The 144,179-nt window shown below is 38.3% G+C and overlaps 4 protein-coding genes across 8 annotated transcripts; 3 read left to right on the forward strand and 1 right to left on the reverse strand.

Annotated features, from left to right (window-relative positions):
• Nucleotides 1–5,378: 5,378 nt before the first annotated feature.
• Nucleotides 5,379–20,028, forward strand: rnf14 (ring finger protein 14). Its single transcript, XM_038292093.1, has 9 exons — nucleotides 5,379–5,455; nucleotides 7,163–7,321; nucleotides 7,395–7,525; nucleotides 12,463–12,652; nucleotides 14,814–15,196; nucleotides 15,276–15,504; nucleotides 15,692–15,864; nucleotides 15,991–16,121; nucleotides 19,131–20,028. Exons 2-9 carry the CDS (start codon nucleotides 7,171–7,173, stop codon nucleotides 19,186–19,188), a joined length of 1,446 nt encoding a protein of 481 aa, XP_038148021.1. The 5' UTR covers nucleotides 5,379–5,455; nucleotides 7,163–7,170; the 3' UTR covers nucleotides 19,189–20,028.
• Nucleotides 20,029–27,498: 7,470 nt separating this feature from the next.
• endou2 (endonuclease, polyU-specific 2) lies at nucleotides 27,499–35,427 on the forward strand. 3 transcript variants are annotated; one of them, XM_038292082.1, is made up of 7 exons: nucleotides 27,499–27,650; nucleotides 29,089–29,287; nucleotides 30,412–30,517; nucleotides 31,180–31,301; nucleotides 34,235–34,347; nucleotides 34,589–34,742; nucleotides 34,831–35,427. In XM_038292082.1, the coding sequence occupies exons 2-7, from the start codon at nucleotides 29,186–29,188 to the stop codon at nucleotides 35,113–35,115; spliced, it is 882 nt and encodes a 293-aa protein (XP_038148010.1). In that variant the 5' UTR covers nucleotides 27,499–27,650; nucleotides 29,089–29,185; the 3' UTR covers nucleotides 35,116–35,427. The 3 variants fall into 3 exon arrangements, with proteins under 3 accessions (XP_038148010.1, XP_038148009.1, XP_038148011.1); XM_038292081.1 differs by having other exon boundaries at nucleotides 27,507–27,650; nucleotides 29,084–29,287; XM_038292083.1 differs by having other exon boundaries at nucleotides 27,521–27,650; nucleotides 29,114–29,287.
• A 3,956-nt stretch (nucleotides 35,428–39,383) lies between these two features.
• On the forward strand, nucleotides 39,384–52,384 carry ndfip1l (Nedd4 family interacting protein 1, like). 3 transcript variants are annotated; one of them, XM_038292090.1, is made up of 8 exons: nucleotides 39,384–39,566; nucleotides 43,706–43,796; nucleotides 44,261–44,391; nucleotides 45,871–45,930; nucleotides 46,636–46,723; nucleotides 46,826–46,950; nucleotides 47,213–47,279; nucleotides 51,568–52,384. In XM_038292090.1, the coding sequence occupies exons 1-8, from the start codon at nucleotides 39,537–39,539 to the stop codon at nucleotides 51,669–51,671; spliced, it is 696 nt and encodes a 231-aa protein (XP_038148018.1). In that variant the 5' UTR covers nucleotides 39,384–39,536; the 3' UTR covers nucleotides 51,672–52,384. The 3 variants fall into 3 exon arrangements, with proteins under 3 accessions (XP_038148018.1, XP_038148019.1, XP_038148020.1); XM_038292091.1 differs by having other exon boundaries at nucleotides 45,874–45,930; XM_038292092.1 differs by lacking the exon at nucleotides 45,871–45,930 and having other exon boundaries at nucleotides 39,386–39,566.
• Nucleotides 52,385–134,912: 82,528 nt separating this feature from the next.
• Nucleotides 134,913–139,454, reverse strand: spry4 (sprouty homolog 4 (Drosophila)). The gene is made up of 2 exons (XM_038292071.1): nucleotides 139,236–139,454; nucleotides 134,913–137,349 (listed from the first exon to the last, which is right to left on the reverse strand). The coding sequence occupies exon 2, from the start codon at nucleotides 137,296–137,298 to the stop codon at nucleotides 136,153–136,155; it is 1,146 nt and encodes a 381-aa protein (XP_038147999.1). The 5' UTR covers nucleotides 137,299–137,349; nucleotides 139,236–139,454; the 3' UTR covers nucleotides 134,913–136,152.
• Between the last annotated feature and the right edge of the window lie 4,725 nt (nucleotides 139,455–144,179).

Genomic DNA, 144,179 nt, shown 5'->3' on the forward strand with positions numbered 1-144,179 from the left:
AGGAAAGGGAGGAGGAGGTGAGACAGACAGGCAAGAGACAGAGGAGAGACAGGACCATGAAGGTGATGAGGGAGCAACAACCAGCGTCCACAAACAAGAAGGGGACATTAGTGACTTAGGGGGAAAGCATGATGGTCCTAAACAAGTGAAGTTGTCCCACCATCCCCAGGACAAATTTGGAGTAAAAAAAAACTTTCATTTAATTCAAAATGATTTGAAAGCTTTTCCTGGTTAAAAAAGAAAGCCTTGTCATCAAGGATATGCAGTGTGTTTTCAACTTGCTTGATAACATCATGTTCCCAACACTAACGCAGGTCATCCAGATCTCCCTCACAATCCCAGACTACAGCTGTAGTTGTGAAAGGTCATTCAGTGTGTTGAGAAGGATCCACACTTGGCTGAGGTGCACAATGGGACAAGACAGGCTCCATCATCTTGCTATTTTATCAGTTGAAAAGGAAGAAATTTCTAAGCTGAATCAGAGTCTAGTGATTGACCGCTTTGCAAAAATGAAAAATAGGAGGTACACTTTAATGCTCAAAAAATAAAAGAAAAACTTAGTTCATGTTGAGTTAAACTTTCCCCTGAACTAAAACTCTGAAACCTAGGAATTAATGATTACTTTAGAATGTGTATAAGGAAACGTTTTATTTTTTATAGCTGCAATGTTGAAAATGTTCATGTATGTTAAAACAAATATGCTCTTACACTCATTAATATCTCAACTGGTAATTTTGGTAGAAATGTATCAGGGTGGGGCAGTGTGCTTGTCTGTATTTGTGTATGGCAGGAGGGGCATATACGATAGGGGGCCAGTGCCCCAGTAAAGCTTTGTGCCTAGCAACGCCCCTGGCGTTAGCTTGCATGACCGGCTCCGTCATGCTGGTTTTCCTTGCATATGAGCACCACATACGTCACCTGACTAAGAAAATGTAACGGGATTGGCTGGGTGTTGGACACCACAATCCATTGCTAATGTCTGTGTCCTGAAGTAACCCTTCCCTTTTTACACTGAATTTAGACGCCGAACTTAAGACAGTGAAATAGAGCCAGTTGAATCTCAGGAGGCTGAAAATATTGAGTTTGAATTTTGAAAGGTTGAATTTTTTTAACACTCAAAATTTAAACTGAAACAAGTATTGAAAATGAAATCACTTTGAAATAGTAATGTGAATTTTTAGCTTGAAGAGAAAATAAGAAATGAAATTTCAACTGTGTAGAAATAATAACAATTAATTTTTTTTAGGTCAAAAATGTGTTCTGAATATATTTTAACACTGAAACAGTAAGCACAAACATAAAACATTTAAATTTCAGTGGCATTTTTAATTTAAATCCCAGCGACACACATTTATTTCCATAAGGGCTTCTTATTATATAATGATCTTATTTTGACCCAACAGATGAAAACTAACAGACATTTTTCAACAGATCCATGAAAATGCACTTCCTAATAATTCCATTTAGAATCTTCAGCGGTGGAAACACAGGCTCAAAAAAAAAAAAAAAAAAGAAAAAAGGAAACACAGGCTCATATGGGCGGGTCCAGACACGCCCACACAAGTTCCGTTTGGAATGATGTCACAAAGGTGGTGGGCGGGATTAGAACAAAGAGTGATGTCATAGGCTTCAGTAGACAAGACATTCTCATTTCACGCTGGGACATCGTTGTGAAAGTTCTTGCTATCAAGATTGATTCTGTTTGGTTTAATTTTAATGAGTTTAATTCTGCTACAAGAACAGCACAATAAACCATAATGCCAGGAATAATAACACCAAGGAAACGGTCTGATAATCAGAGCGTTTTTTTGGGAAATCGTGAAGAGGCCCCTGCTATGCAGGTCAGTGGGAACGATAAGCCAAAATTAGCAGATCGTCCTAAACTGAGGAAAAAGAAACCTGGCAAGAAAAAAGGTAAGCAGGGAGACACGCTTCCAACTACAGAAGAGATTAAATATGATTGGAACGGGCCCAAAAGTTCAACTAATCAGTTTGTGGAATATTACAATCTTGCAGAATTGAGAGAAATGTGCAAAGAGATAGGGAGTAATAGACAGGAAAAAACTGAAAAGTTACTTTGTACTGAAAAAAGAACAGAAAATAGTAATGAAAAGTCCTCTTTCAAAAAATTACCACACATACAGAGAAAGCCAAAAAATATCGCTATTGAAAAGAAGAGAAATCAGGAAAAATATCAAAAAAGTATGGCTAAAGAGGTAGAGGTAGACAGAAAGTTAAAAGAGTGGAATGACAAAGAGCAAAAAAGGAGATTAACTGAATATTCTAGGCAGGTCTTGCTGCTGCCTTCTCTGGACAATGTTCCCTGTGTAAAAAAACATTATGACAATCCGATAAACACGCAGAGGGTAACAAATGAGGGTTTGAAAAGCTCTTCTCTTACTACATGGGATATAAGACGGATAACGCGAGAGGAAAAGGCCAAAGATGAAGAGAAACTTAAAAAAATTGTCTATGACCAACTTGCAGAAACAAATTCAAGAGGATGATTTGGCTAGAGAAAGGGGTATAGAGAAGGGATTGGTAGGATGGGGTTTAAAACCAAGGCCACCAAAGATAGAAGACGCTACGAAAACGTCTCTTCCTGTGAAAGCGGTGAAACATGATAGGGAAGGTGTTGATCTTAATCCATTCAGGCAAGAGTACTTTGAAAAGATCAAACTTCGCGCGGAACGTCAAAAAGCTGTGCACGACGATATGGAAAAAATTGTCTTTGGCACCGATGATGTACGTCGGGCTAGATTAGAGAAAACAGAAGCTTACAAGAAAGGCAGAATGATACTTAGAACAGCAGAAGATAAAATAATAGTTATGGAAAGAGAAATGCAAATAAAAGCTGCAGCCAATGCCTCTCGGATTAATGAGTCTGATAACCAGATAAGATCTGAAAAGCAAAGAGAGGAGGTGTGGGACAAACAGAAAATCATGAAACATGATAAGAAAAATGTTCTTCCTAATCCATACAGACAACAGCATTTGGAAAAGATCAAATTTCGTGATGAATGTCAAAAAGCTGTGTACAACCAACTACATGATCAGTATATGAAAAAAGTCTTCGGCGAGAGTTTCAAAAAAGAAGACTGTCACAAAGAAATCACAAAGCAGGAATTTGCTAACAACATCTCTGCCAGACAGGAGAATAAGAGAGAAGCTGCAAAAGAAAAGGTGTTTAGAGATCCAGTGGAAGCTCAAATACCATCTAAACGGCAACTGGAGAGGAAAATGGATAAGCCTGAAAGGAAATACAGGGAATTTGAAAGGAGACACAATGAAAGTGTTGAAACTAAAGCTGATTTTCTCCAGGTAAACAAACCCAAAAGAGAGAGTCCAACATCTATCCTTGCCGTGCAAAAAAAAGCTGCAGCCAATGCCTCTCAGATTAATGAGTCTGATTATCAGATAAGATCTGAAAAGCAAAGAGAGGAATGGCACAAACAGAAAATCATGAAACATGATAAGGAAGGTGTCCATCCTAATCCATACAGACAACAGCACTTGGAAAAGATCAAATTTCGTGAGGAATGTAAAAAAGCTGTGTACAACCAACTACATGATCAGTATATGAAAGAAGTCTTTGGTGAGAGTAAAAACAGGGAATTTGAAAGGAGACACATTGAAAGTGTTGAAACTAAAGCCGTTTTTCTACAGCCTCACCCCCCTGAAAAGCCCAAAACTCCCCAGAAATGTTACATAAACGGGCAAGTCAAAGTACCAATTACAAAGACGGGAGGAACTATAGAGAAGACTCCTATGGAGAAAAAGCAACCTAGGATATGTCCCAGAAAAATCTGCAAAGCACAAAAATGAGAAAGCTGCTGCAATTGTTGTTATTGAGGCCAATGCACGGGATTCCATCAAGCAATTAAAACAGCAGAAGACAGGGAAACCCCATGAGTCAGGGATAGAAGATAGGTGGCGCAAAATTTCAACATCGCAAGTAATTGCAAAAGCTAAAGATCACAGGAAAAAAAACAGCTTTGAATAAGGACGTCAACGGCACTCTTGAAGCGGCAGGATCATGCTGTAATACCTGTTCAATTAATTCCTTCCTTTACGGTTCTCACCGGGTTCTCCGGCTTTCCGTCAAAAGCACTTCTACGTTCATGTTAAGGCTATTGGAAACTCTAAAAGTTTGCAATTTTAAGTACATATTGTTTGGATTAGGTTGTCAATAGATATGGATGGCAGCTAAAAAAATAAAATAACAAAAAAAAACATAGTAAGGCCTTAATTAAAAAATTTTTTTTTTTTAATTATTTTTAATGACCAGCGGGAACCCTGTCAATCAGTAAAGGTCCTAAAACATTTTTAACTATAATCATTTACTTTAAACAATGTAACACTGACATAAATTGAGGTTTGTATGCATCCATGGTATACATTGAATAAAAAAAAAAAAAAAATTATTCCATTTTAAAATCTAAAGTGTTTTTTGTAGAGAACAACAATCGTTCAGTTCGTTATATTTAGACAATTTCCTGACGCTCATATTTTATGAAACACGCAAAAAGGTGTGTCTATTGTTTTAGTTCCAACCCATGTCAAAGCCATTAAAGGAAACTTAAAGGTCCCCACTTGGTTTGTACAGAACGACTGTGGTCCACTTATTGTGGACCACTGTCTTATATAGCTATAGGAATTTTGTACAAAGTCAATCCTAGAGAACATACAAATAGTTTGTTTATTCAGTCAAATATTTTCAAATGTAGGGATTTGTTTAATTCAAAATGTTGTATCAGTTATGTTTAAAGCTAGAAAGAAAATATTGCCATTTAATTTAAAAAAAGTTTTTTCCTTAAGCTCAATATACATATACATATATATGCGATATATATGAATTATTTCATATTTCCATTTTTTTGCCTTCTTAAAGCAGGTAATCACCTGATATAATGTGTCCAACAACTTATTCTTCATAAGTGCATCCTTTCAGTGTTGCATATTTGCTTAAGATCGGGCATGACAGCAATCCGCTACTTTGGCATGCATCAGTTCATTGCATCCTTTATTGAAGTTTCACAAATCAGAGAGGTTTCACAAATCCCAAACCTGGTTTTAATTATTCTACAAGTAGTAGAATAATCTAGTCCAACTTAGATGTGTCTAGGTGTTTTAGTTTTAGACCTAGAACACTTCTAGTGTGACATGGACACTATGTAAGTGTTAAAATTTGCCTTTAATTAAGTTACACAAACCAGAGAACGGTTTTACAAATCCCAAACCTGATTTTAATTATTCTAAAAGTAGTTTAGAAAAATCTAGTCCAGGTTTGATTTGTCTAGGTGTTGTAGTTTTTTAATTAGAGTAGATAAAAGTTGCTGTAGGTAGGGAAAAATTAAGTGGAATCGCCCTTTACTTATTCCTCGAATCGGAAGCCAACTTCCGCTTCGTCATAGTCAAAAAGGGACGGAAGTCATTTGCACTGTGGATATACAGGGTAGGTAACTTTTTTGTTATTATTTTAAAAGCAATGTACTTATCAAGCGAATTGTTTATAATATTTTAAAATTGTTCCAGTTGTTTTAATACAGTAGTTGTGCCTGATAGCTACTGTAGCAAAACAGCAGCTAGCTAACGGTGCTAGCTAAGCTGCTACAGTGAAAGTTAGTTAGCTAAGCGGAAAACTGTCTGCTGAATAATGTCAACTGGTTTCGGTCTTCAAAAAAACTCTCAATCGGTGAGTTCTGCAATATTACTACACATAAAGCGGTATTAGAATAGTTTCTTTTAACTTTTGTGCTAAAGCGTAGCCTAGCTAAGCTAAGCTAGGACATGGGTCGGGTGACTGGAATCGTATTCAGTTATTTTATACATATTTAAGAGGTAACATTCAACCATTTGAACTGTTCTGCAAAGAACGAAAAGTTTTAATTGTACAATAATGCCAAGTTTAAAGTAAGGTGACCAGATTTCTGAAAGCTAATCTGGGGACATTTCTAGCTCAAAAAATTAAAATAGAAAACGGTGACAGTGATGTTTTCATCCATTTTTACATATTTATTAATATTTAATCAAAAATCATGTGTGAAATCCAGGAATGCACCTCTTCCATTTCCTAAGATAAATAATAATAATCAATCAACAGTGTTTATTAGTGCCATCTTCCCTTGTGAGAAACATAACATTGTGTTCAGGGAAATGCCAGTTTGCATCAATACAGATTCTGTGGGAATTTCCCTCTTTTTCCTTTCCAAAAAGTTTAAATGAAACTTTTTTATATTTTCAAATTGAAAAACAAATTTTTTCTACATGAGGATAACTATAAAATGAAATACCCTTCAGTTGTTTATACTGTATCCTGGACAGCTGCATTGCATTGGGTAGCCTCCAGCAGCTTGGATTAAAATCTGTGTCCCTATTTAAAAAAGTTAAGTTAGATTTTTATATTCAGATTAAATTACAACCATTAAAACGCATCTATATATCATGTTTAGTCATTACACGTATAGATGAAGGAAAAATACGCTCTCGGGGCATAAAAATGTGTCCTTTAAAAAAAAAAACGAATATATTTTCACAATCATAAACCTATTTTCTCTTCATAGATACAGCTGTACAGCTTTTTTGTTTAAAAAGGCCGTTATCAATTTTGATAGGATGTAAATATAAATAATATATGATCATAGTTATCCCTGTTACAAAAAATCCACAACAAAATGAAAATATTTGGGCAGAAACTGCATATATGCTGGATGCTGATGGGGATTTTTAAAAAATATGTCATATTAAATGAATATTGGAGGAACAGCGGAGGCTGTAGGCTTTGCTTTACGCAGGTGGTCTGGAGCGCAACATGGCAGAGTGGAGACGGAGGATGTGAGATTTCAGGGTAACACAGTGCACCTGGTGCAGTTCTCATCTGTACGTTAGCAGCTGTTTCTTTGCGCAGCATGCTCACGTGCTCTTTCTACCATAATAACAGTTTACATGCAACATTTTACCCCTCATTCATAAAACGGTAAAGTCTGGGACATTTCCGGGGATAGGTTTAGCCGGGGACAGGTGGTGGAAAAACAGGGACTGTCCCCGGAAGTCTGGGACATCTGGTTACACTAGTTTAAAGGACACGATTAGCTGTTGTTGTCCGAAAGGGTTTGTTTGGTTAGTCTTGCTCCATCCTCTGCTTCATGTGTTGTTGTTGTAGGTATGTAAATGTCCGAGGATAAGGAAGCCCAGGAGAATGAGCTGCTCGCTTTGGCCAGCATCTACGATGAAGATGAGTTCCGACGCGCGGACACTGCTCAGGGAGGAGAGATGCAACTGTGTCTTGAGCTCCCTCCTGATTTTAAGCTGCTTGTGAAAGGTGTGTCAGTAACTCTGAGTGAATGGAAACAAGAGAAGATGTGGTATTTAATTATAATTCTCCTTTTTTACAGGCGAGAAGACGGCTGAATATAATGTCTGCTTTTTACCCCCTCTGGTGCTTAATTTTGAGCTTCCTGGAGACTATCCATCTACATCCCCACCTATGTTTTCGCTCAGCTCCAAATGGATGACCAAAGAACAGGTATTATGTTAACTCCTTTTTCCTCATATAACAGTAAAATATTCTTAGCAATGAACTGATTTCTGCACTGTCCTTGTGTATGAGTAATAGTCATAGCTGCTAGATATAGATTCAGCAAGTCATCTCCATGCCACATACACCCAGCTGCTGAACCAGGTGAGTCCAATCTGCTCTATTTAGTTCAGTGTGCATATTGGTTTCACCTGGTTTAATGTTGCCACTACAATGGGTTGAAGAAGCAAAAACCTGTCTCAGTTATTGTTTGTTTAGATTCTAGCAGTGCTCTGATTAGTATTAAGTAAATATATTCAGAATCTAGACAAGATATAATTTTTGATATTGTTCCGTGTTACCAGAATAAAAAAGACATGGGATGCAGGTTACTTGATGGGTTCCAGCACATAGGAGAGGAGGGAAATGCACGGGCAAAACTTGCATGCTAAAAAAGCAGCACAAAAGAAGCAAGTGGACCGATCCGTCCCGATAGTGGAACCAATAAAAGCGTTGTTGCGACCGGGACATTTAGGAGATGCGCCATTATCTTTTTAAAATATGAGCAAGTGTAAATGTAACGAAAGTTGGCTATCCAGCCAAGAGTTTTCTCCATGGCTAAAACCAGTACCAGGGAACATGCATGAGGCACAGTGTAAGAAAATAGGTGGTTTGAGAGGGGCGTGAAAGAAGCCATCTATGTTAAGAGAGAAAAAACAACTTTAAACAGAGGTGGTGGACTCAGATTCCAGCTTCCAAAAACATACAATTCAATCATAGACATGATCCCTTCCAGATATCACCAAACCCCCCACCCCATGACAGAGGAACGTTCACCGGCTGGACCTACCCGCTCCAGCCGGTGAACAACACCTCCTTAACGACCGACTCTTAACAATCATAACGGCAATCCCCCCCCTTAACGACCGATCCTCAGAATCATAGACAGGTTTCAGATATTACAGGCTAACGATGGAACCAAACGACCCATTCATCGGTTACCATTTGCATGTTTCCAAGCAATACAAGGCTTTGTCTATATAAGAATCAAACTCACTGCGGATCCAGACATTTGAATTGAGAAAGCTTCCTGGAGAGGTGGCGAAACATCTTCAAATCTTAGAAACCAAGTCCAGTGGATATTTTTTAAATTTTTACAGAATGACTATGACCTGGATGACTGAGAACCTTCATCAACGCAGTGTATTTTGTACAAGAAGTCATTCAAGCTCGGAACGTTGGGAATTAAGGCAGTGGAGTCGCACATGCGAAGCACGAAACACAAAGCATCAAAATCGAGTTACCGATTCTCAGTTTTGTTCCACCCTTGTCTCTGCAACGCCTCCACTTATCACCAAATCAAACATACCGTATTTTCATGACTATAAGGCGCACTTAAACGTCTTTTTTTTCCCTCAAAATGTGCGGTGCGCCCTTTGGTGTGGTGCGCCCTATGTGTGTTGTAACTGCGACTTTTGAGACCACCTCATTAAGGAGATGATGAAAGAGTGGCTGAATGTAAGGAGACCAGGTGTTTTTTTTCCACTCATCACCATCGCTGTTAATATGTAACTCCATGCGTGCCCATCTCACAGCTGATGTGAAAAACACGGAGAAACAAATTAACGCTGTGCTCGCTGTTCAACCGCTCGACATCGGTGTGAACCGGACCCAGCAGGTGCAGCAGAAGCAGCGAGTTTACATGCAAAGTCAATGGTTGACGCGCGTATAGGCGCAGCAAAAGGTCCCGCAGCGCGTTTTGAGCAGCAGGTGCAGTGCGTCGGGAGCGTTTAAGCATCTGACGCACCGCCAACGCGCTGCTGCTGCTCGAGATGGAAAAATTGAAGTTTTGCTGCTGGACGCGCCGCATCAACCAATCAGAGAAGCTGATCTGGGAGCTGACAGCGAGACAGACACAGCGCTCTGATGACATATGATATTAACACAAATGAAAAAGGCTGGATGGATGAGGAGATGATGAAAGGCAGGTGTATGTGAGGGAACAGGTGGTTTTTTCCACGCATCACCATCGCTGCGTGCCCATCTCACAGCCGATGTGAAAAAAAAGGTGAATTAAATGAACGCTGTGCTCGCCGTTATCCCGGGGGGTCTGACAAAGGAACTTCAACCGCTCGACATCGGTGTGAAGCGGCCGTTCAAAGTAAGGCTGCGAGCGGCGTGGGAGCGATGGATGACAGACGGAGACCACAGTTTCAGGATAAGTGGAAGGCAGCGCCGGGCAAGTTACGCCACCGTTTGCGGATGGATTGTAGATGCTTGGACTAACGTGTCTGCTGGCTCTGTTGTTCAAGCTTTCGCAAAAGCCGGCATTATTTCTGAGGAGCCGCGCTGCACGGAAAGTGACTCTGACAGCGAAGAAGGGGAAACTGGCATGTCTGATTTAGCGCAGCTGTTTAATTCAGAAACAGAAGATGATGACTTTGATGGGTTTGATTAATACTTTGTAATAAATACATGAATAAAGCACAATCATACTCAGTTTTGCTCCCGCTCTATTTTTCTACCTGAAAACTTAATTCAACAGCAGACTCTGGGCAGGGTTCACCGCGGCGGCTGGCAGGTGTTTTTCATCTAAATAATCTAAATCTTGCAGCTATATTTGCTGTGATCAGTGGGAATAAAGTGGTTTTAATATGTTTTTAAGTGAGAAAGTCCACCTGAAAACTTAATAATTGCAGTCAGTTCATCCAGATTATCTATTTCTGTCGGAGCCGCTCAGACCCCCACATACCAGCGGTGCGCCGACAGTAGAAATCCGTTCAACAGCAGCCTCTAGGCTGGGCAGCCTCCGGGTTCATGCGGTGGCTGGCAGGTGTTTTTCATCTAAATAATTTTAACTGCAGGCACAAGGATACCGGTAATAAAAGCGGACATATTCCGTCGGCAGGTTTCAGGATTTTATGTTAATTTAGGAGTGACCACAGCGCTGTGTCATCTGCGATGTGTTTGTCTCACGGTCAGCTGCCAGGTTTGATTAATACTTTGTAATAAATACATGAATAAAGCACAGTCATACTCAGTTTTGCCCCCGCTGTATTTTTAAATACGCAGTAGAGCTATTTAAAGGTAGTAGAGGACATGTACCTGTATATAAAAAATGCGCCCTATAGTCCGGTGCGCCTTATGTGTGTGTTAAATACAGAAATGGGACACATAACTGAGACTGCGCCTTTTAGTACGGTGCGCCTTATGGTCATGAAAATACGGTACTAAGAAAACGATACAAAGAAAAATAGCTGCAAAAAAGACTTAGCACTGGTTATGTTGTGGCTTTAAAACGGATTTGTTTTGTTCCCTGCTAAAACAAAGTTTGTGAATTCAGTTAAATAATTGTTCAAATATGTCTGTCATTTGTGTGTTTTTAGCTTTCTTCCTATATGGGAAGCTTTTCAAAATTTGAAACAGTGCAGTGGTTTATGTTCAAATAAACTTTTGGGTTAAGTTGTCAGAAGCAGGTTTTTCTTGTTTCTTGTGAATTTGGTCTTAGATTTGTATTTCAAGTGGCATTAAAAAGTCTTAAGTTCTTGAATTTAACTTGCCTTATGGGAGACATGTAAAGGGAGACATTTATATAGAGTTCAAAAGAAAGTCAATCAAGTAAAGAGACAAATGGAAATAGAAAGGAAGAGGACATTTTAACAAGGTTGAAACTGGGACACACTTAAAATCGTAGGGAAACTGCTTTTCCAACCGTCGCAGTTCCGAATTCTCCCGAGTGGTGTCCGACTTTACACGAGTGAATAAAGCGAATTTGGTTGGTCATTTAATCAGAGGGCGAGATTGTTGTGGTGGAAGGTTCGCAAGCAATTTGGTTATGGCAGATGTTTTGGAAACCTCTTGCTAACGAGTTAGCAACTTAGTGCTAGTAGGTTCCCAATGGGAAATTACACTGGGACCAAGTAGCATTCGCAACGACACTGTCGAGGAACGCTATGGACAGCGGAAACATGCAAGAGCAGTTTAGAGTTGGAGGTTGTGGATGAGTCCCCTTCGTCATACATTTTTTATTTAGAGGAGGAAAGCGGGGACAAAGATGTTGTGGAAGAGGACGCCAGGGCGGCAGAAGCTTGGTTTGGTGTAGAAGGCTTCCAGCCGTTCATGTTTGAGCCCTTGCCTCGCAACGCTGCCAGTTCTGTTAGCTCTACGCCTGCTGAAGACACAGACGTCCATCCACGTGAACACTGGAAAGGAACTCGATGGGAAAGGAAACTATTCTTATTTCAACCGTTGTCTATATTAGCTGCGACATGAATCTAGATGCTATGACCGAAATAATTTGATTGACAGATGACCGTTGATATGATTGGCCGAATTTAGGTGTTCAAGCTAACGGAAAAAAAAACCAACACAGATTTTAAGACAGAATTTTTTTTAAAAATAGAAATGTTTTAACTTTTGGAAAATCTGGTCTGATAAAGAGTTCATTTATGTACATGTTTTAGCCAGAATGATTTGAAATTGAAATATGTCTTCTCTACGACTTTAATAACACACTCCATATAATAGGGAAACATGTAACAGGGATCTGTGATTATTGTGATGAGCGGGAAGACTTGGAGTATGTGCTGATTCACTGGAGAGAATATAAACACTGGAAAGATAGACTTAAGAATATATATAATTCTGTCATTTTTGAAATGCCTTATTGTTTTTTATCAAATGCTTGCTAGCAGTCAGTCGATGTATTTCATGAATCCTCTTCTTCCTGTAGCAGATGAATTGTACCATCGACTGAAATCCAGATTTGTATCATAATATCAATTTTAATCATATTGTCTCACCCTGTTAGGAATAACACTGAGCTTTTAAAGTGTATTAATAGTAAAATTGACCAATCATATTTAAAAGGAAGCCCATCTATGATTTATTTATTTGTAATATATGTTATTCACAGCTTTTCCTCCTTTAATATTTGATCGTTCCAGCTGAGCTCTCTCTGTCAGCGTCTGGATGAGTTGTGGGAAGAAAACCAGGGTTTTGAGATCCTCTTCACTTGGATCCAGTTCCTCAAAGAGGAGACTTTGGGCTTTCTAAGCATCCAGTCTCCTCTTGAAGTCAACAGGAGCATCAGTAAAGGTGCCGGTGAACGAAGGAAAACAGATCCTCTGGTCAGAGGTATTTTTCTCTTATGATTTTGTTGCTAGATTGTACCAGGAATTTTTAAACCAGTTTATTTACAAATTGTTAAAAAAAGGATTGATTCAAATTATAATTTTTCATAAAGTTTTCTAAGTGTGATTTCTTTTGTCACTTAAAGAACAGAGCAATTCAAACTGATGAACATCCACTCCTTGGGGGGTTTTTTTTCTATATTAGTGCTCTTTGTTTTCATTTGTCCTTGAGCTACCATGGTAAATACTTATTTTGATCAAATTTAAGTATTCTGAAGGTTAAAAGTGAATGTTCAGTAAGAATTTTTTTCACACTCGCACCAATATTTCAATGAATATTGTGATTCTTCTAGAACAGATTCCTTAGTTTGCAACATTTTCTTAAAAAATATTCTTTAGAGGGCTTCAGGAGCTTAATGTTATGCTCAAATAAATAAAATACAAACAAAAAACAGCTTAAACGTGTTTTTGAAAGTATTGTCTTATTAAAAACGCCCAGTTATGTTTACACGTCAACCATCTAGCTTTTCATTTAAGGTGTTAATCATGAATTTGGATGTAGCCTCCCTCCTTTATCGTTCCAACGACTTTGGCTCTTTGGTAACTTTAGAGACCCACAGCATGACGCTACAACAACGGTGTCTCCATTCTCTCGAAGGCTTGTTTTTTTTTTTTTCCCGTCCTTTTCTATGGTAACCCCTCTGTCCATTGTCGGGTCAGATAGGACAGTTCCACTGGTGTTCCAGCAGCTTCTGCTTTATGACAGGCTCAAGGCTCAGCTTGTTCCTAATCATGATAAACCAATTTGTTTTCATCTGAAGTTTAATGTTTGGCTCAGGTGGCTGAAACTGTTATTCCAAACACGCATCAACCTGATTTTGGAATGGATGAAGATATTACGAAGCTGCTGAAGTCTTCCTGACTTAAACTGCTTTAAAGATTAGGGTTATGTCTCAAAGTTGCTGTCATGAAACCTCTTTCAGCAAACCTCACTGTTTTTGATGCAGTAGCTCTTTTGGCTGAGTGGCTGTGATCCATGGAAAAAATGACTTCATCCTAGATGAAGTGATAACCGAAAGGACTTGGATCATTTCAGAATTTTAACATATTGTCTTTGTGTCTCGTAAAAATGGTTTTCATGCAAATGTATGTTTTGCCTTTTTTAGGTTTCTAAGTAAAAGCTTTTTAAGATAATTGAATTTTTTCTTGAATGAAAAAAAAACAACAATCTTTCTCAATCCTCTGTACATCATCAGGGCTCGATGTAGTTTTTATTGTTGGGAGAGTAGAAATTTCATTGCATTTCTCCACCGGGCAAGTGCAATGATCGCAAAAAAAAAAAGTATTTATCTCTCAAAATTACTTTAAAATCACCTACATTCGCTGAAAACGACCCACAACTTTGCCGGCGCCATTTTTGTTGTTTTGTACACATTCTTGCGTGATTTGAAAAAGCCGTGTGGTTTTCCGCTAGATGGCGTGATTTTTCTCTCCTTGGGGAGAGAATTCTGCAGAGCAGCAGCTGGATGATGAATTTTAATCTATACTATAATACACGCTAGATTAAAAATGATCGGTCAGGGATTAGGAAAATAATAATTGTATGTGTACAGTGTAAATATTCCTATCATATGGCAGTCCTCTGTACAGTGGTCATACATTAAAAAATGTTCATTAAATTTTTTTCTCTTAGACATTGGAGTGGTGCATTTAAATGTTATAGAGCTAAACATGTTAAATTGGTGAGTAGTGGTAGTGTAAGTTTTTAACCTGTCAATTTTTTTTTTTTTATGATTTTTAACATTACAATTTATATTTTTCCAAGCACACAACAGTTTAAAGCAAAGTTTAATTTGAAAAGAATCTGCAGGAAGGATTGAAAAGCCTGTTAACACGGTAATGTAGGCTTGAGTTCATTATCTGACGCATGCATATACACACCAGGAACCTGGAAACTTAAAAAATACTGAATTACAAAAAAAGCTTTTAAAAAAACAAACATGTTTCATTTATTTATTTATATATATATATATATATATATATATATATATATATATATATATATATATATATACAAAAATGAATATTAGGAACTGTATTTATCAAACATTATACTGGGCAAGTAAAAAAATACAGATCTTTGCTTTTTTTTTTTTTCTTTCAAGCTGGGACACAGTGCGGCAACCAGTCTGAAAAATCAGAGAAGAAGCCGGAGGTGAACAAAGAGTTCTCTGAACAACACTTCTCAGCATCGTCTCCGTTGGACCCGCGCGCCGTGGTTTTGATGGACCCCAACTCTGACCCCCTACCTCAGCTCCTGGACTTTGATGAGGTGCAGCGCCAAAAGGCGTTTGACAGCAAGGTGTTCTGCTGTGGGATCTGTTTCTCAGATAAGCTGGGCTGTAACTGTCTCTGCTTCAAGGGGTGCCAACATGTTTACTGCAACACGTGCATGAAGGAGTACTTTCAGATACAAATACGGGACGGCAATGTCCAGTGCCTTAACTGCCCTGAGCCCAAATGTACCTCATTAGCTACTCCATCACAGGTAAGAACTGCAGATTAAATTGGAGTTTTCTTAGATTATCTGTTTACAACATTTTTTTTTTTAAAACTTTAATATTCAGGTAAAACAGCTTGTAGATGACGAGCTGTTTGCGCGCTATGACCGTCTGCTCCTGCAGTCGAGTTTGGACCTTATGGCTGACGTGGTGTACTGTCCCCGTCAATCCTGTGGCACCGCTGTAATGGTGGAGCCAGACACAACTATGGGCATTTGCTCAGCTTGTCAGTATGCTTTCTGCACACTGTGCAAGCTGGGCTATCACGGTGTGTCCCATTGTAAAATAACTGCAGGTAATGATCATTCCTCTCATTTCATTTATACTTTAAAAGTATTTTGCAGAAAGGAAAGCTTTATCAATGAGCCCAGTGTAATTTATGCTATAAAGAAATTCAATCTCAAGATAAGGAACTGAAATAAGCAAATAAATGCGAGAAAAAAGAAAAAAATGACAGCAAATCCTCTTGTTTTGCTTCTTAGACGATCTGCGTAACCTAAGAGACGAGTACTTGTCAGCCACCCCTGAGGGGCAGAAGTTTATGGAGCAACGCTTTGGGAAGAAGGTGATCCAAAAAGCAGTGGAGGAATCTTTCAGCAGAGACTGGCTCAAAGAGAACTGCAAAAACTGCCCACGCTGTGGAACCAACATACAGGTAGCCTTTACCTTCCCCTAGAGGTGACAAACCTTCAGCAAACTTGGACCACTGAAAACAGTTTGTGTCTGAATGACAGCTTGTTTTTTGTAATGCCATGGCCTTTTTTTTGTGTGTGTTTTTCAGAAAGTGGATGGCTGTAACAAGATGACGTGTACGTCTTGTAAACAGTATTTCTGCTGGCTGTGCCTTGGTGTCCTCAGCAAAGTCAACCCATACAGTCACTTTAACAACCCAGCTTCACCCTGTTATAACCAGTAAGTCTGCTTCTTATGAATGCATCTATTTTCATTTTATATCCAACTTGTTGAATTTATATGTTTTCAGTGTTTCCCACAGGATTTTAGGAGACTGTGGTGGGAGAGTCTCTGACCCTCGTGGTGTATCCCACTTAAAGGGGAACGCTGTTGTTTTTTTTGTTTTTTGTTTTTTTTTTACATTGGGCCCTTGATTTTACGTTATTACATCATGTTCTACTCACCCATATGAGTTTTGTGTCATTTGGAGCCGTTCTGAAGATATTCTGTTAGGTTATATCAAAGTAACGTCTTCCTATGGGCAACGACTTGAAGGCACAAACTAATCTGTTCATAATTTATTCTTTATGGTACGCCAGCATTCATGACATGTAGGCGAATCACTGTCCCCCAGACATCCGCGGTTATATTTTTTATATTTATATCTTTTAAAAACGTAGCGACCTGTGTATGACGTCGTCCGCTTGCGCCGGCTACCGTTCATTCTTCCTGTCCGCTGAACTGCTGCTAGTTTTACTCACATGCCTGGAAGATGTCTAGTGTTACTACCACAGATGATCTCGCTCTCCAAATGGAATTGAACGATTCAGATTAGCTAGCCGAACAAATATAAGGGGTAGAGCGTAGCCGCCTGTGGCCCGGCTGCCTGTCACAACTCCAGTCCGGCAGCAGTTCAGCAGACAGGATGAATGAATGGTAGCCAGCCAGATGACGTCATACAAGCGCCGCTTTGTTTTTAAAAGATATAAATATAAAAAATATAACCGCGGATGTCTGGGGGACAGTGATTCGCCTACATGTTATGAATGCTGGCGTACCATAAATGATAAATTAGGAACAGTTTAGTTTGTGCCTTCAACTCGTTGCTCATAGGAAGATGTTACTTGGATATAACCTAACTGAATATCTTCAGTACGGCTCCAAATGACACAAAACTCATATGGAAGAGTAGAACATGATGTAATAACGTAAAATCAAGAGCCAAATATAAAAAACAAACAAACAAAAAAAACAAAAAAAAAAACGGCGTTCCCCTTTAAGTGCATTTTTGAGGCCACTTTTTTTTTTTACTTTTTCTTTTTTCCCTTGTGGTCCACTAAGGAGCCTACAAATCATTATATTAGAGAGGAAAACACAATGGACAAGTTGATAAAGTGACTGTTATTTAAGATAAAACATTTCAAATTCAGTTATTTATTTTAGACCAAATAACATTTTACATTTACATCCCGCTCGTTCCCTGAGGGTAAACATGCTGTGGCTCTGACTGCAGCGCTGAGAGGGACTCCTGCGGGGTTGGGACGGGGAGGCGCCCCATGGCAGCACCTGCAGCTGGAGAACAAGAGTAGGAGCGATACGTGTTTTCACCTAAGAGTCTCTTAAAGCCTCCAGTGACAACAGAAAAGTCGCTAGATTTGTCGTTGGTCGCTTTTTTGAAAGAGTTGCTGGAGGGGTCTGAAAAGTCGCTAAATATAGCAACAAAGTCGCTGAGTTGGCAACACTGACCGGGCGAATTGGGCGGCATTTTTATAAAGGAGGGGGGGACGCACGCTTCGAAAAAAAAAAAACATTTGGCGCTTGGAGTAGGTCTCACCCGGGGAGTAGAACCGCCACTGACCATCTATGAGCCTGACGCGCATTCTCCCTGTCGCTTGGTTACGGTCGTAAACAAATTGTCTCTCTATGGCGCTGGGTTACGGGTGGTATGAAAGTATAGCTGTGGAATGGTCGGATAAACAGACAGATGGTTTTGTTGTTTTTTTTCTCTCTCTCTCTGTCTATATGAGACTGGCGGGCCCAAATGAGACTGGCGGCAATGAAATTGGAGTGACATTGTTTTATCCAAGTCCAGCCTTGAGTGTAAATTTAATCCTGTCTGACCTCAGTAGTTGGCTTAAACGTAAAGTAACACATATGAAGCTTAGTGTGTACTATAACAAGGTGTTGAGACACTGGGCTTGCATTTCAGGACCAAAAAGCATTGATAAGCTGATATTTTTAACTTGAGCTGTATTGTGAATAGATATTATTTAGGTGCGTTGAGACTGAACTGGGTGTCTGCGAGCCCCGCATGAAATTCACCGCTCTTCATTTCAGATGCACCGTTTACTCCCTGGAGCTCATCGTCATATAGAAAGCAAATGGACTGAATGTTTATTGCTTCTTAAGGGCACTAAAGAAGCAATTGTCATTTGTAAAAATGTAAAAAAAGTACATTAATTAAAAAAAGCTCAAATGTGCTGCTGCTGTTTCAGAGAGATTAAAGATATTTTTTTAGGTCACCAGAAGATCAATTATCCCCCCCCCCTTAAGCTCTGAACTGAATCAAAATCATCTAGCCTACTTTTTAAGCGCTACTTTATTTGTTTAGGTAACTAAACTATTGTTTGTGCTGGTTTGGCTTTAAATAATCTTTAATTTTGGCCGATGACATCAACATCCCATCACCTGGTATTGCTGTGCTCAATCCTGATGGAAAGTTATTGCATAACATCTAATGTCATTCCTGTGCTGGTTCAGGGTCTTGCTCAGAGAGCCAGAGTGGCAGATGTGAGATCTTCTGCAAAGTGAGATCAATAAAGTTAAATAAAAACTTTTTTTTTTCTTCAAAAAGTTTTTAAATTAAATGTAACTCTAAGCACTGCAGGAGTAGTCAGAGACAATTTTTAATCCTGAGACAAACTAGTTTGTTGAGAAAGGGTGCCCCCTTGCAAGTATGGAATGCATCGCACCCCCTTCCCCATCTATTTAATGTGTTTCTGCAGCAGAGGTTGGATCACCAGAATGTCACAGATTAACACTGAATGGGGCTGTTAAGCTCTGCCTGTAAACCAAAACATAAATGATGCCTCTCTACCTCCACTTCAGCTGCAAACCCTGCCTTGAACTAAATATTACCAATTATGCTTTTGATATTCTTAGAATTTTTCATCTTTTTTTTTTTTATTTTAGCCAGATCCTACACCGTAGCTAAATGGTCTGAATATGTTTCTTCCTTCCCTGCTGCAGACTTTTCCATGGCGTTGACGTGGATGATGATGAATTTTGGAGCGATGAAGAGGACTGACATCAGCAGAGAGCCTCAGAGCTTATGTTATATAAAGCACTTTATCTTTGATCGTGTAACATCCCTTCTGCTGAGCTGGAATTTAAATGCCACTAACTCTTCAACACAGTTTTCAGTGTTTTCAACATCATCATGCCAAACAAAACATCAGCTCTCTAAAGTCCCCCTTATGTACCTCCTTTATTTGGGTCTCCTGACTACAGCCACAGGGATTTTGGTGAAGTCCCTGTTTGGATAGGCTTTACCTTTTTGTTATAAACTGATATAGGTCAGTTGTGGCTTATCGATCAAGCAGGTTTCTCCCTCAAACGTTTAATAAAAATGTTGCAAACGTTAGAAATCAACAATCGTCATTTTACCTGCTATGTAGATTAATTCTACAATTTCCTGTTGGAAAAAGCCCTTTTTAACCTTTCAACGACCATTAAAATAGGGAGTATCCACTAAAAGCTTCAATTGAAAAAAATCAAGGTGGCTTAAATTGTCTGTCTCAGTTTTCTTGGTAAATTAAAGCAGAATTGAAAAAAAAAAATTCCATATATATGCTAGTTTACAACATACAAAGTATGTATTTGAACTATGTAATGGAGCCCAACACTTTCAGAACACTCGGTTTGCTCAGTTTTTCATTTCATGTGCTGTTTTCAACTTGACATGCAGAACTGTTGTTGTTTGAAGCTGCTGTGAGCGAGGAGAAACTCATTACTTCAGCCTTAAAATGCGCACGATTGAATTTACTCATCTGTTCACGTCAACGTTCAATGCATTTCTCATGTTAAAAACCGGGGACCTGCAGAGTCCTGATGAATGCATTCAGCCAAATAAATGTTCCAGTAAAAATCTTGTGTTTCAATCCTTTCTGCATAACTTCACCACTTCAATCACGAACAAAGTTCTAATAAAACCTTTTCATTTGGATATAATACCAATATTGTAGTTTTGAGTATTGGTCGATGCCAGCAAAGATACCTGACATCAGCATTAGACGTTCATACTTCATTGCTTTTGTTGTGTAAAACATTAGGCTAGACCAGTGGTTCTCAAACTTTTTCTGTCATTCCCCACTTTGGACAAGGGGGAATTTTCAAGCCCCGCCTGTCCCCATCGCCCCAACACAATGCTAATGAAATATGAAACAATCTTAAAATGTTCCAATTTTATTGAAGTAACAAGTAGTATCTAAATACAAACTATCTACATCAAATAACAGCAAGCTCAAAAATAAAGAAAATAAAAATGCAGCTGTGTCAAAATTTGTATCAAGCTCAAAGATAGAAAAAATTAAAGTGCCACTCTGCAATCTGTTAATAAAAGAAAAGAAGTGAAATCCATCTGGCAAGGCAGGTCTATTTATCCCTGCATTAGTGGCTGCAATGAGCCTGTTTTGCATTGCACAGTTTCTCAAAACGGTGTTGCAGCCTTGATACTGCCACTCTCAAGTCATGCTTTGTTTTCAGTGAAGCAACAGCTGAAAAGCCCATCTCACAGAGATATGATGTGGCAAAGGGAAGAAGAATGCACACAGCTCTCTGCCCGATGAGTGGATACTCCCTCTCCACTCCAAACCAGAAACATGAACATGTGGCTGTGTGAATCAAACGCCGTTATTCATTTAAGATAAAATATTTCAAATTCAGTTATTTATGATCAACCTGCGCCGTCAATCCCGGCGCATGTGCGCTTTATTTGCAGTCTGGACGCTAAAGTTAAACATGCTGTGTCCCTTACTGCAGCGCTGAGAGGGACTCCTGCGATAGCGGGGGAGAACGGGGTTGGGAGGGAGGAGGCGCCCCACGGCAGCACCTGCCGCTGGAGGACAAGAAAAGGAACGATACGTGCTTTCCCGTAAGAGTCTCCAAAAGTCGCTAGATTTGTCGCTAGTCGCTTTTTTGAAAAAGAGTCGCTGGAGGGGTCTGAAATATAGCGACAAAGTCGCTGAGTTGGCAACACTGGGGCGAGAAAGTTTATTCCGTTACAAATAATATGCTGACGTCACGTCAATCATTATTTTGGCACTTCAGTTCCAGGTGAAATTTTTCTCATATCTAATGTTCTTTTAATTAGACTGCATGTAGGCTAGTAAGGATTACTTTGTGGGTTTGATTGGTCTAAAAAGCGGCAACATACAGCTATAAGGACAGTTTGCTCTCACACGTTCTACATTTATAGTCTCACACACACACACACACACACACACCGGAACTTGGCGCGCCCCACCTGTCACGTCTCAATTCCCCACCAGTGGGTCGCGCCACACACTTTGAGAACCGCGGGGCTAGACTTTATAATATTCAGAGAACAATGTTAACAATGGGTATGAGAAAAACTGACCCATTTAGCAGTGGTCATGTCCTTAGAACAGATTAAATTGGAGGTTTTCTATTTGCTTGCTTATATCAGAGGCTTCAAATGCAGGCCTTCATATTCTGATATATTTTGACTGAAATTAGACCGAGTTCTTATATCCATTTTGGATTGCGATCCTTTTTCCCTAAATGTTATATAAAATGTGAGATTTCCTCCGCTCTACATAACACTTCTGCTTCTAATGTTTCTGCTTCCCCTCAGTCTCTAGCTTTTTGCATTCGGAATAAAGCATACAAAGAAATTATGTCACTTGTTCTTGACACAAAATAGAAATTGCATTAAGTTGTTTAAGTGCAGTATTGTTACTTTAATTTAGCAAGACATATTTATGCATGAACTAAAATCAAGCGATCAGAAAAATATTTTATCAAATTGTGATTAAATATGCCAAGTTGCTCTAAAGGCATTACGAGCAGCAGCTGCTGTTAAACTAAAATAAAGTGCTGGTAAAAGGCATTTCTTTTTTTTAGCTTAATTTCATGCAGGCGCCAATTTGTTTATTCAATATGGCAAAACGCTATTATGTACATTATTTTCCACAAAAGGAATTATGGACTAATATGGGTGTCTCCCTCTGGGCTTGAGAGCAGCCTCTTTTTCTGAAACTGAGACGCATTAAAAATCAAGGCCCTGTGGTCCAGATATCAGAATATATATATTGTTTTATAAAAGACGGTGGTTTTAACATAATTTCTTTTTTTTCTTTTGAAGATCTTCACCAGACCATATTACAGTTAAGTTCGCAAACCTTAAAGGTATAGTGGAGGATTTATGCATATTTTTGAAAAGACCCGCCCTCTCCACTTTAAAAAAGAAAAAAAGCACATTCACAACCCTGTACCCACTCCCGAAAGCAGGGCCTCTGGAAGTAATTTTGAACAGGGGGTCCTGTGAAAATGTTTGTCTTTTTTGGACAAAAGACTTCAGTGCATAAAACCGGGGTCTGTAACACAAAGACATCAGTTCTAAGGTGAATATATATGCGCTATTAATTAAACTTCACAATAACACTATAAAAACGGATTTCGGTCAGCTGCCAAGAATTTGAGTCACTGTGTTTATGTCATATATTATGTCAGGTATATTATACTATTTCCTTTACTATAGGGAAAATTATACTATGTAAACGTTATTGAACAGTTCTCCGCATCCATAAACAAAGAATAAAAGATCAAGGTAACACTCTAAAATACCGTAGCTACGTTAAACTGCCCGAATAGATATGAAAGTGCGTGACGGTACCATATTTTTGAGCTACAGGCAGGGTGCACGTGGTCCACATCTTGAGGTGCGCTCTGGGGTCGTGGAGATAAAGTCTCTCATAAGCAGACGAATTCGAAATGTGTTTCTGTGCCATATTTCCTCCTCATTTCATTAACTGTAAATTTACTAGTCTACTGCTGCTACCACTGGTTGCTTGACGTTGCCATGACAACGTCGCTTCCATGAACTTGTGTTGATTAGAGCCTCAAAATTATTAAATAAAAATCCAAATACATGTAATAAAAAAATAATTTAAAAAGTCAAAATAATTTCCTTAAATATAAGAAATTTATAAATCCTGCAAAGTATTTATAATAGAATTTTTTTTAAATCTCCCTGTCACCACTACGGGGTGCTGCAGCACCCCAACTTCCTGCAGCCATGCCCTAGAGCAGTGGTCCCCAACCACCGGGCCGCGGACCGCTACCGGTCCGTCGGTCATTTGGTACTGGGCCGCACAGAAAAAAGTGTGTATATATATATATATATATATATACAGAGATGGGAAGTAACGAAGTACAAATACTTCGTTACTGTACTCAAGTAGATTTTTCTGATATTTTTACTTTACTTTACTACTTATTTTTATGGCGACTTTTTACTTCTACTCCTTACATTTTTACACAAATATCTGTACTTTCTACTCCTTACATTTAAAAAAATTGGCTCGTTACTTTAGTTTTGAATCATTTCAATGGAGTTACCGTTATTGTTTTTCACGTCACTGTGAAAACGGAGCCGTTTTCCCCCTCTGTTCCCAAAGTGTAGCCGCCGTCTATCACGCACAGCGTCACATCCTTCACTACATTTCCCAGCATGCACCACAAACCGGCTATCATGGCAGCGGCAGTTCCAAACAATTCACCAGGTAATTTACACTAGTTCCGAAATTACAACGTCACCTTTCATTCAACACTTTACTTACTCACCAGCGTAGCAAACTCTGAAGGTACCCACTGCGACAGCTTTAATATACATTCCGTAGTCGGTAATAAAACTTCCCAGTCAAATTACACATTCTCTTCACTTAGTCCGTCAGCATACTGGTCCGTGTGGAAACACGTACCGCATCAGAGCCAGTCTCTTATCCATTGTCCCAGGGCATTGGAAAAGACTATTAGGGGGCAGGGGTGTTAAGTGGGATTTCAATGAATGTAATAATTGTTTGCATGGTAATAAGTAGGTGAAATGGTAATGTTAGCATGGTTAAATTATTTCATTAATATGTATGTTTTTGTACGAATGATGCTATTGTCTGTATTTATTTTTCTACAATGTTTTTTTTTTTTATGAACTTTATTTAAACAAGGTGGGTAGAAACAAGTTAGGCAATAAGAACATTAGAATTCTAATTCTATAGAAGGCATAGTAGAGGCAGATTTCAGAATGAAAATACAAAGTAACTTTGATGAGGAAAATAAAAAATGCGTGAGTAATGCTAATAATACAATAAAATAACATAAAGACAAGGGGATTCATATGTTAGGATTAATGTACATCAGTGGGCAGTTCCATTAGTATTTCAGTCAGGTATTTGTAAGATTCGATACATTCAAGAGATGTCAAATATAAATTAAATTCAGATAAAAAAATACTAAAGATAGGGGAGGATCTCAAGACTCTCTGTTTATGAATAAAGAATTTTGCTAAACAAAAAATTAGGTTACAACAGAGTTCTATTGTTTTGTCTTTCAATAGTATTCCAAAAACTACCATATCTCTAGAAATAGAATTAGGGAGTGCAATTTTTGATTTGATCCATCTTTCTAAACAATTCCAAAATGTTTTAGTTTGACTGCATTCATAGAAGACATGGTCTATAGTTTCTACATCACTTTCACAGAATGAGCATTTATTGTCATCAATATTAAAACGGATTCTTAGTAGTTCTTTTGATGGGTAGATGGCAGTTTCTTTAGCTTTTGGTTGTATAGGAAGTTTAAAAAAAAAAGTTCTTGGTATTTCAATTGATTTTTGTTCAAATTTGCAAAGAATGTTATTTTTATTTATTTTCCCAGGGAACAAAGTTTCATTTAGATAGTTTCTAATTGTGTGGTTATTGAATTTTTGATCAGTGATTGATATTCCATTAATAGATAAATCGGGTAGTTTGGGGGTAATTGGATGATATATTATTATATTTTGAATCTGATTAATAAATTGTTCTGGCAAGGCGTTAAGTAATCTTGTAAATTCATCTTTTGGAGGAAGGAACTGATATTTTGTACAGAATTGTTCGTAATTTAATATGTAACCATTAGTGTCCATTAAGTGTATAATAGACCAAATATTCTTCTCCATCCAATCTTTGTAGAATAATGACTTATTGCGATGTAGGATAAATCTATTATTCCATATGATAGAGGAGTGTGGCGAGTAGTTATGAACATATATCATTTTCCATTTTTTCTACAATGTTAACTGTGCTTTATTGGGGATTTCCCTTCCTGTTTAGTTGGGCTGTCCCAATTGGCTGATTATTGGTGGGTCTATTTAAGGGGCACACTCCCAATGGCTTAGGGGTCTGCTTGGAGAGACTGGTTGGAGAAACTGCTCTTGAAGGTCTGCTTAGAGAGACTATATATAAAGTCAGCTTGCTGTGAGGCTGTCAGTGTTTTGTATTGCCCGCAATGGCCGGTTTTGTTTTCTTTATTTGAAAGTATTTTGTTTGTTTTGTTTTTTTTTTGTCTTCACCGTTGCACCAGTAAATAAACCGTTACACGCTTTTGAACTGGAATTTTGTTGTCCGCTGGTTCTTACCACCTTTTTGCAAGTCATCTGCTTACTCCTCCTCTGACGTGAGACGGGAGCTGGCGAGCCGTTTTCTCACAAATACCAAATTCAGTCTAATTGGATGGGAATCTACGTTGCATTTGATGCACCACTACAAGATGAATCGACAGATTTGGCGGTATTAATTTGCGGCAAATCATTGCAGCTTGGTGGCGGTGGCGTTAGCATAGTAGTATGGACGACGAGATGAAACGATTGAAAATGAACACAACGGAGATCTAGTCCTATTGGCAGACATCCATTTAAAATGTAGGCAACGGCATGAAAAAAGTGGTTTCTACTTTTAATTTTATACTTTAAGTAAATTTACAAGCCTGTACTTTGTTACTTTTACTTGAGTAAAGAAGTTTAATCAGTACTTCCACTTTTACCAGAGTATTTTTTAACACAAGTATCTGTACTTTTACTCAAGTACGGAAAGTGAGTACTTTTGCCATCTCTGTATATATATAATTTATCGACAATCAGAGTCTGAGTGATGTTTTATTTTGAAAAATATAAAAAATTATTCTCTCCCAATTACATCAGTCGGTGCATCTGTGCCTCTTGACACAGATTAATTCAGTTCAAGACTCATCCTATCTATAACATCCTATCTTTGTGAAGCGGGATTTTCTGCGGTTACAGCGACCAAGAAAAAGCTACGGAGCAGACTGGACATCAGGAGCACACTTTATGTGTCATTGTCTCCGATTACGCCTATATGGGACCGACTTGTTGTTTTATTTTTATGCTGTTTGTATTTGATTTTATGCCAGTCGTATCATTTTACTTGATCGTATTTACCCCCCTCGGGCGGTCCGTGAAAATATTGTCTGACATATAGTGGTCCGTGGTGCAAAAAAGGTTGGGGACCGCTGCCCTAGAGGGCACGAGACCATTTCTCCTCGTTTGCGCTCAGTTTGCTCATACAAGCTTACTTTCCAAAAAAATGATTTGAAATTTTTCCACTCAGACTCAGCACCGGTAAGTGAAAATGGGGACGAGCACATAGGACGGCTTTACGTAAACATATCACCAGAATGATTGACAGTTAGGAGGACCACTTATTTTGATGATCCATCTGAAAAAAGAACTTCCTCCACTATAGCTTTAACCCATAAAATCCAACTCACAATTGGCCTTAAATTTTTTTTATACTTTGCAAGCTTGCCACGAGCCATGTGGAATACAGCAAAGATGAGAAAAGGTGTTTTCAAACATGAACTCTATGCAGTCTGTACTCACTACCATCCCCACCATCAATCTTTGTGGCAGTATTATTCTATGGAGATGGCTTTCTTCAGTAGGGATAGAGATTCTGGTAAAAATGTCAACGCTAAAAGGGGGAAATAGCCATTACCTAAGCAGAGCTGGTAGAGACTTGTAGCTGTGACCAGATTTGACACTTATGTCAGTTTTAAATTTAAACTTATGTCAGTCTAAATTGTATTTGCTGAGGGAAAAACAAAATGAATAAAATTAAAGACTGGTATTTTAATATGAGGAGAAGTAGATGTTAAAACCATGTGATAAAAGGATGAGCTTTTAATTAATAGCCAAAAAAAATGCTTTTAACTAAAGCCGTTGCTTCAACTTTTTTTCTCAATTTAGGAGCAATATCCAAAATATTCCTTGTTTTCTTTGTTCATTGCTGGTATTATAACTCCTGCAGGAGAGGTGAGATTACGGTAACCTTAAGCTCCTACCAGAACCTTGTTACCTGAAATGTGGCTCATATCTACCCTGTGATCTAGAGGTTAAGCTGTGACACAGAAGGGGAACAATGAAACAGCGAAGGAACAAAGAGCCTCTGTTTCAGCTCAACCTGAAAAGAGACATCATTGTGCGTTCCCTTTGGCCAGAGTTGCTGACTGTGGAGAACCCTTTAGAACGGCCCCTCCGTTCTTCTCCATAGGTGATAACTGACTGATTGACTGTCTGGGTCTTTACTATGAAAGACTTCTGCGGTCATAAACTCAGGAAACCAGCTCCGGTGCACGAGGCCTGCAGAGAGAAACTTCCACACATCTACAGCAGAACTGGACTGAAAGAAGCAGGTCAGTGGTTTCTGATGGTCCCCAATGACGTCTATGGAGATGCAATGTTATGCTAGTTCTTTAGAACTCATAATTAAAACATGTTTTAGTCTTCTTTAGCCATAAAACACAAAACATATTTAAATGTTTTTAAACAGATTTTTACATTTTTAGATAGGTGGACAGCTTGCGTTAGGCTCTGAAATATGTATTTGAAAAAGACCTGTAAACAATTGGAAAACAAGAGAAACAATTGGGAAAAGAATGTCAGATTAAAAAGACCCAACCCTTTCTTTATCATTGCCGAACTTTAAAAACAGAATAATGATATTTTTGTTTATTATAGAAAGTTAAAATTCCGGCCTCCCTTTTGCAGGCTTTTCACCCTAGTTTGCTGGAATTTTACCCCATTCCTCCTAAAAGAATGGTTGTAATTGAATCAGATTAGAAAACAATTGATTCAGTTTCAACCATTCTATTATTGAAAATCTATTTGTGATGGCCACTTCAGAACACTGGCCTTGTTTTCCTTTAACCCATTTGAAAGAAGCCTTTTATTTTCATCGCTGTCTGTTTGGGGGACCCATTTGTGCCCAAAGCTTTAACGTTCTGGCTAAAATCGGTACTTTACCTTCATACTCTGTATTTTTGATGCCATTTAATTTTTAAAGCCTACCACTTCCTTTAGCAGCAGCTTATGGTGTTCTTAGACTTGCATTTTGCTTCTGTTTTTATAATGAAATGGCATCTATTATCATGCTGAATCACCTCAGTTCATTCAGTTTATGATATCAAAACAAAATACCTTTTTAACTTATTGCTTTTGGAGTATTGACTTATTCTTACTCATTCCTCCTCATTTTCTTGTTCCATGTTCCCAAGGTTCTTTGTTCTGGGTTTGATTCACACATTTCAATCTATCTGTCATCTCTGGGACACAAAACCCATCCATCCCTAAACAATGTAATGGCTGGAGATTCCCATGTTGTGCATGCTTGCATATAGGTGTTTTAAAGGAGAACTTGACACCTTCCCACATATAGAAATTTTTTATCTAGACATATGGAAACCCACAATTCTCCTCCTGATATGGTGACTGATTTCTTATGTTTTAATTTGAAATACATCGATTTAGGTATTTGAAGTTGACTTGAGTTTGCAAAATAATTTTTTTCAAATTGTGCCAAAGTGTATTTAAGGTTATGTCTAATAAATAAATAATCTACAATCCATTTTGGTGTTTAGAAAATAGAAATAATTTAGGTAATTTTAACTTACCTGAAACAGATAAATTTAGTCTAAATTAAAATCAGACAAGGAGATAGAAAAAAGCTTTTCCTACTGTGTGTTTAAATATCTTATTTACATTACATAATATATCAAATTTCTTAAACAAGCACATTTTTATCTATTACTTTAGGATATCTGATTTATTTTGCTGTTTACTTCTGAAGTTTAGCTGAGCCTTTAAACACCTTAACCAGCTGATCAGAAGGAGACTGAGACAGAACTGTTTTGGCGACTGTGGGAAGAGGATCACAAAGAGAGGCCGGACAATGATCGAGAGTGACAGAGAGCTGTCAGCCACGGTGCAGGAGATATGGGACAGCGACGTCAACCGACTCAAACCTGGAAAAGACTACAGGATTTCTCTACAGGTGCAGCAAATTCATGGCCATGTGCAGTGACCCCCTGCTGTTTTGCAAGTTCTCACTTAAAAATAATGGAGGGGTCTGAAATTGTCATCGTAGGTGCATGTCCAATGTGATAATCTAAAAAAAATAAAAATCCAGAAATCCCAATTTATGATTTTTCATTTATTTGTATGATACAGCTGCAAATAAGTATTTCAACACCTGTCTATCAGCTTAAATTCTGACCATTAAACACCAATTAGTCTGCCTTCAAAATATCCACCTCCGCTCCATTTATTATTCTAAATTAGATGCACCTGTTTGAGGTCGTTAGTGATTTTATGGGGTGGACAAGTCTATTTATGCAGCTAAGAATCCCACTACTAAAATGGCCAGACCAAAGAGCTGTGCAAAGACACTAGGGATAAAATTGTACACCTCCACAAGGCTGGAAAGGGCTACGGGGAAATTGCCAAGCGGTTAGGTGAAAAAAGGTCCACTGTTGGAGCAATCATTAGAAAACGGAGGAAGACCTAAAAAGAGCTGGGACCACCGTTTCCAAGGTTTATGTTGGTAATACACTGAGACGTCATGGTTTGAAATCATGCATGGCACAGTGTGTGCAAACCTGGAGAAAAACTAAAGGAAATGTTTGACCTCTGTAATTGCAAAATGTAAAAAAACAATTGTACAAAAACGGCTACTGTACATAATATTAAAATTCATCAAGTACTTATTTGCAGTTGTATCATACAAATAAATAGTTAAAAAATTATACATTGTCATTTCTGGATTTAGTTTTTTTAAACTTTGTCTCTCACAGTGAACATGCACCTACGATGACTATTTCAGACCCCTCCATGATTTATTTCTAAGTTGGAGAACTTATTTTCCCCACTGTAGGAAAATAAATCAGTTACTCATTTTCTATCATTTACAAATTGCTCTTTTTTTTCCCATCGGCATTAATACATAGTCTCAGTTTAAAAATTAATGATAAAAGATAGAAATCAGAGCCTCACTTTTTTTGTTAGTTTTATAACTTCATCAGTAAATATGCATCCATTTGGCATCTTTCTGTGCTTTTTTGAAAAAAAAAAAAAGGAAACGATATGATAATTTCAGATGTTTTCAACTTTCTGCTGCAGGGCAAAGCTGGAGACACAATGAGCTGCAACGACAGCAATGACGGAGCAGGACTTCCTCTGTTTACATTTGTTGATGAGAATATTTTCAAAAAGGAGACATTTTTCGGTCAGTGATTTTATTAAGTAAATCCTCTTTAATGTTTCCTCTATCAAAAAATAATGGCAGCACTTCCTGAAATATTCTGGATATTTTCAACTTAGCTTAGTTAAATAATTCCCAACCTTGAACTGTTTTGCTTTAAAATAATTGTAACTAGACAAACATCTTACTCCTCAGAGACACCAGCCGATCACAAAGCTTCCCGAGAACAGAATGGGACAGGCCAAATACATTAGCATTAGTGTGTTTTAAAGGATATTTATACTTTTAAAAGCCACTTCTATCTCTCATGCAACTTTACCAAAAACATTCCCAGATTAACGGCGATCCAATCATCCATTCTTGACCTTTTTGCTGTAAAACATCAGAAGCTGCATCACATAGGCTCCTTGTGACAAACAGTGGTACTTTTGCATAACCAACAATTCAGAAAATGACGATCTACCTTCGGATCTCATATTTCCATTTAGTGCACACACTGTGTTTTAAAAGAAAACTGAGATATATTAAGAACAGATTTATATTACAGCTTCTGGAAACCCATGAATAGACAGATCATTAAGGGCAGAAAAGTACAATTTCATTTTCCTTTAAGAGCTTTAAACTTCATATAACATCCTATAATACATACTTACCCAAAAATAGATGACCTGTATTTGATTCCACAGCCTTCATCTCTCTTCTGGATAACTATGAAAGTGCCACTGGTGAGCCAGAAATTGTAACTCCTGAGGAACTGGCTGAGAACCACAGGTTTCTGGACGCCATCATTCAGACTCCCACTATGAAGGTACTGGCATTTATTTGCCTGTCTACAACTCCTTCTTTTTTTGTTCTTTGAAATATCTCAACAGTTCTAAAGATACTCTTGTAGGTGTTTAAATCAGTAGCCATGCTTGGTGATTAGAGTCGCTTCATCAAAAGCAGACCAAAACCTTTTCTGTCACATGAACCTCTAATACACAGATTTGAACAGAGGTTTAAATACAGTAATTTTTGGCGTGGTGTGCACAGGTTGGTCTTCTAACCTAAAAACATCCGCTAAGCAGAACCCCTTAATCTGAGCTAGATACAGGTTGGTGCCACTCCTAATGTCCTTGATGTTAGTGGGTTTTAACCAGTGGCGGATCTAGGGGGCGGTTACTTGGGCTACAGCCCCGGATGTTTTCCCAGGAGCCCCGGATCTAAGCTTCTGAGCTGATCTGAGTAAAATGTGCAGTACTGGAATTCACCAGAGAGTGGCAGCATGCAGAAGTGTTTCCCTCTGGCTGCTGCCACTTTAGCCCAGCTCTGGTAAATAATGATCAAATGTCACCAAATCCACAGGATCTGTTGAGAATGAAGAGAGGAATAAACACAGTTAAAGCTACAGTGTGTAATAATTACCGGGATATACAGTCAGAAATGTAATATATTATACATAACTATGTTATTTATCATCATCTACGAGCGCAGCCTCTTAACCTTAATATTTGCGTTGCCTTAGAATTCGTTATTTATAATTACATAGGAGCGGGTCTCGCAGCCGTGGAGGCAGACATCTTTGCGCTACGGCAGCGCAGAGCCAACAAGCTAGCGATTGCGAAATCGCCAAAACGTCACAACGATGTAGAAAAAATAACGGGTATATTTATTATCTTAAGTCTACATAAAATCTATACCCTACACAGACTAATGAAATACTATCTGTAGAATTATCTATGTAATCAAACCTCATCACTTGAGAAGGTAGGTGATGCGGATGTCGTGGAAGACATTTTGTCCCGTAACGCTCGCCATACTGTTGGGGGGGGAGAAGCGGTGGGGGGGAGATGTTCATGTTGCTGCAGTCTGCAGTCTGACCGCTAGATGTCGCTAAAAGTTACACACTGTAGCTTTAAAGACTTGCAGGTAAATTAATTTCTTCCCATGTTATGGAGGGGGGTACAGATTTTTTCAGGCAGCTGAAATGTCCATTCTATCCTCCTCCTCCTCCCATATTTTAGGAAATATGTGTGATAGCAGGTCGTATGCCTGAAATTTCCTTAATCCAGTAATGTGTCATATTTTATATCAGAATGGGATTTACCAGAAAGTCTACACTCTCACCTTCACCCTCAGGGCTCAGCCCCTGACCTCCTAGAATCCTGGATCCGCCCCTGGTTTTAACCATTTAAAAAAAAAACAGTTTTGATGTGTTTTTGGTGTATGTAACCTGTTGGCCAAGTTTTCACTTTCATCTCTTTGTTTGAGATAAATTTGAAGAATTGGGAAATTATTTTGTCTTTTTTTTATTTATCATCTTCATCCCTCTTTTTCTCTGATCTCTGCTCCTGTTCTCGTCCATAACCTCTTCAAGTCCCGCATTGATTACTGCCACTCCCTTCCTTTTGGTCTCCCTCACAAAAAAACTCTATTTAAGCTTCATTTGGTCCAGAATTCAGAGACTCGACTAATTACCAAAACCACTTCATTTCATCATATTACTCCAGATTTACAGGAGCTTCACTTTCTTAAAATTTACTTAAAAGTCCTTCTGTTGACATTCAAGATCCTCCATAATCTTGCTTCCCGATACCTCTCAGATCTCCTTCAGATAGCTACCACCTCCCGAGTTCTTATAATATGATGTTGAGAAGAATGATGTTTTGCATTGTTTATTATGTTTGTTGTGCAGTGCTTTGAAATAAAATGTATGATAATTATTATTGTTATGCACAAGAAGTCCTGAGAAAGACAACAAAGCCTGATGCTACCATCACCATGCCTAACAACTGGTGCAGTGCTCTTTGGTTTAAAATCCTCTTGGCTCAAACATTTCTCCTATAACCGCCACAAAAAAAGCGTACTTTTTGTCACATCTTACTTAAAATTGTTTCTCCAGAGGGTATTTTTCTTGTCTGCAGCTATTTTTAGTTGAGCTTCAAGGTATAGCACAAATATTCACACTCACTTCGAAAACAAGGAATTAAAATGGATAAACCATGCTACTATAAAACGTCTGGAATTGCCCTCCCAACTAAGCTTTGCTAAAATGCCTTAACCAGGTTTGGAAGTTTTCCATTCTACATTAATTATATCCAATCTATCAGGTGGTTCATTGTAAATCTGGAACACAGAATACAGTTTATTCTTTCAACCTAAAAAAACTATTTAGTGCATTTTTAAAATCCTCAAATTAAGATAGTATAATGGCAAACTGATGGCATGTGACCCTTTATCTGAAATTGTAACTCGCTGTAATCAGGTGCAGGAGAACGAGACATACATCAGGATGTAAGCAAAGAAAAAAGGACTAGACATTGAGTTTTCCCACATTTTGACAGATGACCAATGTTTTCTTGCTATTGCCTGCTATGCCAATACAAAACAGCAGATAGCTGTTAGATGGAAAGATTCTTGATAAGCTCACCTAAAAATTGTATTTACCCCCCACTGCATTTAAACCCCTAAATAAAAGCCAGTGCAGCCAGCTGCCTTCAGTCATTTTGGTCTGTCAAATATAATCCCAATACTATATTCATGTGTATGATTGTAATGTGAAAAAATTTGAAAAACTTCAAGGGGAAACTTTAGTCATAATATTGTTCTGATTTGATTTTAAATAAAAAAAAAAGATGTGCACCTTTTCACCTGCTGAGCTACAGTATATAAGCCCAGTTAATGTCATTATCAGCGATCAGTACGGGTCACTGTGATGACATGACGGGAAATTAAAGGGAAACTTGTGTTTTCTGCTTGAAGATAGCTCATAGATACCTGGTGGGGAAGCAGCTCTCTCCTCCAGATGAGTCAGAATTCAAGGAGCAACTCTACAGGATCTGGTTTGAACTCTATGCAAGGAGAGGATCCAACAGGTGGGTGGTTTCTGCCTCAAGCATCCAAATATAAACCCCACTGGAGGAATCTAGCATCTCACACAGAAAAGCACCAAAAACCAATGTGGCCCATTTTTTCATAACTGTGTATATATTCCTTATAAATAATTTAAGTGAGACGGTACTCTGTTTAAACTTTGTTATAAAAAATTAGTTAAAAAAAAAGATTGATCTGTAGGCAAACATTTTATTGGTCTGTCTGTGCTGTTCCTGCTTGCAGGCCAGACTCTTCAGGGTTTGAACATGTGTTTGTTGGTGAGACAAGAAGAGGACGGACTGTCATCGGTTTTCACAATTGGATCCAGCTGTACTTACAAGAAAAGCTAGGACACATTGATTACAAAGGCTACAGCGTCACGGCACATTCTCCTCAGGTACAACAGGTTCTCATGTACCTGGTTAAATCTAAATCCACTGCTTGCTTAATTCAACTCGTCCCTTTTTCTATTCTGTTCCACACAGCCGGACGAGAACAAACACATCCTGGCTTTACAGTTCAGCTGGAAGAACGGCATAAAGCCTAAGGGCAGCATCTTCATCGGCGTCAGTCCTGAGTTTGAGTTCGCCCTTTACACCCTTTGTTTCCTCACCTCTCCAAATGAGCGCGTCAAAGTGCAGTTCAGTTTGTACGACGTAGAGATTGTCTGTTACCACTACAATCAAAAACACATCAGCACCACCTACCCTGTGCTGCTTAGATACAGGAATCTTCAGGCAGATTCAACCGGAAATCCATCCGAGATATAAGCAGTCCAACAATTGAGCTTAAAAAGTCTCACCGGTAGCTATGGATACTGCCTTTTTTATTTTACACAAAGATACTATTAAAACTTTTAAGACCTATCTGCATTTTTTTTTTGTGCTATGATATATGCCTACTGCTTTGCGCAAATATTTATATTCCTTGAACTTGTTTTTCACCTTTCGTTATAATGGATGGGCAGTTAACAATCATATCAAATGTATTTTCTAAATAACAGAGATTGGGACCGAAATCATGTTTCCTATGAAAAACAGGTAAACGCTGCTCTGTTAATAAACAAACAAAATAATTTGTCATTTACGCCTCGACAATTTTTGGCTCTTTGTATTGTATGTTTGTTCACACATTCTGTCAGTCGACGAAAAAAAACACGCTGGAAAACGTGTAACCTTCAGAATGTCCAAAAACACCTGAATTACATATTTAAGGATAGAGGGGTTGAAATAAAAACTTAATATGATGAAAAACATAGAAATCTAAAGAAAAACAATTAAAATCCACAAGCGGCTACACTGCCCGTATCAACGTGCAGAAAATTTTGAATATTCTTGTGGAGAAGTTTCAGATCCATTTAAAGGTATAGAGGAGGATTTTCTGAAATTTTTAAAAAGACTCTCCGCTATAAGAAAAAAATGCACCTGCGCAACGCTGTACCCGCTCCCGAGAAGGAATGGCTATTAGACACGTGCGAGAGGATACGCGCTCTGTTTAAAAAAGCTGTTTGAATCGCTCATACAAGCTTACTTTCCAAAAAAAGATTTGCAATTTTTCCACAATGTCAGACTCACCACCAGTAAGTGAAAATGGGTATGAGCACATAGGACGTCCTTATGTAAACATATCACCAGAATGATTGACACTTGAAGGACCACTTATTTTGAAGATCCACCTGGAAAAAGAACATCCTCCACTATACCTTTAAGGTAACTTTAAAATGTGACATTTTGACCATGAAATCGTTATCAGTTACAGCCCTAGATGATTTATATGATCTGTAAATCAGATTAATTGAGCTATTTTTTTTTCTTTTGCTTTATATGTAACCCTTTCTATTGTGATTCACTTATATATATTTTTAAACAGTTGACATTTTATTTATTATTATTTCTTGAATGTTCAATGACCTGTCAGTATGCATCACTTCTCCATCTTCACCTTCGTTCTTCTTATTCATACATTTGAATTCATAGCCACCAAGTTCAAAAGCTGCTCCATGTGCAGTATTCATCAAAGTTTCAGATAGGCCTACAGTAATAATGTTGAATCGTTTTAGGAACTGCCTGTAAATATTCAAATAAAATAGAAATAATATAGAATAGAAACCTTTGTTGTCCCACAGAGGGGAAATTCAGGTTAGATATTAGCAAAAACAAGTGGAAAAAAGAAGGCCTACAAATAAGCACAAGACTAAATACTGTGAAAGCAACAAAAATTTTAAAGGGGAATCTGTATTGCAGAGGAGTAAAAAAGTTTGAAAACAGCTTGTTAAATTTAATGATTTTGACTATAACGTCTTTTGAGATTTTTTTCTTATGTCACTCATTTGTGTTATAACAGTAGGTTTTGTTTCTGGTTGGTAAAAAAGTTAATCTCTTGGTCAGTTTAGGTTCCAAAATCAGTTTGGCCTAAATGATGTTAGTTCCTGATGATCTTATATGTTTATCTATACTGTGCCATCACTATCTGCAGATTTGGTTCCATTAAATGTGTCATTAGTGTTGTGTTGTATTTTATTTAGTACCCACAGCCTACTTACCAGCAATACCTGGGAATCTTGTTGCATTTATTTTAATTTAGTCAACTTACGGTTGGGTGTTGATCTGCTCTGAGTAGTCTCCTTTTGCCTTAAATGCCTTGCTTTCTTGGTGAGGCAAACATTTTGATTGGTGATATACACTCACCGGACACTTTAATAGGTACCCCATGCTAGTAACGGGTTGGACCCCCTTTTGCCTTCAGAACTGCCTCAATTCTTCGTGGCATAGATTCAACAAGGTGCTGGAAGCATTCCTCAGGGAGTTTGGTCCATATTGACATGATGGCATCACACAGTTGCCGCAGATTTGTCGGCTGCACATCCATGATGCGAATCTCCTGTTCCACCACATCCCAAAGATGTTCTATTGGATTGAGATCTGGTGACTGTGGAGGCCATTTGAGTACAGTGAACTCATTGTAATGTTCAAGAATCCAGTCTGAGATGATTCCAGCTTTATGACATGGCGCATTATCCTGCTGAAAGTAGCCATCAGAAGTTGGGTACATTGTGGTCACAAAGGGATGGACATGGTCAGCCACAATACTCAGGTAGGCTGTGGCGTTGCAACGATGCTCAATTGGTACCAAGGGGCCCAAACAGTGCCAAGAAAATATTCCCCACACCATGACACCACCACCACCAGCCTGAACTGTTGATACAAGGCAGGATGGATCCATGCTTTCATGTTGTAGACGCCAAATTCTGACCCTACCATCCGAATGTCGCAGCAGAAATCGAGACTCATCAGACCAGGCAACGTTTTTCCAATCTGCTATTGTCCAATTTCGATGAGCTTGTGCAAATTGTAGCCTCAGTTTCCTGTTCTTAGCTGAAAGGAGTGGCACCCGGTGTGGTCCTGCTGCTGTAGCCCATCTGCCTCAAAGTTCGACGTACTGTGCGTTCAGAGATGCTCTTCTGCCCACCTTGGTTGTAACGGGTGGTTATTTGAGTCACTGTTGCCCTTCTATCAGCTCGAACCAGTCTGGCCATTCTCCTCTGACCTCTGGCATCAACAAGGCATTTCCGCCCACAGAACTGCCGCTCACTGGATGTTTTTTCTTTTTCAGACCATTCTCTGTAAACCCTAGAGATGGTTGTGCGTGAAAATCCCAGTAGATCAGCAGTTTCTGAAATACTCAGACCAGCCCTTCTGGCACCAACAATCATGCCACGTTCAAAGTCACTCAAATCACCTTTCTTCCCCATACTGATGCTCGGTTTGAACTGCAGGAGATTGTCTTGACCATGTCTACATGCCTAAATGCACTGAGTTGCCGCCATGTGATTGGCTGCTTAGAAATTAAGTGTTAACGAGCAGTTGGACAGGTGTACCTAATAAAGTGGCCGGTGAGTGTATATAGATTTGAATCCATGAACACAAACACACAGCTAAGGACAATTTAGAGTCACCAATCTAACCTAACAGTCTTTTAGACTGTAGGAGGAAGCCAGACCCAGAAAGATCCCAGACATGCATGGGGAGAACATGCAGACAACATGCAGAAAGACCCTAGGCCAGGATTCAAACCCAGGAGCTTCTTGCTGCTTGGCAACAGTGCAACAAACTGAGCCAGAGGCAGTCCGTTACTATGTTTGAATTTTTTTCTTCCTCAATGTGTAGTAAATCTATATACAATGACCGCTTCACTTTCATAGATATTGCACTTTTATGCAATATATATATGTTTTCAATTACCTGTAGGTTAATGGGTATAAACACTTTTGCAAGGCACTCTAGATCAGTGAGTTCCTCTAAGCGATTTCTGTTTATGTTTGACAAACTGATGTCAGGCCTGTCCTAAACTTATTTATTTTATTTATTTCTTATATTTTTAATCAGGACAGAGCACATTAATGAACAATCTTATTCTCCTGTACAGATTGTAAATGAGCCAAAAATATAGTTGCTAATTTACACCTGTCGTCCTGAGGCAGGAAGACAAAACAACACAAGATCACATAATACAATATCAGTCAAAACACATAGACACACTTTCAAACAATGACATTACAACAATAAAATGAGTGGGTGCATGACTGGGAACTTTTATGAATTTTAGTAGCCATTATTCAATTTTTGGTCATAAATTACACCAGATAAAAGTTCCAAAAAAGTAAGAAAAAAAAATCCACTTTGTTTCCACCAGATAAATTTTTTTTCTTCCATATAAGATTATTTTTTCTTTCAAATGGTCGTTCCAGTTTTCACCAGAAGGGGGAAGTAGAGAGTTTGTTGTGGTTTATTACGTCAATCATTTGCCGAGGCGGAATGTCCTTAATCAAGTTGGCAAAAGAAAAGGAAGCTGACAGGGTTACATTTCAAAGTTAAAGTCGGTAAACATTTGCTGAAAGTCGAATATAAAATAAAAATATATATAAAAAGGGGAATTAAACATAAAAAATACCATCGTGTGTCTTTCAAATTGTCTAAACATATACATGATTTGGGTAACACTGCCATGGCTCTTCAATGCTAGCAGGAAGTGGAAGCTAATCCGTTCAGCGGTGTTGTAGCTTTACAGCATTAACAGCTTCCTTTAACCGAGGAGAAGCAGTTTTCAATTTTGTTGACTGTCGAATGTTTTAGTTTCACTGTTTTTAACATTCCTTTGCTGCGGTGGTTGTGTTGTATCTGTTGTTCGAAGAATGGCGGATTCTAGCGCCAGGTATCAGCAGGTATGTGACAACAAGGCCTCCTCTAAACCACCATCATTCTGTTAGCCTCTCACTGTTAGCCGCATATAGACAGCCCCGTCTTACTATGTCGTTTTCTATAATATGGACGTTAGTCTGTATTAGGAACATATAAACCGGTTCTAAAAATATATCTGAGTCACTTCGTTGTGAGGTTTGTTATTGTTACCGATTTAAATTTGCTGAAATGAGCCTAACATAAACACAAGCTAATACGCAGACCTCAACCGCCGATTCGACACAGAAGTAAAAAGAGTTTAAAAGTATTGTTAATTAACTTTATTCCGTAGTATCTTAGACTGTGAAGTATTTGAAATACTCAAACCAAACACAATTTTTTTTTTACAGCAAAAACATATTCGTTAAACTCATTAAAACACAAACAACAAAACGATTGAGTTTAAATACACTTTATGGAGTCTTTAATAAAGCTGTTATTTAAACAAGTAATTTTCGGTCTAGATCATTTTATTGTGGTTAAAAGTGCTCCTCATGTTTATCTGTTTAACCATGACTTAAAGTAAACTATGTTCTAGCATACATTTCCAGGGCTGCTAACTTTCCATCAAACCTTGGGGTGAGATTTTGAAATACAGGTGCTGGTCATAAAATTAGAATATCATGAAAAAGTAGATTGATTTCAGTAATTCCATTTAAAAAGTGAAACTTGTATATTATATTCATACATTACATACAAACTCATATATTTCAGATGTTTATTTTGTTTAATTTTGATGATTACAAATGACAAATGAAAATCTCAAATTCATCATATCAGAAAATTAGAATATTGTGAAAAGGTTCAAAATTGATGGCCCCTGGTACCACACTCTAATCAGCTAATTAACTCAAACCACCTGCAAAAGCCTTTAAATGGTCTTTCAGTCTAGTTCTATAGGCTACACAATCATGGGGAAGACTGCTGACTTGACAGTTGTCCAAAAGACGACCATCGACACCTTGCACAAGGAGGGCAAGACACAAAAGGTCATCGCTAAAGAGGCTGGCTGTTCACAGAGCTCAGTGTCCAAGCACATTAATAGAGAGGCGAAGGGAAGGAAAAGATGTGGTCGAAAAAAGTGTACAAGCAAGAGAGATAACCGCACCCTGGAGAGGATTGTGAAACAAAACCCCTTCAAAAATGTGGGGGAGATTCACAAAGAGTGGACTGCAGCTGGAGTGAGTGCTTCAAGAACCACCACACACAGACGTATGAAAGACATGGGTTTCTGCTGTCGCATTCCTTGTGTCAAGCCACTCTTGAACCACAGACAGCGTCAGAAGCGTCTTGCCTGGGCTAAAGAGAAACAGGACTGGACTGCTGGTGAGTGGTCCAAAGTCATGTACTCTGATGAAAGTAAATTTTGCATTTCCTTTGGAAATCAAGGTCCCAGAGTCTGGAGGAAAAGAAGAGAGGCACTTCATCCACGTTGCTTGAAGTCCAGTGTAAAGTTTCCACAGTCAGTGATGGTTTGGGGTGCCATGTCATCTGCTGGTGTTGGTCCATTGTGTTTTCTGAGGTCCAGGGTCAACGCAGCCACATACCAGGAAGTTTTAAAGCACTTCATGCTTCCTGCAGCTGACCAACTTTTTGGAGATGCAGATTTCATTTTCCAACAGGACTTGGCACCTGCACACAGTGCCAAAGCTACCAGTACCTGGTTGAAGGACCATGGTATCCCTGTTCTTAATTGGCCAGCAAACTCTCCTGACCTTAACCCCATAGAAAATCTATGGGGTATTGTGAAGAAGAAGATGCAATACACCAGACCCAACAATTCAGAAGAGCTAAAAGCCACTATTAGAGCAACCTGGGCTATCATAACACCTGAGCAGTGCCACAGACTGATCGACTCCATGCCACGCCGCATTGCTGCAGTAATACAGGCCAAAGGAGGCCCAACTAAATACTGAGTGCTGTACATGCTCATACTTTTCATGTTCATACTTTTCAGTTGGCCAACATTTCTATAAATCCTTTGTTTTTATTGGTCTTCAGTAATATTCTAATTTTCTGATATGATGAATTTGAGATTTTCATTTGTTGTCATTTGTAATCATCAAAATTAAACAAAATAAACATCTGAAATATATGAGTTTGTATGTAATGTATGAATATAATATACAAGTTTCACTTTTTAAATGGAATTACTGAAATCAATCTACTTTTTCATGATATTCTAATTTTATGACCAGCACCTGTAGTTTGGACAGGAAGCCCTGTCAGGGTGAGATGAGGACAGGTACAGCTACAGGTTGGAGGTTTTCAGAGGATTTAACTGAAGCAAAGTTGCAAAATTAGTAATTTTTATAGAACAGTAAATGTTACTGACTAACAATAAGTGGTCTGTAGTTATGTTGAAGATTTTTCTCACAATATACATTATTTTCTACATTCTGGTGATTTTTGCAGAATCAAAGTAAAGCAGAATGGGCCCTACTAAAATACTTGCATCTTAAATATACTTTAAATTATATTGAAGTAAATTAAACAATTGGGAACTAATTAGCTATTATTGGTTTACTGGCATTGATACAGGAACCAGAGCAAGCGAAACCTTTGCAAACAACACTGTGTATGAATATTTGTATTAGGCTAAGAATTAAAAAGCTTTATTCATTATTTTATTAGTTTTTCTTACAATTGACAAAACGGCTAAACAATTTAGACTTTTTAAGTGGCTGTAGATTTGATAAAATCTCATCATGACAGGAGACTGCACTTCTCTGGATGTTTGAGTTGAAAGGTGTGATGGAAATTAAGTTTTTAAACATATTCAATGGACCAAAATAAAGATAAATAAATAAGATTAGTAATGATAAAAGAAGAACATCTCTGTGGTTTCTCCTCTATGAATCCAGGATATCTGATTTATTCTGCACATCCTCTCTGAATGTGGTTGGTCTTTTCTTGGGTGACTGATCTTTTAAAAAGCAATGGTTCTTTTTGTGGAGCTTCTATGGATTTGAGAGGCAAACCTGAAAGCTTTAAGAATTAAAATATTTGCGTTTGTTTAATTACTCCTAAATGCCAATGGGAGATTATTAAACTAGACTGAGCAATAATTATTTAACTTGTGAGCAAAACGTGGGCTAAAACTGGGACTAAAAAAACAGCAGGTAAAGAGAAAACAAACCATTGGATGTGATCCTACACTCAGTCTCTACATCAATAATTTAAGCTAGCTGCTGTATTTTTTATTCTTATTTACTCAAGTACTAGATTGCTTAAAATCTTCAATAATATACAAAGTGAATTATCCTAGTCCAGATGGGATAGGATAAAAATTAAACTAAAATAACTCATAACAACTGTCTTTTTTCAATATTTAACACAGTGAATAGGTGGGAATACGGACTGGATATGAACTTGGCATGTTCTCGTGTGTTAGTACTAAGGTTGTATTAAAAACACAGACTGGATTTTGATCACCATGGTATTTTTATACATAAATAGGTGGAATGGAGTTGAGTTTTAATGTCTGTCATTTTTTAATGTGGGAAATTGGGAATATGGAGTGAGAGTGTGTGAAGACACTGAGATGGGTGAGTCTCACTCCCAGTGGGTGAGAGTTAACAGCCCTGCATTCATTATTTACCTTTCAATGTATTTGCAGTTCATGCAGATAGACATAAGAGTAGGAGATGCTTTAAAACGGACTGATGGGACTTTATAAGTTTTCTTTCTATTGTCCTTTTCTTTTACCAATCTGTGTGTTTACTATTATAACCATCACAGGATAACTATCTTTAATAGTGATTTCTGGTGAAACATAAAGTAAGGTTTCACCATCATAGAAATGCATTTTATCTGTGTGACTCCAACCTTCCTAAATTCTACCTAAATATGTAAGAAATATTTAAGAGGCTGGTTTAGTTTTTTTATGATACAATCATGCTTGCTTATGCTTTTGATAATTAACACTCATGATGTCCATGTTAATAATTTTTGAGCTTTTCTTTCTTCTTTTACCTTGTTGAAAACATCTGATTATTTAGAAATTTGACGTTATGTGAAAATAACTTAGCTCTGGATTTGGAATTCTTTTATGCGTAAAGATCCCTGTAGAAGAAGAGGGAGCAGCTAGTTTGAAAGCTTAATTTTGCATTTCCTTCTCCAGCTGCCCAACGAGGAGGAGGACACGCATGAGACTCCTCAGCTCGCCGCTGATGCTCCCCCTCCATACAGCAGCATTGCACTGGACAGTCCTGGTAATAATGTTACTCATTGGCTAAAAATCTCAGAAGCTCAAGTCATTAATTTCATCATATAGAATCTTCAGCAATCCCTCACATCAAGCATGCATGCAGCGACAGTGGAGAGGAAAAACTCCCTTTTTTCCCATTCTTTGTCAATGGCATTGGTAACATGATTCTTGGATATGTTTTACCAGTGAAACCTAAGTGAACACCCAGTATTCAGGAAAAGTAATGATATTCATCTGTTTCTAACAGCATTGATTACTTTCCAGCATATTTAACAGAAAGCCCAGTTTTGTGTAATGTTAGAAAATTAATAGGTATTGTTAGAGTAAATATGGATGCATAAAACTATGTAGTGTTTGTTTTTTTGATATCCCCAGACTTTACTGTGGGGAAAAATGCCTTTCAAGTCCTGCTATTTGAAATAGAACAGTATAACATTCTTATTTATGTAACCGTTGCTTTATCTGCAGCCTACTTTGACCACAAGGAAGATGGGGTTTTCCCTAAGCCTCCATCCTACAACGTAGCAACGACGCTACCTTCCTATGACGAAGCAGAAAGAACTAAAGCCGAGACATCCTCTCCTCTGGTCGCAGCAAGAGTGAGTAGCTAGCTTTTTTTCCTTCTGTCATCTTCTTATCTGTAAACAGAACTCGCTCTCACATACAGAGTTGGAGCGTGACTCCCCCTCCCAGACTCGTCCGGTGTTTTTCGTGTGGCAGGAAGTGTACATCAGCCTTTTAGGAGATGTTTTTTGTGCTCCTTTCATATCTGATGGCATCTCTGCTGTAACTAAAGCCCTTTCACAAGAATGGAAGTTGCTCAAAAATTAAACTGAAAGGAAAGATCTTTAAAAAATATATTATCCTTGTGTCTAAGTAATTTAAAATAAAGTAATTTCAGTACACATATTAGTTTGATGTTTTTGTTTTTAATTCAGTTTATTAATATAGCACCAATCCACAACTCATGTCATCTCAATACACTTGACAGAGACTATTAAACCAGATCATACAGTCAGATTGGTTCAATGTTTTCCATCTAAGCAAAAAACTAGCTGATTATATACTCTACTGCAATCCCTCACACCAAGCATGCATGCAACGACAGTGGAGAGGAAAAACTCCCTTTTTTACAAGAGGAAAGCTACAGCAGTGCGAGAGCATTCTCCTGCCGAGGCTGACTGGGGTTCAATGAGACAGAAGTAGACATACGAAAGGAACATGGAAGCACTGATCTATAAATAGATTCTGTCAGAAAAGGTAACGGTAAAGTAGCTCCACGAGGGTTCCGATTGGGAAAGAAACAGTTGAGCAGATGAGCTCTGAACCAATTTTCTTATCAAAGAGATGAAAGAGAACGCATCCAGTTAGTCAGTAAAAGCTGAACCCATAGCTATGTCAAGGAGAGGAACAGGACTAAACACTTAAAAACAACTGATGCTTCCTCCAGGATTATGTCACAACCAAAACTAAACGGTTACTATGACAGGAAAGGGGTCCCTATGTCCTCCAGCAGTCTAAGCCTTTAGTAGCATAACTATGGAGATATTTCAGCATAACGTGGCCCACTCTAAGTAAAAGCTAGAATAGACAGGGTGTCTTCCTCACGGACTGAAACTGGTAGTTAGTTCCACAGGAGAGGAGCCTGATAACTAATGGCTCTGATTATTTTTTTAAAACTACTTCTGTTTTTGGTCATTTTTTATTGTTTTAGGTATAAGACACATTTTCCGTCTGAACAGAAAATCGTGTCAGACGAGGTCGTGGCGTTTAGCATTCATTGAAAATAAATGGGGATGATCACACCCTACATGGATTTACACATGTGGGATTGTTTCGGTGCGACTGAGATAGACCCCAGGTTTATTTTAGTCAGATTACGCAGTAATTCAGCGGCACTTTCACGGGTGTGACAGGAAGAGAGACACGGTTACAATTACTAACATTAGAGATGGTGTAACTGCTGGGGCACTGATGAGGCACCATGATGATGCAGATTAACCGCATGACTTGTGATTTAATCTGTTCCTCTTTCATTGGTTCTTTTGGTTGTGTTTCTCTGCCACTCTTTGCGACAGCAGCCTCATCACAGAGAACGCCTGGAGACTTTTGACGATATTATTCCTGGTTCACTGGAGGTAACTTGTAGCAGTGAGCTGATGTAGTTTTAGTTTGTGGTGTGAAAAACAGAAATGCCCCGACATCGTCTTACGTTATCAGTATCCCACTGTGTGTTTGTGAAGTGTTAGTGATTCCTGAGTCAGCTTTAAGAGGAGATCCTCTGAATCTGCTGAGTTTAAGGGTCATTGTTCTCATGATGAATTTAGGGCTCCTGTGTTGTGATGTCTCCATTCGTCTAACAAATCTGTCAGATCACTTTTTTTTTTATTCTTTAAAGTTTGTTTTCTTTAGTAGCTGATTTCTTTTCTAGATAAACCTAAAGATGGAAGTATAAGTTGTCTGAAACTCAAAACCATGACTTTTCTCAAAGTACACCACCTTGTAAAAGTATTCACACCCCTTAACATTTGGACATTTAGCTAATTTTGAGCTCTTCTTTAATATTTTGAAGCCATTCTTTTTTTCAGGATTATTTAGTATTTTTCTGTCCTTATCTCCATCATGTTTCTTTTTTAGTTCCTTACTTAATTATTATAAACCAATTCATGTTCAATGTGAGGTAGAAAGTAGGAAAAACAAACTGTCTTTTTAACCTGATAAAACATCAGAGTTAAGGAGCTGTGAACACTTTTGCAGGGTACGCTAACAGTCAGGTTAGCCAAGTCCAGCTTCTGTGATATCTCTTCAGCCATTAATGCTTTCTGGGATTTAATCTGTTGCAGGACGAGGAGTTTGTCGCCAGAGATGATTTTGATGACGCCGATCAACTCCGAATAGGAAATGACGGCATCTTTATGCTCACATTCTTCAGTCAGTTCATCATTGTTTAACAATAAATGACTTCTATGGTTTCTATTTGTGGCCCTCAAGTCCAAAACCCCTTCTTCCTTTTCTGCGTTTCCCCCTTTGCAGTGGCTTTCCTGTTCAACTGGATCGGCTTCTTCTTGTCTTTCTGCTTGACCACTTCGGCTGCCGGACGCTACGGTGCAATCTCCGGCTTCGGACTCTCCCTCATCAAATGGATTCTCATCGTCAGGGTAAGAGAAATAAAACCGATTACCTCACTGCAAACTAAAATGTGGCTTCTTTGATACACAAGTCATAATAAAACCTTCATAAATCTAAAAAGCCTTAAAAGCTCTGGTATTTCAGAGCAATTTCTCTGTAGTGGTCAGCCTGTTTGTCCTGAGCAAGAATCTCTTCATGACCACCCTCCTCTCTTCAGTTGTTTATTTTAATCTAACCATTGAAGTCATATTTAATCTAAAGTTATCTGCGTCTGTCTTTGTTGGGTTTTAGTTCTCCGCATACTTCCCGGGTTACTTTGATGGACAGTACTGGCTGTGGTGGGTGTTTCTGGTAATGGGTAAGTAGCATTTCCATAAATCACTTTATCTCATGAGGCCTGTTGCAGCAGGTCTGTAAAGTAAAAAAAACAGAGCAGAACTCTGGGATAAATGTATTTGAATAGCTTTATTTCAAACAATTCCGTAAAACTACAAATTTAACGCTAACATATGATAATCTATTTGTATCTAAATTTAATGTATTGCTTATATTTGGAAAAGGTTGTGAAGAAGAAACTTTTAAGGTGTCTTGTTTTTTAAGAGTTGCACACTAATTTGTACACTGTGAACTTTACAGTGAAGAAATTTGGAATTATTTTGTGATCTATGAAAAATAAACAAAACAAAAAGATATAGCTTAAGATCCAGACTGTAGTTATTAAATACCACCTCCAGTATCATTAAAATTAATCACAGCTGTCAAAGTGGTTCCAGAAAGGATAGTGTGGCTGCAGGTTTACTTTCCAATAAAACAATAGCTCACCAGACTCCATTCCTAACATCAATTCATCATCTTCAGATTGGACTCCCTTGATGCAATTGCTTGGTTTGAAAGAAAACCTTCAGCCATCCAGCCCTTTTTAGAACCACTTTGGCTACATTCACACTGCAGCCTGAAGTGACCCAAATCTGATTTTTTTGTCCATATGCGACCTGGGTTTAATCTTTTCATGGCAGTCTGAACAGCACAGATCCAATTTTTTCACATGCGACCCAGGCCACTTGGCTATGTGGTCCTGAATGCGATCTTAATCTGATCTTTTCAAATGCAACTTGTGTCTGAACTGCTAGGTCGCATCCATCCGACCTGAACGCCATTAATACCTGACAAAGGTCACTATTCTGGGTCTTGCTATGAAGAACCGGCAAGAAAACAACAACCATTATACAACCAAGATTATATAAAGGCATTCAGCAATGTACACAAGTCAGCACAGAAGGTATAAAGAAGAGGTGGGAAAAGGAGAGAAATATGGTTATCTCACCAGACACTTGGACCAATATATGTCAATTTCAGTGGACAATAACAGGGTCGAATACATGGCGAGAGTTCAGTTGAAAGAACATAATCAGGTACTTTATCACGCCTATCCAGAAACGTCATCAAGGTGGTGATGAAGCATGTTGGAGACTGTGGGGTCACTGGTGCCAAACACTTCCATATTTTTTGGGATTGTCACGTTATAATTAATTATTGGACACAGATAGGTCAACCTGTTAATAATGTATTTGGTACTAAAATTCCCCTTAAATGTGAAACACTGTGTTTGGGTGATGTTCCTGTGACAAATAGGAATAACAATGATAAAAGATTACTTGGTATGTTACTTATTGCAAGCAAAAAGGCCATCATAAGAAAGTGGCTGAGAGTGGAACCTCCAACTATTGAGGATTGGATCAATATAATACACGAAATATATGTCATGGAAAAGTTGTCTTTTTCCCTCAGGATGCAAAAGGACATATTTTACAAAATTTGGACTAAATGGACTGAGTACATAAAACCCTTAAGGTCAGATTTTGTATGAATGATACGTTTCTGTACTTAAAACCTTGTCTTGCGAATATTGGCATACTTCCCATATATGTTTATGTTTGTGTTTATATATATATGTATAAACGTAAAAAAAAGAAAAGAAAACAACAACCATGGCGGACGATGATGCGGAGAGCAGTATTTACCGTATTTTCACGACTATAAGGCGCACTTAAACGTCTTTTTTCCCCCTCAAAATGTGCGGTGCGCCCTATGCTGCGGTGTGCCCTATGTGTGTTGTAACTGCGACTTTTGAGACCACCTCATTGAGGAGATGATGAAAGAGTGGCTGAATGTAAGGAGACCAGGTGTTTTTTTTCCACTCATCACCATCGCTGTTAATATGTAACTCCATGCGTGCCCATCTCACAGCTGATGTGAAAAACATGGGGAAACAAATTAACGCTGTGCTCGCTGTTCAACCGCTCGACATCGGTGTGAACCGGACCCAGCAGGTGCAGCAGAAGCAGCGAGTTTACATGCAAAGTCAATGGTTGACGCGCGTATAGGCGCAGCAAAAGGTCCCGCAGCGCGTTTTGAGCTGCAGGCGCAGCGCCTCGGGAGCGTTTAAGCATCTGACGCACCGCCAACGCGCTGCTGCAGCTCGAGATGGACAAATTGAAGTTTTGCTGCTGGACGCGCCGCATCAACCAATCAGAGAAGCTGATCTGGGAGCTGACAGCGAGACAGACACAGCGCTCTGATGACATATGATATTGCCGCAAATGAAAAAGGCTGGATGGATGAGGAGATGATGAAAGCGTGGCTGAGGCAGATGTATGTGAGGAGACCAGGTGGTTTTTTTCCACGCATCACCATCGCTGCGTGCCCATCTCACAGCCGATGTGAAAAAAAGGTGAATCAAATGAACGCTGTGCTCGCCGTTATCCCGGGGGGTCTGACAAAGGAACTTCAACCGCTCGACATCGGTGTGAAGCGGCCGTTCAAAGTAAGGCTGCGAGCGGCGTGGGAGCGATGGATGACAGACGGAGACCACAGTTTCAGGATAAGTGGAAGGCAGCGCCGGGCAAGTTACGCCACCGTTTGCGGATGGATTGTTGATGCTTGGAATAACGTGTCTGCTGGCTCTGTTGTTCAAGCTTTCGCAAAAGCCGGCATTATTTCTGAGGAGCCGCGCTGCACGGAAAGTGACTCTGACAGCGAAGAAGGGAAATTGGCATGTCTGATTTAGCGCAGCTGTTTAATTCAGAAACAGAGGATGATGACTTTGATGGGTTTGATTAATACTTTGTAATAAATACATGAATAAAGCACAATCATACTCAGTTTTGTTCCCGCTCTATTTTTCTACCTGAAAACTTAATTCAACAGCAGCCTCTGTTCACCGTTGACCGCGGCGGCTGGCAGGTGTTTTTTCATCTAAATAATCTAAATCTTGCAGCTATATTTGCTGTGATCAGTGGGAATAAAGTAGTTTTAATATGTTTTTAAGTGAGAAAGTCCACCTGAAAACTTAAAAATTGCAGTCAGTTCATCCAGATTATCTATTTCTGTCGGAGCCGCTCAGACCCCCACATACCAGCGGTGCATAGACAGTAGAAAGCCCTTCATCAGCAGCCTCTAGGCTGGGCAGCCTCCGGGTTCACGCGGTGGCTGGCAGGTGTTTTTCATCTAAATAATTTTAACTGCAGGCACCAGGATACCGGTAATAATAGCGGACATATTCCGTCGGCAGGTTTCAGGATTTTATGTTAATTTAGGAGTAATCACAGCGCTGTGTCATCTGCGATGTGTCTGTCTCACGGCCAGCTCCCAGGTTTGATTAATACTTTGTAATAAATACATGAATAAAGCACAGTCATACTCAGTTTTGCCCCCGCTGTATTTTTAAATACGCAGTAGAGGTATTTAAAGTTAGTAGAGGACATGTACCTGTATATAAAAAACGCGCCCTATAGTCCGGTGCGCCTTATGTGTATGTTAAATACAGAAATGGGACACATAACTGAGACTGCGCCTTTTAGTACGGTGCGCCTTATGGTCGTGAAAATACGGTATGTTTAACCATCTTGAAAAGATTGTGTTTTTATGGTTGGGAAAGATTGCTAGATGTGCTCCGGCACTACCATCCATGTTTACTTGCGGAAAAAAAGAGCACACTGGCCTGTGACGTCATTGCGTCTTCTACTGCGCATGTGGGACACTTGCGTTGCATGACTGCAGTTCACACAGGAGATCACATACAAGTCGCATATATTTGGAAATATGAACGGCAACGGAAAAAAATAAAATAAAAAATCAGATTTCACAAAAAAATTGGAACTGAGCATCAAGGCCTGCAGTGTGAATGTAACCTTAGACGCCCCTGAAATAAAGTCTGTATTCAATTTAAAAATACTTTACTAATCCCAAAAGGAAATTATTATTATTATTAAAGGTATTATTATTTTTTGATTATTTGAAAAATAAGAACCCTAAGCTCAAAGTGTGTTACAATGGGAGTGGAAAGGAAATAAACTAAATAAAGGCTCTTTTCAGTATTCAGTAAACGAGCATCAAATAATTCCTCACTAATGAGGACTATAATGTTTCCATGTGACATACAAATCAATCATATCGCTGCAGGAAAGGATCAACAGGTTTTAACCATTTGGTAAATCTTTAACAGTAAAGCCATTAAGTGGACAGTGATTCTAACAGGCTGCACTAATTCCATTTCTAATCTGCTTTGAAACATTGAATTATATCGTTTTAAATGTAATATTTATTTTAATGGTCTTATTGTTCCTCTTTTTTTATTTTCTCTTTAGGTCTCTTGCTCTTCCTCCGTGGATTCATCAATTACGTAAGAATCCGCAAGATGGCAGACACTTTCTCCACTCTTCCCCGCACCCGAGTCCTGTTCATCTACTGAGCCTCAAAACCAAACTCTTTATATTTCAACATTCTTTTTACTCGGAGTCAAAAAGTGCATTTTCTTTTTCTCATCCAAAGTTTGATCTATTGGACATTAATCTCCCCTTTTTAGTGTAAAACAATGAAAAGAGAAATCTCTACAGCACTGAAATTGTAAGTGGTGAACTGCAAGATGCTTTCTCTAGTTGTGATGTTTTTAAATGAGAAAGGCATTCATTTAAAAATGTCACAACTAGGAAAGCATTTCACAGTTCACCGCTGCCCCCTGGTGGATAAAAGGGAGAGCAGTACGCAAAAATAGTAAGGTATTATTTTTGTCTACTGTTCTCCCTTTTATCCACCAGGTGGCAGCATTGTACACTTTATTTTTCTAAAATCAATTTCTCACCATTGCAGAAGAGGTCGATTCTCAGCCCAGGGTTCTGTGGGTAATTCTGGGGGTCTGGATTAATTTAGGCAAAATTATGCATTTCAGTATCATGTGCTCATAAATTCTCTGACCAATGCAGTTTTTTGCTTATTAGATATAAACAATATAGTTGATGTAAAGGGAATGTTTTATTGAAGATTTTGTTTTTCAGAATCAACCTTAACAGCCAACTTGGACTTCAGTTTTCAGTCAGTCACATCATAATCAACCGCACAGATAACAGTCACACTATGTAGCCCCGCCCCATTAAAAAACCCAATCAAACAAGAAACATAAAAAAATTCAGTGTTTTATTTTTGTGGGTTCAGCTACTAAGAGGTCCTTTAAAAATGAGGCCAGGGGCCACATTTTTTGATCATAATAAAACATTTTTTGTAATCATGCATTTACTAATTGTCCATATACTTGGTATTATAAGATGATTTTGTTTGCTTGTTTTGTACCTGCCGAGATGTTTAAGTTGATAACAGAGAAAGCTTTTGGATATGTTTATAATTGTTCTCTGGATTTAGATGTGCAATGTGACATTTTAGGCTAATAAATAATTCCAACACCTTAAAATAATCATTGATGTCCTTAATGCTTGATTAGCAGTGGAACTGTTTAAGAAGCACTGTGGTTCTGCCAGTTATTTTAGGATAAATTCTGTAATTTTTGTCCATTTGTAGCAATGAGTTCTTTTTTTCCCTGTAGGATTCCTTATGGATACAAATGTAAGATTGAATCTGGAATGGAATTGCCTTGAATCATGCTTGGTGTGGAAGATCTATAAGGTTTTCCTGCGTCATCTTGTTTTTTTTAATTCTTTCTTGACTTGATGTCCTTCTACCTAAAGCACTAACCCTTGATGTTCCTCCATCCCCCTTTGTGTCCCATAATCCTCCCTGACCTATATTTTCTGTTTCTGTATATTTTCTATTTATTCTTATCCCTTTATCCTACTTCTTTCTGTGTTTCTTGTCTTCTGTTAGGTCATTATTTTGTTGCTTTTGACCTTCCTTATTGCTGCAATCTTTGTCTCCTTCCCCCTTTCCTTCCTCCTTGTTCCCTTGTCTCCCCCAAGTCTCCTTCCTACCTGCCTGCCTCTTCTCAAACTTCCTACCACAAAAATCCTCTGGAACCTATGTGCTTGATATATCATAAAAAACAGGGAAACAAGGAAACATACGTTTGGAAAAGTAGGACAATCTTACATGAACATGTGAACTACAGAAGGAGACTTTAAAAAGGTTTAAATCTAACAGACTCTTGATACGTGCTAAATTTAACACAGGAGGCATGTGGTTGCCAGAGTGGAGAGGATTTACTGCCAGCGGCTGCTAATTACACATGTCAGCTGGGTTTTTCTGTGCAGATGGAACAGGAAGCAAAGGTCGCCCCACCTGGAGGAAATGTTGCACCAGCTGAAACAGACGGTTGTTCTGTAGAAATTGATTTTTTTTTTATCCCAGTGAGAAACCTTTACCATATCAACTCCCCCAATGATCATCAAGTTTATTGCCAAGTAGGTTTGCACTTACAAGGAATTTGACTTGGTGTTGATGGTGCAGAAACATTAGATATGTACAGAATCTACAGCTATATACAACATACAATGTTCTATATATAATATACAGTGTATATATAGTATAAAGTGGGCTTGTATGAGCGATGCAAGCAGCAACTTTTAACCCTCTCCAGGCAGATGTTGCAGATTTGCAACAGCTAAATGCCACTTAGCTAATTACTCCATATCCATATTTTAAGAGCTTTTGTTACTCAGGAGTACAACAGCAGGACTTAGTTGTGCATTTGCAACAAACAGTTTCTCTCCAGCTCACCAGATAGCACTGCTGACTCACTTTCAACATGGCTGAGTCCTTGGTGTCACTGAAACAGATTTTCTAAGCACCAATTTCATGTAAGTATCACTAACAATTTCCATTATTTTGAAATCATTACTACATAAGATGAATCATGAATGAGTATAGATATGACACATGCAAATTAGTAGATTTTATCTCCTCTGAGTTTTTCGCCAGAGGCATCTTGATTTCAATGTTGTGGATTTGCAATGTGTGCCCAAAGAGGTACCAATGGATGCTACATGCTTTATCTACTAGTTTGCCTATATTTTGAGCAGCAGTTTAACAGAAACGGCCTTCTCAAGAGGTTTTGAGATGTCGGTGAAGAAAAAGTTTGAGAAAAAGTTGTCTCTAATTCTGTGGGATAAATTTTTTCCCCCCGAATTTTGTTAATTTTTTTGTTTGTGAAATTCAAATAAAGTTAACGTTCATATCAGATTCAGTCTTCAGTGTTAATTTACCACTCCGGGCCACTGTTGCAAATCTACAACATCCCAGATTTCATTGCATGTGAAGGTCTCTCTAAAAAATAGTCTGAATTGTATATTACTACCCAATATGATCATTTTCTCCAAATATCAGAGTTTTCCTGCAACTACAACTTAATTTGAGCCTGAGAGGGTTAAACAGAGTGTGCACCAGGAGAAATGGGCTCCCGCATGCTCTTGCACGCTTTTAACAGGTGTTCCATCTTGGGAGCGGGTACAGGGTTGTGCATGTGCATTTGTTTAAGTGGAGAGGGCGGGTCTTTTCAAAAATGTGCAAAAAATTCTCCACTATACCTTTAACTGTAACCACATAATACTATATCACTGCCTTATATATATATATATATATATATATATATATATATATATATATATATATATATATATATATATATATATATATATATATATATATATATATATATATATATATAAAAGAAGTCCACCTGTTGTAAACTCGGCTGACTGGAAAGGCACACATCTCTCTATAAGGTCAACCTCACAGCTGGTATTTAGAAAATAGGTGAAACAGCCAAAGGCAGGCCTGCCGAGTTCTCGGCAGTGATTAAATCAACAAAATAATGAAGTAAGGCTGTGAATACTTAAGAGTTTTTGTATATTTAAAAAAATGTGCAAAGTTTTTCATTTTTCCTGTGATCATGGTGCACTGTGTGTAGTTGATAGTTGATAAATGTAAACCCATTAGGAACTGGCCTATTTTATGATACAGTGTTGGTATAAATCAAGTGCTGTACAGATGAGCAATAGAAAAATGTCTTTAGTATTTTAAAATACTATGTTATGGTGACTCATACAATTATGGGAGAGATTTTTGTTACATGTCAAAAGGAGAGTTATCCATGAAAAGTCATCAATGAAGCATGATATAAAAAAAAGTAGTGGAAAGAAAAAGTCTAGCAGAAAAAGTTGCACTAACAACATGGATTGCTGCAACCTTGTGATGTTTAGTCAAACATTTCTAAAAAGTTAAATACCTGCTTTATCACCATGATCCGTTATATTCCTAAGATTGGTTAGCCAGAACACTGGTATGACTTAAACCACATAAAAAGTATTATTATCTGGAAGATAACTAAGATTATGATGCAGACGGGTTAAATGTCGCTATTAAAACAACTTTTCTAACACTTCAGCAAAGCCACAGGCTGATCACCTCCATCACACACCCTGCTGTTTCCGTTATTCATGCAGAAGAAGCTCCAGAACAATTTTTGATGTATTGATCTCTATTAGTAAACTGACATCAGGATTGAAAATGTTTGTTTGTTTTTTTGGGTGTTTAATATATGTTTATTTTGAGAAACAAAATTCAGGATTTTATTAGCTGTAAGCCATAATAATAATCGTATTTCACCAAAATTAATATTTGCAATATGTCAGCTTGTAATGAATCCATATAATTAGTTTTCTTCACTTTAAATCAGAGGTCTTCAACAGGGGGTTCGTGACCCCTAGGGGATCCACAGAGGTACTGCATGGGGGTCGCAAACGTTTTGGTTGATTAGACTTTTTTTTAATTTCCCCCCTGCAATTTTTTTCCTTTAATTGAAATGTCTTTAAATACACATTAACGTGAATAAAAAAATAAAAAAATAAAAAAACTGTTGTAAATAGATAAATGGAGGCAGAAGATGTCTTTCATCATCAATGCTCACATTCAGCGACACACAGGAGCTCTTTCAACCTGGGCACCGTTTCATTCACAACACCTGTCCCATCAATGAGGAATCAGAATCAGAAATACTTTAATAAACCCAGAGCGAAATTACTTTTGTTACAGTACTACTCCATCTGTATTAGAGTGGCTAGTGTACTGTATTAAAGTGACTTCATACTATATATATATATATATATATATATATATATATATATATATATATATATATATATATATATATATATATATATATATATATATATATATATACAATTAGGGGGTCCCCCCCTCCATCTCGCCATCAGTTTGGGGGTCCTTGGCTTGGAAAATGTTGAAGACCATTTTGATGGTATTTTCACCTTTAAAATTAAATTATCAGCTTATTAACTAAATGATGCGATGACAAAACTAATTAGAGATTTTATGTTAGATATGAATGTAACATATTTATGAAGAATTGACAGGTGAAATGTTGTGTAAATAATCCTTCTGTTCATTTGGTTGCTGCCAGAAGGAAGATCTAGTTGTAGCAAGTTTTAACGCCACCTAAATAGCCTGCAGGGTAGAGGGAAAAGAGAAAAGACAAAGGTTACCAGAAAGACCTTCAACACTGGTCCAATGAAACACCGCGTCACCAGATGACCCCGGATAAACAAACTTCTCTTTGCCAGGTGCAGAGAGGGTTTAACTGTTGACAGAGTTTCAGTCCGACCTCTGCAATGCACACAAACAAGAAGATTCAGATCCCGCTCTGCGCTCCTTGCATCCCCTGGGGAACGTCGCTCTTCATCAACTCCTGCAGGGTCACCCGGTGCAGGTGTTCTCGTTGTCCAGATGCCATTCATAAAACAGCAACGTTGCGCCAGGACCTGTCCGTGGCTTGTCAGCTGGCGTCGATTTACACAGACGGAAGTTATTTCTCGGAGTAATTGATGGGAATAATGTGTGCTCGCCAAGTGCTTTCAATGCTTGCATGTTTTAGCTATCAGAAGATAAGAGGAGTCTTTATGATTTACAGAGAGCGTGGGACTGCTTCACTTTTCTGGCTTCAGTTTAAAAGAAAAGTGTATGTACAAAATGCAGATTCAAATCATTATAGGGAAGGCCTGGCGTCTGAGACATTGGGGAGACTGAGAATTTAAAACTATTCTGCCTTAATGTCACACAGATTTGATGTGAGATTTTGTTTAATACTGATACTCCAGCCACTGTAAAATCCCAATAAGCTTATTATTAATACTAGAACTAACCAATCTGGCAGAAAAAAAGAAAAATGATTAGTTTTAGAAAACCTCAATCTGTGTCATGACTTTAATCTTAACATAAAACAATTCTTAAGTAATTAAATTTGAGCTACTCACTTTTTTTTTCAAACGAAAAGTATGGTAACAGTGTTAAAAATTGTTTTCCAAACAAATTTTTCTCAAAAAGACTTGCTGAAAATATCTGGATGACATCATTTTCTGGTTACATAGGTGTTGCATCATCGTGTACCATGAAGCCCACAACATGTTAAGCCATGGAGGCTGCTGCTCTCTGAGGCAGGGGAGGCTCAGTGGTGTTAATTATATCCAAACATCACGTATTATATTAACAAATGTTGAAACCTATAAAACAACAGGTGAAAATAGCTGTTGTGAAGCAACCGTAAGAGTTCAGCATAAAATGACTAACTGAAACTTTTCCCTCTGGACATGTGCAGCTCCAGAGCGGAGGGGGAGATCAGTGGCACCAACAGGGGTAGCCATGGCCACCCTATCCAATGCTGTGGCCACCCCACTGGCCTCCCCACTCACCACTGTAAATTGTAGTAGCATCAGTTTAGCACTTCATCCCTGGCAAAAATCTATCAGGGATCTGATCCGAATTGGCCTAGATGTAAACAGGTGCCAGCAAACACATCTCATGTGTTCTGGTTGCCCCAGGCTCAAAGAATTTCATTCATTTATAAGGAAATCATTGAACCTGTTCCTCTGATAGCTATTTTTGGTGTGGCACGAAAAGAAAGACAATTAACGACTGCCCAAAGGAAAGCAATGGCCTTTTCTTCATTGTTGACCAGGAGACTAATCTTATTTAATTGGATATAAGCAGCACCGTCAACACACAAACGATGGGTAGAGGAGGTGATGGCACATCTTAAATTGGAACATCTATGATTTACTTTACAGGGCAATACTAAGATATATTTCAAGGTATGGAAGCCTTTTATTTCCTATTGTGAATCTGAATTTCCATCAGCTTCAGCATAACTGGCAGCTTTATGGAGAAGCAGCATTTAGTTCCTATGCTCCAATTATCTGGAACAAACTTCCAGAAAACTGTAAAAGTGCGGAAAGCCTGAGTTCCTTTAAATCAAGACTAAAAACACATTTTTTTAGGATTGCCTTCGACTGTTCTAGTTAAACAGTTCAACTAAAACATCATTAGTTCAACTTTTTTATTTTCTTTTTTGTTTCTGCATTTTTTAGTTATTTAATTTTTCCTACTTGCTTTGATTCTGTTTTATTTTAAGCACTTTGCATTGTCTTTGTACTGAATTGTGCTATATAAATAAATTTGCCTTGCCTTGCCTTTACCAACCTAAGGTCCTAACCTCTGTGTTTTTGATGATGTAAATTTGTGATGTAAATTTTGAGCCTACTATTTTGTTCTGTATGTTTTGAAAGGGGCTGTCTGTTGTTTGAATATGAAAAATCAATAAAAACACTTTGATTATTAGTTTAGCATTTCATCCCATTATGCACAGCCAGAGACAGAACATTAAACATCACACAATAAACTAAGATATGAGTAGATGTTTACTTAAGTCTTTATGATTTCTACAGGAAGGTTTACCACAATAGTAGATTCAAGCCCTGAAATTATGGCTTTAAGTTTCAGTGTGTCACCCCAAGATTTTTAGTCACCCCATTTGGCCCCCCTATAAAACATTTCTGAGGCGATTAATGTGAAAAATACTCATGAAATCGGGGGCATTTTAATGCAGCTTAATGACAACATTTGCGAAGTTTGACAATGCATATTTTACTTAGAATTTTACAAAATTTGCAGGAGAGGTTTATCCTCCCTAGTATTCAATGACAAATCCCCACTGATGTTAACATCCTTTGAGCCAACTATCGCTCACTACATTTAGGTGACGTTAGATAACTTTATGGGAAAATTCCTCAAGCAGCTGGAACCTCTTATGAAGCCTAAAAATAAAAAGGAAGAGAGGATTAGTCAACAAGGCATAGGCGTCCCCTCTTAGATAACTCCTTCATCAAAGAAAACATTTGCAAAAGACAAGCTTTTGTTCTGCAAGTTCAATCTTAGACATAATTTTTGTTTAACCTTTATTTAACCAAGAAAAAAATCCCATCAGATTAAAAACATCTTTTTCAAGGGAGTCCTGGCCAAGAGTCAACAAAGTTACATAAGAAACATAGATACATTAAAATAAATGACAGGTACATAAAAAAAACACATCAAGTAAAACAATTACAGATCATTGAGGCTGCTTCAAATGATTTCACTTTCAACTTAAAAGCATTTAAAGAAAAGTAAATAGTGGTCTGTATAGTATTGTAATTTACATGAACAATCTAAACTATATGTCTCAAAACAGAGATGTTTGGTCACATGCAAGAAGACAAAAGCTGATATTTATGCTGATTTTCTGCATAAAACCTTCTGTTTAAATTTCTTTTCATATTTTGGACAGCAGCTAACCTGGATTAAACCTAGTCAAGTTCTTGTTTTTGTAACCGTGTTTGGCTTTGAGGCTTTAGATAGTGAAAGGACCATGCAGCCCTTTTTATTGATATTTAAAATTTTTTTCATACTGCAGGTCAGTTGATATTAGGATCAACAGGTGGTTAAAACAGGGTATTTGAACAGATGGCATTCACTCATACTTCCTTGATGTGGTCAAAGGTGTCCTCCAGGGATCAGTTCTTGGGCAATTATTATTCAGCTCATTAATTATTGATGTGTTCTGTTAGATTCACACCTGACATTACACTTAATCAGCTCTAACAACACTTTAATACAGTTCTGCAAACTTTAGGTGTTTCTTGCCTATTTAAGTCGAAATAAAGCCTTCTGTTTGCCATTTCAATGTGTTTACTTGGACTATAGATATGTAATTTACATGGATGCTACAGCAAAGTGCTGAAATCCTCATAACTGTCTACCAAAGGCTGTGCAATAATTTAAGGAAATCAAACTTATTAATAGATGTGTTTATTAGGGTTGGGCAACTTATTGATTTGCAATATAATCACAATTTGACAAAGCAAATTTTTAAAGTTTTTAATCACACGATATTTAACAAGATTAAGAGACTAAACTATCTCCCTCCAGCCCTTTAGGTGGTGTAAAACGCTTAAAGTGGGTTTGTCGCCATATAGAAAGGTAGAGAGAGTTGCAGCCAGCACCAGTGATCTCTTTTTATTCACTGGATTGCTGATAGGCCGTTGGTATTACAAGGTGCTGTGAAGTCACCAGCTGCCATATTGGTACTCCCTAGTTAGAGCGGTCAGAATGTAAACAATACGTGCGCTACAGCATCAAACAACGATGATGTTCTCATTTTCAGGGAGTCTTAAGACTTTTAAAACAAAGTCATCACTTTGACACATTGCTGTTTCATTGCATAAGTAGATTACTGTAATGTATGGTAAAAGATAGACACATGACATTGCATTTTCAGTATGAAGTCAAAGTCAATAAATCATGTAATTTTACATATTGTACAAATCCATCACAACAAAAGTAGTGTATTAATGGAGCATAATAATACTGTTGTCAGATGTTAAGAATATTACCCATGCACAAACAAACACTATCTGATGATGTGCCAAAAGTGTTAAATTGATGATGTACATGTAATTTATACATGTATTTCAGCTTTTTTTATGGCCCAATTCCATGAAAGTGGGGAGTACCAAGATGGTAACAGGTGACAAAAAGACAAAGGTTAGCGGATCTGTATTTATTCAGATCCGGTAACCTTTGGTAGCACACAGATCCTTGCAATAAGAAGTAAGCACTTCAATCGTTCAGTCCTAGTGTTGATATAACTTTCTGGCCATTGTTAGCACAGTATCATTCTGCCTATGTTGTAGCTCATACAGCCTTATTTTGTGTTTTGAATAACAGTATTTCACATTTTATCAATCAGTTGGGTTGCCGTTTTGTCTTGGGCACACATGATACAATTGCATTTGGTGATGTTTTGGGAGCTAGTGTTAATAACATGTTAACTATGTTAGAGTTTTGTATATTGTGATTTATTTCACAAATAATTAATCCCAAAGGGAAAGGAAAAAAATCAATAACTCATACATTTTTTTCCCCAAACGAGTTCTTGTATATATCAAAAGTTGGAGCCTCTCTTGCAATGGATCTGGAGAAGCTTCTTACTGAAGACACTTTGTTCTTTAACAGTCTTCTGAAGAGGATGCTCATGGATCCAGTTCTACATTTTAAAGTCATTTCAAAGGGGAAATCACACACTCTACACAACATACTTATAGAAGGTATGTAGCATCCTCTATGCCCTGAAGAACCTAAGTTGCTCTGTCCGTTCTTGTAGAAGGCTCTACAGTTGCGTCTCCGATCCGGTCTGTGGTCCAGGTGACCACAGAGGTAAATATACTACTCCTCCACCCCCTCCACGTTTTCTTCCATGATGTGAATTGTATTTGACTTATTTCTGATTCTTCTGAAATCTAACAATACCTCCCTTGTTTTCCTCACATTCACCATCAGTTTATTGTTATTACACCATTTCAAAAAGCAGTTCACTAGCTCCCTGTTTTTAGCTCCTGGTCAATCTCTGATGCAGAGCTATCTGAGTAGAGGAGGTCTTGCTTTCGAGATGTATAATTCCTTGACATTTGCATAAAACGAGCCCAAAGTTTTGCATTCTCTGGTACAACTGCTGAAAAATATGTTGGAACATTGGAAGTGCAGCAGAGAGTGAGGCATCATTAAACTCACCTTTTATTACCACAAATACATTTGGCTGTTGTGTCTGTAGTTTAGCAGAACTGAAGGCATCATGTGTGGTGTGGCAAAAAGCAAAAGGTGGAATGTAAACCACTACCAAAACAACACTGGTGAACTCTTTGGTAAATAATATGGAACAAAGTCTCACAGCAACACAATATCTGGGCTGACATCTCTCGGCACTGAGTCTGACTGGTTTTTGGATGTGTAGTGTGAGCAGGGAGATTGCATCAGAGCGTCGGGCCGTACAGTGTAAGAGCATACCAAGTGAGCTGTGAACTTTTAAACCCTGCGGTTTCATTGTACAGCGTACATCGTAATCTTCAGCTGAGTACAATGATTGAAAATATCGCACAGTGTATGCCCGGCTTAAGCAGAGGGTTAGGGTTTGAGTCCCGTTATGGGGCAATTTTTAAATAAACAAAATGGCTTTGTGTTTAAACATTTACAATGTTTCCATGCACACAAACTGAATATTTTGTTTAGACGCAGAACACATATGTATAGAACAAAAACTAGAAAACCATTTTTACTAGTTTTATACATATTTTATATAGTTTGTGTGAAAATATTCTCAGTAAAATGAATAATAGGACTACTGCCCATGAAACTGTTGTGAATAAGCTTAAGTTTTTGTTTAAGAAACAATAGCAGCAATAAATGTAAGTTTCAGAATTAAATCTTAAACAATAGATAGATTTCCGTACATCTCATATCAAACTACAAATATAGACAAACTGGGGGGGAAAGCTCTGTAACCTGGTTGGGGGCAAGGTGGGAAATGGCTTGTTTGAATGTATGTTGCTTGTTTACATTACAATGCAATGATGAAGCTAATCAATCATAGTTATGTCAGTGAAGGTTAAGGCATCACAGAAAACAAATTTTCTGCTTAAGTACTACAGAACTGTTATTTCCTACAATGAACCTGAACTTACCCGAATTATAACAAATTACTTCTAACATACCTGTTTGGCTACCGAGGTCGAGGTCCCTCTGCCTGGATCAGCTGCTTAATCAGGAAGCTGTTCTATTTTCATTGTTGGGGCTCAAAGATGTAAAGCTGCACCCCTTTCTATATCCTAACAATGGTATCATTCTCTTCACCACTTGATGTCAATGATTATACAAAATCTTATGATTAACATGAGAAAAAAGAAGATAATATTGTGCAGAGAAGAAGATTTTAAAGTATTAAACTGGTCTATATTGCTGAAAGGTGTTAAATAGGCCAGTTCAAATCAAAAAGAATAGAGGAGACTGATGGAACAGTCTGTTCCAAAATATTTATCATCTGTGGCCAAACATGATCATTAAAATCAGTTTGAAACATTGCAGAGGAGAATAAAGCCATTTACCTGTCATATCTATTGGGCCTTGCATTGAATCAAAATCAATTCTTATCAGTTACATATAAATGTATTAATTAACACTAACCTCTGCTGACTACATGGGAAAAAGAGTTTCAAACTTTGTCCCCATTTTTTTTTTTTAACTCAGAGCTTCCTGCCAGAGAGCTCCCATCACCTTGAGACAAACAGCCGTCAGCTGGAGCCTCACGCTGTCAGACCGAGTTTCAGATGGGAGGTTCCCAGGATGTGGGGAGGATGTGGGTTGCATCCAAATGATATATCCTTCATGTTCCGTGTGTGATTGGGGCAGGGGGGAGGAGTGTTATCACTGAAGTGTGAGTCATCCTGACCCTCTCCTCCCCCTCCCTTTCTCTCCCATCACTTCACAAATAAGTGTTTCTACGTGTCATCTGTGATTTTAATTACATGCACGTCATGTATTTGTACATGCAGGGTGTTTGTGTGTCTATGCTGGTGGATAGTGGGACCATCCCGGAGTATAGTGTGAGAAGACGAGTGCTGGTGAGTCATCCATAGGCCAGCACCGCCTTGTTACCATGGATCACACTCGACAGGTACCCCACCTCCCCACCTCTTTTCCGTATCCTCTTCCTCCACCTCCTCCACCACCTCGATCTCCTCCTTTTTCCTCTCTGAATCAGCGATGACTCCCAACCACCACCAATGACATCATTACCCCCCTCCCCTAACTCTTTATTGTGGTGATTCACACTGTACGTTGATTTTCTTTTCTCCTCCTCTCCTCAGCCAAAGCAGCAGGATTAACCTGAATGCACCACTCGTCACAGGCGCGTTTTTTATCTCTGATGGTTAAGGGCTGACTAGCATCCGGTTCTGCACACGTGCAGAGCTTGCACGAAAGATTTCTTTACACAGTGGTTTCTCGTATTCAAACAAGCCATTTTTTGTGCCTTTTTTGCACCTTATTTGCAGGTACAACATGTAGTTTCTTGTCTAACAGTATCTTAAATCTTTGTAATTTTTTTCTGATTTCAAAAACTATTCATCAATTATTTTGAGATTACTTTGTTAAAAGGCGATGGTACATTGGCAGATTGTAAAGATGAGATAGAGTTTTCACATGTTTTCTTAGAGCTGTTTTTTCTTGTAATTACTCACAGTTACACTTATCTTTATAAATAACTTGCAGCATTATGCTTAGAAGTTACCCAAATAACCTGTCACAGAGTCACAGAGGGGACAGGTGAACATCAGCATTGTAATGTTGAATAAACCTACCAGTAAGTTGAAGATTAGTTGGTGTTGTTAAATTGCAAATAAAACAGATGGATTAAAATATAAAAAAAATATCCCAAAGGTTAAACATTTCCCATAGTGCTTCTAAATCCATATTTTGCAATTTTAATAATGGATTAAAATTTGTAAACCTAACAAGACATAATCATTAACATAAACAAACAGGGCTGCTAACAAAAACTTTATTTAAAAAAGTAGGAAACCAAATGGTAGCTCTTGGGAGCAACTTAAGTGGAAGAAGCTTTTGTCTGGACTAAGTTGCAAGGAGACAGAGGTTTTTGAAAATGAGCAACAAGACGTTCTGTCAGTTTGTAAAGATCCAAGTGAGAGTCACAGCAGACTTGCTTTTTGATTAAAGGTCCCATATTATGATAAATGTTAAACTAATTTGAAAAAATATTAACAATAAGCCTGTCAGAGCATGTTTTTACTATTTGAGCAGGAAACTTCTTCTCAGATTCGACATGCTACCTTTACCAAAATCTCCTTTTACCGCCTTCCTCTGGATGAGCTATTTTAACTTTACACACCTCTGTCCACCCGAAGGCCACGCCCCCAAATCCTGCAACCATGACGACCAGTCGTTAAGCCTTAGATAAAGGCCATAGCTTGACTGATGGGCTACTGCAGACCGCTCTGGACAGCTTATTTCCCCTTTTGACATCATAAGGGGCATGATTTGCAAACAGAGCATTTTGAGCACACATTAGCTAAAAGCTGGACAAAGGCAAAGAAAAAGGTGAAAGGGTTTTCTTTTTTTTTTTATTTGTAAATCTCCCACACAGGCTTCAGGACAAATATGACTGGTACAAAATTTTTCTAGAGAGAATTTTGTATAATATTGGACTTTTATGATAAACCGCTTTTTTTTAAAGGTGGTCTTTATGTCACACATTAATGTCCATTTTTGAATTCTTACACAGCAATTATTAGTCTTAGTCGGAACTTAATGGATATTGAACTTATGTTGAACATCACCATCTAAACATTGCTCTTCCATCAAAATGCATCACAACATATTTTTCTGCTTTCGCGTACATCTCTTTCCCTTTATTGCTTATTCAGTGTATGTAATCCTATCCATTCTATCTCTACCAATCCTTGCTTTTTAGCACTACTTTATCAAACATGAAACGTGACCTCCCCCTTTCTTGTTTTATCGCTCACCTTCATGGACTGCTGACAGTATGATCTCTGCAGGCATCCTGTGACTTTCATCCTAAGCAAACCCATGAGTGTGTGTGGGTGTTTGTGTGTGGGGGTGTATGTGAGTGTGTGAATGCAATGGGTTGATACCATGACGCTGCATCAGACCCAGAAAGGTTTTAGGATGCAGTGACGTCAGAGTAAAGAAAAAAAAAAACAGTATTAAATCATCTCTTTTTCTTCTCATCTGTCTGTTAATCAGCTTTAGTCTGCTTAAAATAATAAATAAAAACACAAACAGGCAGCTGATTGTTTGGTTTAAACTTGTGAGGAAAACCGACTGTTGTTTTTAGAATATACAGCTCTGTTTGACAATGTACAGGATGTTTTAGGGGTGATATTTCTGCACTAATTGGGCTGTTTAAAGCTAATAAGGGATGTGATTTTTTTTTCCTACGTTCCAAAAGCTTGGATTGTAATTGTTACTTTTTAAACACATCAAGCACCCCCTCTGTCAGCAGAGTAATTACTGTAACAAATTAGTGCTCCTGGCAAGTCTTCATATTTGACAGCACACGCTGTAACCATGGGAATGCTGAATCTTTCACAGCTTTGCTATTGGATGGCGTAGCTCTCTACTCTGTGACTGATTTGACATGCACTTTAATATGTCCAGCACCTATCCTGTTCTACTGGTGTAAATGTTTGTGTTTGGTGCTGTGAATTTACCTGCCACCTCTCTTTGGCATGTTAGGCTCAGGTTTTTCACATTCTTTTTGTGAATGGAGGGCTTGCCGTGCTGTGATGGGAGGATGGATGAATGGGAGGGAATCAGCCAGCAAGTGAATGGGAGAGACGAGAGGGATGCATGTGGTGAAGCGGTGAGAGGTGGAGACTGTACGTCACATTACGTTTCCGCAGTGCATCAAGGGAACTGGTCTGTGTGTGACTCATACAGCGGGGGGGTGGGTGGTAGGGGGGGTACGGTAGAGAAGGGCAAGGGGAGGAGACAGAGATGAAGAGGATATGGAGGAGAGGGGGATGGTGTTTTTTTTAAATCCTACCTACATTTTTTTTTGTTCCTTTTTTCAAATTTTCCATCCCCATCTGTGATGTAGTACAGGTGACTTATTCAGCACAGGGAGGGCGCCTTCTCTTCCTCCATCTCATTTTCTTTCTCCCTCTCATTCCTCTCTCTGTCTTTCCTTTGCTCAGCTGACTGCCTGAATGCATGAATGAACGGGCCTCTCTCTCCTTTTATTGTAGCGGGGGGAGGAGGGGTGACACAGGAAGCTGTGAGGCAGGAAAGAGGAGGAAAGAATGAGCGATAAAAAAGAAAGAGAGGGAGGAAGAGAAGGCGGAGGAGAGAGTTCCCATAGCGTCCGAACAGATACACACTGACTGCTGGACCCATCCTTTACACAGAGAGCTGTTGCCATGGCGTGCAGACCAAAGCATGTGCACGTGTAGGCGCACATAATCATGCATAACTTATGAATGGACACAGTTCATTTTATTAAAGAGCTCCGCTGACACATTTCCTTTATTTTTCTTAAAAGGACATGTAGTTTGCAAAGATGAAAATGAGATCAAATGCATGAGCTGCCCTAAAACATCTACTGATTTGTAAAAAGTATATATCTTTTAAGTATTCTCTTACAGTGTTTTAATTGTACTAAAACTGTGAGATTCACTGATTATATGATGGATGTGAATGATTCCTGTTCTTAATCCATTGGGTTTAATTTCAGCATATGCTATCCTAGTAGGTGAGCATTTATTAGGTAATTCACTGATTTTGTATGTATAAAACTTGTCATACACTCTCTAATATATTTTATCCCAAATTGTTAAAGAGTATACCTTTTTATTATTTGACAAAATATCTGACCGCAAACTCATACTGAAGAAGTATTCACACTCGCACCCAAATGAAAGTTGCATCTGTTGGAGAAACGGCAATCCGATAGCTAAGAGGACCGATCCGTTTCCTCAACATAACCACCAAGCCGCTACAGAACATTATTAAATGCGGGTCAGCTCTGAGAACTGTTGCCACAGCTAAATTTGGAGTTCCTCTGGATCACAGTATTTGCAGATTATATTATTATGTTTAGTGAGGATCGGGAGGAGATGAAGGAACTGAGGTCAGTATAGAATTCAGACAGAAGATTAGGGGGAGGTATTGGCAATGGTGTGGTGATACGATATGTGTCACGATACTTGGGTCACAATATGATATTAGCACGATATTGCATCTTGCGTCAAATCAATACCAGTGTAGGATATACTGTCGGTGTAGAGAGTGCATGCAATGTGGAGTGAATGGCAACAACTATTGGGAACGATTTGTGTGAAAGCGAAGGTTTGCAGGATGTCACTAAAACTGTGATAATAGATGTGGCATCAACATAAAGATGGGATTGAACTGAAGGTAACAAGATTTTCATCAAGAGTGAATGAAATGGTCAGTTGAGTAGTTTGAAAAAAAGTTTGGTTATTAACAAACTAGACTGGATTTGTTGGATAAAGGATGGTGAATATGCTCCTACAGGAAGAAGGAATGAGAATTGTGTAAAACAGGTGGAGGGATAGGGTGAGATGATTACAGATGTTCTGCTGTGGTGACTTGAAAATAAGCAAAATAAAAATAAAGTCCAAAAAAAGAAAAATGACATCTGGGAGAATTTAAAAGGTTTCAAACAAGTTTCATTTGTTTGGAGACAAACGTAACAAAACCTAAATGTTTTAATAAGGTTCAGGTAAATAACGCAATTTCTTAAAACAAAAAAATATCCTCAGCGTAACAATGTAACCTTTCTGATATTGTAAATGTAGAAAAATGCTGAATAACTGATTTTATTTCGAGCCTGATAACAGAATTTCATTTCTGACACATCAAATTAAAAGTAGGAAAAATGCTTCCTTTTTTCCAACAAGCATTATTGACAACCTCTATTGTCTCCTATTCATAGTATATTGAGGGTATATGATGCCCTAACCTTGTCACTCTGCCATATATGTATGTGTTAGCATGGACCAGGATGCATGTGTTAATGTGTGTTAATGTCAGACCCTGGTCGTCTCTGCCTCCATCTTGTATGAGTCAGAGCTGCAGCACAGAGTGGGAGGGGCTGGGATTGGATATCCTGCAAACCCCCCCCAACACATACACACACTTCTACATTTTCATACTTCTGATGGGCCTTTATGATAAGGTTCATATCTCATCAAACTTCTAACTTTATTGTTATTGAAACTAAATGTGCATCAAAGGAGTGAAAAACTGAAAATAAATTATAAAAAAGACATACAGCAACAGATATACTTTCACTTAACACAGATAAGCAGACATACATACATACATAGAGTGCATGCACGCACACACTCACGCACACATGCATACAGAACAGCATGCTGTCACATCCGACCCCGCGCTCCACAGTGTGGCCTATAATTAGCTGCCTGCAAAGCTGACTGCCTGGAGATGAGCTAACCAGAAAGAAGGAGAGGAAGAAAAGGAGATGAGCTAACCACATGTAGGTAGCTGCTTCTTCACTCAGCGAGGAGGATGGAGGATGTGGAATGTAGGGGGTGGTGGGTGTATGTAGGAGGGGGGGTTGGTCTTGTAAGAAATGACCAGATGGAGATGAAGCTGCTACCAAGGATGGATGATAAGAATGAGAAGATCCCAAAACTGGCTTGATTTAATCCAGAAATCACTTACAGTGCAACAAACTTATATGGGAAAAATATTTTAGAGGTCATGTTCATACAGACATTTATAGAATAGAACTGCTAATGTATGCTCATATGAAGTGCTCTCAGAGGCTAGAGCACTTTTTATGAATGGATCTTTGGTTATACAGCGGCATAAAGTATGTCAGTGGACTATAATAAGAGCTGCAACAGTCTCTTCAGGGGCATAATTTCATCTGTGTAACAAAAGCAGACCTGAGACTTGGCTGTGAATGAATGAGTCAGGATCGACGTAACCACAGGGCTGGGGGGGGAATGGAGGGTGGGGTTTGTGTATGACTCATTCTCTCTCCTCTCTCATTGTCACTTCACTGCAGCAGCATTGGAGGACGTCTTGTCTGCTGTTTCCTTTAACTCCATCCTCCTGCCCGTCCAGCTTTCTTTATTGCTCAGCATCATCCCTTTCGCTTAGTTCACATCTCAGTGGGGATTAAATGCAGGGAGCAAAAGGGCCTTCAGCCCTCTGCAATTGCTGACCCAAAGTAGTTTGCCATTTAAGTCAAACTAACATACACCTAACATATAAAACTCCTTTTCCTCCATCTAATTATTATTATTTTTTGACTTTCTAAAGTTTCTTCAGTCTCTAAATAATTTTTCTGATCAACATAGATGACACAAAATAAAAATGATCGGGATGAAATGTGATAATTACCTTTCTGCTTCAGTGGATAACGTTTGAATTTATATATTCTATTTTACCATTGGCGAATAAATGCAATATCCTTCCCAATGAACTCTCAGTAGCTTCAAAGATCCTGCACATTTAAGCAACACATCTTATTGATTTTTTGTTACAAAAGGAAGATTGTTGGCTTCAGTCTTAACTATAGAGATCTTACGATGGGGTGTATATGACGATTCAATATCTTCTTGGAACTGGATCTCCTAGATTCCCCCCTAACATGCCTGTCCGATTAACTATTGACTCTTAAATCACAGTGAAGTCACTGTGGAAGGTTCATTGGTCTTAGAGCAGACTCAGGATTTAATCTTCTGGTTGCTTTGAAAGGCATCCAGCAGGTTCTTGATCTTAAACTTAACAAAGCAGATATGACAAAAAAAAGGAAAAGATAATTGTATTAGCAATATGTAAGTAGTACCTCTTTAAATCTATAGATATAGGATGATGCCAAAAAGCAATTCTGAACTGAAAGCTTATTACTGCAGATAAATGAATGACAGTGGTCATCTTGGTTTGTCTTGAACAGAATCTGACAGATCAAACATAAAATTTAAAAACTTTGTCATTTTATTTTAGATAACATTCAATTTGCATGCAATAAAAAAGGTCCCTTCCCTCCCTGAATCATCAGTTGAAGTAAGAGGTTCCTACAGTTTGCATGATGGAAATACCTCCTGGAAACACAAAAATGGTAGAAATGGTTTTGGGGGGTGGGGGTGGTGGTGGTGGTGAAGGGGTGTTCTCTTTCTCTTGCATGTGAGGTGCATTCATTACTATTCCATGCCTTCCTTAGCTTGACTAATGGGTGCACTGGGCATTTACCCTGAGGTAAATGGACCACTTCCTGTTCTCCAAGTTTTAATACCAAAAGAAATCTTTTGAAATGCTGCCAAAGTTATAACACACTGGTTTATGGTTAGTATCACCAGGTAAAGGCTAAGACCTAACTAAGTAAAATATATATATATATATATATATATATATATATATATATATATATATATATATATATATATATATATATATATATAAAATATATGAAAGAAAGAGACTATAACAAGAAAATTGAGGGGCATAAATACTTTTGCAAGCCACTAATTTTCAAATTAATTCATAAACCTGTTGCTTCTACACTATAAAGTTTTTATTACACAAACACCAGTAACCAGCAAGCAAAAACAAATGCAAATGTAATTTAAAGGGGCCTAGTCATATCAGTACTATAACATTGCAAATGGCAATTATATTTTAAATCTGTATTTTGTCTGCTTGTTGCCCTGCAATATACTGGCGACCTGTCCAGGGTGTACCTCGCCCATTGACAGCTGGAACTGAACCCTTGCGACCCCAGCAGGCATAAGTGTGACAGAAAATGGATGGATATATCTGCTGCAACAAGATCGTGTGACTGGAGGTACCATATTACACATACAAGCAATAAGTAAACAAGTAAGTAATGGAGTCAAGTAAATTTCGAAGGAAGTTTGAAAAGAAAGAGGAAAAAAGTGTGGAAAAGTGCAAACGAATATTGGATACCAATAAGGGTATTAGATGAGTTGTGCTTGGAAAACAACTTTAATGTTGGTGCTCAATAAAATGAATGTCTGAGCAAAAATAATGTTAAGGCTCAAAAATAACTAAGTAAACCCTTTCGGTGGTTTATTGCTGTGCTGCAAGCTTGTCAATGTCTGGGTTAAATGACTTCTTTTGCTTTTGGATGGTAACATCCTCATAAGAGGAAATTCCATCAAGTGCTTAGGAATGTTAAGAGGCCATTAATTATATTACATTGGATAGGTATTACAAGGTTTTACAGATGCAGCATCTAAGATAACTTTCCCTACTGTCTCAGTGGTTTTACCTCACCCTGAAGGGATCATGTGTGTTTATGCTTATTTACTTATGCTCTGATCCTGTACCCCAGATAACCTCTAAAAATTTACTCTAAATCTGCTAAAGACAGAAATGTTCCTACAAATCCTTTATTATGTCATACCTCCAGAAAGACACTTAGAGCTAATAGATAAGAGTGCTAAGGATGAATTTTTCCTACTTTAACTAAGCCAGTGATTACTTTCATATCCAGCTGAGCCAGCTGCTGACAGATGTGGAGTGTCACAGGAACACAGAGTAATTTTGAAGTAATGACCAGAGGAAGCGAAGAGGAGGAAAGAAGAAGTAATGATGGCGTAATTTGCTAACCATCTGTGAAGTGCCTGGTTGCCCTGGGGGTTTCCTCTCCCCTGGAACTTCCCCTCTGCAGGGCCACAGGTGCTGGATAGATGAGGAGAAGGAGGAGGAGGAGGAGGAGATAAGGGTGGCTGGTAAAAAAAAAGAGAAGGAGAGCAAAAAAATAAAGAAAAAAGAAACCTGTCAAAAAGAAATAGTGCTGATGACGCTACAAGAAAATTGAAAGAAAAGGTTCGGGCTGCTGTTACATGCATCAGATGTCCACACTTCCATGCCAGAATTTGTTGCATGATATTAACTTCACAAAGGAGATTTTGAAGATATTCTATCATAAAATGGCTGCAATAATCCACTTAATGAGTGTGAGAGAAATTCAACCTGCCAAAATAAAAATTTCAGTATATTTTTAGGTTGAATACCCCCATTTTCTTTTTTTTATTCATTGAACAAATCACTATCCATCTCTTCTTCACACTTCTTTCAGTTTAATTTGAAATATTTTAGCATTTAAACAAAGCGATCATTTAGCAAAGAAAGAAAGACCCTAACTTTACCTAATTTTTAATGAATGTTTTAAAAACAGAGTCATGCATTCACTGGAACTCTGAATTTTTTCTTAACCCTTCCACAAAGTGATCTGTAATAATCGATCATCTCAGTTTTTTTTACTCAGACTATTCAGTAAAACACATGTTCTAAATTCAAGGAGATAAATAAGCTTGTGGTTGAACAGGGTTTTTCAAAACTGTTCCTGGAAAACCTTCTTTAACTTAATTTTAACTGAACAGTCATTGCAAAGCTTCTTCTAAACTCGATGACAGACTGATGAGATAATTCAATTATCTAAGGAAGGTGTGCAGGATCAGGGAAACATGCAGGTTAATAGGTCATGAGGATTAGCAAGTTGGGAAAATTTCTATTGTTGGATAAGAAGGGTGGGGGGACTTTGGAGTTAAAAATCTGAAAAAATATTTTATATTACAAAAGAACCTGTAAAATGTAGGTTGAGAGGGGGAAGCTAGGAGTCTATGTAAAGCATCAGGTCAACTACTTACAGTAAATAATACATTGTTCATATGCTTTTAATAGAAATGATAAAAAATGATTAAAAATAACAATTACATGGTAGAGGTAATGTGAATGTATGGTTATCTAATATTAAACTGTCATTAGGTGCATAACAGACAAAGGAAAAAAATTAAGAAATAATCATAATATGTTATGATGTTCAATCATTATAAACAGTTGATATAAACATATTTCCTGTTGCTGTAAGAAAGTATACACATCCTTTTTGACATTTCAATAAAAAGTTTAAATGAAAGTAACACATTTTTTTATTTATTTTGCACCGTTTTTAAGGAGGTCTAGTCACGTGCTTTTAACCAGCAGTTATCTCCGGCTGCATACAAATGCTTTCCGATTAAATTATGGGGCGCTGCTGGAAATGAGTGATCAAAGAAGCAATAAAGGGAACAGAAGTGTTTAAAGAAAGAGTAAAAGTTCAAGATCAAGTGTGAAAAAGCAAAAATATTTGCTCTTATAAAAGAAAAAACATCAAGTAGCGCTTGAATCACAATATGAATGTTAGTTTTCACTAAAACTGGAGCTAAAGCTGCCAAAGCTGCTAAGTTGATGGATTCATGTGTAAGTACTGCAAGTAGATGACAAGGTACAACAATGTTTATTTCAGCTGATAGTAACCAGACCAACGAGGCGTTTTAATGCTTTCTATCGCTATGAACACGAACATGTGGTGTTTTTGTGCATTTTTATACGCATAGTTTGAAACTAGGCTCATTTATTCTGCCATCATATTCACTATATCAGCAAATAAATATGTTAGGAGAAGTAAATAATGAAATAAAATGAAACCAGACATACTTTGGTTCAGACAACATTTAAACCATTTTAGGAGTTTAGTCATTGCACCAAACATCAAATAATATTACCCAACACAAGTTAAAACACTTTTTTGGATGGAAAGATAAAGCAAGTTAATCATTGTGTTTGGAAAATCCAGACCAAATCTATGATGGCCCAAAACTCAAGAGACAAACTGATTGAAATGACCTCTTTGGTTTCTACCTACAGTAGAATATCATCAAATAAAAATATTTATCTATCAATCAATCAACTTTTATTCATATAGAGCTTTACAACAAACCCCGCGGAACCAAAGTGCTTCCCATAGCTGCAATAGAAAGAGTTTCAACACAATAAACAAAAATTGGATACATTTCACATGTGCACTCAGCAGTCAAAAACAGATCTAAATAGGTAAGATTTCAACCAAACTTTAAACAGTGGAAGTGTGTTCCAGAGCTGAGACCAGTTACTGAAAAAGAATCAACCACCTGCTTACTTTTGGTCCTTGGGACCTCCAGCAGGTGTTGTCCTGCAGACTTCAATGCTCTACCTGGCTGATGTGCAACAAGCAATTACACATAAATAACACATAAATAAGAAGGTGCAAGTCCATTTCCATTTAAAAAAAAACATTAAGAGTTTAAAATTAATCCTGGCATGTACTGGGAGCCAGGTCAGGGAGCCCAGCACTGGATTGATGTGTCTGTTCCAGTCTGTAAGCAGCCGAGCTGCAGCGTTTTTCACCAATTGTAGCCGGTTTAGAGCACATGGGTTGACACCCACATAAAATGTGGTCTATGCAAGAGCTAATATAGAAAGCATTAAGCTAAAACCATGTTGATTTTTACATATGTTGATCTGTTTCTCTGCAATGTATTAAATGGCAGTTAAAGATATAAGGCCCCGTCCACACGAAGTCAAAACGAACACGAAACGCTGATATTTTCCAAAATGTTTGCCGTAAAGACGGAGACGTAAAATAAATGTGAGCGTCCACACGAATGCATGAAAACGCTGCAAAATGTATGCCAGGCCTGTAAGTGGTGCTGTGGTGCCAAAGCAAAAATAAGCGACGAAATGTTGGGCATGCGCACTAATATTTATACATGGTTGCCCTGCGGGTCCATTTTCGTGGTTAAGTCAAATTCAGGTGCTGAACTATGTCGTCGATATTGCTCTGTTCTTCCTGGAGATATTCCAGAAGAAGAGGATTCTGTTGTAAGCCCACAGCAGGGTGAGTAGCATTAGCAGCAACGGCGCCATTGTTGTTGTGATAATGTGTCGCGCATGCGTGTTTAGAGGCGACGCTATGACGCATGCGTGTAAAAAAAAAAATGCGGTTAGAGCGTAAAGATGGAAACGCGAAAACGGCGTTTCGAAATCTTCCCACTCTGAAGGCTGAATAAAAAAAAGATCGTTTACAGACCCCCGAAACGCCGGCTTCGTGTGGATGAGAGGCTGGTTTGGTGAAAAATTTGTGCGTTTAGGCCAGGGTTCGTCTTCGTGTGGACGGGGCCTTAGGGCGGCTCTGAGTTTATTTTTAAGCCTGTATGTATGATTATAACACTGTTGATGACAGAAGCTTTAAAATAAAAAATACCTTTACCTATTTTCAAAACATAATAAAAGCATTTCAAATATATCGTTGAGACACACAAAATAATTTCATTTTTCGACTTAGTATATCTGTTAGGTTTCTGTTTGTGGGGTTTGTTTCCACCCCCAGATGGGGCTCTTTCCCCGTTCTGGCTTGGAGGGCGGCTTCCAGGTTTTTCCTCATCACCTGCGGCTTGTTGGGTCTTTACCAGAGGAGTATAAGAGCAACAGACTGTCACCACCTCGACGCCAGAGTGTTTGCCAGTATTGGGTACTCTAGCCTCCTGTGATTAGCTGAGTCTAATTCTTGCCTTTGTCTCTCTGAGCCTAAGCTTCGCCTTTATCTCTTTTTGTGTTCTCCGATAGGAAACCCTCCTGATCCACTGGATAAGCCTGGTCCTTCTCCTCCCTTGGAAGGAAAAACTTTCGTCTCTCTCTGAGCAAAGGAAAACCTTCATCTGAGCTGTTCTAGCCCGCCTCTGGAGACCCAGTGACAGTCCGTTCCTTTGCTCCTCTGGACCCAACTCCAGTCTGCCTGTCCGCCCTCCAACGACTTCTGCACCTCTGGACTAATTCACCACAAACAGGACCCAAGGATCACTGAGAAACCCCCAAACGTGAGTCCACTCAAAACGATTCATCAACCTTCTTCAGTTTCCCTACGGAACGTGAACTCATCCTGTGATCTCCCCCTTAGAGTTTCCGGTTCCGGTTCACCAGACCACTGGGTTCCCTGCTGAGAAATAGCTGCTATCTATCTCTCTCTCTATGCATTGTAACCCTCACCTATAAACCTGTTAACTTTTACAAGCTTTCTGAATGTGTTTCCTGCATGTGGGTTCGATCTCTCAAACCCATCATGACAATATCCATATTTCCCGCCATCACTGACCACAACCATGCAGCCCGTGCCATCAGCAAAGTAGCAAGTGATTCTCCTTCAGTGTGTGTAGCTTAACTGAGAAAATACTGATTTTTAGTTCAGGCAAGATTTAACCCTTGTCTTTTATCCCTTAATTAACAAACAGCAACAACCAACTTTCCAAAACCTTCGTTGAATCTTTGTGTGCTTTAAGTCCATCTGTGCTGATAAAATATAAGATCATGTTTTAAAAACCGCTCATCCTTCCTGGCCTATAACATCCCCACCCTGACCCATTAAACTCTTGGCTTCCCCTTGAACATGCAGGCAGGTTTAGGTGGTGCTGGCTGGGCTCTTTCCTGCTTTGAAGCGCTCCAGTCAGCCGTGTTGCTTTTAACCACTTCTCCCTCTGAGGGGCACATAATTCTGTTAAGACGCCCTGGCTTCCTCCATAATGACCGCTTCCTATGCTCTTGTCCTGGCTGGATGGATGGATGTGTGGGTGGCTGGCTGGCTGGCTACCTGACAGCCTGACCACAGCTCAACTCACATCTGCAGCATTAACTATAACCCTTAAATCCTGAATGTTTTATTTAACCATGTTTGCATCTTTCATTGTTATAAACAACTGCTGTTCTTTATGTACTGGGCTTTCGATTTTTCTCTAAAGAAACCAGACTTTCTTGTTATCCTAAAAGTGATCTTAGCAAATATCTATTCTGTTTGTTGGCCTTTAGTTTCCCTTTGAACTTTGTTTGCTTTTCCAATAATTTCTCAATCCCATTTCTATGTCTTATCAGCATTTTACAATGTCAGTGTTTTAACCACTTAAACCCTAAGGGGGTATAAATAAATTTCTGCCTGACAAAAACACACAAAAGTAAATAACTTATAGTCTCAAAGCTATTAGATTTAAGAAGAAACTTTTGGTACCTCTGTAAAGGTAAGATGTCATAGAATGGTTTTCTGGTGTCAGCACCATTGTAGCTTTGACCCTGCCTGAAATATTAGGGACAAAATACAAAATATTTTGCATTTTTTGAACCTCGCCAAAATTTTCTTTGAAATAAACATTGCAAAACACTACCAAAATATTATTTATAGCACAAAAAAGTAGTACAGACTTTCAAATCTAAATGTTGTGTAAAAATATACCAAATTTGGACTCAATCAGATGAATCATATTTATTTTAGAATGGTATTAGTGAGAAATTTCTTATGCGGAGGGGCCAGTTTGGCACATTTATCCATAAATGTCACCAAACTGTGCCAAATATGTTTTTTACATCAATACTGGGGGTTTGTTAAAATTACAAGGTCACGTAGCAGCTGGACCCGCCGGTGGGTCCGTAGGGTTCAAGGGGTTAAATAAAATAATGTTTTTTTTCTCTCTAAAGAATGGTAAAATGGAAATACATTCAAGTTTTACAGCTTGTCTGTTAAGCCTGAGGAAGGGATGAACTCAGTCTTAAACCATTAACTGATCAGATGGATGGTTTCTTTATTGCTTGGCTCTTTGAATGACTGGGCAATTAAAAAGCTGGCCGTTTAAGTAGCTGACTTATTGACTGAGGAATGCAACAGGTGGTTCAAGCTCTGAATGACTTGTGCTGCTGTGTGAGTATATGTGCACATTGAGGTCTTTGTCTATGGGTGCATGGTTACGTGCATGGCTTTTCCCATTGTCGGGTTCATCGTGCTTGTCCGCAGGGTCTGAGAATTCCTTTCTAATCTGACATGTTTCACATTCACAATTTCCTCCGCAGATGTATGACCCCCCTGCCTTGCATTCAAGCTAAATCTAGGGATGGCAGATCATGACGGCAGTGATTGAAATAATATTCAATATGTCAATGTTTTTTGTAGATTTAAATGTTTCCATTTTGGTTATTGCTAGAAAATCCCACCATATATCTGTAACAGCTCAAGTTATCCAGTCATATCAAATAAATCAAAGCTAATTAGTTAGAATCTGCAGTTCATGTTAAACCATTGAAATCATATGTGGAGTGAGTGTTGAACACAAAAAAATGAAATGAAACAAGAGGCATGGATATCCAGTTCGTATTTATCAGGATTTACAACGTATTTCTCCTGTTAAGTGAGTATCTATATCAGCCATTAAAATAAACTAATGGCTCATAAAAAGACTTCTCATGACCAAAGTACATCTCTGCTTTCACCAACGATAAGAACAGAGAAAGTTGGACAAAAAGTGACACTTTGAGTAAAACACATTGAAAAAGTTACAGATTCATTGCTAATCTTCTTAATGCATTTATACGGGGACATTTCATTGAGTTACATTCATTTTTTATGGGCTCACCCAGACCCTTACTCACATTCACACCTTAGTCCTAAACCTAACCCCAACTCAAAAAAAGAGAACTTTGCCATATGGGGACCAGTTAAAAGTCCCTATAAGTACCTGTAAGTATGTAAGATATTTTTCAAAGTACTGCCCCTATGTGAAACAAGACCACACACACACACACACACACACATAGAGATCTACTTGATCATTAGGTAAACAAAGAACAGCGGAAGCAAGAGAACACTCTATCAAAAGGCTATCTGGAGTAATGTTGACTTTACTGTCCTCTTATCTGTTACATGAACGCTACTTTCACATAAACATGTCCCCTGTGTGTGTGTGTTCTTCAGGGGCAGTTGTAAATTTAGCTTCTACGCATAGTCAAAGATTTTACAATAATAAGTATGTTAGACTGGCTTTGTGACTTATCTCTATTATCAGCATAAATACAGGTACAAGAATATTTCTAGTAGCTGTTGTGCTGCTTTGGTACCCGCATTAGTAGCTGTGATATACATTCATTTCCGCATCATTGAGTGTTGTTTAAACTTGTGAAGGCCTGCATTACATTTGCGGTGCAATATCATTGGGAAATAGTCTTTGCCCTACCTTTAGGACTAGCATAGAGTCAACAAGTCAAACATCCCACTACAAAGACAGCATTGCAGTTGGTGTGGCTGTGAACATATGGTAGACATTTTGGCAGTACACAGGGATTTATCCTGAGTCTTTTTGGTCCTAATGTTAATAATATTGCATCTCTAGAAATCCTAACTGTCTCTTGATGACATCATCACATATATTTGGTCAGGCTTTAAGCCCGGTTTAACCACCAAAAAGTGGTTAAAACACTCTTAATGTGTTTACAACTACAAAGGAACTCTTTGAATCCACTGCAAGTATTCATTAATACTTTTCCTAAAGCACGAGGACTAAATGAATCATTAGCAGCTCTTACTGTTTGTACAGACAGTCTAAGTCAGGGATGTCAAAAAAAAAAACTAATTTGCTGCAAACCGAGGGCCAGACTGGTTAAATGTTTATTGAAACATACTGAAATGAACACAGCCTATTGAACCAAGACCTACCGCATTATTATAAAAAAAAATATATTAATATCAATATCATTAATAAACTTTTATTATATTAATAAACTTATTAAGATAAATACATAAATGAAAGTGCATGCATTATAAACCCGAAATGCATTACTGTGCTGCTCTATGATCCTAATGATTACTGCTTTCAAGTAGTAAAATAAGAAAAAAAATTCAGTTGTATTCTCTCTCATGGCTCTTATCTGCATTTCTCCCCTAGAGTCCATTCAACTGAAAAATATGAATAAATAAAATAAAATATAAAAATCTAAGGCACACAGAAAAAACAATACTTCCTTAAAAGAGAAACCACCTGTTGTACAAAGAAATGTAAAAATTTTGTGATGAATCATGGCAGCGGACCCAGAATTCAACTAGAGGTTCTTTAAACAAGGAATTTATTAAATATAAAGCAGAGCAATACCAAAAAGGACCGAAGAATCAAAAAGACTATAGACTACAGGTGTCAACAGAGGCTGATTGAAGCCAAAATAAAAGGAGCCTGGATGGAGGGAGGGGAGCTGATCCTGCAGGTGATGGACAAGCTCCCGAGCGAGGGACAGGTGGGATCCGCACGCCAGGCACAGAATAACGTGAAGTGAACAGATGGATCAGTCAGTGCAGAGGTCCACGCCTGTAAGTAGTGCTCCGTCTCGATCAGAGTATCGTGTGGATCCCACCTGCCCCTCCCAAAGCAGCGTGTCCATCACCCTCCCTCCATCCAGGCTCCTTTTATTTTGGCTTCAATCAGCCTCTGCTGACACCTGCAAAACAAACCTCTAAACATGCAAAGCACAACAACAACAACAACAAAAAAAGAAAAGAAAAACACATTCATGTTTTCCCCTGGTAATGTAGTGTTGGTGCCTGAAACACAACCACACCAACACTACATTTCCCACAATGCAACGGTAGCCCGCAAAGTCACAGCAGCGCGCATAAGCAGCCGTGGCCTGTGGGCCGGTTCTAATGGTCATTAAATATCATCCAGGGGGCCATGGATAAACAAGTCACAGGCTGAAACCAGGCCTTGACTTTGACATATGTGATCTAAGTGATTGGTGCTTTCTTTTATTGTTTCCATCATGGAGAAAAGTCACTAGACGTGTCCCTAGCTTTTTGAAAGAAGAAATGTTACTACAGTGGTTTAAAAAGTCCCTAACTATAATGACAAATGTCCTAAGTTGGCAAAAGTAAGCCAATGTTTGTATCTTAGTAACATCTATATGTCTATCTGTCTGTCTGTCTGTCCGTCCGTCCGGCCGGCCTGTCCGTGTTTTGTGAATATTTTTATTCAAATTTTTTTACTCTAATTCAGTAAAAATGATTAGTAACGTATATTTGGCAAATTCTCTAGGAAAGGGTCAAATATAAATACAAAATTATGTTCACTTTACAACTAATGTGCAAAAACCTTCATTGTTCAATTGTTTACTTGCCTTTGCAAATGATAAGAAGGTCAATTTACACCAGATGACACCACAAAACAACAATGCTACCATTTATTGGCTGTTTGCTGTAACTTCTATTTACATTTAAAAATCGACATCGTAATAACAGTAATCACAGTACATTTCCCACATTATTTCAAGAAGGTTATTTTAATAATGTGATATTTTTATGCCAGCAGTTAAAACAAACAAACAAAAAAACACCATTCTTTTTTGCCTACCACCAGCCCAAAACAAAATAATACACAGGTTATTTTAAAAATCCTTTTCAGTTATGCTTTATTCCAGTCAGCTTTCCCTCTGTTCTTGCCTTCATTTATTCCCATCCTCCAAGCTAAATGAAAACCAGACGTTCGGCAGACCTAATCAAGATGTCCTCAGCTGAATGAACCTTATTATGAGATGAGTAAACACAGAGTTCCGATGTTGCCGGGGGATAAAGTCCCGGGACAACTTAAAGTTGGTTTAGAGCAGTGCTGCAACTACTGCCTTTTATGCCTGTGGTAGTACAGAATGCACTTTTTCTGTAACATTCATTAACACAAATTAGATGTAAAGTATTTAGGTATTTAAAAAAATGTATTTTGTAAAACTTTATAAATCATATTTTTTACCGTCATTGTAATATAGAGCCATTTTACTATAATTTAAGGTCCTCCGTAATATCACATCTGGTTGCTAAGAGATCAAAATTCCCTTCCTAAAGCAAAATGTGCAACTTATAGAAAATCTGAAAAATACTGTAAATAATCAAAAAGTATAGCCGTGTACAGAATTTCACACTAAGTTTTTTTTTTTAATCCACAGAATAAAACAAAAGGCAGAGAAGCTGCAGATAAAAGCAAAACTGTAGGTGTCAGGGTTCTGCCCTCTGTTTAAGTTCATTTTTAGTTTCTTTCTATTTGTAATTGTTTTCTAGCAATGTCTTGTTCTTGAATTACTCTGTGTTGCCCCTTCTGTTTGTTTCCTTTCCCCTTGGCTTCCTTCTAGATGCTTCCATCCACACCTGTTCCTTGTCAGCTCATTATTAAAGTCTTTGTTCTGTCTCCTATATATACTCTCACTGTGCAGTTCCTCAGTGCTGGCTCCTCGTCTTTTCCTGGCTCCCCACGAGAGTTTTCCCCTGCAGTTTTCTGGTTTTATGTTCCTTGTATTTTTGTACTTTGGTTTTTTGACTCAGTTAAATCTACAAAACTCACCTCTGCATTTGGGTCCTCAAAACCTCAACCCAAATGGGACAGTAGGAGCCTTTGTGTAATGGTTGAGTGGGTTATAGCTGTTTGATCCAATCATATACTTTGGTATATTTTCAGAACACTAGAAATAAGGTGATGCCCACTTGTTGAATATAAAGTAGAAAAAAAAAATCTGCTCAGCAAAACTTTAAATTGGCCAGTTTCCAGCATTTCACTAATTGTAAATGAGGGTCCTGATATCAATATATGTACAAATAACTTGACTAGTTTTTTTTTGTTGTTGCTTAGACTATAGTTTTTCAGATGATCGCAGTTATACTTATGTTTTATTTATGTGAACTCCATTAACAAAACTATTATCTAAACCATTTTACTTACTTCATCTATACACCTATAGAGGGTATTAACAACAGATAGGTCCCTGCTAACAAAAGACATCCTTGTTAAAGGCTATTTGAGATCATTTATAAAAACAGCCTCTTATTCCTTAAGATAAAACGTACCATGGACATGTTCAGAGTACAGAAATACCCCCATAGGTCAGAGGCTGCTTTATAGAAAGTTACAGAACATAAAGTAATAAAATGGAAAATACATAACTTCTGTCTAGTTTTTAATGGTATAAGCCAAGCACTGATTCAAGACTGAACTAGCATTGCATAAATACAATTGCTGACTTTTTACAATATTTTTAAAGTAAGGCTTTTTATACATTTTTTGCCTCTTAGTTCTGAAATGTTTTTCACTTTTCCAACCAGGGTAGTGTGCGTGTGCAGGAATTAGGAAAATACAGATAAACATGCAGTTGGAATCTTCGTCCAGTATTTGTCATGATTTTTTGCATGATGACTGGCTTAATTACTCATTTCATTCACCTGTCAAACTCCACCTCGTTTCTTATCACTGATCATCTGCTCCACCTGCTCTGCCTCTATTTATGTCGCTTGTATCCAGTCATCAGCTCTTGATCGTTCTTGTTCTTGCCAGTGGTGAGAGTGTTTTTAGAGTACCTTGGTGTTTCTAATGTCCTGACCCCCGGCTCACACCGACTCCGGTCTTACCGTTGCGGTGCGGTGGGTGCGGCGCCGCAGTGATTCCAAGTCATTAAAAAGACGTGAACCTCTCTCACCGGCTGCTGAGCTGTCCGGCTGCGGTTACCGAGACACTCCGGCGCTGCAGAAAATTCAGCAAGAAAGCTATCCTTGCGGCGTGCCGGAGCCCCCCGCAACAGGCTCTCGCAAATATCCTTATTTGGGCCGTGTTATCGCGTGAAGTTACGTGAACTCAAGTGAACTTCTGTTCTTGCAGGTGAAATCTCCGGACCTGTTGCCGGAGCCGCAGAGCCGCACCGCACCGTAGTCAAAAGGGCGGTGTGAGAGGGGGTGTGCGGGAGTTGCGGTCTCCGTCGGCTCGGTAACCGCACCGGAGCCAGTGTGAGCAAGGGGTGATCCTGACCTGTTCTGCCTCTCAACCACTGAGCCTGCCTGCTCCCATCTGATCGGTTTGCCTAACCTGGCTTATGACTCCTGGGCCACTGAACCTGCCTGCTCCTGTACTAATCTGTTTGCCTGACCTGTCTTCAGACTCCCCGACCTGAGATCCTGCCTGATCCTGTTCTGATCTGTTTGCCTGACCTGGCTTTGGACTCCTGCATGTTCTCTGCAGCATCTGGGACACTTTGGGCAGCGCCCTTGTTGGCAGCCCACTGGCTGGATCCTACCTCGTTCTCTGGGCATGGACTAAACTTGTAAACCAGGTTAGTGACTCACGTTCATAATCTTCCTCCATTAGATTTATGTGGTCACTTACTTGTGTTTCTCTCCTGCAGAGATTCCAGCCTAATATGCCCTGGCTGCTGCTACATCGATCTGCTGGTTTTAAATAAATGCTTTTTGAGTAATCCCACTTTCTGTCTTGCCTGAATACTGGGTCCTCTGCAGTGTTGTGCCTGAACGCGTTCATTGAACGAAATTTCATGAACTCGTTCATATTTTGTGCGAACGTGAACTGAACGTACTGTATTACTGCCTGATGAACGTTATTGTGAACTCGTTCATTCTGGTGTCTGTGAACGGCACGCTCTCAGTTCAACTACGTTCAATAGGTTGCCAGATTTCTATAGAGCCCTCCAGGCGAAACCCCGGCTAAATCACACCGTACACAGGCCTTAATATGTAGCAGGAAAAACACCCAATCTGGCAACACCAGCTACCAGTGTCGTAGCCTACAGCCGCGTGCGTCATCAAAACAAAATGCAGCGTGGAAGCCACAGCAGCATGGAGGCGACCGTGGAGGCGACAAAGCAGCAGTATGATCACTTAAAACTGTTTTATGACCAGGTGGTCGGTGAATGATGGCAACAATCTTACATTTCTCTGCAAACCTTGCCCGCCGGCTTTCATTAAAAAAATCCGCACTTCAGTAACCTTAAATTCCTACCTCAGCCTGGTCCCTCAGTTTGTGTTAGTAAAATGTTCTTGAGGGTTTTACTATGTAACTTGTTAGTTAAATCTGCCTGGTATTCCAGAATTCCTTTTTAGTATGCACTGAAATGAAATTTCAAATTGAAAAAAATATTAAAATTAAAAAAATATTTGCACCTTAAAGACTACTTTCCTGTTTTTCTTTTAATAATTCCTCATAAAAAAGAACATTCAAGCAGCACATTTTTCCTGATGTTTTTGAGAATATACTGTAGGGGTGAAAGCTGCAGCTGCTACTAGTGTGAAGTGAATGGACAGCAACAAAGCGTTAAAGCAACAATGGGGAAATTCTGTCCCCTCAATGCTAATGTAAACCCTGGTTGGATAAGGATTCAAAACTGGATATGAAGATGAAATCTGACGCACAGTTTCAGAGTTACAACTGATAAAATAATTGCTGTCTGTGGTTCTACAGTAGGCTATGGGGTAATTGAGCAATATATGAAAAAAAAAAAGAACTATGAACTAGTTCATTTTTTGGAACTGTGAACTTAGTTCAAAATTTTGAATGATGAACTATGAACTGAACTAGTTCATTTTAAAATGTGTGAACTGAACTTTGAACTAGTTCACGTAGAAAAAGAACTTTCCCAACACTGGTCCTCTGTTCTGAGTCATTCCAGAATTATGTCGTCTTATAGCTCTTCTTTAGTGTCTTCTGGGCAGATTTTTGTTGAAGATTTAACTGTTCGGATTGGATTGGACATGCTATAAACTCAAAGGTTCTTTTTTTGTCATCCAGCTAAGATAAATAACCTGCACATAAGATATATCCATAAAGCTACATATTTAGGGTGATGAGACTTATGGTCAGACTTGTTTTAGAACATAGTTAAGTATAGATATAAATATAATCATAACCTTTGACATACTTGGGTGAAAAAGGCCAGCATATGGAGTTTTCGTATTTTTATATTTGTTTTTCAAAACTATAAAATCATTAAGTTAATTCATGTAGAAGTAACTAGAGATCAATTCCTTGTTCTTTCAGGTTAAAATGCAATACAGCTCTTGCAAAAGAAAAGAACGACGAAAAACAATTCAATTTTTTTCATCTAGTTGTGAGTTTTGAGGTCATATCCTGAGACAGACTCAATTACCTAGAGTAACAGTCTTTTTATAACATTTCCTCTTTTTGGCCCCTCAGTTCACTTCAGTGCAGCTTAACTGGTGCTCAAACAGAAAGCCCTTATCGTAGGTAAACATTCAACGGCCACTCAACCGTCCAGCTTCAGAGATAGGCACAGGGAGATAAACATCTCTGTATCACCATGCAGAGCTGCATTCAAATTTAATTTCCGTTCTCCGATTTGGAGGCTTGTTTATGTCCAAAAGCATCTGGAATATTAACATACCCTTAAAAGAATTTCCTGGCATGCCACATGAAATGACCACATGCATCTTTGAGTATTAGTGCAACTGTCCGCATGAGTTGCTATATCCTGGTCTGATAGCTGATAGTGAGCTAATGAGTAAACAATCTCGGTGATATCCCTGTTTCAGGTTTCAAATCTGCCTAAACATTGTCAAAACCTATGTTAAGTTATCAGTTTAAAAAAACACGATTTCACCATATTGTGACGTTGAAATGAGTGCCTGAAATGTACAACTCAAGGCAAGCAGAGAGGTATTTTTAGAGATATTGCAGGATCTGAATGATCTGAATACTTTTTAATGTCCTTTATTTAAGGTGACACTTCTCAGTGGAGAGCCAAAAATGATGAGAAACAAAATATTTCTTAAACAATCACCCAAAGATGAAGTTTTCAGATCTAAGATTAAATATATCAAAGTACATGCTGGGCAAAAATGAGAAACAATTTGTTTGTAGGTAATCAACAATGTAACAAGAATGAAACAGAATCTTAAACATAACTTGGCCCATGTCTGTGTGAGTATATCTATAAATGGGTAAATGACTAATAGTCTGAAGTGATTTGGAGTCCTTGGACTTGATATATATATATATATATATATATATATATATATATATATATATATATATATATATATATATATATATATATATGCTTCTTGCAGTTCTCTGTACAGTTGATCCGTGAATGTCGACCCTTTGTTGTCACTATCCGCTCTGATAGCTTACCTAAATCACTCATGCCTTTTACCTGCTTAACTCTCTCCAGCTCCAATTATCACTTATCTCATCCACCTGCAGGTTTCCCTTGTATTGGGCTCTGTTCCAGCTATCAGGGCTGATCATTGTTTGTTGGTTTCCTGTTTGATTTCTGTTTCTCCGGTCAGTCATTTTGGTTAATTTTAGTTAGATCCAGGGTTTTTGTCCCTTTTTCAGTAAGGAGTTTATTCTTTTGCAAGTGTCCTCAGGCGAGTTATTTCCCTAACCAGTTGTGAGAGCGTTTCTGCATTTCCCTAGTGATTCTGTTTTCCTGATTCCGTTCCCTCTCGTCCAGTGGCCCTGTCTGGTCTGCTCACCTGAACCTCTGTTAGACCCCTGCTTGATTTTGCCTCCAAGATGCGTTTCTGTCTGAGCTGGATGCTCGACGCACAGGACTCATGCTTTAATGGATTCCTGGAACCCGGATCTGTCCATTCCTGAGTGGACTGTACTGTTAAACCAGGTAAGTGACTACTCTAATTATCATCTTCTGTTCAGATGATCGTGGTCACTTACCTGTGTTTCTCTCTACAGCACAGGTGTCAAACTAGTTCCAGAAAGGGCCATGTGGCTGCTGGTTTTCTTTCAGCACACCAGACTCCATTCATCTCATCAAGGTGAGTCTAGTCTTAACCTGATGACTTGATGGGATAATTGGAGTCTGGTGTGCTACTGCTTGGGTGGAAAGAAAACCAGCAGCCACACAGCCCTTTCTAGAACCAGTTTGACACCCCTGCTCTACAGAATCAGTGATGGGTTCACTCCGCTCCAAAATTGTAGGTGATCGTAGACAGGAGGCCTCTGATTGGTCAAATCTACATCCGCTCTACACTATACGTATTTCCTGTTTGGTACCTTACCGTTTTGTTTGTATGACCGCCATTGTGGAAAACGACTCGTAAAGATGGACCAGCTATGGGACCCTTTTTCCACCCGGATCGCCGCTCTTTTTCGCCATCACGTCCTCTGTTGTTGCTCAAACTTGCCCCCACTTCCTCAACGCCTCGGCCGTATCTAGACCCACAGCTAGTTTGTGATTGTTCCTCCTGTGTTGTGGTGAGGAATAACTTGGCACAGACCTATCTGTCCCAATTAGGATATTTGCTATGTTGTGTTCCCAGCACTTGACTTTGGATTGTTCCCTTTCTCATAACCAAGTTTCAGATGGTTTAATAATCTAAAAAAAAAATTCTTAAGGGAGTTTGCTGTTGGTGGGTGAGGAAAAAAAATATTTTTAGTTAATCTGGTTAAAATTTGATTTTTGACTTTATCTCACTCTTCTGTCAATAACTGGCCACATGTTTTGTGTCAAAAATCTTTTTGTCAAGTCATGTTTACTGTTGACAGGCAGAATGCACTGGGGTCCATACAGTATAGTTATACATGCTTTGTCATCATCAATATATTTTATAGCATATAAATTCAATAGTTTAATAGTTTTCTATTTGTCAATTATCTATTCTATTATCCATTAAATCTCAAGATGTTATGTGAGGCAGTTTTTTGATGTATTTCAATGAAGCCTCTCATAGCCAGTGAGTTGCCAAACAAAGCCTTGTTCATCAGAATGAATCTGACGCCAGAGACGAGAAAGACATGTAAAACGTTTAAAAACAACTCCCTGCATGCTTATTTTGCTCTTGTTTTCCTGCATCACATAAGTTTTTTTCTCTATTTCAGGGAGGGATGCAGGAATAGAGGGAAGAGAGGAAGGCAGGCTAGAGTGCAAAGCGTTGACAGTATTTATAGCCCAGTGTTCTGACCAAAATTATCAGTGTACCACAAAATAACTTCCTCTGGCCTGACCGCTAAATAACAGGAAGCCTTTAATTGTACATATTTATTAATTTTAACGCGCACATGCACTGTGTGGCAACACACAGCAGCTGAAAAGTGCTCTCACAAACAGCACATGAAAACATACTCTGGAGTACACAAACATATCTAGTGAAGGTTTGCTGTCTTTATATATAGAGCAGCCCAGAGTTCTGGAAAGTCGGCTGCGTAAACTTCCTCCACTTTCTGGGGTCGGATTTTATGATTTCTTTTTTTTCTCTTGAAAAGCTCTGTGTTACTCTCTCCATCTGACCTGTCCCACAATGTCTGCCACATAAAGCTTGTATAAATGCACACGGCTGAGTCTGAGCATGTGAAAATGTACACTAATACGCGTGCAATCTAGAAGTCTGGCCTCTATTACAGACATTCAGCTTAGCTTGGGGTCAATGGTGAGAATGTGTTAATAGATGACATGAGGAGTTGTTTTAACTTTAAATGACCATCATGGGCAGGAGAACACATACATACACATCAATTCGAAAACTAGTCTAAAACTCTCGTTTTTATTGTGACTTTTTTAATTATTATTGTCCTGTTTTATCTTTTGATTGCATTGTTTCAACACATCACATACACCAACACTAACAACTGTGGATGCACATGGTAGATATCTAAGTTAGCTGGGAGTGTGTTCATGTGGAAATGTTGCAATGCAGACTTCACAATCCTAATAAGTTTAGGGTTTTATAGATAAAGTGGCACCATAGATTAAATATGAGTTTAAGGTTTAATTAAGGATTTTTACTTCCAAATACATTGCAGACAAGCAGCACATTCCCAATGATTCATGAAGCCTCATACATATAAATTGAAGACATGAATGAAAGTGATGCTTCCAACTATTATTAGGAGGGTTACTGTGAATCTGTCCTGTTTTATATACCGGTACTTTTTGTGAAAATTAATCTAGTTTGTAAATAATCAGTTCTATTGAAGGAATAATTAAAAGGAATATTTAAAGCGGCTGTCACTTCTCTTTCCTTTTGTGTTAAATACATAAATATATATATATATATATATATATATATATATATATATATATATATATATATATATATATATATATATATATATATATATATATAAATATATATATATAAGGGGTGGAACGGTTCACAAAATCCACGGTTCGGTTCGGTTCACGGTTTCATGGTCACGGTTTTCGGTTTGGTTCGGTATATGTTGATTGTTACCCCGAAATCCCTTAAAATTAATGAAATTAATGAAAAAATCCCCAAAAATTAATGAATTGTAATTATTTTTAATGATCCGCGGAAACCCTGGATCATATCCGTATGTTTTGCTGCTTTGAATTTAATCATCTTGCGCATGCCCTCTACGATCTCCAAGGAACTCAGAGCGAAGCAGACGGGAGCCACAGCGGAGGCTGTAGGCTTTGCTTTGCGCAGGCGGTCTGCAGCGCAGCGGAGCGGGGGTTGCTGACGGAGTATGTGGGATTTGGAGGTTAGCATGACATGTTGGTCATGTTGCTGTTAGCATAAACAATACGTGTTGCACAATACTTGCACACTGTTGTATTTTCTACCACAACTTTCTTTCCGCCGTCATCGTAGGTCACTCTAAATGCAAAGTGGTCCCATACAGCAGGCCTATAAAGTGCTGCTGGCGCATCTTCCAACTCTTGTTCTTTCCCACTTGACATACGCACACAATTCTCCACAACAACTTATTTTTTTCTGCTACACCCGGCTATGCTGCTTCGCTTCTTCTTCTTCTTCTTTACAGCTGATGGTTGGCTTTGGTCGCAGTACCGCCACCTTCTGCTCTGAAGTGTAAACGCTTCGCCTATGAGAAAAAGGAGCAGCGCATGAACTGAACGCAATACACGCGAATCAAACCGAGACAGTCGAACCGAACGGTTCGGACGGTTTTCATAAACCATTCCATCCCTAATATATATATACAATTTTAGAAATTCTGGCTGTTAACTAGGAAGACTCCATCTGTCACATTAGGTTTGGTGAGTAATGTCAGTTATTGAATGCTGGTTAAAACTGAATTTTTTTGGCTAGTCTTCATTAAAAGGTCATTAAAAGTTGTTTTTCGAGCACTTTGAAGGTTTTCTGTGGTATTTAAGGCTCCCACATAGTCTAACATGCTTGACTTTGGGGACATTGTGCTCTGGGTTTATACTAATTTGTTTTGTTTTTGTTTTTTTTCCATGGCTGTGAGGCACATTTTTGCTCCTGTCCAATGACACGATAGGGAAGTGTGGAAAATTGTTTCACGAAATTGTATTAATTGGAACCTTTGACTATGAAGTGTCAAAGCCTTCAAAGCCAGTGTGCAGAGTATGTGTGTGTATAAAAAGTAATGTCAATTACCCTCAATAACTGTAAATTTAAAACAAGATGGAAAGTGGATCTAGGAATGTCATCTTAAGTTAAAACCACAATAATAAATAGCCTGTTTTCCACTGAAATGCTCTGGCCCTTAAAGCCCCAGGCTTTGTATGTATGTGTTATATTTCTGACTAATTTGTCATCTTCCTTTTCCATTACTTTAAAAAGGCCCATGTTAGTGTCTCTGGGGTTTTGCTGTTTTTCTGGTGTGAATGAGCTTCCTGTCACAGAGAAGATATTTGCTGGTGGCTGGGCTGACCAGTGTTGCTTCATACCAGAGAATATTTCTCACTGAAAATGACTAGCATGTATATAAGCAGACTAAGGATCATCTCTCTTGGTCAGATGATTACCCCTGCTGACAACCAGTGAACCTCAGTTTGTCTCTAATCTTGGAGAAGGTCTTACCTGTGTGCAGCAGTTCTCTGTCTTCATCACCTGTCTACTCCCTCTCCAGCACAGCGCCTCTTCCAAGTACTAACTCTCGGATCTCAATACCCTTCTCCTGGACCTCTGTGGTACAGTCTGCAAAGCTCGCTGAGTGAAACCCTGACAGATCCATGCTACCTCCCTGTTATCTCTCGAGTAAAGAAATCAATCTGTTAGCAGTTGTCATCAACCATCTCCTTCCTGATCAGTCAGCTTTCTCCCGTCAGGTAAGCAGAAAGTTCAGCTGACTTCCCGCAGTTCTACCCTTCCAAATAGTTGTTGCTTTTGTACATAAAATGTTAAAATTCACCGGTTCTTTGTCTGATTCTGCATATTGGTCAAAAAAACTACAAACCAACATGCAAATCAAATAGTGAGGTAGTTGCCAAAAAGCGTAAACAACACCAGATGTTGGGTTGCGATCATGAACACAGCATAACACACTGTGAGTGCACAAACACGTTTTTTTCGGTAGAAACTTCCCCTCCTCCTGCTGCAAGTTATAATAAGAACATATAAGAACAGACCACTGTCAGGCCTGTGTCGCAGGATTGCATGCAGCTGGTCATACCAGTGGTTTGTCCGGCGCTCTGATTCGCCACGATTGCTGTGGTCCTTCAACTTCTTGTAGTCCTGCTTCATTTTCTTCAGCTGCTCCTGCACCTGCTTTGTGGTGTGCAGAACGTTTATTTTGGCCAGTCTGGCAGCAATCGTGGCTTAGATGCGATCATTGCGAATCACCGACTCAAACTCCTGCTAAATGTCCTCCTCAGCTTAAGAGGGTGGTAGCGCCACCTGTTGCGGCTGCTGCTCACCGATGCCCACGATTATGGAGTCTATCTGCTGTGTTTGTGCTTTACCAATGTTCGGACATGTAGTTTGCTGTGCTCAGGGGTGGAAGCTTTGGAAGTATCCCAGGACAACCCCTGAGCGGAGACATGGAGCGACCAGACATTTCAGGAATAAAGTCTGCAGCTCGGTGAAGGAGAAGTAGGACCTTAACAACCTAACTGCCTGCCGTGGAAACACGGCATTACAGGAAGAAATAGACCATTTCTCTGGAGGTTTGGAACTGCTGTGGTATCCTGTGGCTAAGGGACCCTGTATTGCATAGATATTTTCATCCTGATGGTTGCTGCTTGAGTTATAAAACTTTATGATATTAAGAGGCTTGAATAGTCAGAAAACTAAGCTTTAGTGATGGACTGCAGTGTTATCTAGACACTTGAGTGTCCTTTCTGCTTCGTCTTCCATCATCGTCATATGTTTTAAGTGTTTTATGTGAAGTATTGCTGGTATAGCCAATATGTCCAATTGCTAGATCAAGCAAAGCCAGTTGACCAATCCTTTGACGTCAAAGTTTGGAGTACGGCAACATGGCGGTGCCCTTCCCAAAAAATTCTAAAATGTTTATATTTTTCACATTAGTAATATAATTATTGATAATAGTAAGACACAATCATGTGAATTAAATTAGTTTTGTCTACTGTTTCATTTCCTCTTTATTTACCAACAACAAAGGTTATCACAACTATGCAGACGACACACTGCTGTACATTACAGTGTCAGCAGGTGACTATATACCCGTCCAAGCGCTGGGTAAATAAGTAGAAGAAATCAACGGCTGGCATGTGCCAGCATTTTTTTTCTTTGGCTGATTAAAGACATAAATGAAGCAATGCTTTTTGGAAGGGAATTTAAAAGTTAACAAAGAGCTTAAGTTAATGCAGATGGAAAGAAACCAATCAGGCTTCAAATCTGGTTGTAGTGAAGAACTCAGACCTGAACCTTCAGAGACACATAAAGACAATAAAAAGTTGGCCCTATTTTAAATTTTAGTTTTTCAAACTTCACTACTTCAGGTCCTCTTTATTATTTATTTATTTATTTATTTATTATTATTTATTATTTTACAAGGCAGTGAGGTCAAGTTTACAGATAACATGACTTATGAGATGTGAAAAAAGTGTTTCCATTACAGTTTTGCAAAATATAACAATTTAATTACAACCTTTTTTAATGAATGTCAAATGATACTCCTTTGAAATAGTGTTAGAGTTATATTTTAATTCTTATCAGAAACAAAATACTTGGATTAATGAAAGTAATTTCATATCAGCTATGCCAGAGGTTTTGATAATTTGGGCTTCAGTGTATTTTTATTTACAGTTATGGTTGGTTAGGAACTTTCTTTCCAAGTAAAAATTCCCAACTTGAAAAGCCTTCCAGTCGTTTTGTTGCGAAATGTTAAGTTTGAACCATGAATGAGTTTATAAATGAGAAACGCACCAGTTAGTGGTGACAGTGGTGTCGGATACCAGAGTTAGTGCTCTAACAGGTTGGTTGCTTGATCGAACCCCAGCCTCTGTCTGTCCTTCACCAGCATTGCCTACTGACAGTAATTCAGGGTCTTGGTGGAGCTTGTGTAGGGCTGCCTCGCTGCTGTCAATGTGCCTCATGGCACTTTTTGCTACAATGTAGCGTGCCACCTTCGGTGTGTGTAAGTTTCTTTAAATTGGTGCATGTAGTGGAAAGTGGTTTGGTGTCCGATGATTTGAAAACACATCATATAAGTAGAGAACTATTTTAGCTAGATAATTGCGACCCTGGGATACAAAAATTGTTTTTCTTTTATGGTTGATAAATGTATTTCTCCCTAACCATTCACTGAATGAGTAAATGGTTGAAAAGTGTTCAATAAGCTGTCAGTATTGTTGCATGGATATTCACAATAAAAAAATACTTTATCCAAAAAAACAAAGAAAAATCTCTCTTAACTTTGCATGAAAAAGATACAAAAGAAACAAAAGGTGTTTCAACATTGGCAAAGGTTCTGAGGCTGGGAATCAGAACCCATTTTACAGCTGCATGATGTGTTACTATGTAGACAGAATATATTTTTCATCACATTTGGGAAGCTTTTATGTCCACTTACAGCAAGTCAACTCGTTTTGTTTTATAAAGTAAGATAAACCCCCATGGAACAAATTTAGGAACCCTTTAAAAGGGTCTGCAAACCGTTGAGTTGGTCTGTTTCCTCACCCAGGTGGATGCATTATCTGCATGAGTGTGTTTGTGTGAAAAAGGAGTTGAGTGGGGTTGCGTAATCACCATGTGCCTGGGTGCCTGGAGCCGGCAGCTCGTTAACCTGCCTTCCTTCCTGCTGTCACCTCAAACTAAATAAACAGAGGCTATCTGCTGTGCATGCACATGTGCACTAACACACACACCCTGACATGTGTGAATAAATGCCATCACTTGCATTTGTGATCATGTTCAAGTTGTTTTTTTAATCTGATTTTTTGGGAGTTGCACTTGTTCATCAGCAGAGGCTCTTTTTTGAGGAGGAGGTATCAGATATCTCCTTTTAAACCTAAATACACAGACGCACCCCTACACACATGGGCTTTGAGGTTTTATTTACCCATTGGGGAGGATGTTACAGTTCGGATGGGATACAACATGTCATTGAGAAATCCTGCCTCCCTGACAGTTGAAAACAAGCTGCTGGATCCTTTCAGATGTAACCTTTGCTCAACACTGAGGAGCTGCAGAGGTTTTCGCTTATGAAATAGAGAAAAGAAATACGTGTTTGGCAGAGTTGCTCAGTTTATTGTTTCAATATGTTAGTAATTTCCTTCTGACATGTTTTTACGATGTTATTGTAATACTTACATCTACAAGTTTAAGAGTAACCTTCTTGCTTAATATTAAAGCTCAATTCATGTTCATAGCTCTGCTTCAGTGAAAGTTTTAAATAAATTACTCTCCAATGTTTTTATATTAAATTCATCTTCTTCGCTTATTCTGTAAGGGTTGTGATGGGGACGTTGCCTATCTCTGGCAGGCTAAGGGCGGGGTACAAGCCGGAAAGTTTATCAGTCTGTCGCAGCTTAACAAAGAGAAACACACCCATTGATGGTAAATAATAGAAATAATTGTTTAAGTCATAAACAAGTATAGGGATTACTTACAACATCATATTTGGACCTATGGGAATTTGATACCTATTTTAACAATACAAAGAAATTGCAGTCGCACAAATGAGGAATACAAACTACAGAAAACAAATATATATTTTGCATTAATAGAAAACGAATGGTGGCAAGGAATAAATTCTGGCATGTCAAATGAGTTGAGTCACATCAGCTGAATAATTTCAGTACTTTGAAGTAATTTAGCCATTTTTAAACTCGAGATATAGTTTGTTGTCTCCTGACTGTTAAAGTGAGACAGATATTACCGTTATTTCACATGTAGAGTTTCGCTTTTAAAACTATGAGGGGATTCAATAAGGTCTTAAAATAATCTAATATGAAATATTCCAAACCAACAAAAAAGTATGTATGCAAAAGACTTTTAAAACAAATGAAAACATCCCCAGATTTCAGCCAGATGTCTTGACCTTACTGCCCTGTAACATTTTTCTTTTTACATTTTTTTTAAAACTAAGTTTAGTTTGTTTTGCCTGCACGATAGACATTTTTTTTACTTTTATGTTTTCTTTTTCCTGTTTTGCATTTTTCTTTTACTTGGAATCTGGGCCAAGTTGTGGGAATTCAGAGGATTTCCAGAAATCAAGCTGAATAGTATATATTTACCAATACTGAGAACTGAAAACAGTGGGTGCGTGTGCTTCAGCCTGTTCCAGTCTGAGTTGTAACGGGTCATTTAGTAAATCAGAAGCCAAATGTTTTAAAAACACTCATTTTAACAAGCACAAAACATTTTTTTTTCATGCAAATGTTTTTATTAGGTTTTTTTCCCAGTCTGCTTTTCCAAATGTTACATTCATTGACATTAACGCTGGATATGCTCACTTTGTCTAGAACTCCTTTTTATCATTCCTCAGTTTTTTCCTTCCAGCAACAAAAAGCATTTCAAACTGCATTTAACAAACCCACATCAATGCTGCATGTTTGTTCCATAAAAAATAATTACATTTGCAAAGCCCCTTTTTTCTATCCCTGCTTCTAACCTTGAACCCTTCGTTTCAACTTTTAAACCAAGCTGTTCCTCCCAGTCAGTGGGGTTTGCATTGGTTTCTGCATTTCTAAAGCAATTATAGAAGAAGATGGGAGGAACTATCAGAGGAAGCATTAATAAACAAAAAAAGTAAATAATGTTAATTGTAAGCCAGACGTCACGGCGGGTTTATGGCATGGTGGTTTTCTAAAAGGCCCTGACTTAGAACTTATAATATAATGATTTCCTGCTGTACGCTGCTCTCTTCCTCACCCATTTTTTGTCTTCCATGGTTTTTTTTGTCAGTTCTAGGTCACTCAAAGCAACATCAGTTCTTCAACTGCATCTCTATAAGAGTGTGGACACCGTGTTGAGAATAAATAACAATAAATAAATATAGAAAGAGAGAAAATTAAATGTTTGATAATTATAAATGAAAATACTGGTAACTTATAAAACAGAGAAGCATCAAAAGTGAAGATGTCAATCACTGAAATCTGAGAAACTGGTCTGTAGAGAAGGGAATGTTTTAAAGCTACAGTGTGTAATAATTACAGGCATATAAAGTCAGAAATGTAATATATTATACATAACTATGTTATTTATCATCACCTATGAGCTCAGCCTTTTAACCATAATATTTGCGTTGCCTTAGAATTCGTTATTTATAATTACATAGGAGCGGGTCTCGCAGCCATGGAGGCTGACATCTTTGCGCTACGGCAGCGCAGAGGCAACAAACTAGCGATTGCGAGATCTCCCATGACGCTCGAAAATAACTACGGCAAGTTGAGAGAGATGAACTGAGACGGTACTGAACAGTAGATGGCAGTACTATGCCTGAGAAGCGTTTAGTCTGCCTGAAACCAAAGAAGAAGAAGAAGCAGGTATACTGCGTCTCAGTAACAAGAAAGGTGAACAAGGCGGCAGGCGTGAGTGACTTTGCAAACTGTTTGGCACTGTGTGGCCAAATATCAGACGAATGGAGGATCATGCCTACTCTGTATCACAACGAAAAGCGGCGGACACCGAACCCCCGTCATCTAAGAAGCGGAAACACGACGAGAATAAACGCAAGCGTGACAAGAAACGACAAAAAACACGGATCAACATTTCCACGGCATTTACACCATGGAAGTCACTGATGGAGGAAAAAGGTTTTCAAAGTGACGCTCAAGTTGCCAGTTTTCTCTTGGACAGGTAATTAATCCTATACACACAATTGTCTAATATCACTGCAGTTTTTGGAGTACAGGATGCTCAGACCTGTCTAAAACAATAACATGCTGCGTGATGATGCTGTTACTCTCCAGTATACTTATTCAGCAACGTCCCTGACGTTTCATAGGTAATGATTCAGTAATTTTCTGTAAAATAATTTTCTGGATATATACCTCGGTTACTTCTCTCCGGCTCCTTTGGAGATCTTCAAGCCTTTCCTCCTCTGCTCTCACCCCGCTGGCACCCCTCCCTCGCCTGGCCCTAGCTGCACGCCCACCCCGGCCTCTCTGCCCTCTTCCTCTCCCTCTTCCTCGCCTTGTAACCCCCGTGCCACAAACATGACTTGGACTCTGTAAACGGGGAATATATATTCTTCCAACGAACACAATCTCGCTGTTAAACTAATGACTACAATTACTTCGTCTGTTTATATCACCATGCAAAGCAGCTCACCAAAACGTCACAACGACGTAGAAAAAATAACGGGTATATTTATTATCTAAAGTCTACATGAAATCTATACCCTACACAGACTAATGAAATACTATCTGTAAAATTATCTATGTAAACAAACCTCATCACTTGAGAAGGTAGGTGATGTGGACGTCGTGGAAGACATTTTGTCCCGTAACGCTCGCCATACTGTTGGGGGGGAGAAGCGGTGGGGGGGAGATGTTCATGTTGCTGCGGTCTGCAGTCTGACCGCTAGATGTCGCTGAAAATTACACACTGTAGCTTTAAGTTTTCTTAAGCTACCTTTTTAAGTTGTTAAAAAAATTATACATAATTAAGCAATAGTTTGAGATTTTTTGTTTGCTTTGTGTTCAATTTTAATGTTAAAAATTGTTAATGTAACATTTCTGAAGAACAACAGAGAAACAAAACATATGTCATAATTTATTTATCCTGTTGTATTTCTATTAGTAGCAGATTTAGGGTATTATATCATTTAAAAAGGATTTTAATGATGTTTAATTTTTATGGAATTTCTGTTTGTTAAGTTTTGGGTCTAAACCAACTTGTTAATGACTGATTCCTGCATCATTCATAAAAGGGCTGATTTGTAGCATTTTGACCAAATTTTTCCATTGATATTCTCTGTGCAGCATTGACTGTTTCCTCAAATGATGCTGATGGATTTTCAAGTCAAGTTTCAGACGTGTTACAAAGGACTTAATGAAATCCTAGTCTGTTTTGTTTGCATCCAAACAGAAACCTGCCCTTTATCAAAGCAGGCTTTCAGCTAGGACCTTAAAACACTTACAAAGAGATGTATGTCTTTGTTCCAGCTCTGAATTGTAAAGCACAGGGTTAGGTTAGGTTTCTGGACGTCAGAGACACAGGGACAAATTACTAAATGAAACGTTTCTTCTTCTTTGGGTCAGGCTCTGTGCCTGTCCGATGTTTATGTCCTCTTCTCATGAGGAGAAAGACAGAGGATGATCTGCGGGGGAAGATGATGTCTTTTCCTCCTTTTTCTAGCCTGTGTGTCCTGTGGTCATTTTATGAACATTTTCAGCCTGTCTTCATACATCTGTTGACTCTTTTTTTTTGTCTTTATTTCACTTCTTCTGCTTTTTATTTGCGTCTAAGTCTCTTCGTTCCCTCTGGGATAAAAGCCATGTGATTTGGAGGCCCTTGGAGATTAAACCGCACACACAGGAGGTGTAGCAGGGGGGTAGAAGAAGTCTCCATAAAAAGCTCTGCTGGCGCTCCTGGCCAAGACACAAGCCAGAAACCAAACTGGATGTGGTTGAACTGTCAAATTACTTAAGGAAACTGCAGTAAAACCTCAGAAGGCCAAAACAAAAAAGGGATTTTTTAAAAAGTCCTGCAAAACAACTGATGTTGTTTTATCTATATAGCAATTTATGATTTAAGAAAAAGAAATGACAGGCATAATGTTGAAAGTGACCTTTTTGACATAGTTTCAACAGAGAATCAGCTGAATTTCTTTTCTTGACATTTTTTTTAAGTGTAAGACTGGAATAATAAAATAACACTGGATGCAGTGTATCTATTCCTTCCCTTAAATCATTAGTTTTAAATAAACAAGTTAATATTTATTAAATAAAACGAAGTAAAAATCCAGAAGCCGTTTCTGACACAAAAAGGCTTTTAAAAAAAAAAGAATATAAAAAAAAAGATCTTTAAAAATGTGATTTAATCAAAGACAAAACTGGTCTTTCCACCTGGGAGAAGCTAATTGAAATATATATATATATTTTTTTCTCTGTTACTGAAGTTTCTAACGGTATATAAAATTACAAATACACAATATAATATTGCAATCTTTAAAAGCAGTAATCTGGGATCAAAATGTAAAAAAATAAAACAAAAATATCTCCCAAAAACTAGAAAATGCTCCATACTGGCTTTTTGTGTCTTTTTTAGGGTCAGTCCCCTGGAGCCAGAGGAGCAGCTGTATTATAGAGAAAGATCTCTGGGTAACTCAGTTGCTTCAAGTATCTTCTCCAGGTCCCTGGACACCGGAAGGACCACATATCCCTTCTGACCCTATCCCCGGATGTGAAGATGCAATAAAGAGAGTATGTCTGGATTTCCTTTGGGACCTCTTATCTCAGCAACTAGACTTGCAAAAGAAAAAAATGCAAAATAAACCTCTTATAAATTAAAAGACTAAATAAAAGATTCAAAATGTTTTTATTTCTGCATCTTGTGTGATAATTGCAGACATGTTATCCATCTATTCTGTAGAAGTTAATCTTTCCTATAGTTGGCTCCAAATGCACCTCTTTCTTGGCAAACAGCGATCTGGGTCAGGACTCGTTCTGTAATCGATCTGACCATCTTAAGTCACTAAGGCGAGTCTTTAAGGAGATCTCACCAAGTGCCGTATGTTGACTTAAAAAATAATTGAGCTCAAATTAAGTATCAAAGGTTTTGTGGTTTCGCTTTAAAATTCAGTTATGTTATATAAAAATAACAAGCCTGAGGTGCTGTTTTTTCTCTCTGAAACTAATGTGAATGAATGTCAGCCTGAGGTTCTAGCTGTTGGAAGAGAAATGTGCCACTGTCACAGAAATTACAGCAACTTTCCAAAATTTGGAAAATGTTTTTGTTAAATCACAAAAAAAATAAATAGTTGAGCCTTTATTTGCTACGAAACACATATAGAAAATGACTCACTGTTATTTTTGTCTTTTTCTTCTTATTACAAAACTGTGGCTTTAAAACTCTGACCCTGGGGCTCTGGATAAAACAAGAGAATATAAGAAAAAAATGTTAAAATTTTCTCATATTTGCTGTTGTCCCAAATCTGCTTTTTTAGTATAAAGAAAATCAGGTAAATTATTTTAGCACAAATACACTCAAAATGATGCAATTCTGCTTTACAAAGCCCTTCTGTACATAAAAATCCAAATAAAAGCAGTTATTCTATTTTTCATGTATGTTATACAACTTTCCTATCAGCCTATTTTTAACTATACAACTAACAAGAGGTTTTATCACAACTACACTATATTGTATATTTTAGCTTCCTTATGCACTGACAGCACAGTCCTTTCTTTTCAGGTGAGTTTTCGGTGCTCAAGTCCTAAAAATATTCTTTGGGTCGTTTTATTGACAGACAGAAAATATAACATTACAGTGTATTTTAAATAGACCCTAGGGAAAAACCAGAATAAGGCACAGACAAGCAGGTTATGAAACTGCATTGAGAGTATTTGATTTCTTGGATCGACAAGATATTAAGATGATAGAATTACATTCAAAGGAAGTTTTCAGCTTTTTGGTCACAGGAACACACAACACTGCTAGTCTAGTTGGTGAAATTCTGTAAACATCTGGGTTTTATTTGATGGCAAAGTGATGCAATGTTTTTATACCGTAGAAAAGTTTAGTTTAGTTTGGATGACCAGGAAAGCAATCAAACTTTTAGATACCAAATCTGACAGGGAAAAAGGAAAAAAATACATCTGAGTTTTCATCACTCCTCACTGAAATTAAGAAGTTTTGACATTCTTGTTGATGACTTCTTCAGTTGTCGGCCTAAACGAGTCTTTCCTGCTCCTTCAATTAACCACACATAATAACACATAAATCCAAATAACTATTTTATCTGGAAAAGATTTACACTTAAATCAGTGGTATAATTGGACTGTTTACAACGTTTAACTTAACTTATATAACTTATAACTTGTATGATAATATTAGTAAAACAAACAGCTCTTTTAAAAAATAGTCAGAACACACAGAACAGAGTCTTGTAGACTTCTTCATAACCTTGTGCCACTACCATAGTCAAATTCAACACAGCTGTTTAAAAAGCTTTAATTTTGTATTTTTTTATGTGCAGCTGTGTCATGGCTCCTTTAATACGGTGAAATTTTGAGGAAACAGGATTGCCAATCTGAAGGCTTCTTAAAGACACATAAGTGACTTATATGCCTGTCTCAGGATGTGATAAAGAAAGCAATGCTGTGCAGTAAAACAACTTAGTGCAAAACGCAGTCATGACTTTCATTTTCACAGACAGATTGGGGGGGGGAAATTAAAATTGCAGGACTTGCAAAAATAGAAGCAAGATTTCTACTTCTGCTTCAGAATCAAAGTTTCTTTGTTTAGAGAACAGTTCAATTAACGTTATATTAAGGTCTAGATATCTAGCAGTTTCAAAAGCACAGCTAATAAATTTAATTGAAACCATAAAAACTACATAAAATACTTTTATGTTGTTAGAAATATTTTATTTATACTCCGTTTGTGTTTCATGGGTTGTGTTCTAATGAACTATTATGATGTATAATGTGTGATTCATCTTTTATTAACTCTTGCTTAAGATTGTTCCAGATAAAGGTCATGCAACGGACCAGTTGTGAAAGAAGCCTGAACATCCTCTATCACATGCCGGGTTGTAAAAGAGACCTGAAAAGCCTCTATCACATGTTTCTTCTAAACATGTGTTCTTGGAACAATTCAATTGCAAAACAACCACATGCTTTGTTTTAACATATGCGCTGAGGTTTAAAGTAAGATCCTTTTGTTTCCCCTTTTCCCTTTAGTTAAATCTCAGCTGATGTAATTAGGGACATCCCCTTTTCTTCAATAAATAGCAAGGAGAAAGCTGAAGACTGCAGAGTGGGCTGGAGATTTGTAAACTCTGCAGTCTCCTTCCTATTCTCCTCGCGAGTAACTAAATTAATTGTCTCTGTGCTTTCTTTCTTTCCCTGTATGTATGTATGATGTTTTTTAGACCTGACATATATACTATTCTTATGTATTTAAATGCTTTCAGTCTGATGTCAGAAAACATGTCCAAGACCAACATTTTCTCAGGCAATAAGAGCATAAAGTAAAGCAGCACTATTTCTCCCCTACATGAAACCAATATATATTAGTATCATCTACATAAGAAGGAAGCTGATTTTTTTTTTGCTTGTTTGTTTTTAACCCCTCTATCCCAGAGAAGAAAACTGAGAGAACGGAGGAAATATACCAATAAGGACAAACAATGTATAAGCTTTCTATTCTTTTTATCAACTTTTTCAGATAATCTAATGCCATTAGTCTGTAAAAATCAAAAAAAGTTTACATTTTTAAGGATTTTATGGAGCATATGGCACAAAAAAATAAGAAAATCATAAAAGAAATTCAAATAGTGCTCCCTCCGTGGGTCTTCCTATTGCTCCAAACCATTTCTACATGTTTCAAATGTGTCACTGTTTGCAGTTCTTCGTGTGTTGCTGTGTTTTGTTGTTCTGGCTACACTGACACTTCGTGCCCTGCAGACACAGAGAGTAGAGATGGTTATAAAGTCCACTTCCTTTATCCTCCTCTTCCTCATCTTAAAAGACCCTGAGCCTCCTAAGCTTCCTGTAGCCTACACACAGCAATCAGATAAACACAGTCACATTCATTTGCCCCTACATATGTTGACCTAAACCTATACTACAAACATACACATACAGGCACTGTGGCATGTGCAGACAATCACGTAGAGACTGAAGGAAAACCAAGCAAGTACGCACTGCTGTATTTTAATCTTTATTAGCGTTAATATGACCACTGTGAGTTTTATTTTTTTTTTTTTTTTTTTGTAGGTGAGCAGTGAACTGCTGCTTTTATATGTAAATCAGAAATAATAATGGGCAAATCCAAAAAGTCTTTCTTGCCGATTTTCAGAGATAAAATCAACGAAAATTAGGATGTTCTTAGACACTACACCTAAAAAAAACAGCTACATTTTTTCAATTTTCAGCATTACTTAGTCTGTGACAATGTGGAAATTCATTTGAGCAAAAATAAATATGTGATAACATAAAAAAAAATAAAGATGATTAAAAAAAGAAATGTGACAGGGAGCTTAAGGACCAACAGTAATAATAATTAAAAAACATAGAATGATAGGAAAAAGATAACACAGTTATATAAAAAAAAATGTAAAAAGTAAAAGACTGGTAACTTGGTATAAAATAATTTGCAGCAATGATAAGACCCATATTGAGGAAGGAAAACCATTTGCCTTCATCTATTTTTTATTTTATTTTTTATTTTTTTTTTACTTATCTAAAACATGAGAATCTCATAAATTAGGCTCCAATCCAATAGAATTCAGTCCAACAGATAAAAAAAATTCAGAGAGAAATTAGTTAATCTTGATTTCTGCATTAGCCTGCCATGTAAATAGAACTGTGCATCACAGAGTATTACATTTTCATCTTATTTATTGTATATACTATTTCCAGCTTAGTTTATAATCTATTATCACTCCCAAAATGTTGTCTCACAAACTCATTCAATTTCAACGTCACAAATCTTTAGATTTATGTCAGTGTTATTTCCTTTTTTGTTTCCAAATACCATATATTTAGTTTTATCTTTATTAAGTGGTAATTTCTTTAACAACCCAGACTTGGAGCATAATACAATACAGTAGAATAAAAACATCAATCCGTTAGCATCTCATGGTTCAGAACAAGGATAAGACCCATACTGAATACATTGAAAGAGTATTTAACTATATCCACTTATTTTACGTTTATTTTTATGTAGAACTTTTCTAAAACATGACGATCTCAGAAATTCAATAGAATTCAGTGCAACAAATACAAAAATGCTGAGAAAAGTTTGTTAATCTTGATTTCTACATTTGCCTGTCACACAAATAGAACTGTGGCCTTTAAAAACTGCTGTAGAAAGGAAGCAATTGGAAACAAAGATGGGGTGAAGCAGAATAACAGGACTCTGGATAATTTGCAGACCTAAGGGCAGGTATGCTTAAAATGTGGTATATTGGAAGCTTGAGAATAATCTGGCACTGATGACTAGTTAGAGGCCCGGTTAGATAGAGGCAAGAGCAGGTGGATCAAATGAACCGAATGAGAGACTCGTAATTAATTAAAATTGATTAATGAGAAAATCGTTATTAGTAATTCAAATAACACAACACTGAAAAAAGTAATAAAAAATACTAAATGATATATATATATATATTAATGAAATGTTGATTTTCAGTTTTTGCTTAAAAAATTCTAAAAAACAAACTGTCCCAGAGAAATTAAAGTAGCTTGCTCATGACCAGTGAACCAACATACAGGTGCAGAAGTTGACCGAACATTTCCTGAAAGTTACAGAAAACACCCGATTCAGCAGTTCAAGTACAACTGTGTGTATAGATATATATTTATGGCTCACTGTTAGTGTTGATTAAATGCATTCCTCTCACATCATGTTCAGCGTTTGGAGCGTGCGAAAGAAAGATACCATGGCTGCAACAGAGGAAATATTTCAACCACATAATTGGGGACTGGGATCAAACTTCAATCACCCTGAACTATTGCTGAATTTCTGTACCCTATTCTTTTCCCATATATCTCTTGCCATAATGACCATGAGCCAGCTCTGCTACTACAGGGTGTGGTTGACTTGGAATGTATGTAATAAGTTTACGGGGTTTGCAATAAAAAAACAAAACAAAAAAAACATTCTGTAGGAGACACAGCTTCTGTGATTTAGCAGTAGCCTGTCATGTCAAACATCTGGTTCTATTTACAGGGATTATTTTCATGCCATAAGGTATGTTTGTGTTTATGGAGGTATTGACTGTACAGAAAAAAATAACACAGCTAATTTGGTAAAAAATATCTTTAAAAAAAGTCACGATTTTTTTTTTGTTTTTTTTTTTCCAGATCTAAGAAATACCCCTTATATTATTGTGCATGCACTATAGTGCCCTTCATACCATAAAAAACAATTTACAATTTTAATCACATGAATGTATGTCTGTTTCATCTTTGCAAATCTAAACAGCGCTTTTGCATTTCTCCTTGCAAAACACTTTTAAGCATATTTGATCTAAAAAAATTGAAAGAAATGGTTTACATTGCAAAAAACAACCCCTGAAAATGTTACAACTGCAAATATACAGTGATATGTTTATATTACTGTTTTTATATATATATATATACCGGTATATATTTACTGTTTTTCAAGGCTGCACTTAAAAAAAAATGAAATTCTCCAGAGAGCTGTTCTAAATGAAATTTCTTTTTGTTTTACACTTCTGTAAACAAAATGACCAATAAATCTGTCTAATTCTAACATTGGAGTAGGTGTGTCAGCGGGATGGGAAGGTTTAATTTTTAATGGATAAACTGGCCCCCTTCCCTGATCTGACCTGTGATGACATTTCTAGCCGCATGTTACGGTGATAACTGGCAGAGGTTTTTGGAGAAACCTGCTTTGATTCAAAGCGATGGCATTCATCCCACTTTGAGTGGTGCAACCTTCCTTTTTAGGAATCTGGGCGAATCTATTATTTCAGCCCAGGGTGCAGAGCAGGAAGCAGAGCTGTACTTTAACAAACCTCTCAGCAACTTCTGTTCAATTACCCATCCAATACCCCATCCAGAAAGTGTCATGCTCAAATAAATTAAGAAAAAAAATCCCTAAAGGGGTAAATCCTGATAATCTAATTAATATTAACATGAGAAATACATTAAAACAATCAAAAGTGGTTTACTAAACATGTAATCTATTTCTTCAAAGAGTTTGTTAGGTAAGGACTTATTTTATGATAATCAGATTGATTTATAAGGTTTAATTCAATAAAAAAATGCCTAATGAATTCCAACTGGAAATGAAATGTTGCAGTAACTCATAGGCTTTTTTCATTTTTTTTTTAACAGTCATTTTGGTGTTTATAGCTGTGGCCAGGGAGGAACTTCTGTAGCTCTCTCTTATGCACTGGATCTGGAGAAGTCTCCTTCTGAAGACATTGTCGTCATTTAATAATCCTCTTAAGGGGAAGCTCACTGTTGTCTATATTGTTCTTCACTTTTGAAGAATTCTTCATTGTAAAATAGATTGGGTTGTTAACGCTCTTCCTCCACCTACCACTCTACTTATCCAGCAACTATATACTTTTAACTATAAGTCTTATCAAAAAGAAAGGTTTTAAGCCTACCCTTAAAAGTAGACAGGGTGTCTGCCTCACGGATTAAAACTGGTAGTTGGTTCCACAGGAGAGGAGCCTGATAACTAAAAGATCTGCCTCCCATTCTACTTTTAGAAATTCTAGGAACAACTACCAAACCTGCAGATTGAGAGAAAGTGCTCTGTTAGGAACATACGGAACAATCAGATCTCTGATATAAGATGGAGCTTGGCCATTTAAGGCTTTACAGGTGCTGGTCATAAAATTAGAATATCATGAAAAAGTAGATTGATTTCAGTAATTCCATTTAAAAAGTGAAACTTGTATATTATATTCATACATTACATACAAACTCATATATTTCAGATGTTTATTTTGTTTAATTTTGATGATTACAAATGACAACAAATGAAAATCTCAAATTCATCATATCAGAAAATTAGAATATTGTGAAAAGGTTCAAAATTGATGGCCCCTGGTGCCACACTCTAATCAGCTAATTAACTCAAACCACCTGCAAAAGCCTTTAAATGGTCTTTCAGTCTAGTTCTATAGGCTACACAATCATGGGGAAGACTGCTGACTTGACAGTTGTCCAAAAGACGACCATCGACACCTTGCACAAGGAGGGCAAGACACAAAAGGTCATCGCTAAAGAGGCTGGCTGTTCACAGAGCTCAGTGTCCAAGCACATTAATAGAGAGGCGAAGGGAAGGAAAAGATGTGGTCGAAAAAAGTGTACAAGCAAGAGAGATAACCGCACCCTGGAGAGGATTGTGAAACAAAACCCCTTCAAAAATGTGGGGGAGATTCACAAAGAGTGGACTGCAGCTGGAGTGAGTGCTTCAAGAACCACCACACACAGACGTATGAAAGACATGGGTTTCTGCTGTCGCATTCCTTGTGTCAAGCCACTCTTGAACCACAGACAGCGTCAGAAGCGTCTTGCCTGGGCTAAAGAGAAACAGGACTGGACTGCTGGTGAGTGGTCCAAAGTCATGTTCTCTGATGAAAGTAAATTTTGCATTTCCTTTGGAAATCAAGGTCCCAGAGTCTGGAGGAAAAGAAGAGAGGCACTTCATCCACGTTGCTTGAAGTCCAGTGTAAAGTTTCCACAGTCAGTGATGGTTTGGGGTGCCATGTCATCTGCTGGTGTTGGTCCATTGTGTTTTCTGAGGTCCAGGGTCAACGCAGCCACATACCAGGAAGTTTTAGAGCACTTCATGCTTCCTGCAGCTGACCAACTTTTTGGAGATGCAGATTTCATTTTCCAACAGGACTTGGCACCTGCACACAGTGCCAAAGCTACCAGTACCTGGTTGAAGGACCATGGTATCCCTGTTCTTAATTGGCCAGCAAACTCTCCTGACCTTAACCCCATAGAAAATCTATGGGGTATTGTGAAGAAGAAGATGCAATACACCAGACCCAACAATTCAGAAGAGCTAAAAGCCACTATTAGAGCAACCTGGGCTATCATAACACCTGAGCAGTGCCACAGACTGATCGACTCCATGCCACGCCGCATTGCTGCAGTAAAACAGGCCAAAGGAGGCCCAACTAAATACTGAGTGCTGTACATGCTCATACTTTTCATGTTCATACTTTTCAGTTGGCCAACATTTCTATAAATCCTTTGTTTTTATTGGTCTTCAGTAATATTCTAATTTTCTGATATGATGAATTTGAGATTTTCATTTGTTGTCATTTGTAATCATCAAAATTAAACAAAATAAACATCTGAAATATATGAGTTTGTATGTAATGTATGAATATAATATACAAGTTTCACTTTTTAAATGGAATTACTGAAATCAATCTACTTTTTCATGATATTCTAATTTTATGACCAGCACCTGTATATGTGAGAAGGAGGATTTTAAATTCTATTCAGGATTTATCAGGAAGCCAAAGAAGAGAAGCCAGGATAGGAGAGATGTGATCTCTCTTTTTAATTTTGATCAGAACTCTGGCTGCAGTATTTTGGATCAGCTGAAGGATTTTAACTACAGTTTTTGGACTTCCTGATAGTAAAGAATTACAGTAGCTATATTTCTCCATAAATAGTAAGCAAACTGATCCATTGCATAGACAACTGGCATGTCTTGAACACAAAAAGAAAACCTGGATGACTCTTAACTCCATGCTTTTTAATGCCGAAAAAAACAGAAGTTAATAGTCTTTGGACCAGAGCCTTTGAAAAGAAGCTGATAAATTGGTCACTTAATTCAGATGGGATTAAATTAGTCTCAGATGATAACATACAAAACCATGGTGTTATCTTTTTAACATTATTTGTCTCTTAAGTCTCAAATTAAACAAGTTTCTAGAATTTCTTTCTTTCATCCCTGGAATATTGCAAAGATTAAAAATATCTTGTCAAACTGAGAAACTAATCCATGCATTTGTTATTTCAAGGCTGAATTATTGCGATTCTACTGATCAACTGATTCAGAGTTCTGATGAAAATGAAAAAGACAGATCATATCTTTGGTCGTAATGGATGTGTGTGATTCTGTGACTTCCCTGTGTTTCGCTGTTACAGGGAGTGACAACCTTACAGGTGGCTCGCCTGTGTGCCGTCTACCTCTACTGCTGCATTTTAAAGGAGTGGCTGGACTAACGGTGAGGGGGAGTGGTGGCCTTGGAATCCTGAGGTTGTGAGTTTGAAACCCACTCGAAACCCACTCCCTGGATACCGCAAATGGCAGTCCACTGCTCCCCAAGGGGGCGGGTTAAATGCAGAGAGTGAATTTCGTTGCGCTGTACTTGTAACAGTGTGATGACAATAAGAAAAAGCTGAAAAACGAACATTCTTTGACTGATGGTCAGACTTCGATCGTCAAAACCCCTAAGTGATCTCTCTCAGCTCTGATCCTGTGCATTAAGATAGTGTCAGACTTACCAGCTTAAGTTCCAGCTTAACTCTCTGTTTTTTTTTTTTTTATCTTCCCAGCTTTTAATGCTAAGAAATTTTTGGCCTCTCCTGCATTCAGACTCCTGACAGTAACTTTTGGATTCCTGGTTTTTTTAAAAGTCTCACCTGTTCTTTCTCCTGCTTGCCCACTCTCCATTATTGTATTCTGTTGAGTCTGGACCCCATTCTCCTCTTGCTCTCTAGTGTTTACGCCCAGGCATTGATCCCCAAACCTTAGAACAGCAATCATTGCCCCCCTTGTTGCCTGTATCATTTTATGCAGATGATACTAATTATTTTCCTAAATAAAAAAAAAAGAATAAACTTTTGTTTTGTTTCATGGGTGCAAATGGGTTGCTGCAATTGACAATTTCTAGTATAAAAGATAGTTTTGGGTGTTTTTCAGTGTTTAGTCCTGTTTCTCACCTAGACGTAGCTATGGCTCAGCTTTTACTATGGCTGTTTTTTTTGCATTTTAATATGTTAAGTGGCTCATTACTCATCTACTTAACCATTTCATTCCCAAACAGGCAAAAGTTTACTGCTATCTTCTCTAACATCTAAAGTTTTTTTATGGATCAGTGCTTCCATGTTGCTTTTGTATGTCTGCTTCTGTTTTCTTGAACACCCAGTTGGCCACAGCAAAAGGCAACCAACAGTGAGCCTTGTTCTCTTGGAGGTGTCTTCCTGTTAAAAGGGAGTTTTTTCCCCCTTCTCCTCTGCCACTGCATGCTCAGTGAGAGGGATTGCTGTAGAGTCAACAACACAATGCAAGCTAATCTAAGAGGAGCGAATCCTGCAAAGTCAATGACTCCATACAACCATCTGCGTTTTCTTAAAGGTACACTATGCAACCGGTGTTGATTTTCCAGTGAGGCTCCCTCCAGAGGGCGAAAGTAAAAGTGCACTGTCATAAATATGCACAGCTGTTCTCCTGGTTTCTCCGTCAAGCCAGGCGCGGTTGTTTTGAGCTTAGCAGCGAATGACTAATGCTGCGTTCACACTGGACGTAGCTGGCGCGACAGAAGCAGCGAGTTTACATGCAAAGTCAATGGTTGACGCGCGTCAAGGTGCAGCAAAAGGTCCCGCGGCGCGTTTTGAGCACCAGGCGCAACACGTCTGAGCAGCTGAAGCAGCGCGTCGGGTGCGTTTAACGCAGGGAGAGAGACACAGCGCTGATGATCACTCCTCTTAAACAGTTTATTGACGCCTAAATTAACTTAAAATGCAGAAATCTGCCGGCAGAATATGCAGTTTGGATAATTTAGATAAAAAATACCTACCAGCTGCCGCGGTGAACCGCTGCTGATGAAGGGATCCATACTGTCGGCGCCCCGCTGGTATGTGGGGGTCTGAGCGGCTCCGACAGAAAAAATATTGAAGGCAGGATAATAATCTGAATGAACTGACTGCACTGATTACGTTTTCAGGTGTATTTTCTCACTTAAACACATATTAAAACTACTTTATTCCCACTGATCACAGCAAATATAGCTGCAAGGCAGAGAAAGGATAGTGAAGCTCCGCCCAACGCGCCTCAGACACACTTTTACACCGCGCAGCCAGAGCAGCAAAGCTGCTTCAGCCACGCGTCAGAACTAACTGGTACAAGCAGCAAAAAGGAAGCAGCAGACGTGCTTTTGCTGCTTTTGCTGCGTGAATGTAGCATAACTGCACAAAGATTGCCACTGTGCTAGCAACGAGAATGCTTTTAACTGGGGGCGTGTAGCAGTTCTCGCCGTAAAGCAAGACTGACTCTCACGAGACTTCTGAGCCTGTGGGTGCGGGTCGGTGCTCCTGCAGTTGCAAGTGCAGTATTTCCCCCACAGACCACCAGGGCGGCCGAGAATACCTTTGTTCAACCTGAAATGACTCATTTAGTCATCCATAACGTTATGGAACACATTAATTAACTGAAAAATGTTGCATAGTGTCCCTTTAAAAAAACTTTTAACCGATCTGACTGTATGATCTAACTGAATTGTTTCTGTATACATGGTGTCTTGTGAATTGGAGCTATTTAAATAAACTGAAATGCAATGAATTGGGTTTATGAATATGCAATATTGTTGCTATTTTGGAATGAATAGTGCTCTATGAGACATTCTCTCTAATTTGGTCCATAAGCTAACCCTTGTTCATTGTTCTTCCCATGCTGTGCTCCCTGGCCTTCAGAGCACAGAATGCATTTATTAATTGGGGAAAAAATATTAATAAATAAAATAATAATAATAATAATATTTATATATATATATATATATATATAATAAAAGTTATATATAATAAAAAATATATAATAAAAGTTTTCATAACATCAAGTCTCTTTCTCAGGGATTATTTCACAACATTATGTGTTTTTTCCCCAAACTGTCTGTCTTTTGTTTTAGGTAGAGTATGTGTAGACTTTCACAGCCTTTCTGCAGGGCTAATTAGTGAAAGACAACTGTCTAGTCAGAGCAGCTGAACCCCATGCAATAAGGGCTGTACGATGTCTTATTCTCATTTTTACTTTGCAAAGTAAAATAAAATGCCGCCTGATTGAAATCCATCTATCTGACTATAAAGGGAGTTTTCCTCTCCACTGTCGCTACAAGCATGCTTAGTGTGAGGGATTGCATTAGAGTCAATGAGTCGATGCAATCAACTGGTTTTCCTTAGATAGAAAACTCTGAATGAGTTTGACTGTTTGATCTGGTTGAACTGTAAAGTGTCTTGAGATGACATGTGTGTGACATTGGCGCTATAGAAATAAACTGAATTGCATTTAATCTATCTCCGTTTATTTCATTGGAATGTATATTTGAATACCTTTTTCCCATGACACTAACCAAAAGGGTCTACACACAAAAGCTTTATTTATACTTAGATTTATTTAGAAACAGGCAAAAATGACTCTCAAGTAATATTGGTTGTACTGAATTTTATCTTTTGGGATTATATTGAGAACATACTGTATGCATACTGTACTTTTCAGATTTACCTGATATTATGTTCTATCCACTTCACAATCATAAAAATGTACGTTTTCTTTTTTATTTTTTAGTTTTTTAGCTAAAGCATAATAAAATGCAACAAACTTTAAAAAGCATGAATACTTATGAGTTTCTTGTCATTCTCCCGGTTCACTTAGTATTCAAATAGTTATTGTATATGAGGTATATATATATTTTTTAGCTGAATCAGTCAGTCATAAAAGATTCCCATATGCCACATTGAAAAGGTTACAATTCAGTCTCTGTCTCTGATAAAGGCTTTGTCCTGTAATCTAGGACTCACAACAAATATGCAAGAATGTAATTCAATTATTGCTGGCAAGTTTTAAAGGAAAAGGAAATTATTAAAATAAAAAAAAAATTTTTTTTTACTTAATGCTTTCATGCATCTTTGTTTAAAAAAAATTCATGCTTTATTATTATTTTTTGCTTCATATTTATAGCTTTAGAATTGTAAAACCCTATGGCTAAAAAGCTGGTAGTTCCTGCGGGAAGAAGAAGCGTGCTTGAAATGGTTGCAGTTTTTACCGATTTATGGCTCTTAACAGATCACAATTTGAAAGATTTGCGATAAAATTGGATAATGTGTTTCCAAGAAAAAGATACTGCAGCCCCATTACCATAATAATGTCATTTTACCACCGCTAACTCACATGTGTTTCTACTTCAGTCAGATGACAAGGATGTATTGCTCTTTTTAGAACCGATTTGGAAACATGGATGACATTTTGTGGTTGATATTATTTAGTTTTGATCACTTTTTGAATTTACCACTGACTCAAACAGAAACAACCCCTTCTGTGGTTAAGAGTGACCATAGAATAAAGCTTTTAAGTTTGATTACAGCCAACTGCTTTGTGTATGTGAGAGAGAGTCAATGTGTGTGTATGTGGCTAAGTATTTGCTCACCTTGTGGGGACAGTGTAAGGCCTATTTCCAGTAATATGCTAGGTACTTTTGAGGAAAAGGTTCTCTTCTTGGGTTGGGATTTGAATTGAATTTAGATTAGGATTAGTCACATTGGTAAAAATGAATGTGAAGTGAATGGAAGTCAAAGGGAAGTCCCCGTAAGAATGGTGGAACATAATTTGTGTGTGGGGGGTGTGTGCGTGCATGCATGCATATGTGTGTCAATAGAGGCAGTCTGCACAAACAGCAGGCTTGCTGTGCTGTCTGCTTGTCCCACCAGACACAGGAAGTTACAGTGTCCCGGACGTCATTGTGCTGCCGGACAGAGGTGTCTTTGTCTGGGCCGAGGTCACAGAGCAGGTGCGCTGTCTCTGTTCTCTCGCCTTCCCTTTTTTTTCCCCTCTTCCCCTGCCTCTTTCCCCATTTCTTTCACTCCCCTTGGTGGCCTTTTTCAATTTCCCCAATGATGTCACATAAAATAAACCCATGAAATTGCTTAGTTGATAGATAGATAGATAGATAGATAGATAGACAGACAGACAGACAGACAGACAGACAGACAGACAGACAGACAGACAGACAGACAGACAGACAGACAGACAGATAGATAGATAGATAGATAGATAAATATTATAAAAATTTCTAAAACAATTTACCTAGCTGCTGAATGATATATTTTTATTTTGTTCAAACATTGTTCTGCTTGCACATAGATGCTCATTTGCAGGATAATGGAATAGGATTTCTGAATTATTTTCATTATTTTAAAGCCTCTCAGAAAACCAACCACTTCCTTCCTTCTCTCCTTACCCCCCTAATGCAGCCACAGGGTTAGCTTTCAGTGCCAGAGGTCTTAAAAAGCCAGACAGCTTCTCATAGACACTGCTACCACAAACTCTCTTCTAATCCAGTACATCTCTAAGTATATTTGTGCGCCTGTGCACGATGATGTGCACATATGTAAATATGTGGGTCGGCTGGTGCCCCTCGTAACTCCAAGAGATTCCTTCTATTGGAAACAGTTCAGGACATCAGTTTTAACAAAGGCTGTCAGGAAGAGAATCCGGGCTGATTATAATTCTATACCGCTCCTCCATGTTTTCAGAGGGTCTTTCCAGCAAGATACACTGACTGGCAGCAGAATTCGGAGCTTTGGTAAAAAAGATTGAAAGGAATTAAATCCATTTGTTGTTGCTCAAATGTTCAATTGATTATCATTCTATTACACTGGAAAAAATCCAAATCTAGATAAGTAATTTTTTCTTAAAATAAGTGCATTTGTTCTTGGATTGAGGAGATAAAAAAGACATTTTGCCAATAGAACAAGACAATTTAGATTAAAAATAAGAAAACGCAATTGCATTATCTTATTTCAAGTGCATATCATCTAATTATCTTATTTTAAGACTAAAAATACTCATTCCATTGGCAAACTATCGCATTTACCTACTCAAATTAAGGGTAAAAAACACTTAATATAAGAATTTTTTACTTCTTTTTAGATCGTTTTTGCAGTGTAAAATCAGAAGATTAGTTTGGAATAATGGTGGTGTTTGAATTTTATAGTATGTGTGCTTAAGTTTCAACTCAAATTGTCTCTTACAGATAAAAAAAAACTAATTGTTGAGATTTTTAAAACCAGCCCAAGTCTTATGTGATTTTTAGTTAACGCTTGAGGCTATCTTTGTTTTTCTACAGTCAGACAAACAGTTTCCGATGGTATATGTTAAAAACAAGTATATTTTTCCTCTTTCCTGAAAAGATTTTCAAGTGAAAAACCAGCTTCCATCTGACAGACCTGTGACCTTCGGCAAAGCATGCATGACAGGAACTTCACAGGGAGAGAAAAGGTCAGCCGACAGGAACACGAGAGTGCCAACTGAGCTAAAAGGAACATCGAACTGTAGTGAGACATGCCAAGACGCCGTGCCCAGAGATCCTTCATACACACACACACACGCAGCTACACACACGCAAATATCAGGGATGAAATGCACCTACATATCTGCTGACTTGACCTTCGTTATGAATACACAGCAATGTGAAAAAGCCGTTGACCGATGCTTTTGTGTTGCCATGGTAATTTTGGAAGTTGCTCTCGATTTAAGGTAAACAGATGTAAGTTAATAGGGAGGGGTAGCAGCATTAAAGTGCAAAGCTCCTTTAACAGCTGACTGTGGAAGAGGACTTGCTCTTGTGAAAATCACTTCAGTTTACGAGGTCATATCGGTTAACACAAGTATGAGCCTGGTTGAGATAAGCTTAATTTGTCATTGGTGCATAGTTTTGAGGTCTTTTTGTGCTTTTTTTCTGGCTTTCCCTTTGCACAAATAAAAATAAAAAAATGTTCTGAGGGATGCAGCATCTGGGTGGAAGGGCCATACCCGACCTACTGGCATTGAAGAAGACGTGATTCTACTAATTTTGCTTATGCACCTTTGCAATGAGCATTCAACAACAGAGGCATACTCATAATTCATGGACTTTAACTACTTTTCAAAGCTCCTGTGCTTAAAGAAAATGTAAGGTCACTTCATCTATCTATTGCATTACGATAAAAAAAAAAGATTTCCAATGTTTCAATAGTCAGAAATTTAAATTAATTGTATGATTTGAAACGTTAAGGTCTGAGGGATGCAGCATCTGGGTGGAAGGGCCATACCCGACCTACTGGCATTGAAGAAGACGTGATTCTACTAATTTTGCTTATGCACCTTTGCAATGAGCATTCAACAACAGAGGCATACTCATAATTCATGGACTTGAACTACTTTTCAAAGCTCCTGTGCTTAAAGAAAACGTAAATTCACTTCATCTATCTATTGCATTACGATAAAAAAAAAGATTTCCAATGTTTCAATAGTCAGAAATTTAAATTAATCGTATGATTTGAAACGTCAAGGTTTGACTAAAACTTAAAAACAAGCTAAAGTTGCGCAAGTGATTTATTTACTGATAAGAGACCACATAAATGTGACCATTTGGATTGCCAGTATGTTGTTTAGTAAATCTTTACTGGCCTTATTACATTTTAGAAATGTTCCGTTACTTTTTAGCAAAAAGTATTTGTATGTTTGAACACTACAGGTATAATTCAAACTTATATAAAGCATAAAAGTAAGATTGTGAGAGTGCCCTAGAGCATTTAAACATTATGTTGAAATTATATCCTCTAAGGATCATTGCAGAATATTTTAAAGATGAGGACATATTTTTAGCCTTATGCAGGGGGCCACCTGCTAAAACGTTGCATCAGCTTACACAGGAAGCTGAAATCTAAGAGTGAGACTGGACATTGATTTGTCCTCATGTGTCCTATCCTGCTGAGTAGATCAAACAAAGCCTCATCATTGACTGCGAGACATCACTAAAGTTCACTGCCACACGCACAGGCATGTACATTAGATAATAAACAAATTTTCTTTCTGTAGTAGCTTATAACACAAAACATGTACCGTACTACAATGCAAACACTGTCAATCGGCAAATGTCAAAATCAAACAAGCAAAACGGCCCTAACTTCCTGTGAAGTCATACATGTTATGTAAGAGTCTCTTACTGTGTGCTTGGATTTGTTTTTGTTTGTCTCAGGAGAAAAATTGGAACAGAGACAGAGTAAGGGAGAGAAAAATAGGGCAGATTTAACCTTTTAGTTCATTAAGTTAATGTAGCATCGAAGCTGTATGGCACATGATGAGACTTTATTAGGCTATAAAAAGAGCAACAACTCAATTCAGTTTATTTATATAACGGCAATTCATAACACATGTCATCTCAAGGCACTTTACAGAGACAATTCAACTAGATCATACAGTCAGACTGATACAAAGTTTTCTATCTAAGGAAAACCAGCTGATTGCATCGACTCATTGATTTAAAATCAATCTTTTTAAGTATATAGCAAACTGAAATATTCCAGAATTTGGGTCTAATTATGATTGATACATTTTTTTGGAAATGTTTGGTGAAGTATAACAAAGCAATTTCTACTTAATGAAATCGAAATGCCCGCTGGGTCAATAAATATAATTTTGATTATTTATTTTATTTTGTTTAAGTCATCTGTTCTTCTTTTTGTCCTGTCTAATCCAAAATCCCGAAAATATAATCAGCTACAGACAGAAAGACTGATAAAGGAGTACAATTTTTAATGAAAGAGTGCCACTGTAGTGAGTAAAGTTGATCGTAGTAACAGCTTTGTCAAAGGTTCGATCAAGGGAAGAAAGACAGCCCAGCACAAAAGCATGGTTTCAGAGTACATTTAGGAGGAAAATAAAAAGGGTAGACAAAGCTAATGGAAGCCATACCTACCAAAGCAGACAGGCAAATGCAAAAGCATTGAATTAAGTGTTCTTTCTATGGGGAAAAAAAGCTGAGAATTACTGACCCACAAGTATACCTTTTTTGGGGAAAAAAAACAACAACTTTAAGGCAGGAATAAGCGCCGGTAAAGCACAAAGAGAACAAACTCTTAGAGAAAAATCAAACATTTTCTATCTCTGTGATTAGAATTTGGATGGAGAAGGTTACACACATCACTTGGCAAGTTTCAGTGGTACCTAATGCAAACGCCATGAGCCAGCTGTAGTTAACATTCCTGAAACAAGTAATTTGCTATTTGTCCCATTTTCGGCTAAAGACAGATATCAAATATTAATATTATATAAATATCATAAACAGACTATGGGTTACATTTCCTTAATAAACAGCCAATTGATAATATGAATTTTCCACCAGTAAGGTTTGCCATGGCTGTAAGTAAAATGTATCTGTATGGGACATTTCCAAGAAATTAAAATCATGGAGTATTTCGCAATGAAAAAAGATAAAAAACAATACTTCAAATAAGTGAACCAGTAAGGATAAAGATGACACGATATCTGCATTGCTACAAAAAATATATTTTTGGGTCCAACTAAACAACAAAAAAGTAAAGAAAAACGTGGAAGAGAGACATTTGGACTGAGAGGAAGTCCAGAGATATGAAATCAGATGTGAACCAAAACAGCATTTTGCAATACTCTCCTGGGGGAATGTGTATGTGCAGCGCACAGGTTCTGCCTTGTGCATGCACATTTGTGTGACTTTGTTAGTGTGATGGGATAAATGTTATGGTGCAAAGCCAACAGATAAATGTATGAAATGTTATTGCGGTGCAGCTGGCCACGCTCCAGAGGAAGTACTTTGCTTTGACAATGTTCTCAGCAGGAATGCAATGTAGCCCACCGCCAAGTGGGCGTATGCTTGCTCAGGGTCGGAAGCCATGTTTGGTCAGCCCAGTTTCAGCCCATCCAGTGCCTCCAAGGGGAGTGGATAGGTGGTGGGGGTGTGCTGCCGGGGACCCTCCTACTGTTGTTATTCAGAAACAAGAAAAAAGGAGGGATTGTGTATTATTTGTGTAGATGCAAATGTGTTCGTCTTTTTGTGAGTATGTTTTTTTTTTTTAGGTGGGAGGAGGATCTAAAAGGAATGCAACAGTGTCTTTACACATGTCCCCTACTCCACCCACCCCTTAGGCAGCCACCAGGCCTGTTGAAAACAGAGACACACATACACACACAGAGGTTGAGGCATGGAAGGAAGTATTAAACTACACCGCCTGAATTATTATCAAGACAGGCAGGCAAAGCTGCCTGTTAAGATTCTGAACTTTTCCTTTTAGAACTTGGCTACAAGAAAATCCACTCAGCAGAAAAAAATTTGTGTTGAGGAACAAAAAAAGTAATATGTTCATTATCCCTCTGCAGGCCTAAAGATCTCTGAAATATATTGTATTCAGGCCTCTTGAACATTCTCACACAACCACAAACCTAACAAAACGTACGGTGGCCCTGAAGTGCAAACCACATCAACACATCTTTAAACACAACTACAAATTAAAAAACACAACAACATATTTAGAACCACAATAACATATTCAAAAACAAAACATCTTAAAAAAAATGGAAATCATTCTGTCTTTACTGTTTAAATGTTAAATGAAAAAGCATAAGCCGAATAAATTCTGGTTTAAAAGCCAAACAGTGCAGTATCGACCTCTTCCAGTTGGTTAATGCCGTTCTGGTTCTGAATATCTTGTTGTCGTTTTGAATATAATGTTGTGGTTTTGAACATGTTGCGTTTTTAATATGTAGTTGTGTTTGAAGATTTGTTGATGTGGTTTGCATGTCAGGGCCACCGTAAAACCCCTTGGGAATTTATGTAAATGTGAAATCCCAAAAATAAATTCAAGGCCTTCAGATATAATTTAATCATTAAAAAGGAGCCACATGTGTATATCTTAATGTTAGCATGAATCCAGCTGTGTTGTGAAGGCCTCAGAGGTTTGTTAGATAACATCAGTAATCGTCATTTTATCTTTGCATGGTCTGTACTCTGCACAGAACCTGTTGTGTTTTGTTGGACCCAGTGAGCCCTACCTTCAGCTCTCAGTGCTGCCACTAGCTGAGCGAGTGAGCGAGCGAGCATCCATCCATCCATTCATCCATCCATCCATCCATCCATCCATCCATCCATCCATCCATCCATCCATCCATCCATCCATCCATCCTCTCTCTCCAGCTTAGTCGTGTCAGGGTCTAGGTGGGGCCGGTGCCTATCTCCGGCGAGAGGCAGGGTACACCCTGGAGAGGTCGCCAGTCTGTCGCAGTAGTTGTGTTTCCATTAACCATCAAATTGCACAAATTGTATTTATTAGAATTAATTTGCTAAATGGAAACACTGAAGTAAAAAAACAAAGAAAAATAAAAATTTTTCATGTTTCAATGAAAGGGTTTTTCGGTTGTATCAATATTCTTCTATTTCACAAAACTGCAATGGAAACATTTTTCTTCAAATCACATGATCTGCAAGTTGACTTTAACACCTTGCAAAAAGACAACAGAGAAGAAGGCAGGAAGTAGTTGGAGGATCTTGGTGGCAAGTAAATCTGCTAAAATATGGATTTATCTCATTTGGCTACATCCCCTGCTGGTATTTTGCTTTAAGAGTTATCACATGAACAAATGTATTCAGCTTTAATCGTACTTATTTAATGGAAATACCGCAATTATGAAATGATGAAACGTTGCAATTTAGAATCTAACAGAAAATGGACATAGTGCCCGCATTTGTAATGGAAAGTCAGCTACTATTGTGCTCACTGTGTGACAATGTCACTTGAATACATAATTAAAAACTACAACATAAATAAAAAATAAAAAAAAAATGTTTCATCATCATATATGCAAGAATGTCTTGTCAAATGCAGAGATGTCTTCTTGCAGATTTAATGATGAGGTAAGTGGCAACAGAAGCATAAATCCAACAATAACAGGCAGGGAACTCAGAAACCAAAACAAAGAGACACATGGAAGAAACATACAAGAGGAATGAAGAGAGTCCAGCAAAGAGTAGCTGCAAAGGAGAGGTACACTATATTGCCAAAAGTATTTGCTCACCTGCCTTGACTCACATATGAGCTTAAGTGACATCCCGTTCCTAATCCATAGGGTTCAATATGACGTCGGTCCACCCTTTGCAGCTAGAACAGCTTCAACTCTTCTGGGAAGGCTGTCCACAAGGTTTAGGAGTGTGTTTATGGGAATTTTTGACCATTCTTCCAGAAGCGCATTTGTGAGGTCGCACACTGATGTTGGACGAGAAGGCCTGGCTCTCAGTCTCCGCTCTAATTCATCCCAAAGGTGTTCTATCGGGTTGAGGTCAGGACTCTGTGCAGGCCAGTCAAGTTCATCCACACCAGACTCTGTCATCCATGTCTTTATGGACCTTGCTTTGTGCACTGGTGCACAGTCATGTTGGAAGAGGAAGGGGCCAGCTCCAAACTGTTCCCACAAAGTTGGGAGCATGGAATTGTCCAAAATGTCTTGGTATGCTGAAGCATTCAGAGTTCCTTTCACTGGAACTAAGGGGCCAAGCCCAGCTCCTGAAAAACAACCCCACACCATAATCCCCCCTCCACCAAACTTTACACTTGGCACAATGCAGTCAGACAAGTACCGTTCTCCTGGCAACCGCCAAACCCAGACCCGTCCATCAGATTGCCAGATGGAGAAGCGCGATTCGTCACTCCAGAGAACGCGTCTCCACTGCTCTAGAGTCCAGTGGCGGCGTGCTTTACACCACCGCATCCGACGCTTTGCATTGCACTTGGTGATGTATGGCTTGGATGCAGCTGCTCGACCATGGAAACCCATTCCATGAAGCTCTCTGCGCACTGTTCTTGAGCTAATCTGAAGGCCACATGAAGTTTGGAGGTCTGTAGTGATTGACTCTGCAGAAAGTTGGCGACCTCTTCGCACTATGCGCGTCAGCATCCGCTGACCCCGCTCCGTCAGTTTACGTGGCCTACCACTTCGTGGCTGAGTTGCTGTCGTTCCCAAACACTTCCATTTTCTTATAATACAGCTGACAGTTGACTGTGGAATATTTAGGAGCGAGGAAATTTCACGACTGGATTTGTTGCACAGGTGGCATCCTATCACAGTTCCACGCTGGAATTCACTGAGCTCCTGAGAGCGACCCATTCTTTCACAAATGTTTGTAAAAACAGTCTGCATGCCTAGGTGCTTGAATTTATACACCTGTGGCCATGGAAGTGATTGGAACACCTGATTCCAATAATTTGGATGGGTGAGCAAATACTTTTGGCAATATAGTGTATATATCAGAGACTGAACAACGAATGCAGTAATCAGCTAATTGGGAGCAGGTGTGTACAGAAGCAGCTAGAAGGGAGCTAAGAGGAAAAAAGAGGGGCAATAGAGAGTAACTAGGGAATACAACAGGGCTTAAATATAACTAGTAAAGAACTTAAATGAAGCTAAAGGGGAATAAAACTAATGACTAGAGAATAAAGAATGACCAAGGGGAAAACTGGAAAAGAGGGCCAGGGACTGGCGATACTCAAGGTAAGTGTGATGCCATAGGAAATAATAACGTAAATATAACTAAAAACCCAAACTGAAAACTAAAACAGAACTGAAAACCCAGAGCAGCAGATCATGAAAAAACAGGGAGAATTGTTTGGATCACAAGCTGACCTGAATTACTAAATTAAAGCACAGCTGCTGCCTGTGTGTGCTGGGTTTTGACTTGAGTTGGGTGTGGCAGAAGTGGAAAGGAGGGACGCAGCTGTCTATTATGCTCCAAAGTCTGCTTGAAGAACTTTACATTTTTTGCCTCAGCTATGGCGAGACTTTCTAGTGCAGAACTGCAGACTTTTGAAATCAGGTTTGATATATTGTAGGATATTTCTGCTGAACTGATTCAACAAGGTCTTTTATGCATGTAGTTTGACAAACATTCTGCTTGTGGGCCTCTGCACTCTGCTTTCCCCCGCCTCTTAACTGTGGTTTTATTCTTAAACCAAACACTCTTAAGAAATAAACAATAATAGTTGTCAGGGTAAGTAACCGAACGATATTAAATTATATCATACTGTATTATCTCATCTTTGGGTCACACCCCCTCGTGTAGAGGGGGAAAAGGGAAGACACTAGCACTCTGCTGCATCTCATAAACAAAACAAGCTCTCTATGTCATTCAGGGTTGTGCAGCGTTCATTGTTGTTTTTTTTCCCTTCAGGTTTATTTGATGAAAATTATATTTCTGTTTGACCAGCTCTGTTCTTTGTTTTTCCTAAAAATAAATGTTGTTACTCTTAAGCTTAAATAATAGAAATGCTGCAATGTGATTTAAGTGCAGTCAGCTACACTTTGTTTACTTTTTGAAAACACTCTACTTTTTACTTCCACTATGACTACTTTGTGTTGGTCCATCACAAAAACCCATCTTAAAGGACACACTTACACTTTTAGTTCTGCTCTGAAGGAATTCAGAAAAGTTTAAAGGATATTATGATTTTCTTTTCATGGTAAGATAGTTTTACTGTTACTGCCTTAAAGCTAGAATAATAGAAATATCATAGAACTATACTTTGCTTTCATACTTGCTCTGACCAAGAGTTTAACACTTAGCAGCTAAACATTATATCATGTTACTTTGATCTCCTGCATAATGATACACGCATCCAAGAAGTTAAAACTGATGGTAGACTGTCTGAAATTCACTTGAAAATGTTGGATCTGTTGACTTTGTTCTGTTCTTAAAAGCTGAAATGAGGCCCTCCCTGTGGGTACAGGGTTTTTATCTCGGTGGTATAATGGGAGAACCCTTGTAACAGTACCAGCAAAGAGCCTGCTGTGGCAAAGGCCTTGGTGTGTTCAGACTGGCAGTGTTTGGTGATAAGAGGCTGTGGCCTGGTTGGCCTCTCTGAGGGGAAGTGATGCAAGACAGTAGCTCTTTGTTTAGTGGCATTACTTGGTACCATGCCAGTGGCCCTTCTGAATGAAATGAAGCGCTTGGCTTGTTTGCTCGCTGGGTGAGTGGTTACTTGGTGAACAGGCTGACCGCCTGGATGACTTGCTGGAGGGCAGAAAACTGTGATCCTAAAACTCAAGGCTAATCTGTCCTTTCAACAACCAGAGGAAATATGCTCAATCATCTCATTGAAATTGAAAACAAATTACAATCAAAACCACATATTCATATACTTTTTCCTATAAATTACCAAAATAACTATAACGTTTTTGGGGCTTGGTTCTTTTTCCTGTATTCTTCATGTTCATTTTTTTTCCCCTACAAACAGATTTAAAAAGAAAAAATGGGAAAGAACAGCTTCTGAGGATAATCAAACAATTTGGGTTGAATTGAGGCATACCTCTTGATGCATTTTAGGATCCACAAATTCCATGGGTTACTTTATGGAAACCATCACTAGGAATTGCGGACCCCCACGTCTGGTATATCCTTGGGTACAGTTTCCAGAAGTCTTAAGGTACAAAGTCCACATGTTCAATACAACCATAACATTCACAAGGAACAAAAGTGGTTCTAGGGCGCAGATCACATGCTTTGGTGGGAAATCAACCATAAAACAAGTCTTGTGCTAGCATGGGCTGAACAGCCGACCAGTAATGAAAACATATTTTCTCCAAAAGCAGCATAGAAAACCAGATTAAAGTTGATAAACTAAACTGAAGGTTCCTGGATATCATGACTCATGTTACATCTGGATGAAAAAGGATGAAGTTTATGTCTTAAGAGAGCCATCCCAACTATCCCTAATATGATGGTAATAATATTTCTGTGGTTTTTTTTTTTGCTACAGGATTAGCAGCTGCACTTCTACTGTGGAAACTCAACAATATGCAAATATCAAAGCAGAACACACTGATTAAAAAGCTTGGTAGCATATCTGTCTTCCAAATCACATTAAACTTGACCATACCAACAAATGAATTACCCAGTTGCTCAATAGTAATAAAGTAAGTTTTTAGAGTGGCCACTGAAAACTCCTAATCTTTATCGCATAAAAAAACAACTGTAAGTAGAGTTTAAAGTTTGGGAGTTAGCCTACAAACCTGACTTATTTACAGTGGTTCTATCCTGAGGTATGGCCAGCATTCCAACTAACTAATTATAGAAACTTGAAGGATACCCAAGTTAAACAGATTGAAACACAACTCTACCAAACACTGAGATTGATTATTCATAATATTTTTCAATAAAATTGAAAATAATAAAACAATTTAGAATAAATATGCCTGTTCTTTATTGTTCTAGCACTTAGACATACAAGTCTGATCACCTTAACAAACATTAAATATGTCCAATTTAATTTCCGGCATCTATAAGATAATGCCATGTACCTTTTTATATATTATATGTATTTATTTGGGTTTAGCAAAATCTCCAATTGTATGAAATAAATGTTGACACTGTTCATTTTTGAAAATATTTATTAGGTTTGAAAAACCTCTCAAAACCCTGGACAGAGCAATCTTTTTCTATCTGTCCCAGAGACTCAAGATGAACCCAAAATGTGAGGTTCCTTAAAAGTGTTTTCCTTCCAGTTAAATCCATCTTGTCCCACTTCACTTCATTTTACTTTTGAATTCCACTGGGAGCAGAGAGGGGGGGGGGACAGGAAGCTGAGGAGGAGTGTTCATATGGTGTGTGTGTGTGTGTGTGTGTGTGTGTGTGTGTGTGTGTGTGTGTGTGTGTGTGTGTGTGATGGAAGCGACCTTATTATGCAGTGTAAATGTCAGTGGATCCATTTACAGACAGCTATGCACCTGCTATTTCTAGCCCATGTAAGTGTGCAGATCTTAACAAGTTCTTACATGTGAACATTTTGAATGGACAAAACATAAACATGTTCTTAGTCAGTGAAACATTCATCAAAGAGAATTACCATACATTTGAAAAAAAAAAACCTAAATGATAAATAGGCAACAAATTTAATTTGAAGGATTTTCTCAAACTTTTATTTCATTTATTTTAACATTTATTAGCATTTTGTAGTTCAGTCTGGATTATTGATTTTGTTCTGCAGACCACATAAATGCTGAGCGCAGGAAGACAAAGACAGCAAAGTGTGTCTTGAATCCGTATCTGGGGCTTGTCATGGGATGCAAGGGGTTTTGCGTAAGTGCAACACCAGATGTTAATTTTTTTTTGTGCAAACCTGTATGTCTTATGAAGAACAAACTGTAGAGGATATGCTTGAGCATAAGCTGTGAAGGAGGGTCTGGTATTTTACCTTGCATCCTTTCTAATAGATGATTTTTGTATTGCAAATGCCTGTAAAAAATCAGCTGGATTGTTCCTTTAAGCATCAGATCAGGTGACGCATAGAAGTGGGTCAGTTAAAGCCTTGCAAGTTCAGCCGGTTGTAAAACCAGCAGATAAGAAGACAAATGTGGGATGGGTTGAGACTCATTGTATTGCCTGGATGTTGCTTTGTCCTGTATTACAGCAGTTCTGATTTTACTTTTAGTCGGCCTGAAATATTATAAAGATGTGTACTGTAGATACTAACTAGGACCTAAAGAATACTGACTTGAATTCTTAAAAAATGAATGATTTGCAAGCTAAAATACCAAATAGGTTAGAGATAGATTGGTGGGATGCAGCAAAGCTCAAGTCCATGACAGTTGACAACTTAGTCCTGCCATTATGAGTTATTCATTAGTAAACATGTAAGGAAATAAAGGGGGAAATAATAAAGGAGGTGTATGAGTAGGATAAAGAAATAGTTAAATAAAGAAAGAAACAACATAATTACATGTAGCACAGCAAGCAAGTAAACCAAACAGAAAAATAATTAGGTATTTATCTAATTGATTAATTAATTATGAAAGTTGAGAAGTATTTGAATGGATAATAAGTAATCTCAAAGGTGAAACGATAATTAAGCTGGGAAATTAAAGAAATAAACAGCCAACAAGTCAGAAGGTAAGTAAATAAATTAGCAGGTTAGAAAATAAATCAATCCTCAAGTCAATATGTGACTAAGCAAATAATTGAATTCAGTTTATTTATAAAGCACTCTGCATGTCATCTCAAAGCACAGGTCAATCAGATTATAGTCAGACTGGTTTAAAATGTTTTCGCTAAGGAAATCCAGCTGATTGGATCGATTCATTGACTTGACAGCAATCCCTCACGCCAAGCATGCATGCAGCGACAGTGGAGAGGAACCAGCAGCAGTTTGAGCGGCCATCTGCCAAGGCCGGCTGGGGTTCAAGGAGACAGACGCAGACATACAAAACAAACATAGACGCACTGGTCCATAATTAGATTGTATGTTAGAAAAGGTAAAGGTAAACTAGTTCCTCGAGGGGTTTAAATTGTGAAAGAAACATTTGAGCAGATGAGCTCTGACACAGTTTTTATGTCAAAGGGATGAAAAAGAGAACATCCTGCTAGTCAGTAAAAGCTGAGCCCATAGCTAAGCCTAGGAGAGAAAAAGGAGTATATCATGTATAATTGAAGGTGTTGATGGTAGCAGCCCAGCTGATATTTTTCTCCAGGATGCTGTTTCTGCCAAACAGGAAAGGACCAGATGAAGGTTCTATGACAGTAAGAACAGAGAGAACATAAAGTTCAGGGTCAAACAAATACTATAGATTATGAGAATGAAGGAAAAGTGGCCCATATGTCCTCTAGCAGTCTATGCCTATAGTAAAATAAGGCAGTTAGTAAATGATTAATGCTATAGAAATAAAATTGCAAAGGGTTACGGTTACTTTTTACTTTAGCAAAATAAAAAAGTAGATCATATACTAAAATTAAGTATTAATGATATCATAATGTTAAGAAATAAGTGTCAGAAAGGACAAAAAGGTATTCTCTCTCCTTAACTCCCCTACACACACAACATTTAGCTGAAGTTGAACTCTTGTTTATTAGAAATGTATTTCTCCAACAATGCATGCTTATCTTGTATTTGAGTAAAAGTAAACAGCCAAATACCATTTTTTATGAATACAGCTGAAATTTGCAATCTTTGCTTCAATTACCAATTTCAAGCGATTATAGGAAATATTTGTCAAAAAATGACAAATATTTAAGTAAAATTGGATTAAAAATACTTTGAAGCCTACAGTGTTCTTGAAAGAGAAGACCGAAAGCTCTGTGATTTCCTTTTGCGCAGACTAAAACAAAGTGTAAATGATTGTGTGCTTCTAAACTTTCTTACAGAGGCAGGACTGGTTCCTCTCTAAATCCAGTCTGCCACAATGGCAGCTGATAATAAATGGTTTCTGCTCCACCTGCCTATGCTGAAGCTTCCTGTGTTGATGATATGTATGATGCTTGGTGGGGTGGAGATGACAATGTAGGTGTGGAGGAAGTCAAATGCAGGTGTTTATGGTAGGGTGTGTGTGTGTCTGTGTGAGTGTTGGTGAATGTGAGCCCAGGTGGGTGCTGACAGACCGGCAGGTAAACAGGCAGGTTGGTCTCTGATCTCACCTGCTGGAGCAGACACAGCAGCGCCTGCAGGGCTTTCGCAGCGGAAACATGTTCTTTATGTATGCTGAAAGGCAAACTTTTTTTTCTTTTCTATTCTCTTTTCTTTTTTGTTCATTCGTTTCATCCTCCTCTCCAAGGTACATTCACCTAGGAAATGCACAAAATACAAAAATGAACAATGATCAGTTGGATGATAGAGTGCTACGCCTCCGGGTAGCAGCAGTGCAGGTGGGCTCGGGACAAGTGGGAGGTGATGACAGTGCTTGTGTTTGTGTGACAGGAAGGTTTCTGAGTGTGCTCTGGCTTCATAAGGTGGTGCTTTGGGGAAAAGGAATGTTGCACATCCGAATTAGAACAGACCACCCCTATAAACTCTGAGAAAGTTAGTCTTACTTGCAAGTCAAACACACACACAGGAATAGCAGCTGTGGAGTTTAAGCCCTGATATGAAGTGGCCAGGTGAGCGGCTCAAGTCTCATGTTACATAGTCCGGAGGAAGTCTGTGGATTATCTCCAGTTTCTTATGTAATGTTTTCTTTCTGTTTAAGGTCACTCGGTTTATTTTGGCCCCTGAGTGCTTTATGGTGGGTGGCTTATTGCTTATTGAGCAACAGGAAGGGCGACCTCAGGAAGACAGCAATATTGTAAAGGAACTTGAGCCCCTGATGGTTTTACAGCCAACAGACTGATGGAATGAAGTTCCTGTTTTCTTAATTGAAGCTCTATTACAGGTTTATAGACAGCAAATATATATACACTCGTGGCATTGTACTCCCTCAAAAACATTATTTCTTCTCCTGTGTATATAATGATCTATAAAACGTCGCTAAACTACAAACATGAGTAATTTGGGAGCATTTAAAAAATACTTTAAACAGGTCTGTTTTTTTAAAATAGTACTGTTTTTTTTTTACGCCTGTAATCAAGTTTTGTATTCACTTTTACTTCATTGTTTTAATATTTCCCTGGTATTATAGACTTTTAATCTTTTGTGATAAACTTTATTTGTCTTTTTAGTTGTGCATACAAACAAAATGTGTCTTCTGCTCTTTACCCACTACCCATAAGGAGCAGCGAGCAGCTTACATTCATCTAGGACTAAGGGCCTTGCACAGGGACCTAGAGTGCCACTGTTTGGAGTTCTAGCTGTGTACTTGTGGTCTTCTCAGAGCACAAGCACTCTTCTCTAATCAAAAGGCCGCCATTCCCACTCAGAACTCCTTGCTGTAGATTAATTCATCTAAGTTAGTCTTAGAACCATATGGTTAGTAGCTAGCCAACAACTAGCAACCTACTTCTATTCTAAGGAGCAATGTCTTATATGAGCTGATGGCTTCTATGAAACTAATGGGAGAGGATAACAGCTACTCAGAGAGCATGCAGGAGATGAATAGTTAGATTATGGTACTGCAAAGTAAGACTAATAGCTTAAAGGAATAGTACACCCAAAACATGATTAGCCTTCATTTTCTAGTCACCCCCATGCTGAACAACACTCTGGAGTACTTTTTTGATATCTCAAATGCATCTGGAGATCTGGGAGGCTTCTTGCTGTCTGCTGACATTCAAATAATGGAGGTCTATGGTGTCCGAGACAGAAAGGTCCATAAAAGTCCACAAAAAACGTGTCAATATTCCTCCATACTGCTCGTCCAATGTATTCCAAGTGTCCTGAGTGGGTAGCATCCAGAATTTACTCGAAACGAAGTCATTTAGAATGTTTTTAGAGCATAAACAGTAGTGTATAGGATTTCCTGAAAGCGCGCGCCTGCGAGCTCACGACGCTACGGAAACCGCGGCAGACCAAACCAGATGAAAGTGCGCATTCAGCTCGGCAAAGAACTCATGCTCTTCCTCAACACTGAAGTCCTCAGACATTTTTCTTTCGTTGTTTCTTTCTTTGCACAGGTAAGCAGCACATTTCTTCTTCTACGCTTGCATTATTGGCAGAGCAGACGCTGAATGCGCACTTTCATCTGGTTGGGTCTGCCGGCTTCCCTAGCGTCGTGAACGCGCAGAAGCGCGCTTTCAGGAAATCCTATACACTACTGTTTATGCTCTAAAAACATTCTAATTGACTTCGTTTCAAGTAAATTCTGGATGCTACCCACTCAGGACACTTGGAATACATTGGACGAGCAGTATGGAGGAATATATACACGTTTTTTGTGGACTTTTATGGACCTTTCTGTCTCGGGCACCATAGACCTCCATTATTTGAATGTCAGCAGACAGCAAGAAGCCTCCCAGATCTCCAGATGCATTTGAGATATCAAAAAAGTAATCCAGAGTGGTGTTCAGCATGGGGGTGAGTAGAAAATGAAGGCTAATCATGTTTTGGGTGTACTATTCCTTGAAGGTTGGGGCACACTGCTTGCATCTAACTCTATATATAACTCTCTCTATATATATAAATATTCAACAGGGATTTTAAATGTAAAGAAAGCAGAGCTGTTTCACTTTGGTTCTGTGTCTCTTTTCTACTCAAACTCAAAATGTTGCCACTGAATCGCTCCGTAGGTCCGACCAATATAAACCAGTGGTTAATCTCGGGTGCAGCGACAACAGCACAGTTACTGGGACTATATGTGGTCTGACCAGCCCCATACATTTTCCACGAGCTCTTAGTGCTATGACCTCATGCAATCGTTTTTTGGGTAAATTGTATCTGGTGTGTTCAGATCTTTAACTGGGAATATAAAAAGCTAGTCAGGTAAATAAAAAGGCTGTGATAAGTGAGTAAAATTAATAAAAATTTAACAGATACTTTGAAAAACCAAGAAACTATCAACTGGTCTAAGAAGCTCTCCGGCGGTCTGAGAATGATCAAGACCAAAGCGGACTTTTACCTTCTTAAAATAGCTGTAATACTTTTTTTTTTACAGTTATCGAGAAACATTACTTTAAAAACCTTATTATTGTCAAAATTGCATTGGATGGACATTTGCATAATATTTGAATCCTGAAACTTATTGCCAGTAAGTAAGGCAGGGACAAAAAAAATAAAATGTTAATATGTATTTTAATGCTGTAGAATTTCTGCAATTTTAAAATTACTTTTATATTAGGTACTTTGACTGTAACCACTCTGTTTGCTCTGAGGATGTTTAACAAAAGAACATAATTGATGATGCACCACCTCTGGCCTGCAGTTCCCATGTAAAAAAAAAAAAAAAAAAAAAAAAAAAAAAAATTTTATGTGTAAATAAGCACCCAATATAAACATGATGGTTTAAAGGTCCATAAAACAGTGCTTGCATAAACTGCTTTGGTCTTTGACACTGCAGCTGTTTTAGACTGTGAAAGTCCACTTTGGTCACAGCCAATTTCCGACCATCATACAGCTTTAAGGACTAAATGAATTTCTAGTAAAAAGGCCAAAAAAAAGCTTTTCCTCTACAGGATTTTTAAAATATTTATTACTTTTAATATTACCTTTATTAAAGAAAGTAAAAACTTTCCTTTTACTGTTCTTTAATTGCATAGAAGAGAAAAAAACCACACACCAGCCAGGTATATTTAACAATATATATTTCCATTGTCAATGTACATTCCATTTCAACATAAGCTTTTTTCACAAACAAAAACTTGGCATCTAAATAAATACTATATAAAATAGAACTTCAAAATAAATATATCTATAAAGGGAACCTTTGATATGAGATTTTTTTTTCCTTTTTGTAATATCTAAACAAATAAACCAACAAAAAGCACAGATCTCATTTCTTAATCCCCGACAATTGAAAAGTGACAAAGGAACAGGGTACCAACTGTATGATAGTTTTCAATTTGTGTAAAAAGAAAAAAAATCAGGCTGCATCGGTGTGTAAAACAAAAAAACCCAACTACTATAGATTCTGATTTCATTATAGTTGATGTTTTTAACACCATGGAGGCCATTGACCACATAAAAGAATAACTACATATAAAGGCAGCAGTTTCTGAAAAGAGAGAGGTGCAACTGGTGATAAAGAAAACAGGAGAAAAACAAAGATGGGGGGGGGGGGGGTATACAGCAAGAAAGCAAGAGGAGGGAGGGCGTCAGACATACTGTATCTTCCGGTATGTCTCCCATACCGACTCTGTGGTATGACAAGTTTATGAGCAGCAGCTGTGTTTGTCAATCAAGGCAGGCCGGGGTGTTTGTTGGACTACTTCTCATGAGCGAAAAGGGAGCAAGAAATGCACAAATAAAAAAATAAAAAAAGGCGCAGGAAAAAAAGTAGATCAGGGTAGACTGTGTTTGCAGTGTGGATTCAATGAGCCCAGTCTTCAGGACTCAAAGAGGGAATTAGATTTGCCTCTCAGCTGCTAATGAGCCATGGATGGCATAATCAGCAGGATATATATATATATATATATATATATATATATATATAACTTTTTTTTTTTTCTTATTGCCGGGCACACTTTTCTAAATCAAGTGCAAGTGGTATGAAGTCAGTTTGTTACTCATCTCCACCCACCCCTGCACTCTTTATTGAAAACATATTTTTCTTACCCTCAAAATATATATCTAATATAGTCTCTATATAGTTTGTACTGAATTGTAGTTATAATGTACCATGCAATCTTTCGAGGATATTTAAAAGTCTCTTCTAAAGAACACAAATGTTGTGAAACTATTTACAGCAAATAACATTTCACCTGCATAGCTCTATTTCTAAATATATTGTCAAAACATTTGTGATTTTACTGCCCCACCTTAGCCCAGCCCAGCCACACGTTTTGTCATGATCTGGCCTGTTTGCTCTCCCTTAATTAGTAATTCCTTTCACCTGCCCTCTTCCCTCCCTGCCTCATTATAATTAATTCCTCTCACCTGTTTCCTCTGGCCACAGCTCCGCTTTTGTTTTGTTTTTATTTTAATAAACCTTTTGAACTTTCCTACTGACTGTCTCTCCTGAATACTGGGTCCATCTGTCCTCGGTTCATGACACGTTTCCTCTCAGTTTTGGCACCTTTCTCTGACACTGAATTGATAGGTTCTTAGAAATACTGCCCAGTACATTCATTACCAAGGACCATGTGTTTTTTAACCTTTCTCCTTTTCTATATGATATTATTGTTGTGCAACAACACAAATACAAGTATGATTAAATTAAGGTACCCCAGAGGAAGGTAAGGGTCCATTTGAAAGAGAGCAGTGAGTTAAAGTATGGAGCAACAAAGCCAATACGCCTTAGTGCCAACCACAAACAGCCACCGGTATTAAAGGGCAGGTTACCTTTACCCGCCACCAGCCGCCCTCAGCCATTTAGTGTGCGGGCATGACAACTGTGGTCACTCAGAATGTGAAAACATGCTACTGTATAATAGCGTCCTTTGGCAAATTCCTAATATCATGCAAGTCACAAAAATAGACTTTAAGATTAAAAGAGACTACTTTACTCACACAGCTACGCAGCATACGGATTTCACTTTAATGAAGATACTAATGTGCGTAGAGGTGAATGGGTGTGTATGTGTGGCGTAAATGTGGTGTGGCCAAAAGTAATAGAAGATTGCTGAGGTTTTCTGTACTGTGCTTTAGTATATTTTAGGGGGGGGTGGTTCTAAAAACAAGGTTGTGCAAATGTCGGTTTGATTTTGACAAAGACTGAGCTATTACAAACTTTTTACTAAGCCTTTTCTCTTAAACCTTACCTTTACCTTCACTCTCTTTACCTGCATTGTTTTCTCTTCGGGAAAAAATGTATGGCCCATTTACCTCTGACTTAGCTTACTCATAGAAGTTATTCACTATTGCCTTTTTCGCCCTTTAAATGTTTTCTTTGCCTTTTTTGTGCAAAGAGGAAGCAGATTGGGCTTTTATGGGCAGTTTTATAATTCAACATGCAGTAGGCCAAGTTCAAGAGGAGATTACTGAATAACTATCCCTGAGAAGGTTGGTTGTACTTGACTTTTTAAAAATTTTTTTTATAAATGTTTCTCTATTACAAATCCACTTCTAGCGCGGCGGTTAACCATTAGACTAGAGCATGCAGATCGTGACATGCATTATATCTGAGATGGAGCAGTGAACAGCATTCAAAATATTTCAGAAAAGCTATGCTTCACTAGCCAAAATAACTGAAAACTACTAGAAATGCATTATTTCTTACACACAAATTTCAAAGTAGGAAATTACTGTTATATTAGGTTTATTACGGGTTGTTTTGACAGATCCCACAAATAAGAATCTAGAGCTCAAATATTACCAGGCTAGCATATTTAAGCACAACTGCAAAATTAAAAGATTGAGTGTCGCTGTCTTGACTGTTCTCACTGCCCATCATAAAAGCCACAGTATTCTCCAGTTACCTCCTCGCTTTCCGGTGTGAAACTATCCTGTGCTTTTCTAGATTGTGGAATTAGACACCTTTAGCAATCTGAGTTTCAGCAACCAGTTTCTGTTTGTTTAGGGTTAAAAAAAAAGCTAAAAAATACTGAGCAGCAGAGAGGTACAATGACATTGTGCCTTAAACCATTTTCTGCAAAACCCAAACACGCCAATCCAGTCTCTTTTTCTTGTCAAACGCAATAACAAAAATCTCTCACAGAACCTGTCAGCCTTTCATACTAACCATTTCTCTCAAATGGCCCATTTTGATCATCCACACAATCGAACATAGGTCGAGAAACCATTTAAGTACCGTTGTTTTATTAGTCATGTTCCACCAGGTAAATATGGTGGTGTAATGGGGTTGGTGTTGGATTGTCCGGTCTATTGTAATCAAACTAGTAGGAACCTGTCCATTTTCTCGTAAGTCCACAGCCAGATAGTTTGGTCCACTATCATGACCCCTGCTGCTTTTTCTCTGTTCCAATTTTTGCTTCCACCCCTCCGTTTTTACTAACAGGGATGCTCATAGCAGCCTGCGAGTTCTTGCAGCGACAGCCAGGCCTACTAACATTGTCATAACACTTCTGTCCCAGCTTTGCCAGCCCCGTAGCCGGTAGGTAGCAGATTAGGCATGGTAAGACAACAGAGAGAGCGGCCATAAAGGACCAGCGTGCACAGCAGTTGGCCTGTGAACACGAACAGGGCTTGTCAGCGCAGGAGCCCTCATCATCTTCGTCCTCGGTGCAGTGGTAGAAGATCCCTCTGACTAGGCACATGCAGGTGGCTGCATCTACCAGGCTCTGAGCTGAGCACAGGCACTCCTGGTTGCAGACCCAACAGGACGGTAAGGTTCTGGGGAGCGTGCACTCAGTGCATCGACACTTCCCGCAGTGCTCGCAGACAAACAGGTGCTTCTTTTCAGTTGGAGAAGAAGGGATAAGCGCCAATCCTTGCTGAACCCTAGCCAAGCACATGTCTGCGGCAGGAACCTTTGCAGACTTCAGGTCAAGAGATTTTGAGGAAGAGGAACAGGAGGAAGCGGAAGAAGAGGAGGTCAGGCCTTTAGATTCAGAGGAAGAGAAAGAGCCAGGAGTTCGGGTTGTGATTGTGTTGATGGGGCCCTGGTGAGGGTTTACGTTTGGATGATGGTCCACTGTTGGAGTCGGTGCTGCATGGTCCAAAAGCCGCTGATCAGAAGAGGTACTGCTGCTGCTGCTAATAGAACTGGGCCTGCCGCTGAAGGAAATCCAAGGATGGGTGGTGTTGTCCTGGTGGGAGTGAGGCTCGCACCTGCCCTGCTGATTGAACTGATGCTGGTGATTGTGATGTTGATTGTGATTTGCCCCAAGAAAAGCCTCCTGATTCTGACCAAGCCAGGTGATTCTTCGGTTTGCAGATTTTTGACTCAGAGGCTGCTGAGCCACAACAGCTGGACTGTCAATGTAGTCATTCTCCACATGCAAAGACTTTATCTGGTCGATGGGATAAATGGTGAGAGGATGCTGAAGTCGACCATAGGGCACTCGACCGTCCAACAAAGGCTGAGAGATAAGGGTAGAGGACACTCCGGGGATGTGGTGGGGAACCCTGGACTCCATGTGTTGGCTGGTGCCTCACTCGTCCTCACTCTAAAGCAGCATTTAGAAACACTGCAAATATAAAAACATGAGATACAGTTAAAATATGAAGCAATTGCTCCACTGTAACATGTAGTTAAGCTAAAACACAACTTCTGGGCCTTTTATGCAAAAGGTAATGTTATGTCTGCATTTATCTGTTTAGATAAAAGTATAATTTGACAGAAAAAAATGGGTTATTGATCATTATGCTTTTCAATGAAATCTCCAACAGGTCTGTTGAATCTACAACAGTGAGTTTTGTCTTCAAAATATGTTATAAAGTGAACCTTTTAATGCCAGTCTAACATCTACACTCCCAAAACTCATCTTGCTGAGGAATTGGGAAAAAAACCCCACCAAGACCTGGAATCAGTGACATCCAAACAAGGTCCCAGTTTTCAGGGAAGTGACATTCGTGATACACATATTTTTTATAACTTTAAACAGACTAATTGCTGTTAAGAATATGGGTTAAATGTTCTTTTGTTTGTTTTTGGGGTTGGCAAGCTTGGATGATTTTTTAAACTGAGAACCGACTGGATCTGCAGTCTGAACGTTCTTCTAACTTTGACATTAGAACAATAGAAGTTGGACTCCTGTCCTCTCCCTTACAAAAAAGCAGAGAGCACCACAGAGCAAAGCTTGCATGCAAACGACTCAAAGATGCAAAACGGAGGAGAGGGGGGGGGCTAGAAATTAGCCTGTGTAAACTCCCTCACCAGTAAAACCTTCAGTTTTCATAATGTAGCTGGTGATGTCATTGTTTCGCTTCTTTTGGAGCAAAATTTCCAACCATGAATCAGAGAAAATGATCAGTCTGGGTATTTGTGAATGGGGCTGATTTGACTAACTTGCAGGTGTTTTATTTTTTTGTGAATGGAAGCTGCTCTGATGCAGGCAGGAATGAATCAGTGCGCTCCAATTATGCTCAGTTAGAGCGCTGCATCCATTTCCTCAGGCAGACCCCTTATATATATAAATGATGGGAACAGAACGGGAGCAAGTGCAAGCGCTATTTGCACAAGCATACATCTTAGATGCCTGCTATTTTTTTCCACAAAGAAACACTTTGCACACTGACCTGCATATTTTATCCAAAAATAAAACAAGGCACATTTACTTTACACTACTGCAACCCACCTACCGATTATGTTATTCTCATCCTTCTAATAGGGTTCTAAAAGAAAATGGTTGTGAAACCTGTTGCGACATCGCTGACACAGGCGCAAGCGCTTGTGATCGTCAAAAATGTAGACCATTATGAGCTCCAAGCCGGAACTATGCGTGCGCAAACGCGTGCGTGTGGAGTATGTATGTGTGCGTCGCTCCCTTGGAAATGTGAATGGTCTGAGTCATAAAACCGGAGGCGGCCGCTCGATATACTCGAATGGCTGGCTTTTATTGCGCTGATAATAAACATTCGACGTCTTTAGTCTTATTTTGCAGAAAAATATCAAAGGTTTTAGAGATAACATAACAATATAGAGCGTCACTAGCGACGCGTTAACGTTTTCAGGGGTTAAATATTTATTAGAATTAAAAAGTATAATAATAATAATAATAAATTGTGATTTTTTCTAGAGCGAGAAGGACAAACAGCTGAACTCAATACAGTTTTTTTTAACAACGCCAGCGAATATTGTAGCCAATTTAAAAGACGTCATAATCGCTAAAGATGCAAAAGCGCACATCTGCACCTTGTCTTCCTCCATTTCCCCGTTTGCTCCGTAAAGCTGGTCAAATATAGACTTAAAAGTGCAAACACTGGTCCTAAGGAGTCGGTTTGTTGTAAAATGACGCGTCGCCTATAGCCTGCGATCTGACGGAGTTGATGTAGATTGGAGAACTGAAACAAACCGTGGCTGTTCAGTCGCTGGCAACTTCTTGACTTGTAACGCGAAGAAAACAAGACTTACCGAAGGTTTCAGGACGTAATTCTCATTTCTTCGTCTGGGCGCAGGTCTCTATCTGGAGGAGCGGCTGCTGCGTAAAGTATTTCCAAAAGACGTTAAGTCCAAACGGCGGCTCTTCCAGCGCTATTCTCTCTACTTGCTTGGTGCATTAAAAAAGGCGACTGCGGTGGAGGACACAGAGCTGTGGATATGATGTTGCAACCACCGAGGGGGAGGGAAGTGAGTTTTTATGAATGGGAGGGTAGAGGAGAGGGAAAAAAGGAGGGGGGACGGCGCTGCGCAGATGCCCTGTGTTTTTTTTTTACCGTTTTTTTTCTGAATGGGAGGGAAGAGTGTGTCGGGGAGGGCTTGAAATGCGGAGGTTACATTTTTATGAATGGGGAGGACGCTGAGTGGCACTGCGCACGCGCGACGCCAGGATTTTTATGAATGGGAAGAAATAGCGAATGAGGCGCGTGTGCGTGGGGAGAAGAGAGGGGTGAGGGCTTTTTTTTTTTTTTTTTTTAGACACAAGGGCATGATTTACATAAAAGGTCGACTCCAATTCATCATTGTGCTTAAAAAAGTCAAATAAGGGAGGAAATCAATCATGTTTAATGTATTACCGACAGATTTATTAATGTCCATGCTGAGATTGAAAAAAAATGAATGTATTGTAAGTATGTAAATCAATTAAGGTCAATTTATTCCGTCATTTTTAAACCACTTCATCTTGAAAAGGATGTAAAGATGCCAGAGGCCACATGGCTAAAGTGGATTAGTTGGAATAATAGCCGCTCCCCTCATGTGTTCCTGTTCTGTCTAAAGCCATTTATTGCGAGCAAGAACGCGTCCTTCCTTCCTCTGCAACAATGTGAGGTATGACTATACAGCTCCCACTGTAGTGTAAAAAAAAAAAAAAAACAGGCTGTGGTGGGGGCAGTGTGTGTGTGTGTGTGTGTGTGTGTGTGTGTTTGTAAAACCCAAACCAGCATGAGGGCAGGCAGGATTCACAAAAGGACAGGATGTTGTTGATTTGTACTGAAACCACACGGAGGAAATGAGTGTGAATTTCCTTGCTCTCTGTGACGCTCTGTGTGTGTGTGTGTGTGTGTGTGTGTGTGTGTGTGTGTGTTGGGGTGGGGGTGCGCCCCCCTCCCCAACTCCTTCTTGGGGCTTTTATCCAGTCAAAGGTTAACAGTTGCCCCATTATCCGTTTGCACGCATCGCCATGACAGCCTACACCTCCAAATTGGGCTTACTGTTTCCAAACTACGCTGAAGAGAAAATAGGGGGGGAGGAGAAGAAAGGGAGAAATAAAAACTGTTCAAATTTGATAGGAAAAGGAATGACATCTTTAATAAATGAGTCTTTTATTAATGTTTACAAGGTCAATAACTATCTGAAGGCATCCTTCTTTTCAAAAGGGTTTTCTCATTACAGTTTACATGTTTGCATGACTGTAAAGTAGTTTCCATTTTTTTGAAGAAAGACAAATGTGAAATAAAAAACATTTTACACTTAAATTACAGTTGCAGGTCTTCTGGAGTATATGCCTCTTCTGGTTTGGCAGATCTAGCCAATGAAAATTGGCTCATTACAAATCAGAAATGACAAATAACATAGTTTTAAAAGATTTTCATACACTCATTTAGGTTTAGGGTTAGACTTTAGCTAGACCATTCAACCACATGATTATAGTCGCAAAAAAGAAACCGTTCCATTATAGCTATATCCACCTGAAGCCAAATCATATATGTACACAGTAGGTTCAGTGGCTAGAGGACGCACCTGACATCCTGAAGCCAGAGGAGCAATAATATAATAATATTATTGTAATACTTATTCCAGGCCAGTGGGCTGCTTCAGAGGTAAAGAAGGTAAAAAAAAAAAAAGGCAGGTAGAAGTAGCATGTAAACAATTAATTCAGGAGGAAGAGAAAAGGCGTTTTGTTTGGACCAAAAGCAGAGGAAAAAAATCAGTGACTGAAAAAATCCAAAAAAAAAACATTAATAGCTTTTAGAGTTTAAGCACATTTTCTACCAGTTCCACTTGGTCTGGCTCTACTTCACCTCATCAATTTTCAAACTTTCAATAAGCACTAATGAAAATATATGAAAATAAAAATGGGGGTTGTCGTAGAGCCAGGCCCAGTGGAAAAGAGAGCACTTGATTCTAAATTATTGTTGCATAAAGGTAAAGTGGAGGATGTTCTTTTTCCGGGTGGATCATCAAAATAATTGGTCCTCCTAATCGTCAGTCATTCTGGTGATATTTTTACATAAAGCCGTCCTACGGAGTCATCCCCATTTTCACTTAACTGTGATGAGTCTGACATAAAGGAAAAAATGCAAATCTTCTTCTGGAAAGTAAGCTTTTATAAGCTATGCAAACAGCAACTTTTAAAAAATTAGTGGTCACAAGGAGAAATGGGCCTCTCAGGAGCAGGTACAGAGTTGTGCATGTACAACTCTATACCTTTAAAACGTATCATCTCTAGGTGTAGTTTCAACATATTTTGTCCTTAAACAGGTCTTAAAGGAGGCAGATAAATTATCAAAAAACAAATAGTGGACTGACAGCAGTAATACAAATTGTACAAATCCCAGAACGTCTGTGACTGTGGCTGAGAAGAAAACAGACAGATTAAAAAAAAAAATACACAAAGGTTACAACTTAAAGAACATAAAATGAATGAAGAAAAAAGAAAAGCAAAGAACAAGAACAAACAAAACAAGACAAATAAAAACAAAAGAGAAAAAAATCTAAAAAGGAAACTACCATGTAAAAAAAGATTTTAGAAATTTGAGAAAAACACTGTAAATGATAAAGATAGCAAGACGAACAAAAAAGGGCAAAAAAGTAGAAACAATAATTTAATGATATCTGAAAGAAAGAACATAACATTATCAGTTTATATGTCACATATCATTATAAAACGTGTTTCCTTTAAGAATAACCAAATTGGAATAATTGGATTGGAATAAAGTGCTTCATTTGAATAATCAGTTTTTATTGTTGTTAATGTAAAAGAAAAATAGATTTAATTTAATAGGAGGAAACTTTTTTTTGCTCATAGAAAAATAAAAAAATTGGTTTTGTGTGTTTGTTTAGCTTTTGTTACCAGGCGTAGTTGTAATTGGGATTATTAAATTACCATCTAATCATATTTTATAATATTCTTTTTCTTACAGTGAGTCCACATATGAGTCCAAATGCTCACAAATGTGAAATATTTTATGCTTGCAAAGGTTTTTTGCAAAGTTGTACTTCTTGTAAAATGTTTTTTTTCATTCTGTGTTGTGGTGATATTGTGATTCCAAGTATTTACCACATTCAGAACACTTTGGGAACCACCACGACTTTAAGATAAACTACAGATGATAGAAACATTTTCAGCAAATCAAAAAGAGAACAATATTTTAAAGAAATCCCCCCCATCTGTACGTCTCTTTATATGTCTGTCTCCATTGTTCTTTCTGTCTCTTGACATACAGATGTGCAAAGATGCACACAGCTCTGCTGCGGTTACTTTTCCGATTTTTCCTTCCACATCTGCAGAGCTCTCAGGCACGGCAAAAATGAAGTGCTTGTTGAATTATAGATTTCTCAGCTGTGTGATTATCCAGACAGACATGCACCGAAGGGAAGGTCCAACGTTCTCTCCCTCTCTCTGGAGTCCTCTCTCCCTGCCTCACCCCGAGCCACATCTGCTGGCTACCGCTGTGAGGCCGGTTATAACGGACAGCCCCATCTGGCTCCAAAACAGTTAGAGAAATCTGTTTCCTCTTGTATTACCAAGCACTGCTAATTCGGCAAAATCTTTATACAGTATTTTAGAAACAGTACAACTAGATTCTAGAAACACAATAAACATCATACATCTAAAAAAAAAACCTAAGAAGGCTGATAATGGACCAGTCAGTGTGTTTATTCATGTGGTGTGAGCACAGTGTAAAAAATGTAAATTAAATTGACAGCTCTGTAGAGTTTCATCAAAAGCTTCCTTCTGCAGGTAAAGCCATCATTTATCCTCCAGCCTTGATGCCTCACAATACACATTTCTCTCCAATTAGCAATTGTGTAGGACACTTGCAGTGCCATGACTTGTTTTTCTTTATAATTTAGTGCCTTCAAAATGCATCTCACAGTGGGTGGTCAGGTCTGACTGCTTCCTCTGTTTCTTAATGAGAAAAAGTGAGACCTCAAGAAAAAAGCCGAGTCTTATTATTGCTATTATGTAGCATTGCAGAGTATTTTATTTCTGATATGTAGGCTTTCCTTTGCTGTATGCCCTAAAATGTTCTCCTTTTTTTATTTTTTTATTCTTATTTTTGTTGTTGTTTCCCTCTTAATTTTGAGTCTGACACACCTGGCCTTTCACATTGTGATGACATAAAAGTTATACCAATTCCATTTGAATCTAAACCTACAGCTTGACCTTCACGAGTTATGAAAGTGAGCAGGGCCATTAATATAAACAAACAAACAACCAACAAAAAAATGCAATGAGAGACAGATCTTGACCATGATGCCAGGTAGAGCGACTCCTCAAATATTGACTTCCTTCCTCGCTAGCTGCCTGGTCAGGAGGTGTTTTGTGTGTTTTGGGGCCAGCAGAAAAGTGTGGTGAGAGAAGGAGGAAAAGAGGGTGAAAAAAAAAAGGGGGGGGTATTATGTGTGAGTCTGTGTGTCCACATCCATGAAAAAAAGTTTTGATTAGTTGTGCCTCTTCTTATTGCAGTATAACGGATACATAATATCTGCCTGAAAAAGTTAACCCGACAACCGTACAAAAATGAAAGAAACATGACAAAGGAGTTGTATGACAATTATTTTCATGTTTGTACCTATAAAAAAAGAACATAAAAATTGTAGTTTTAAAAGATCCCTTTAATTTCCTTGAAAATGAATCTTTTTTTCCTTGTTCTTGTGCAGGTAGTATTACCAACACACCAAAACGTTTTG

The sequence above is a fragment of the Cyprinodon tularosa genome, unplaced genomic scaffold (genome assembly GCF_016077235.1).
Source record: "Cyprinodon tularosa strain WSP-4 unplaced genomic scaffold, ASM1607723v1 ctg307, whole genome shotgun sequence".
Taxonomy (NCBI): Eukaryota; Metazoa; Chordata; class Actinopteri; order Cyprinodontiformes; family Cyprinodontidae; genus Cyprinodon; species Cyprinodon tularosa.

What these genes read in the sequence shown, in the direction of transcription:
- rnf14 (XM_038292093.1), top strand. Translation starts at nt 7,171, where the DNA reads ATGTCCGAGGATAAGGAAGCCCAGGAGAATGAGCTGCTCGCTTTGGCC. An exon ending in CATTAGCTACTCCATCACAG is followed by an intron (nt 15,197 to 15,275) that starts GTAAGAACTGCA and finishes TTTAATATTCAG; the next exon opens with GTAAAACAGCTTGTAGATGA. An exon ending in GCTGTGGAACCAACATACAG is followed by an intron (nt 15,865 to 15,990) that starts GTAGCCTTTACC and finishes TGTGTTTTTCAG; the next exon opens with AAAGTGGATGGCTGTAACAA.
- endou2 (XM_038292082.1), top strand. Translation starts at nt 29,186, where the DNA reads ATGATCGAGAGTGACAGAGAGCTGTCAGCCACGGTGCAGGAGATATGG. An exon ending in CAAAAAGGAGACATTTTTCG is followed by an intron (nt 30,518 to 31,179) that starts GTCAGTGATTTT and finishes TTGATTCCACAG; the next exon opens with CCTTCATCTCTCTTCTGGAT. An exon ending in TTCAGACTCCCACTATGAAG is followed by an intron (nt 31,302 to 34,234) that starts GTACTGGCATTT and finishes TTCTGCTTGAAG; the next exon opens with ATAGCTCATAGATACCTGGT.
- ndfip1l (XM_038292090.1), top strand. Translation starts at nt 39,537, where the DNA reads ATGGCGGATTCTAGCGCCAGGTATCAGCAG. An exon ending in CTCCTCTGGTCGCAGCAAGA is followed by an intron (nt 44,392 to 45,870) that starts GTGAGTAGCTAG and finishes TCTTTGCGACAG; the next exon opens with CAGCCTCATCACAGAGAACG. An exon ending in TTATTCCTGGTTCACTGGAG is followed by an intron (nt 45,931 to 46,635) that starts GTAACTTGTAGC and finishes AATCTGTTGCAG; the next exon opens with GACGAGGAGTTTGTCGCCAG.
- spry4 (XM_038292071.1), bottom strand. Translation starts at nt 137,298, where the DNA reads ATGGAGTCCAGGGTTCCCCACCACATCCCCGGAGTGTCCTCTACCCTT.